This window comes from Chiloscyllium punctatum, chromosome 47 (genome assembly GCF_047496795.1).
Source record: "Chiloscyllium punctatum isolate Juve2018m chromosome 47, sChiPun1.3, whole genome shotgun sequence".
Classification (NCBI taxonomy): Eukaryota; Metazoa; Chordata; class Chondrichthyes; order Orectolobiformes; family Hemiscylliidae; genus Chiloscyllium; species Chiloscyllium punctatum.
This window is the reverse complement of record NC_092785.1, coordinates 57,278,322-57,403,110: the sequence shown is the minus strand read 5'-3', so window position 1 is coordinate 57,403,110 and position 124,789 is coordinate 57,278,322. Positions and strand designations below refer to the sequence as shown.

Genomic DNA, 124,789 nt, shown 5'->3' with positions numbered 1-124,789 from the left:
ATTTACCTTAACTATGTGAAGGCTAAGACATTACTAAATTGTCAGTAATTGAAACTGTGCTGACAAACTTGTGCAGTATCAGTGCCTCACCTTTAGAGTGTTCCCAGATATCGCGCAGCTGCAGTATTTTGTTTTGCACTCAGCAATATGTTGTCCTCACTTGTTTCTTTGTGAAAGATTACAAAATTAACTTGGATGAACGAACTTATGATTTCTTTAACCAATGTTGGGAGAAAAGAAAATGTCAGTATTTCAAGTGCTGATAAAGTAAAACAAACTGATAATCAGTAGAAAGGGTTTAAGATGGATATGGAACAAATGCTGGCAAATGGGACTAGATTAATTTTTGATATCTGTTCAGCATGGGCAAGTTGGACTGAAGGGTTTGATTTCGTGTTGTAAAACTGTGACTTCATTCTCTCAATTATTCAAGAAGTTGAACACTTCGAGGAGGAAAAGGAGGATTTATGCAGAGAATGCACTTGAAATGATGATTGAGGTATATCAAACTCACATTATTTCATGACCTTTTCCTCTAGGTTCTTCAATGAACAAACTTGTTTTATTATCTGACTAACTATGTATTATGTGATTTGTTTCGCACCAAATATTTCATTAGGATCTCGTGAACTATTAAGAAGTGTTCATGTTTAAAATTTAGACAGCATGATTGTTAAGCAAGAACAGGATTTACTCCCACTGAATCATTGCTCTATAAAAGGTAACAAGCTTTTTATCTGTTCTGGGCACTGATATATGGGAAAAAAATCCTCATTGGCAATGTTCTCACATATGTGGAGTAATTGCTTCTGGTCGCTCTTCAGGTTATAGAGGCTCGGAAAGAAATGAGTTGGCCAAAGTTAGCAACATCATTTGGATGGACTATGCTCATTGGGGAAACTTAAAGGGAGATTAAGAGGCGTGAATGACCCAGGCTGAAGCCAGCGCTATGTGACAAAATATGTGAGGGATGGGTGAAGCAGAGACAAAATGGAAAACAGGGGAGAAGGGTAGCAAAGCGGGAAGAGGAGAGGAAAAAGGAATTGAGAGAGTGGGGAGCGAGAGAAAGAGAGACAGTCAAGAAATAAGAGGTACAGAACAGTGAAAAAAAAACACAACTAAAAAAGTTAAATAAAATAATTGAAATAAAATTACCTCAAGTTGTTTGAATTCAACAACTTCAGACAATTTTACTTCTTTTTTTTTATTTATCATTTTTATCATTTCACCTGCACTACCATATAGCCATTAGATATGGACAGCACTGAAAACACAGTCTTCGGTCGCACTCGTCCATTCCGAACAGATATCCTCAACTGATCCAGCCGCGATTGCATGCACTTGAAACATTTCTCTCTAACCCTTTCCTATTCAAGTACACGCCCAGATTCCTTAACAGTATTGGAATTATTCCATCCATCACCAGCTCGTCTGGCAACTTATTCCAGAAACGCACCAGAAACGCGTGCAGCCGTTGCCCCTCACTGCCTTTCGAATTCTCACCCTCCCACACCAGATTTATACCCTCTAGTTCTGAACTGCCCCACCTGAGCGAAAGGAACTTGTCTATTTACCCGATTCATTCCCCTCATGATTGAAAAACCTCCGTAAGATCAGCTCCCAGCCTCTGACGCGCCAGGCGAAGTAGTGAGCGAGTGTTCAGCCTGTAAACGTTTGCACCTTTTCCATTTACAAATGTAGGATGATGTAGCATGCTGTCTGAAGCAATCATTTTAGCAGCTGACCTGTCGCTGACAAACTCTGCAGGAAGGACTGACAACTTGCTAAATATGCTGTCAAACGAAGATTTCATAAGCAAATGAGTCATTGAGCAAAACGTGCAATTGACTTCTGAGCTGTTGCTGACACCAAAGCAACTGCGTCGTTCGGGAGCAGAAAGAACCCCACTGATAGATTACAATTCAAATGCATTTGGCATAAGGTTCGTAGCAGTTAATCAGCAGCACGTAACCCTGACTCCAAAGGTCTGTGAGTATCCAGAAGAACAGTGAGCGATCGTTGAAGGTACGGTTCTCCAGACGAAATTTGTCAACGTGAGAAGCTGCAGCTGAGCTGGTGGCGTTGCGATTGAAATTGCATGCGTCCGGACTTTGTGCTTAATTTTAGATATCAGAGCAAATGGTCACACTCGAGTATGCGCGTTCGGAAAAGTAAATGTTTTTTTTTGTTGAAAAGCTTTGCAACGAAAGGAAATACTTCAGACTATCGTGCGATCGATGAGTAGCAGAAAATTCGGAGCAGCCGTGGTTGTGAGCACCGGCAATATAGGCATTTGCTTTCGCGTGGCCGCTTGCGTCGGTCCGTTAGCTCAGCTGGTTAGAGCTTGGTGCTAATGACGCCAAGGTCGTGGGTTCGATCCCCACACTGACCACATTCAGCGCTTGTGTGGTTGCTGTGTTTCCAACCAACGTGCTCCACAAAGCCAGAGGCTCACATCTGCACAATAAAACATTTGACAGGGTTCGACGCACGACTTGATCGCCGTACCCGTGATGTCTGGTGGACGTTGTCTGCAGCAAATCAACCAGTCTCAGTTGTTTTCACCAACAAATGCAAAACATGAAATATGTGCAGTATTAGGAGGAGAACCGGAGTTCAGGCTTCAATTCAAATCAAAGATTCGTTCATGCTATTTTCCTGGATCTCTGTTAATACTCGTCACATGACTTCCAGAGGCAATTCGTTGGTTTGCTCACCTCTCATGCATCGACACTGGAGTTATCATGTCACCAGCAATATCATAGAGCCATTATTAAAAGCAAATTACTGCGGATGCTGGAATCTGAAACCAAAAGATAAAATGCTGGAAAATTTCATCAGGTCTGACACCATCTGCAAGGAGAGAGACGAGCTGACGTTTCGAGTCTAACTGATTAAAGATAAAGATAATAACAAAGGTGGAGTATTATGGAGCTATTTATAACACGCTGAGTCTGAGTTGGGAAGAAGAGGAAAAAGAACTATTTAAGAATTTAAAAGAGATCTGATCCATGCCCCTGGGTCAGCCTTACCTTCTCTAGATAAACCTTTCCATCTCTTTGCTACCATATATGAAAAGCGCGGCTTTGGGAGTATTAACCCAGAGGTGGGGAGTAATGAAACAGCCAGTAGCATATCTTTCAAAGCTATTGGATCCAGTAACCCAGGGCAGGCCTGAGTGTGTGCAGGCCGTGGCTGCCACTGCACTGTTGGTGGAGGAAAGCAGGAAGCTTACACTTGGGTGCTTACACTAGTAAGTACTCCACACCAAGTGAGAACGATCCTAAACCAAAAAGCTGGGTGATGGTTGACAGATTCGCGGGTTCTGAAATATGAGGCAATATTAGTAGGAAAGGATGATCTCGTGTTGGTCACGCATAATTGTTTAAATCCAGCTGCCTTTCTTTGGAAAGGGGAAGGAGAATATCCTTAGAATCCAGGGCACGACTGCCTTGACATTATAGAATACCAAACTAAGGTCTTCATGGACCTGAGAAATGTTCCGCTTCATGCAGGAGCCTGACTGTTTATAGGCAGATCATCCCGGGTGACTGAAGAGAAAATACATAATGGGTATGTACTTGTAGACGGGATGGAAGGTGGTGTGGTAGAGGCAGGAAGGTTGCCAAATGGGTGGTCAGCTCAGACCTGCGAACTCTATGCATTGGAAAGTGTCCTTAGGGCGTTAGAAAATAAAGAGGGAGCAGCATACAGTGACTCTAAATATGTATTTGGTGTTGGCACTTTCGGAAAGATCCGGCAGGAAAGAAGACTGATCAATATCCGGGGGAAGGAATTTGCATACGAGGAGTTGATTAAACGGGTCTTGGAATCCCTATTCCTTCCCTGAGAAATAGCGGTAGTGCATGTAAATGGTCATCAGAAAGGAAATGAACCTGAAGTTAGGGGGAAAAGATTAGGCGATAAAGTGGCTCAGGAAGCAGGTCTGGACACACAAGTAGTGCTAATTCATTCCCTAATATCTCCTGTTCCTGATCCCCGGAAGCTCTTACATTTACTGAAAGAATTGAAAAAGAATTGACAGATTTTGGGGCTGAAAAAAAAACAGCAGATGGGCATTGGATGTTACCTGATGGAAGGGAAATGTTAAACAAAATGATGATGCGAGAAATTATGGCTGTCCTACATCAAGTCAGTCATTGGGCCGTACAAGCAACGTATCTTTTAGTTCTTAGGGAATATGGATGTAAAGGAATATATACAATTGCTAAACACATATGTGAGGGATGTATCATATGCAGAAAGGTAAAAAATAAAGTCATGAGAAAACAGACCTCGGGAGGAAGAGACCCGGGATTGAGACTCTTCCAGAGTATACAAGAAGATTATACTGAACTACCCAGAGCAGGAAGACTAAAATATATACTGGTCATAGTAGATCATCTATCTGGTTGGGTTGATGCTACTGCCACTGCGAGTGTGGTGTGTAAAACAATATTGGAGCACATAATTCCCCGATATGGGCTAGTGAACCATATAGATTTCGACCAAGGAACTCATTTTACCTCTAAAGTGTTACAGGAGATAATGAAAGGGTTGGAAATTTCCTCAGGAAACAGAGTTTATTGGCACAGACTGCACCCCTTGAATTCACCGTTCATCCCATCCGGCCGGGAGATTGGGTCTTAGTAAAATCATGGACAGAGACTAAATTGCAGCCGGACTGGGAAGGGCCATATCAGGATCCTTTGATGACCGAAACGATAATAAGGACAGCGGAGAAAGGCTGGACTCACTACACTCGAATCAAAGGGCCAGTGAAATCTCCAGTTGAGGAAGAAGTCTGGACAGCCGAATCAACGGAAGACCCGCTGAAACTCAGGCTGAAGAGACTTAGAGTAACTGATTATACAGTGGCGACGCGAGCGCAGGATTATTTCTGTAGGATTGTGTATTAAGTTTTATTGTACTTCAGCAGAATTTTTAGAATGCTGGGGATCTTAGAGTTATGATGCTAGCTCTTTTCGTATTGGGATTTTGTCAAATATAATTTCATATGTATTATTAACGGACCCTGCATCTGATAATCCGCAAGAAATAGACGCTGATGCATGCAGTTTAGTAAATTGTGGGACGTAGATAATCAGAGACAGTACCGCAGCTCAGAGATATATCTTAAGTCCTTTGGGGATGGTACTTGGTATAATGGTCTTGCAACAATACACAGGGCCACCTTCTGGTTTTCTCCCACAATCCAAAGATATGCAGGTTAGGTAAATTGACCATGCTGAGCTGCACGTTCTGTTCAGGGATGTGTAGGTTATATGCATTAGTCAGGGGTAAGTGTCCAGTTATCTGAGAGCAGAATGGTGCTGAGTGGATTATTCTTTGGAACGTCAGTGTCGACTCGTTGGGCCAAATGGCCTGTTTACACACAGTAGGGATTGTATAAACTTAGAATTGTGTTTCGCTAAACAAAACTGACAATTTTTTTTAACTGTTCCATTTAAAATTTACCTTTAACTGTCAATTGTCAATATGTAAAATATCTCAATGTTACTGAAATCAATGTTCAAACAAAACACTGCACATAAAGTCGCACAAAGATCCTCATGACCATCTAATTACTGTTCAGAGAATAATCACAGTAAAATTTTATTGTTTCTGAGATCAATCGCACTATCACAGTAAGGATCTGGTTATCATTCCCTTCAATAAATGCAATCGTTGTCCTCTGGTATTTCAGTTCAGTCGTTATACACCATACTGGTTGTTCAAAGCATGGTTATTCTTTGTCATGAACGGCCAAGTGTTCTAACGGCAAGAGATGTTGTTCGATCTGATTTGATGCATGTTCTCAAACAGGTTTTCACTATAAATATTGCAAAAAATGTGTTCATTTGGTATTGTTCAGCTGCTGATGCGAACATTTTCAGTTCATGTTGATTAAGCATATTTGGAGAAAGTGAGGAAAGCTGTGATGTTGCAAGAGTGCAGGCACATTCAAAGAGCAGGAGTATCGAAAAGATTGCTGATGAAGGGCTTATGCCCAAAACGTCGATTCTGCTTCTCCTTGAATGCTGCCTGACCTGCTGTGCTTTACCGGCACAATGCTCTTGCCATTAGAAATATTTGACTAAATATTCAGAGACAATACTAAAAGTTACCTCTATCAAGTTAATTTACTTTGCTTTCTATTCACTGAACGTTTGATGTTAATTGCTCTTTTTTTTCTTCTTAAATCTGATACAAATTTCAAAATACAGAACACATTAAAATTCACATGAATTATAAATTTACGTTCTCGACAAGAAAACCAATGGAAGGCGATATGGAATTCTTGAACAGCCTACACATTTGAATGAAAAAGCAATTCCTTCTAAAAAATGTTTCCACGTCTGTATCTTTTTCTCAATTCAATAATCCTGCAAGTTTATAATTGTCAGTTGATCTCTCTGAATGAGTACCTAATCAATGTCAATGTAACAGCTGAAACATTAACAACAGATTGGTAACTGGGTGTTAAAGACCTTATTTGAAGCCAACAAATGTTTGATATTTCCTAGAATTCCACCAGAAAACATACTTGAATCATAATACAAGAAGTGAGATGTGCAAACCTTATTTTTAAATGAACAAACTCCAATATTTCCAAAGGATTTCAATCTTACGGTCAAAATGAACAGGTGAATGGAAAAACAAAAACAAATTTCTGACAATTCATAAACTGAACAACAATTACAAATTCACTTTGATCAAAGGACAGAGTAATATATAGATGAATCACAACATTTAGTAACAAAGTAGGTATTCAGCTGACTGACAAGTAATACGTGGTAGCATTTGTTAGTTTACTGAAGAAGATATCAACTTTATTTTCAATTTATACAACGACAGAATAATGTTTAATGTGTTTCAATTTTTTGGACTTGCCCCTTTGCAGCAATAAAGGATCAATCTCATTACTTAGACATCGTAATCTTTAATTCTGCAACATTTTCACATATTCTCCAGGAATTTATAAGCGACAGAATTAGATACAGGTCTCCCCACTATCCGAAAGTAAAGCGTTATTATGAAACCTTACATAAACTGAAAAGGCGTTCGTCAAAGAAGCATTAATTTATATGGGAAACACCTTCCCTTTTCTTAGTAAAAGTGAAAATCCTCTTCAGATTTCTTCCAGTCAGAGAAAACAGGGACAGATGTAAGTCTTTTGTAAAAGCAAAGTGGCTAAAGCGAATTTTCCAACACATATTTCTTGGTAACCTGACATAAATAAGCATCAGATTTTGTGATGATTGATATAATAGATAAAAACAGATCTAATGTTGGATTGAAAAGCAGTTCAATCTGTGTTTAGGTACTCTCTAATCTCCATTCAGATAGCTCTTGATATATTTGTGGTGAAGGTGTGATTTGAAACCTTCCCTCGTGTTTAGTAATAGAGACACTGCCACAGCTCCACAGGCTCCTTTCATAATGTTCCCACTCAGGACGGCAGGACTACAATATTATGTTTAATATGGTTACTCAAATGAAAACTAATCAGCTGTTTATTGTAGTAATTTGAATGGGAATTAATTAGGTAGTTTCTGTGTGTAATGGACTGGAAATTAAACAATATTTTACACTAACAATAGAATACATGAATGATAGTCTTAAAAAAAGAGAATCTCATGACAATTCTTTGAAAGACAAATTGACAAAACTGCGTGATCATTGTACTTTAATTTTAAAAATGCATCAGTCATTCAATATGAACATTCAGCCGAAGACAAGTTCCCTTCCTGTCAACAACGTACAACTTCCACAATTTCAAAATGAACAGTCATTGATAAAGGAAGGAACAAACAGATGCTAATTCTATTTTCTTCACATAAACGTGCGATGAATTTTAAGTAAGTTTCATATATGTAAAAAGGAAACTTTTATTGTGGTTCTAAATACAATAAGTGTTAGCATGAAGTGAAACATAAGCAAATCAATTTAACTGTGTTTTCTCAGTTAAAATACCATTCAATATTCAAAGTAGTCGAGTGATTGTACACTGCAATATCTTTACATTAATTCAGTGCTGAGACATAATTCCACATTTATACCCCTTATAGTGAAGCAAAGTTGTGCCAGGAGTCTGAGCAGGTAGGGGAGGTCTTTACTGAGTACTTTGCTTCAGTATTCACAAGTGAGTGGGACCTTGTTCCTTGTGAGGACAACGTGAAACAGGCTGATATGGTCGAACAGGTCGATGTTAAGACAGAGAATGTGCTGAAAATATGTAAAAATCATGGGGATAGATAAGTGCCCTGGGCCAGAAAGGATATAACCTAGGTTGTTATGGGAAGGGAGGCAAGTGATTACTGTGTTTTGGCAATGATCTTTGCATCCTCACTGTCCACTGGAGTCATACCAGATGATTGGAGGGTGGCAAACGTTATTCCCTCATTGAAGAAAGGCAATTGAGATGATCCTGGGAATCATCGATGAGTCAGTCTTACATCAGTTGTGGGCAAATTCTTGGAGAGAATTCTGAGAGACAGGATTTATGATTATTTGGAAAAGTATAGATTGATTAGAGATGGTCAGCATGGCTTTGTGAGCGGCAGGTTATGCCTCACAAACCTTATCGAATTATTTGAGGTTGTGGCAAACACATTGGTGGGGACAGAATAGTGGGTGTGGTGTATAAGGATTTTAGCAAGGTGTTTGATAAGGTTCTCCATGGTAGGCTCATTCAGAAAGTAATGAGACATGGGATATAGGGAAACCTGCCTGGTTCGATAATAAATTGGTTGACCCATAGAGGACAGGGTGAGATTAAATGGATAGTTTTCAGCTTGGAGCACGGTGACCAATGGTGTTCTGAAGGGATCAGTTGTGGGACCTCTGCTCTTTGTGATTTTTACAAATGACTTGGATGAGGAAGTGGAAGGGTGGATTAGGAAGTTTGCCAATGACACGAGGGTTGGTGGAGTTGTGGATAGTGTGGAGGGCTTTTGTAGGTTGCAAGAGGACAGTGACAGGATGCAGAGCTGGGCTGAGAAGTGGCAGGTGGAGTTCAACCTCGGAAAATGTGAAATTATTCATTTTGGAATTTCAAATTTGAATTCATATTTTTCAGATTAAATACAGGATTCTTGACAATGAGAAGGAACAGAGGGATCGTGGGGTGCATGTCCATACATCCCTCATAGCTGACATCTAAGGTGATAGGGCTATTAAGACAGTGCATAGCGTGTTGGCTTTCATGAATGGGGAGGTTGAGTTTAAGAGCCACGAGGTTATGCTGCAGCTCTATGGATCCCTGATGAGACTACACTTGGAATATTGTGTTCTGTTCTGATCACCTCATAAGACATAGGATGTGGAAGCTTTAGAAAAAGTGCAGATGAGATTTATCAAAATGTTGTCTGGACTGGAAGGCATGTCTTATGACTAAAGGTTGACAGAGCTGGGGCTTTGGTCATTGCAATGAAAGAGGATAATAGTTTACTTGATAGCTTTGGGTAAGTTGATGAGAGACATAGATAGAGTGGATAATGAAAGACTTTTCCCTACAAAGTGGCGTAATTTTAAGATGAATGGGAGAAGTTGTACGGAGATGTCAGAGATATTTTCTTTATAGATAGTGGTGAGTGTGTGGAATGCACTGCCAGTGGTGGTAGTAGATTCAGATCCATCAGGGACATCTAAACGACTCTTGGATAGGCACATGGATGATAGCAAATGAAGGGCATGTTGGTTAGTTTGATCTTAGAGTTGGATAAAATGTCGGAACAACATCGTGGCCAAAGGGCCTGTACTGTGCTGTACTGTTCTATATTCTATGGATTGAAATTAACAATTATTTTATATTAACAACATATAGATTTTCAAAACTCTATTACCATACTTAAGAATAATGATAAATTTCATCTTGTTATTTGACTGTGCTATCTGCAGAAATGAACGGAATTATTGCAGGGAAAAGTAATTAGGATTTTCTAAATTTATAAAGCTGGAATTACACAGATCATTCAAATGAGCAAAAGTCATATTTTTGACTGTGCGCATTGCATCAGAAATAATGGATTCTTTTGTAGGTGTGATGATTGGAAATAAAGTGGATTTTTATATTACTGTATAGGTACTAGGCAAGATGGGATTAAATTCAAATATAAACTTCACTGTAGTTGTTAGCAAGACTAAACTAAAGCATACTATAATTATTGTCATGCAAATGCATTAACAGTTACTGTTAGAATCCTGAAAAAAGGATATATTGCACCATTTTTCAAAAAGTCAATAAATTAAATTGTGAACCTCCGTACACTTGTTACCCAGGCCAATTATTATGCAATTATTGTAATGGTAATGACTTGATAACTAATGCTAAAACCTAAACAGATAAATTGGTTCAATACTTTATCAGCACGTTCCTCTGACATTGATTGGATATTTATGAAGATCGGTAAACTGAGGGACAAAATATTGATTGATTGAATTGAAGGAAAAAATGAGACAGTGTCTATTGAGCAGGATTGTTTTTGTTTAAAAATGCAGTTGATGCAAGAATAGTATATTTTCCTCCATTGGTTTTCTTGTAGATACATTTGTTTTTAAATTGTCATGATTCAAGGTTGAGACACTTGTGTCAGAGTCTGCAGAGGGGAGATTGAGAGAGTAAGAAATTCTGAAAAAGCAGAAAGGAAAGGAACTGGCGAGCAGAGGAGCTCCAACTGTAGTGTCTCACCCTGCTAACATCTTATTGGGTGATTTGGAACGCAGTCGAGTCAAGCAACAAGCTGACACAGTCATACGCACAGAATCATAGCTTACAATGCCCTAGACACTATCGTCACCATCCCTGTCTGTCCTGTCCCACCGGCAGGACATGGATGTAACTGAAATGCAGGAACATGCAGGGTAATGGACTAAGATCTGCAGAATATGATCAATGTGATTTATTTGACATTTCTCCAGAATATTAAACTCCAGTACAAATTGAAAAGTTACTAGCGCCATCAGACTTGAACTACAAATGTCAGAAAAAGAAATATTAGATATTTACAGCACACTTGGCCAATCCTGGGTATGTGTTGGCTGTAATAGAACTCCCCAGGCTTTACAGATTTTTGTACTCACCATTGAGAGCAACGATTTCAGACTGAACTCTGCCCTCTATGCTTTTATAATCTGTTTTTAACATGTTACTTTGGCAGCTGGACACCTTGTTTCCTTGTTTCTTTCCCAGGTCTAACTCCATTCCCCGTGGCCTTGAGGGACGACCATTTCTGCTATTTAATCTCTCCTGCCTTCCCCCATGTGACAGACTGTCTTTATATCCTTGTCTCACCCCCACCTTGCTCACAACCTGTTACATTTCTGATGGTTCCCAGAGCTCTGTAACTTTCACTGCATCCCCTGGGTGAATGGCGCGAGTTTTGAATTCTCTTCCTCCTGAGATAATCAGATTTTTTTCCGGTTGCGGTGTCCCCCAGATTTTATTTTGAAAAGCAGAGCATTTCTGTCAGAGTCAAGTATTTGTGAGCCTTCATCCACAATTCCTAGCATTTGGATGTAATTTGTGACCCTCCCACAGATGTGTAACGTTACTGGATTGGGCATGCTAACATGGTTGCAGTGTGCAATTTAGGTGGGTTGGGCTAGCCATGGTTAATGTGTGGTTATTGCGGTAGCGTGGGTGAGCAGGTCATTGCAGACTCGATGGGCCGAATAGAGTCTTTCTGCACCCACGGGATTCTGTGATTCTAACTAATTGTGATTGTTGTCATGTTTTCCTCATGCCAGGTTCATTCAACTCAGATACATATGCTTCCTTTATGATTCTGTGGGTGCTCACTCACTCATTTCCTTCAGTTTTACATCAATTTCACACTGTATGTGAGGGTGGGAATGGATTTGTAAATATAAATACTCCAAACGAAACCCCTCACAGGTCGGGAACTGTTTCTGCTACTTTCATCACTCACAAGGAAGCGGAAAATAAAGGTTCAGTCACAAATCTTACAGGAACATTAACGGTTATAATCACCAGGAATGGCTGAACAGCTCAAAACGCTTTTCACAAGAAAAGAGGACACTGAGAGACAACCTGTTACAAGTAGAAAGCTTTGTGTCTGTGTTTTCAGAGATTTGAGGTTGAAATTATTGGGTTGGAAGCATGTTTCATTGCCCCAGATCATCAAAGGTGCTGTCTAAATGTGCATCTTTCTTTCTATCTGTCTGAGTTAACAATCAGATGGACAGGTCAATGTCTGAGTGTCTTACCAAATCGCTGATTGAAACTGTCTCCGCCCACAAACTCAGGTGCCTCACCACTCACTGGGTCATGGAGAAACTCTGCCGTTACAATGAGAGCTTTATTTGCTGTCACCTTTCTTCATGATTCCGCCTCATCCCCACTTCCCTTCATTAAATCCCAGCTGCCTCTAGTCCACCCACATGGACATGTTGAAGAGCATGACAGGAGATTGGATTGAAACCGAGAGTTCAATAGCCCGAATGAAATAGGAAGAAGGAAATAAACGGGGTTTGTGGATCCCAGGGGATACAGACTCCAGGATTAGTCCTTGTGGGCATTCCTGCAGTAATAGGAGACAGCATTCCATGATGAGAGTTAAACCCGGGTGACAGGAGAGGGAGTCACTGAACATGAGCAGGTTTAGTTCAAACACAGGAGGTTTGTTCAGTCAGTAACAGTGTGTTCGACATGGAGGGGAAGGGAGCAGTGAGGGGAAATGTTACCACAAGCTGCAGATGGATAACTTTCATTGGAACAGGAGGAGGCCATTCAGCCCCTCGACTTTGCTCTGCCATTCATGATGATCATAGCTGATGTGTGACCTAATGTACAATTTTCAAAACCCTCTAATTTCATCAATAAACTCCTCTGCAACAAACAAGATGATTATTGGAAAATTAAACATCTGCAAATGCTGGGAAAAACTGAAAAAAAAACAGAAATTGCTGGAAAAATTCAGCAGATCTGGCAGCATCTGTGGAGAGTGAACCTTTCAGGACCAGTGACCGGTCAGGTGACCAGCTGCAGCTGACCATTCTGCCTGTTCTGGAACACACTCTGGAACAGGTTTGGGTGTGAGATTGTCAATAATAACGGAGAGAAACAGGAGGACGGGCTCAATCAGAATAAGGAATTCACTTAACCCTCCCAGTGGGACACTCACGGACACAGTCACACTGCGGAGAGGCCATTCACCTGGCCCACGTATGGGAAGGGATTTACTCGATCTTACAATCTGCTGAGGCACCAGAGATGGCACAGTGGATTTAGACCCTTTTCCTGCTCCATGTGTGAGAAAGTATTCATTCAAATCTCTCACCTGCGGAGACATTAGTGCATTCCCACCGGGGAGAGGCCATTCACCTGCTCAGTGTGTGGGAAAGCATTCACTCAGTCCTCTGACCTGCTTAAACACCAGCGAGCTCACTCTGGGGAAAGATCATTCACTTGTTCCCAATGTGGGGGCAGATTCACTCAAATGCAGCACCTGCGGAGTCCCCAGTGAGCCCACACGGGGGAGAGGCAATTCAGATACTCAGTATAGGAGAAGGGATTCAGTTATTCATCCCACCCCCTGAGACCCCAGCGCGTTCACACTGGGTAGGAGCTGTTCACCCCTCTGTGTGACAAGGGATTTGCTGCGTCTTCAACACGACTGAGAGCCCAGTGAGTGCTCACAGGGAAGTGGTCATCCCCCTGCTCCATGTGGACTGCTGGACTCTGATTCTGATATTACTGTCCATCAGAGTCAGGAGTGGACCTTGTACATGATGACACTGCTGGAGGATTGATGTTGTTGTTGTTAATCACATTAACTGGGCTGGAGGTGACTGAACTTACATTGCCACTTTCTGAACCTCAGGATGTCTCCCTGGGCAGTAAGTCTCCACAAACAGCAATGTGACAATGAGCAGGGATCATCCGTTTGGATTTAAATTGTGACTGTAGCACTGCAGCTTCACAGCCTCAGGCACAAGGTTGGAGTCCAGCCTTGGTCAACGGCCTGTGTGGAGTTCCCACATTCTCCCCATGATAGTGTGCGTCCGCTCCAGGTGCTCTAGTTTCCTCCCACAGCCCAAAGATATGCAGGTTAGGTGGATCAGTCTGCTAACTTGTCCACAGTATCCAGGAATGTGCAGACTCAGTGGATCAGCCAAGGGAAATGCAGTGTTACAGAGAAGGAGTGCTCTGGGAGTGATGTGCTTCGGATGGTTGGTGGGGTTTGATGGGCCAATGCTCTCCTCCCACACTGTAGGGATTCTATTCTATAATTGAGGATAAAGGTTACACAGAAGTGTGTCCTTGGAGAAGGAGCATGTGGTGTGAATCAGTGCTTTCTCTGCCTTCAGATAAACGTGGGCACCGTAGGAGATATAGTGCTTTATCTCCACCGCTGCCCCCTCCTCCCCCCAACTCTACTTTGATTTAGTCCCTTCTCACTCTGTCACTTGTAATAGTTTGCTTGGCCCATAATGGGCTTTGTTTATAAATATTTAATTGATTACACAAATGGTTTACTGCTGGTGATTATACGTCTAGATTAGAGTGGTGCTCGAAAAGCACAGCAGGTCAGGCAGGATCTGAGGAGCTGGAAAATCAACGTTTTGGCAAAAGGCCTTTTCCAGCACCACTCTAATCTAGGCTCTGGTTTCCAGCATCTGCAGTCCTCACTTTTGCACTGCTGGTGATTATATGTTAACCAAAAACAAACTGGCGTAATGATGATTTTGATGGTGGGAAGGTGGGTGTGATCACATTTCTGTGTCGGAGAAATGGGGAAAAAGAATGCTTCACAGCTCACAGAATGAGAACTGAAAAGCAGTTAAATCAAACCAAAGGTTCAGACAGGGAGGGAATATTTCCCTGGAGTTTGAGTAGCTGGAAAGTGATGGTGTCTGGGAATAGACAGGATTTTGTTTTACAGGAGGTTGAAAGTTTAAAACGGTTACATTCAGACAGTTCAATTTATTTTCTTTAATTTTATTTGTTGTGCAAAAAGTTTTTACAACATTTTTAAAAGCAAAATGTACAAACCTTGTGTTAAAGATATAAGTTAAATAAAATACATACTGAACACTGGTGTGGAAGTGCAATCTCCTGGAGAATCCCTGCCACTCCTTCCTACCCGGGCTCCATGACTATATACATACCTGGGAGATAGCAGCAGGAGGAGCCCATTCAACTTTTCGATCTTGCTCCACCATTCAATGGGAAACAGCCGACCATCCAGCTCAGTCTCCTGTTCCTGCTGTGTTCCAATCCCTTTTCATGACTTTACCGCGAAGAACTATATCTAAGTCCTCATTTAGCTTCACTGCCTTTTGTTCCAGTGGCGTTGCTGCCGTGTGGGTGTAGGCAGGGGTAATGTGATGGTGCTGCCTCCTGGAAGATGCACTCAGCATCCCTCTTCATCCTGCAGTAACATCAATTGGGTTTCAGCAACTAGAGACAGAAACCATTTCCAGGAGATGGGCATCACTGGCTCAGCCACCATTTATACCCCATCTCTCGTTACCCTTGAGAAGATGGTAGTGAGCTGCTGTCTTGAACCATTCACAGTCCATTTGGCGCAGAGAGACCGACAATGCTGGGAGGGACAGAGACTGTGCAGGATTTTGGCCGAGTGATTCTCCATCTTTGCTTCTTCAAACGCTGCTTAATCATGATCTGCCCATGATTTTGAGATTTCAGTCTGCAAATCTTCACCATCTAGCACCCTGTATAAAGGAATGTGCACAGGTTAGAAATTCAGAGCAGACAATTCTAGTTTCTATGGAATATCTTTTTCCCCTTTCTTGCCCCGAAGCTGTAACCCTCCAGTCAACTTCCTTTCTCCCACCATTCCGACTCTGCTACCCTCTAATATACATCCTCCCCATTCTCATGGAGTTACTGATAAACAGATCCATGCCACCACTTCCTGTCCCTGGTTGGACTCTGCACCCTTTCTGGGTTCACTTCCTTTCCCTTCAGTTGCTGCAAGTCAATAATGTAACAGCAGAATGAAACAAAAGGAAACAGAAAGGGAGGTGGCAGATCCAGGACAGAAGAGGAACCTTCAGTCTGGGAGAATGGGTCAGATCCTTCTTTGTTTCACATTAGTTGATTCCCACCATTATAATGAATTGGGGACGGAGAGTGGTCCTACATGGGTGTGGTGACACTTTGACCCCCCCCCCAACTGATCAATACTATAAGCAAATACATTCCTCCTCCAGCCAATCACAGTGTGAAATACTTTCCACAAAGTATACTTACCCAAAGCACATGCTCCAAAACCCGCCCACAGTCTGTACATGTACAGTGCTGGGTTTCCCCACACACGTGTGGGCCCTGCCTCAGGAATTGTGGGAGTCCCCATGATGCCACTGGAGACCCGTCTCTGGAAACTGAATGAAAAGTATAGGCTGGAGGGTGTTGTGTATAGGATCCCCATTCAGACACACAGAACATATGGACTGTCACTGGGTTTTACTGAGACACCTGCTTCCACAACCTGATTTTCTGATGTAAGGAATATAGATTCAGCGGGCTGGGGCGTGGGGTGGTTAATAGGAGGAGCAGATTTTAAGCAGAGGTGGCTCAATGGTTAGCATTGCTGACTCACAGCGTTAGGGACCTGTATTTGTTTCTAGCCATCGGCGACTGTGTGGAGTCTACATGTTCTCACCGTGTCTGTGCGGGTTTCCTCTGGGTGCTCCAGTTTCATCCCACAGTCCAAAGATGTGCACGTAAAGTGGATTGGCTATGCTACATTGCCCACAGTGTCCATGCATGTGCAGGCTAAGCCATTAACCATGGGAAATACAAGGAATGGGAGAGTCTGAATGGGATGTTCATTATGGGTTGGTGTGGACTCCATGGACGAATACCCTATTTCTGCACTGTAGGCATTCTATTCTATTCTCATGAAGAAGAATGTACTTGACTCGATGTGTTGTGAATCTGCGGAATTCCCTATTCAAATGCAGTGGATGCCAGGACAATGAGCAAATTTACTGAAGAGATACAGATATTGAATTTGCAATGAAATGAAGGGTGAGAGAAAGCAGGTGGGAAAATCCAGCTGAGACTGAGGTGAGTTCAATCATCACCGTATTAAATGGTGGAGCTGGTTCGAAGGGCACATTGCCTCTCCTGTGCTCAGGGCTTATCTTCTGACGGTAATAACTGGAAAGCTGAATCCAAAAATCACCGCCTTCACCAAAGGAGATTTTTGGAAAAAACAGGATAGTCAGGTGGATTAGCGTTCCAAACTTAGAGAGCGAGGAAGCGTGTGGGAGATAATGATTTTGCAATTTTAAACTGAGGGGAGTTAAAAATCACACAACAACAGGTTATAGTCCAACAGGTTTAATTGGATCATGATGAAGGAGCAACGCTCCGAAATCTAGTCCGTTTCCAATTATACCTGAGGGACTATAACCTGGTGTGATGAGATTTATAACATTGTACACCCAGTCCAACATCGGATTCTCCAAATCATGTAAACTGAGGGGAGACAGTGATTTATGGTTTTCGACTGTGTATTACACTCACACCGTCCAGAATACTCTATTGTGAATATCTATCCTGTACTTTATTACAAAGCCAAGGTTTTTGAGAATGAAATGCAAAACACCCAGGTAACATCTCCTCACCTCGTAATCTGATAAAAGACTTGTGATAAGTCTGGTTGAATTTTGAATACAGATGGAAAGTGGGAAGATTGAATCCAATCCAGATCCTGTGCTTAGATAAAGCAGACGACAATATGATGAGGAAGGAGTTGGCTAATGTAGACTGGAAGCAAAGACTTTAGGGTGAGACAGTTGACAAGACAGTGGAGGAATAACAAAGGATTTTTCAAACTGCTCAGCTAAAGTATATATCAGTGAAAAGGAAGGACTGTAGGAAAAGGAGTAATCTGACACGGGTGACTAAGGAAATAAGGGAGTCTATCAAATTGAAATAGAAAACACACAAATTGGCAAAGACCAAGGAGAAACTAGGAGTTTAGAAAAAAAGTTAGATGGAATTGGGGGAGAAAAGTGATGAGTAACTATCCCCAGGCACAGAATAGCAGTTTACACTGCTAGAGGGGAACCTATTGTGTGGGGAACATATGGCCTCTGTAATTGTTGAAGCACTTAACTGTTACCATAGAGATAATCCTGATCAAGTTAAAAATCACAGCACACCCCAAAAGGTTGTACTTCCAAATAAACCTGTTGGACTATAACCTGCTGTTGCGTGGTTTTTAACTTTGTCCACCTCACCACCGGCTCCTCCACATCAGAATCCTGACAGACAGCCCCACTGAAACTGAAGTGCCTGTCAGATGCCTGACTGAGCCACAGGGGTGTGGGGGAGGTTTAACCACAAAGTGTTGAGCTGAACTAGACTTTTTAACTGCCATTGCCATGGAGATAATATTGACAGACAGCATCCATTCAAAACCACAAACCACAAAGGGATAAGATTGGGAGCGGCACATCGGACAGGTGGGGAGTTACCTCATGCTGCCTGAAGGTGTTCTGCATGTTCACTATCCAAGTAACTGCCATGTCTCATCTTTAAAGACTCAAAGAAGACCTCTCAGAGTTCTGTGCCTAGTTATTGCTATCCAGTAGAGTTCAGGAATATGAGTACACAGCAGTCAGTCTTCACAGTGGAGAATACGAAGAACATGCCAGTAATTGACAAGGAGACTGAGAAAGGTGAGGAGCAAGATTCTACCATTATCATGAGAGTTGGAGCTGAGCAAGCTAATGGAGCTAAAGGTAGACCAGTCTCTTTGCCCTGATGGATTACATCCCAGGGTGCTACCAGAGATAGCGGGAGAAATAGTAAATATACTTGGAGCCAGGGTCCTACAGCAGAGACAGGCCCTTTGGCCCACGTCGGCCAAAATGTCCATCCCAAGAACCCCATTTCCCTGCACTTGTCCCATGTGCTTCTGACCCTTTGCTATCCATGTATTTGTCCAAATGTTTTTTACATGTTGTTAATGTACCCACCTCAACCACTTCCACTGTCAGCTCAGTCCATATACATACCACCCTCTGGGTAAAACAGGTGCCCCTCAGGTTCCCTTTCATAATTTCTCCTATAACCTTAAACTGATGCCCTCCACTCCTTGATTCCCTGGGAAAAAGACTGAGTGCATTCACCTTTCCCAAGCCTCTCATGATATTATACACTTCCAAAAAAGGTTCCCCCTGGTTTCCTCTGCTCTAAACAAAAAGAAAATCCTCGCTTGTCCAACCTCTCCCTATAACTCAGACCCCGAGCCCTGGCAAAAATTCTTCTAAATTTCTTCTGCACTATTTCCAGTTTAATAACTGAAACCTACATTACATTCATCACATTTCCACTGTTTCCCAATGGCACTGGAACCGATGTGACAACGCCAATGGATTACAATCCATGATCGATAATTAACTCCTTTACAACAATCCTGTTTTCATAGTATTTTCAATGCTGCAGGTATCTTTGTCTCTTTCTGGTTGCATGATTAATTTAAAACTTGTTCTCATACAAAATAAATCTGCAGCTTAATTGTTCCTGGGAAATGTGACATGTATTTTCAGACATTAAAAAACAAATGAACTCTCTGCACTCTCACCATGCTTACATGGATTTGGCTGTGTCTCAGTACTTTTGCAGTCACACTGAGATTTGAAATATTCGCCCATGGACAGAATACACACCATTCCTTCCAGATGAAAACGCCAATGATATTCAGATCGGCACGGATCAAGTAACCATCAAAACCGAACAGGAAGTTCAATTTGAATTTCTCATCCACAAATCCGCCCTTTCAGAACCCTACAACAGAGAAAACAATTCACCACTGTTAATACAGGATGGAAATTCATAAAACAATTATAGGATTAAATTGTAGTTTCTTTGTTCCCCCAAAGTTTTAAATCTCAGTCTCACAATTTCTCTCCCTTGTTAACTGAAATCCAAACCAATCTCCTCACTCTTTTCCTCCACACCCAGTTCTCTCTCACTCTCTCTTCTCTTTAAATTCAGCTTCTAGCTCCTGCCTGCAGACTAAGAACCAAAAGAATGAGTGGCACGATGGCACTGCTGCCCCACAGCACTCGGGTCCTAGGTTTGGTTCCAGCCTTGGGTGACTGTCTGTGTGGAGTTTGTACATTCTCGCCGTGTCTGCGTGGGCTTCCTCCGGGTGCTCCGGTTTCCTCCCATAATCCAAAGGTGCACAGTTCAGGTGAATTGGTCGTGTTAAATTGCCCATAGTGTTAGGTGCGTTAGGCAGAGGGAAATGGGTCTGGGTGGGTTGGTGTGGACTGGTTGGGCCGAAGGGCCTGTATCCACACTGTAGGGAATCTAATCTAATCAAATCAATGAGTCTACCTTGGAGCCTCCGGGTGTTGTTGAATCCTCCCCCCACCTCCTAGGATTTCCTTCTGGGTCAGACCTGCAGTGACTTTTTTTTCCCCAATCTGGAACCTCTTATTTATTTCCCCCTCTGATGAGTACCAATCCTGCACACACTGGCCAAATCATATCTGGTTGAACTAAAATGAAACAAATTAGAACTTTAATTGCAGGCCCCAGCTTTGTTCCTTTCCATAACATTCCTGAATCTTCACCCGAGTTCTGAAAACTTTCTGCAAAATGCTCCCCCAAAAGATATTTGTCACGATACCAGGGCAGGGAGCATTCCCCTGGGTCCTGTTCTCAGAGGGAGGAAGGGAGGGAGCTGCCAGCTGCCAATAACAGATTAATCCCACAGCCTCCCTCCCTGGCACTGACCCACCCTGCACATACGCCAACAATTGGCCAGCACTGCGCCTGTGCACCGGTCTCCCCTCTTACAGCACATGCTCCAGATCACACAGGAGCCGAAGTGATTGACAGCAGCTGCTGCCCAATAGAGTGGTGGGAGCGGGGCTGGTGGACTGGGACAATGGGATTGTAAACAACGAATGAATGTGGAGGACACTGGGGGATGGACAGGATCAGTGCAGCAGCAGGAGGAGATCCTGAACAAAGTGAGCAATGGGAGAGTCTGACAGGAGAGAAACTACAGGATGGTTCTGTTTTGAGGCTCAGGCAGGGACAGCTGGGAGACAGTATGGCCTGGTGGCTTGGGCAGGTTTACTAATCAGTCTCTTCAAAGATGCTGTTACTCAATTCTGAACCCGATCCTCCTGGTCCAGAGGTAAGGACACAACCACCATTTCCTGTTGGACTAGTGGAAAGAAGGGAAGATTTTCTCAATCTGACTCACATGGAAACTCCATGAGTTCCTCCCACTTATTGTCTACGGTGGGGATGGAGGAGACAGAGCAGGTGGGAGGGGTTTAGGGATATAGGTACTGCCTTTCAATAGGAATTCATCTGTGTTGGTGTTATTAACAAGACTCAGTACAGTCACTAACACAAACCCATGTACTTGAACTTTATCCAGAATATTAACACTCATAACTGGGTGACACAGACCCCAATGTACAGAGTTAAATCGTGGATATTAATAACGGCTTTGTGTGAGAAATCACGTCGCATGAACTTGAGTCAATTTTTTTGAATAAGTAACAACAAAGAGGATTGATGAGGGCAAAGCGGTGGAAATGATCTACATGGTCTTCAGTGAGGCGTTCAACAAGGTTCCCCATGGGAGACTGGTTTGCAAGGTTAGATCTCATGGAATACAGGGTGAAGTAGCCATTTGGATACAAAACTGGCACAAAGGTAGAAGACAGAGGGTGATGGTGGAAGGTTGCTTTTCACATTGGAGACCAGTGGGGTGTCACAAAGGATCGGCGCTGGATACACTAATTTTCATAATTTATATCAATGATTTGGATGAGAATATAGGAAGTAATGTTAATAAGATGACACCAAAATTGGAGGTGTAGTGGACAGTGAAGAGGATTACCTCAGATTATAACGGGATCTTGATCAGATGCTTGAATGTGCTGAGGACTGGCAGATGGAGTTTAATTTGGATAAATGTGAGGTGCTGCATTTTGGAAAAGCAAATATGAGCAGGATATATACACTTAATGGTAAGGTCCTCGGGAGTGCTGCTGAACAAAGAGACCTTGGAGTGCAGGTTCATAGCTCCTTGAAAGCAGAATCGCAGGTAAATAGGATAGTGAAGAAGGTGTTTAATATGCTTTCCTTTATTGGTCCGAGCACTGAGTATAGGTGTTCGGAGGTCATGCTGCGGCTGTACAGGACAATGGTTAGGTCATGCTTGGAATATTGCGTGCAATTCTAGTCTCCTTCCTATAAAAACAATATTGCGAAACTTGAAAGGGGTCAGAAAAGTATTACAAGCATGTTGCTAGGGTTGGAGGATTTGAGCTACAGGGAGAGGATAAATACACTGTTTTCCCTGGAGGCTGATGGGTGACCTTATAGAGGTTTATAAAATCAGTAGGGGCATGGATAGGGTAAATACACAAAGTTTTTCCCCCTGCGGTGAGGAGGAGGCATGATGGGGGGTGGGAGACAGAGGGGGGAGACTGAGATGGGAGGGTGACCATTATTTTGTAGATTGTAACACAACCCTGTTCCTGTTTTCTCCCTGTCCCCTTCAATCCCTCTGGAGGGTTCAAAACAAGTGCACAGACCCTGGAAAGTAGAGCTTCAGGGTGACCAAGTGCTGAAGGTTGCATTTGGGACGCTGACCTTTATTTGGTCTGTGCACTAATCAATAAATGGACCTGGATTCAATTCCACTGTCCTGGATTCAATTCCACTGTCCTGGATTCATGTCTGTGTCCAACGACACGCCTGTCTCTGAACCTGACTACTGGATCCCCTGTCACTATTGCTCTGCCATTCTCCTTCCTCCCGTTCTGTGCAGCGGAGCTATCTGTGGTGTCATGAACCTGGCTGTTGCTGAGTTCCCCTGAGAGTCCTCCCCACCTGATTCCCCCCTTATAGAATCCCACGCGGTGCACAATATCTGTTTGAGAAGGGGAATGATCACTGGGGAGTCCTGCACTTCCTTCCCGAGCCTTTTACTTCATCTGATGGTCACCCATTCCCTTTCTGCCTGTGTAACCCTCACCTGCAGTGTGACTAACTCACTAAACATGCTCTCCATAACATTCTCAGTATTGCTCCACAGTGAGTCCAGTTCTGAAAAGCAGTTTCCCAGTAGCTGCAGGTGGTCCCACTTCCTGCATACATAGCCGTCACGGACACTGGAAGTGTCCTTTATTTCCCACATTGTGCAAGAGGAGCACACCACTGGTCTGAGGTCTTCTGTCACAATGTCTCTCTAGTTGAAGCTACTTACTCCCATTAGGAGAATTTAAATGAGCTAGCAACCTTCCTTCTCTTCAAACATTTCCATTATAATCAAAAGCCCCGATCTTTACTGAAGCAGACATTATATACTTTAAAAACTTTAAAAAAGACTCTTGGCTGTTCCCTTTGGGACCATGTGAATTTCTGAACTGCCTGAACTAAATCTGAAGCTGTAGTTCACGTTCTCCCTGTCTCCCCTCGCTCTGTTTACACCCAACTCCAAAACACTCTCATTGAGCCAAGCAGCACTCACAATGCAGCCCTGTCATTTTCATTGTCTGCTCACACCTACACTGCCCTCAACCTCTTGTACTGTCCCAATGCATCTCAATGGGAGCTCAGGAACTGCATCGTCCATAAGGAATTTTAATGAGAAGTCTGCAGGGAATGGAAAATAGGGAGTTGACAGGTTAACGTCATGAAGTGGGCGATTGGGTCTAAACCTGACAGTTCATACAAAGAGACAAGGTGTAATTTGGACAAATTAGTGCTCCCTCTCAGGCCAATACCTCCTTCCACGACTGCAGCGCCCTGAATTGAGCACAAACCACAAGGGTGATCCAACCACAAATTTGAATATCTTTCTGCTCTTTGCTCGAAAAAAAGATACTTTCTCACAGACAGAACACACCTTTCTCCTTCCTCAGTTAAATGTGAATGGTATTCTGATCCTGATGACCCTGCTGACGATAGAAAATTGCTTTTGAGATCCCTGTCTCAATTATTCTCAATTAATATCCTATAAAATGAATTCACAAAACAAAACTCAGTCATTGCAGACTGAACAGTAAAGAGAAATATTTCTCTTGGTGTGTGTTTGATGTGTAAATGCTCCTCTTCAAATCGCCCGACCCCACCCAGGAAGAGGACATGCCCATGTGCCTCGCTGTACCTTGCCCCAAATAAAGATGGCGGCCATAACCCAGGACCTATCACCCACAGCCGTTTTCCCATTTGCTGTAAATGTGGGACCAACAGTTTCTAATTCAGCCGTAACTACCTGTTCAGAGTGTAATTAAACCCTCCCAGTCTAAACCGGATCCAACTCCCCTTTCCCGTTTCCTCCTCCTATACACACCAAGGGTCATTCTAGGTCCAGTGACCCTCCCTCAGAACATATAGCAGCTGGGAAAATTAGAATCCCTACAGTGTGGTAACAGGTCATTCGGCCCAACATGTCCACACCCACCCTCTGAAGAGTTTCTCAACCAAACCCATTCCCCGACCCTATTATTCTACATTTCCCCTGACTAATGCACCTAACCTACACATCCCTGAACACTACAAGAAATTTAGCTCGGCCAATTCACCGAACCTTCATATCTTTGGACTGCAGGAGATAGGGTTCAAAGAGTAAATAATAGGCAGGGACAGAGCCCAAAAGAGACAGTAACATTTGGAAAGACAAAGGAGTGGATAACAATCTGGCTGGGAGGGTGCAAAGCTGTTCATGGAGGGGACAGGAACCTGTGTCTGGCAGCATCTCAGTGGAGGTGCTGGAAATGGCAGCTGATGATCGACGTTCTGCTGCAAAACAGACCGCAAGCTTCCAGTTGCCTGTCACTTTAACATATGAGTCTGTTCCCTGTCCAATATCTCCGTCTCATGCTTACTGCAGTGTTCCAGTGAAGCTTGATGCAAGCTGGCAGAACACCCCGTATTTCAAGGACTGCAATTTCCCCTCCCATGTGGTCAGCAATACTCTCCAGTGTATGTCCACAACTTCCCACACCTCTGCCATTGAACCACAACTCTCCATCTGCAGCAAGGATAGAACCCCCTCGTCCTCACCTTCCACCCAGATACAACGCAACAGCCTCCGCCATTTCTACCACCTACAATCAGATCCCACCACAGATATATTTCCCTCTCCTTTCCTTTCAGTATTCCACAGAGACCATTCCCTGTCAATTCCTCGTCAGATCCATGGTCCCCACTAACCCACCCTCCACTCCCAGCACCTTCACTTGTCAATGCAAGAGGTGTAAAACCTGTGACCACACCTCCTCTCTCACTTCCAAAGGACCCTTCCACATCCAGCAGAGATTTTCCTGCACATCTAAACACCTCACCTAATATGGCCTGGGCTTTCAATGTGGTCTCCACTCCACTGGGGAGTCAGGACACCAACTTGTGGAATGTTTCAGGGACCATTTCTGGGACACATGCACCAACCAACCCCACCATCCTGTGGCCGACCACTTCAACTTCCCCACCCACTCCGTCAAGGACCTGGAAGTCCTGGGCCACCTCCACCACCAAACCCCAGCCACACGACGCCTCGAGGAAGAAAGCCTCATCTTCCACATTGGGACCCTTTAACCACAGAATCAAGGTTTCCTCATCTCTCCTCCCCTGCCTTATTCCAGATCCAACCCTCCAACTCAACACCACCCTCTTGAACTGTCCCACCTGTCCATCTTCCTTTCCAATTATCCACTCCACTCCACCCTCTCTCCATTACCCTCCACCTACATCTACCTATTGCCTTCCTTGCTCCCTTCCCACCAACCCCACACATCCCTCTTATCTCTCAACCCTCTTCCACCCCTCCTCTCTCCCCCCCAATCCTGACATTCCTGATGAAAGGAATATGCCCAAAACGTTGATTCTCTTGCTCCTGAGATGCTGCCTGACCTGCTGTGCTTTTCCAGCACCACACGTTAACGTAAGCCGGAAGAACAACTCTTCATCTTCGACTTGGGGACCCTGCACGCCTCTAGCCCCAGTATCAAATTCAATAATTTTAGGTCCTGAACTCTCCAATGTCCTAGCGCCCTAGCCTCTTAACCCACATACCAGGCCTTGTTACTACAGCCTACCATTACACATTACCTATGGTTAGTCACTAACAGTCCCCATATAGAGCTATGCACCCTCCCCGAGCCAGATCGTTATCCACTCCTTTGTCCAACTGCTCCCATCTGTTTGGAATCTATCACCACCTATCATTTACTCCTTAACCCCTACCTTCTACATTGAAACCGACATTTCTTTTCAGTAACATCAGTTCTGAGGAAGGGTCAGCAGATCCAAAACGTTAACTCTGATTTCCCTGCTGAGCTTTTCCTGTATCTTTTGGTTGTGGTGAGATTTACAGCTACCGCAGTTCTTTTGGTTCTTATTTACCAGGAATTTCTAATTCAAGTCTAGCAGCCTAAAACCATGTGTTTATAAACCCTCTCAGTCCACAGTAGCTCAATTTCTTCCCCAGACTTTGCAGTCTCTCCCCTTCACCGTGACACTGCACCTGCACAGCACATAGCCACGTGTTGGCCTACTGGACGCACCCCAATTCACACCCTTTGGCTGGAGGATCACGCCAATTCTCCTATTGGTCTGAAGCTGCTGTCAATCACCCAGGCCCCATTGTGACATGAGTGGGCTCCTCCCAAGAGCATCGGATGCTGAGGGGTGACCTCATAGAGCTTTATAAAATCATGAGGAGTATGGATGGGAAAAATAGATAAGGTCTTTTCCCTGGGGTGGGGGAGTCTAGAACGAGAGGGTGTAGGTTTAAGGTGAGAGCGGAAAGATTTAAAAGGGACCCAAAAGGCAACGTTTTTCACACTGAGATGGGTGTGTGTATGGAATCTCCTGTTCAGGAAAGTGATGGAGGCTGGTACAATTACACCATTTGGCATCTGGATGGGTATGTGAATAGGAAGGATACAGAGGGATATGTGCCAAGCGTTGGCAAATGGGACTAGATTAGGTTGGGATATCTGGTCGGCATGGACCAGTTCGACCAAAGGGTCTAATTCTATGCTGTATGACTCTATGACTTGGCCCTTGGATGAGCTTCATCATTCACAGTGAATGGGCAGTAACACAGATCACAGGGTTTGGGACTATTCAGCCCATTGGGGCTGTACTCTGGAGATGGTGCCAGTCTATCCCAACTCACCTCCCATTTGTCTGTAGCTCTCCAAATACTTCCTTTAAAATGTTAAATTCCAAATTTGTTTTGACAATAACTACTGAATCTGCATCCAGCTGTCGGTCAAACTGTTCCAGATGCTCAGAACTTAGTGAATAAAATAATCCTCACATATTTAACCTGCATTATTTGCCAGTTACCTGAAGGTAGTTACTAAAAATTGTGACGTTAATAATTTCTCCCTCTGTCTCTCTGTAAATTAAATACCCTGGAAACAAATCTGCTGGTCTAAATCACTGCCTAACCTTCTCAGCTCCAAGGAGAATTATCTGACCTTCTGCTAACTCTTCATAAAAGAGAAACCCATCTTAATTTTTGTAGTGCTATAAAGATGTACAGCAGACAAACAGACCCTTCGATCCGACTTTTCCATGCCGACCAGACATCCTAAATTAATCTCATCCCATATGCCAGCTCTTGGCCTATATCCTTCTAAAAGTTTGCTAATCATGTACAACATCTCAAAGGCATAATTGGGTAATTGTACCAGCCTGCACACTTCCTCTGGCAGCTTATTCCATAAACGTACCATGCTCAGCTGGTAACTTCGCCCCTTAGATCCCATTGAAATCTTTTCCATCACACCTGAAGCCTGTTCCCCAAGCTTTGGACTCACATATCCTGGGAATAACACCCTGGGATTTCACCCTATCCATGCCGCTCACCATTGTATCCGATGCTTCAGAGAAAACAGCCCCAGCCTATTCACCCTCTACCTACATAGCTCAAACCCTCAACCCGGGCAACATCTTTGCGGATCTTTTCCGAACCCTTTCAAGTTTCACAATATCATTTCGATAGCAGGGAGACCAGGACTGACACCAGAATTCCAGAAGTGGCTGAGTCAATGTGCTGTGCAGCCGCAAAATGACGTCCCAACTCCACTACTCAATGCACTGATCAGTGCATAGGCAGCAGTGCTAACCACTGTGTCACCGTGCCGCCAAGCTTCTTCACTACCCTGCCTATGATTGCACTTTCAAGGAATTATGAACCTGCACTCCAAGGTCTCTTTGTTTAGCAACATTCCCCAGGACCTTCCCATTAAGTGGATATTTCCTGCCCTCATTTGCTTTTCCAAAATGGAGCACCTCACATTTACCTGAAATAAACTCGATCTGACAATCCTCAGCCCATTTGATTGAAGTCCCATTGTACTCTGAGGTAACCTCCTTCGCTGTCCAGTGCACCTCCACTTTTGAAGTCTACCGTAAACCTACTAACTATACCTCATATATTCACATAGAAATCATTGATATAAATGATGAAAAGCAGTGGACCCAACACTGATCCTTACACCATATTGCTCATCACAGGCCTCCAGTCCGAAAAGCACTATCCTCCGTTTCCAACCTTCCAGCCAATTTGTATACAAATAGCTGGTTCTCTCTGCATCCCATGGTGTCTAACTTGCTAACCAGTCTGTTATGTGGAACCTTTTTGAATGTCTTTCTTAAGTCCAAGTTAGTGATTTATGTACAAAGCCATGCTGACTATCCATAATCACTTCTTGCCTTTCCAATTACATATAAACCTGTCCTTTAGAATTCCTTCCAACACCTTGTCTGCCACTAACTTCAGGCTCACCAGTGTATTGTTCCCTGGCCTTTCCTCATCACCTTTCTCAAATAATGGCGCCTGTCTTGCAGCACCTCACCTGTGGCTATTGGTGATAGACATATCTCAGCGAAGGGCCCGACAATCACTTCCCTAACTTCCCACAAAGATTTGGGATACACCTGATCAGGTCCCACAGATTTACTCAGCTTTATGTATAAGACATCCAGTACAACCTCCTCTGTAATATGGACAGTTGTCAAGTTATTACTATTTATTTCTCCAATGTCTCCAGCTTCCATACCCTCTTTCTGTAAAAGCTGACATGAAATCCTCGGATAGTATCTCTCCCACCTTCTGTGGTTCCACAGACATCCTTGTTGACCTTTGAGGGTCCCTATTCTCTGCCTGGTTACTCTTTTGTCCTTAGTGTTTTGTAGAATCCCTTTGGATTGTCCTTAAACCTCTTTGCCCCCAAAGCTATCTCATGTATCCTTTTTGCCCTCCTGTTTTCCCTCAAGTGTACTCCTACTGCCCCTATACTCCGAGGGATTCACTCAAACCCAACTGTCTGTACCTGCCATATCCCTCCTTCATATTTTTGACCAGACCCACAATTTCTCTCGACACACAGCATTCTCTACACCTACCAGACTTGGCCTTAACAGGAACATACTGTCTATGTACTCTTGTTGTCTCATTTTCACAGGCCTATGGAGGCAATGGCAGATGAGGACATGGAAACAGTCATTCTCAGTAAAACGTTGTGTTGGGAAAGATAACGGCCCAAAAGTACATGGGTCTCCTGGCCGTGATGGAATGCATCCCAGGGGACTAAAAGAGATGGTGAAGAGTCTATTGTCCTTCCATGCTAGAGCGATGGTTATGCTGCAGCTGTACAGGGTGCTGGTGAGGCCACACCTGGAGTACTGTGTACAGGTTTGATCTCCTTACTTCAGCAAAGATGTACTGACACTGGAGAGGGTGCAGAGGAGGGTCACTAGTTTGAGTCGGAAGTTGAGAGGGTTGGTGTACGTGGAGAGACTGAATAGACTGGGACTATACTTGTTGGAATTTAGAAGAATGGGAGGTTGTATTGGAAAAAATAAAATGAAGAAGGGAATAGATAAAATAGATGCAGGGAGGTTATTTCCATGGGGGGGGGGAAAGGGCGGGTCAACCTAGAGAGCATAGCGTCAAAATAACGGTGTATCTGATTTAGGACAGAGTTGAGGAGGAACTTCTTCAGCTAAAGGGTTCTGAATCTGTGGAATTTCCTGCTGAGTGTAGCAGTTGACGTTATCAACTTGACTATCGTTAGGTCAAAAGGTAGATTTATGCACAGGAAAGGAATTAAGGGTTATGGTGAGAGAGCAGGAAAGTGGAGCTGAGGCCATGAAAAGATCAGCCCTGATCTTATTGAATGGCAGAGCAGGCCCGAGGGGCCAGATGGCCTACTCCTGCTCCGATTCCTTCTGTTCTTATGTTCCCACTTTCCAGCCATCCCTTTACCTGGGGGTTGTCAAGAAATATTGAAAGTTCTAGCCTTGTATCGTCATAATTCATCATTGTCCAATTTTGAACACCAACTTTTAGATCTGGTCTATTATTTTCTGTAACTATTTTAAAACTAGTAGAATTATCGTCAGTGAATCCCAAGTGTGGAATCAGACCATTCGGCCCATCACATCCATACTGACCCTTAGAGCCTCCTACCTTACCCCTGTAATGCTGCATTTCCCATGGCCAATCTCCCTAGCCTGCACATCCCTGAACACTGTAGGCAATTTCACATGGCCAATCCACCCAACCTGCACATCCCTGAACAATATGGGCAATTCAGCCTGGATTATCCACCCAACCTGCACATCTTTGGACTGCGGGAGGAAACCAGAGCACCCGGACGAAACCCACACAGACAACCTCAATAAGGTGATCATCCTGCTCTTATTTCCCAGCTCCACCCAAGTAAGTTCACCAGGCGAACTCCCATGAATATCCTCCCTAAGCACAACAATAATGTTATCCCGTATCAAAAACACCATTCCACCTTCTCTGTTATCTATCCTTCCTCTTACATCTATTCCCTGGAACATTAAGCTACCTGTCCTTTCCAACCTAAGACATGTTTCTGTAATACCCACTATATCCCAGTCCCATGTTCAAAACCATATCTTAAGCTCATCTGCTTTCCCTGTCAAACCTCTTGCATTGAAATAAATGGAGTGCAGTGCTATCAAAAGGTCAGACTGATGGGCAGAGGGGGTGGGATGGCCCTGTTGGTGAGGGATGATATTCAGGCCCTTGCGAAAGGGGAGACACAGAATCAGGATTGGAGTCAGATTGGAGAGTGGCTAATGTTGTCCCACTTTTCAAGAAAGGTGGGAGAGAGAAAACAAGGAATTATAGACCAGTTAGCCTGATGTCAGTGGTGAGGAAGATGCTGGAGTCAATTATAAAAGATGAAATTATGGCTCATTTGGATAGCAGTAATAGGATTTGTCAGAGTCAGCATGGATTTACAAAGGGGAATATACTGACTTGGATTGAAAATTGGCTGGCTGACAGGAAGCAAAGAGTAGTGATAAACGCTTCCTGTTGGAATGGCAGGCAGTGACGAGTGGGGTACCACAAGGTTCGGTGCTGGGACCGCAGCTGTTTACAATATACAGTAATAATATAGATGAACATATTAAAAGTAATATTCACAATTTTGCTGATGACACAAAGCTGGGTGGCAGGGTGAAATTTGAGGAGGATGTTATGAGAATACAGGTTAACTTGGATAGGCAAGGTGAGTGGACGGACGCATAGCAGATGCAGTTTAATGTGGATAAATGTCTGGTTATCCACTTTGGAAGCAAGAACAGGAAGGCAGATTACTATCTAAAAGGAGTCAAGTTTGGTAAAGGGGAAGTACAACAAGATCTAAGTATTCTTGTACATCAGTCAATGAAAGCCAGCATGCAGGTACAGCAGGTAGTGAAGAAAGCTCACTGCATACTGGCCCTCATACCAAGAGGAATTTAGTATAGGAGCAAAGAGGTCTTTCTGCAGCTGTACAGGGCCCTGTAAGACCGCACCTGGAGTATTGTGTGCAGTTTTGGTCTCCATATTTGAGGAAGAGCATTGTGGCTATTGAGGGAGTGTTGGGTAGGGTCAAAAGATCAATTCCCGGAATGATCATATGTTGAAAGATTGGAGGGACTCAGCTTGTATACACTTGAGTTTAGAAGAATGAGAGAGGATCTGACAGAGACCTACAAGATTATTAAAGGGTTGGACACTCTGGAGGCAGGAAGCATGTTTCCACGGATGGGTGAGTGCAGAACCAGAGGACACAGTTTAAAAATAAGGGCGAGGCCATTTAAAACAGAGTTGAGGAGAAATGTCTTCACCCAGAGAGTAGTGGACACATGCAGTGCACTGTCTCCGAAGGCAGTGGAGGCCAAGTCTCTGGATACTTTCAAGAAAGAGATGGATAGAGCTGTTAAAGATAATGGAATCAAGTGTTACGGAGATAAGGCAGGAACAGGATACTGATTGTGGACGATCAGCCATGATCATAATGAATGGTGGTGCTGACTCAAAGGGCACAATGGCCTATTCCTGCACCCTCGTCAATCCTCTTTGATACATCTTCAAATAACTCAATCAAGTTTGTGAGACATGATTTCCCACGCACATAGTCATGCTGACTATCACGAATCAGTCCTTGCTTTTAAGAATAGATGCACATCTTGTTCCTCAGGACTCCCTCCAATTACTTGCCCAGCATCAATGTCAGTCTCACCGATCGATCGTCCCCTGGCTTGTCCTTACCACCTTTCTTAAATAGTGGCACCACGTTAACCAACCTCTAGTCTTTTGGCATCTCACCTGTGATAATCGATGATACAAATATCTCAGCAAGAGGCCCAGCAATCACATTCCCAGCTTCCCACAAAGTTCTAGGGTACACCTGATCAGGTGCTGGAGATTAACCAAGCTTTACGGGTTACAAGACACCCAGCACGTCCTCCTCTGTAAGATGGACATATTCAACACGTCGACATCTATTTCCCCACATTCTATATTGCCCATGTCCTTCTCCACAGTAAACAATGATGCAAAACATTCAATTACTATCTCTCCCATCTCCTGTTGCTCCAGACATAGGCTACCTTGCTGATCTTTGAGGAGCCCTATTCTCTCTCGAGTTACCCTTTTGTTCTTAATGTATTTATAAACACCCTTGGGATTATTCATATCCCTATTTGCCAAAGCTATCTCATGTCCACTTTTTGCTCTCCTGACTTCCCTCTTAAGTATACTCCTACTGTCTTTAATGCTCAGGGTTTTTTGGGATTTTTGGATTGGAATAAATGCAAAATATTATATCTTGATAAAACAAACAAGGGCAGACTTCCACTAATTTAAAACAGGGCCTCGAGTAGTGATATGGAACAAAGAGGCCGAGGGGTTCGGGTCTTTCAAGTCTGTGTCACATGTAGACAGGGTGGTTAAGAAGGTGCTTAGCACACTTGCCTTCATTGCTCAGACCTTTGAGTCCAAGAGTTGGGACGTTATTTTGGATGTTGGGGAGGCCTTTTCTGGAATTCAGTGTCCAGTTCTGGTCATGCTGATATCGGGACATTATGTAGTTGCAGCGGATTCAGAAGAGATTTACCAGGATGTTGATGGGAATGGATAGTTTGAATTATACGCAGAGTCTGGATGGGCTGCGACTTCTTTCACTGGCGCGCAGGAGGCTGAGGAGTGACCTTATTAGACGTTTCTCAAATCATGGAGGGTTGGTATCAGTAATGTGAACGGCAGGTGTCCTTTCCAGGAAGGGACGCGATTCAAGACTGGGGACATACCTTTTAAGGTGACAGCAGAATGGCGTTAAAAAGGCGTTCAGGAATTTTTTTTTTATTTTTGTTCAGACAATGGTTTATGTGTGAAATGAACTATCAGAGGAAGTGGTAGTTGTGAATCAGATTACAATTTTAGGGTGGGACAGTGGCTCAGTGATTAGCACTGCTGCCAGGACCCCAGGTTCGATTCCAGCTTTGGACAACTGTCTCTGTGGGACTGGCACATTCTCCCAGTGTCTCCATGGGTTTCTTCCAGGGGCTCCAGTTTCCTCCCTAATGAGAGAGCATCCCTATGGTCTCGTAGGACAGTGCTGCCTTTACCTTTTACACAGTGATGACATTGTGTCTCTGGGATGGGGAGAGGGAATGCTGAAGGTAGTGGATGGGACACCACTCAGGCACAATGCTTTGTCCTGGAGGATGTTCACTTTCTTTAATAGTGTTGAGGGTTGCACTGATGCAGGCAAGTGGAGAATGTTCCAACAGAATCCTGATGTGTGCCTTATAGAGAGCAAACAGACATTGGGGAATCAGGGGTTTGGGGAAACTAAGGTGTTCTCCTGGTAGCAAAGTCAATCGAGAGGAGCTGTGACAGAGGGGTTTACAAAAGTTACACATTATAATAATAAACCTTATACCCATCAGCTCATTATACAAGGATTACAGGACACATATTAAAGGTTTGGGAAGATTCAAAGGAGAATTTTTATGCAGCAAATGGGATTCAGATGAAATACAATACTCACATACAATGCAAATATCCAGGTCCTGATGAATTGACTAATTCAATCAGAGTTAGGTGTTACAATGACTGAGATTACCATCTGAATGTCTACCTGTAGTATCCTGTAATACAAGTTTATAAAATCCATCACTGTCAGTTCAGGTTAGAAACTCGCACCATCCCCTCCTCCTGGCCCAGGATGACTGGACACATTACCCCTTGTGGAGGTCAGCAGTCAGTTCAGGGGGAAATCTATGTGGGTTTCTAGGAGTTTCCACCTTGGAATTTCATGTGACTGAACAGGGCAGATCTTTGACACATGGGACTGAATATTCCAAGAGTCAGTGAGATGTGGAGAGCAGGATTTGCTGCTTTTTTCCCTTCCGTGCTGCTGCTGTGGTTCATCAATAAGACATGGGGGGGTGAAAGGCTCATGCAGCTCGATGGGCAAGTTGCCTCCATTCTGACCAATGGGCAGCAAACTCCTCCCATAGAGTATCTCTAAAAACAGAGCAACTCTGCATGCTTCACACTGCCCAGTGCTCCCAGTAAATGTTTAGCATAATTGGGGGGTGGGGGGGGGGGGGTGACTCCTAGTAAAGGCATAACTATAAAGTTCTAAGAGGATTGTGAAGAGAGAGAGATGCACAGGAGAAGGGGGCAACAAGTTGTCAGATGGAGTATAATTTGGGAAAAAGTGAAGTCGGTCATTTTGGAGGGGATAAGAAGAGAACAGAGTGCTATTTACATTGTGGAAACTGTAGAAAGCTGCACCACAGAGGGATTGGGGGGGGGGGGGGGGTGAGGTAATTCTGCAGGAAACACAAAGCTAGCAGATTCTGGGTCAGTCACGAAATCAAGGGTTCATTTCAGATTCATCAAGTTTAAGGTAACACCGACACGGGTATGGGGTTTCAGTTGCAATGGAGCTAGGGTGAGGTGGAGACAAGCAACATTTTAGAGATTGGATCCTGGTGTTTGTGATTGTGTAGATGTCTGGTCAGAAGGTCACCTTGGGGTTACAGATATGACAGCAATGTTATGAAGAGTCTAGTTCTGCCTCAGACTGCACCCAGTGAGAGGGAGGGGCTCAGCAGTAAGGGAAAGGAATTTGTAATAGCAACTGAAGATAATGGGTTTAACCGTAACAATGTTTCCTTGTAGGAAATTGCAGTTAATCGAGTAGTGGGAATGTGATAAGCAGTTTGGTAACTGAGCAACAGTGGAGCAATGGAGAGGGATGATGGGGAGGGAGAGCTGGACATCGTCAGTGTACATGTGAAATCTCACACTGTGCGTTTGGACGATGTCACCTCCTGGCAGTGCTTAGGTGAGAAACAGGAGGGACCAAGGATAGATCCTAGAGGGACACCAAATACAAGGAATTCAGAAAGGAAAGGGAGAGTGGTGATAGAGCAGGATTTACAAATGATAGTGAGGTCAAATGTTAGTTTGTTTTGCAGAGTGGATGAGAAGGACATAACCAGAAAAGACAGACAGACAGAACAAGGAACAATACCTGTGAATTGGCGAGGGGGAGTGATGAGGAGGAAACAGAGTTGGAATGTCTGTAGTTTCGCGAGACTAGTAAAAGATCAAGGTGAGCTCTGATAAGGCTTGACAAGAGACTGGAGAAAGATGTGAGTTTGGGACAAAAACCAGGAACACCATGTGAGGCAGCTTGTCTCGGTGGGCTAGTGGGAGGGAGAGAAGCAGCAGAAGCAGCTGATCGGATTGTCTCAGTCTTAGTGACAGAGAAACTCAATGTGCTCCTTGCTCTTGTTGTTGGAGGGAAGGATGAAGGAGACAGGATGATGGACAGTGTTTTACATAGAAACAAAACCAGGGTTAGTGACATTTAAAATGAGTGAACAAACCTAATGTATTTAACTTTTATCCAGAATATTAAAATGTACAACTGAAGTCCTTGTTCGAATCCCAGCTCGGCAGATGGTAGAATCTGAATTCAAGAAAAAGTAACGAATTAGGAATCTCCTGATCTCCATGGAACCATTGTCAATGGCGAAAAAAATCCTCACAACGTGACAGTCGCCCAACAATCTACTCACTGTATTAATCACTGCAAAGTCTCAACAAAGGAATGAAACTGGATGGACCACTCGGCATCTAACAAGGCATTAGGAAATACAACCACAGAATCAGCCCTCTCGACTCTGCAACATCCTGCTCACTAACATCTGTTTTTTTGTGCCAAAACGTGGCGAGCTGTCTCACAGACTAGTCAAGGAACAGCCTGGCATAGTCATACTCACAGAGTAACCCCTTACAGATAATGGCCAGACACCACCATCACCATCCCTAGATAGAGTGTGGTGCTGGAAAAGCACAACAGGTCAGGCAGCATCCAAGGAGAAGGAGAATCGACGTTTCGAGCCTAAGCCCTTCATCAGCCTGACCTGCTGTGCTTTTCCAGCACCACACTCTGGACTCTGATCTCCAGCATCTGCAGTCTTCACTTTCTCCTGAAATCTCTGGATATGTCCTGTCCAGCAGGACAGACCGGGCGGAGGTGATGGCACAGTGGTGTACACACAGGAACCATTTGCCTTGGGAGTACTCAGCATTGACTTTGGACACCAGGAAGTCTCATGGCTCCTGCTGATTACCACGTACCGTGCTCCCACGGCTGATGAATCAGTGCTCCGCCATGTTGATCAACAATTGGAGAAAGCACTGATGCAATAAAATGGTGACAAGGCTCCTCTGGGTACAGGATTTCAATGTCCTCTACCAAGAGTAGCTCAGCAGCAGGATGACTGACTGAGCTGGTCGGGTCCTCAAGGACATAGCTGCTCAACTGGGTTTGCAGCAGGTGGTAACGGAACCAGCAAGAGGGAAAAACATACGAGATCTTATCAGTATGAATCTGCCAGCTGCAAATGCATCTGTCCATGACAGTATCGGAAAGATCGACCATCCCACAGTCTTTTTGGAGACAAAGCCTCACCTTAAAGTTGAGAAAAACCTCCATTGTGCCGAGTGGTACTATCACCGTGCTAAATGGGACAGATGTAGGAACTCAAAGTAGATCTCTCTGAGACACTGTGGGATAATAACAGCAGAACGGTACTCCAGCACAATCTGTAATCTCATGGGTTTGTACATCCCGCACTCAACCAACACAGTGGGCAGGAAAGGACGTCATGCCATGAGCAGCACCAGGCATAGCTAAAAATGAAGTGCCAACCTGGTGAAGCTACCAAGCAGGACTATCTGCATATCAAACAGCATCAGCAGCAAGCAACAGATCTAAGTAATCCTAACAATCAATGGATCAGATCAGAGCTCTGCAATTCTGCCACACCCAGTTGTGAATGGTAATGGACAATTAAACAACTCATTGCAGGAAGCACTACGGATATCCCCACCCTTACTGATGGAGGGGTTTCATACATCCATGTAAAAGATAAGATGACAGCATTTGCAGCAATTTTCAGCCAGATGCAAAGTGGCTTGATCCATCTCAGCATTCTCCAGTGGTTCCTAACGTCACAGATGTGAGCTTTAAGCCAATTCAATTTAGTTCGAATAATATCGAGAAATGGTTAAGTAGTGTAAAGGCTATGGGTCCTTCTAACATTCTGGCAATAACACTGATGGTTTGTGCTCCTGAACTTGCCACCCACCAAGCCAAGTACCGCTCCAGCACTGGCATCGACTGACAATGTGGAACATTGCCCAGGGATGTTCAACACAAAAACACAGGGCAATCCAACCCAGGCAAGTTCCCTTTATCAGTCCACACTCGATCAGCAGTAAAGTGATGGAAGTATTCATCAACAGGGCTACCAAGCAGCAGCTGCTCAGCAACAGCCAGCTGAGTGACACTCATTTTAGGCTCCACCAAGTCCACTCAGCTCCCGATTGTGTTAGCGCCCTGATTCACAACCTGACAACCAGCTTATGGGATACAGGTAAATTAATGTTACTTCTGCAATTCTGCAATTCCATTTTACAAAGTAAAATGGACTCACGCCAGTGTGTAATTGTTTTAGCCACGAGCTGAGTCAACAAGAATGGAAATGATGTGGAGGAAATACATAATTGTTTTTGTATTAGCTAAAATTGCATGTCAGAATGAGATGTGCCAGTAAAACAATGGTAGACATTACGGGCAAATAGATAAGATGTTGTGAGGGGATGAAGTTAAGCTAGATATGTCTGTACAAACAGTAGGTATAAACATCTGCTTCCCGCTTTTACAAAAACACAGGAACAAACCCCAATTAAAAGGGTCATAGGGATCAGAATGGCCTCAGGAAAGGCACAGATGAAGGGGGTAGATAACGGTGAAGAAAGAATATGCCTAACAATGACCTACAGCAGGATGAGGTCAAACAGCCTTGTGAGACCAGAAATAAGCATTTTGTCACAGACAAGGCCGGATAAGGCAAGAGATAAACAGGGGTAATGGGGGCCGGTCTTAGGGAAATGGAGGATGTAAACAGGGGAGGGAGCAGTGTAAAACAATAGACATCAACTCATATAAATGTTGTGTATGAATTGAATTTGGTGTGTGTATGTCCTCTACCTTATAGGCACTGGACATCTCACCCACTTGCAAGTGTAAAATAAAGGACACTGCTGATTCAGATTTTGTCTCGGACTGCAATTATTGAAGTGTGTGAGCTTTGTTTCTCACAAGCTGAATCCCAGAGGTGAGGTGAGAGTGACAGTCCAGTCCCACTCCAACACCACTATTCTTGCTGATTCCACCCTGATCTCAGCTCATATACTGAAACTCTCATACAGCGTGTGTTATATCCAGACTTAATTATCCAAACACACTCCTGGCCAGCCTCCCAAATTCAACCTCCCTGTAATCTCAAGAAAAAATAAAAGCTCTATTGCCCACGTGCTCACTTCTCCCCAAACATGTTCATCCATCAAAAGGCTCATATTCATAAGCAACAACAATTTAAAATTCTCATTCTTGATTTGATTCCTGGCTGTGATCATCCCTAGCTCCCTGCACCACACATCCTTTGAGACCTCAACAACCCATTTTCTATGAGACTCCCAACGATTTGTTAATTCATTACTTCAACTTTGTGGCTGATTCTACAGTTGCTAAAGCAACATGGTCTGGAATTTGCAGATAAAACCTCACAGGTCTGCTTTCCACCTTTAAGACATCCCTCAAAACCTGCTTTTTGGCAATGTTTTTGATCACCTGACCTAATATCTCCATCTCTGGCCTTATATCTAAAACTCTCAATAGTATTTTTGTGAAATTATAAGCATGATAATAAAACTACAAACTGTTCTTGATTTGGACATTATCTTCAAATAATCAATGTGCTGTAATGAATAATATGTAATGTCTCTTACCCAACCATATCGTGGGAGCACCTACACCACAAACTGCAGCTGTACAAGAAAGTCAAACATCACCCTCTCCACAAGCAACAGGACTTTGGCATTAATCACTGGTATCTGTGGAAGGAGAAACACAGTTGATGTTTCAGGGAGTGCAAAATAGAATACAGGGAATGAAAATGGTGCAGAATTTGATAGTCAGAAATGGAAGGAAAATACACTTGCCTATTGGAAAAAAGAATTCTTGACTGTCAAAAGTATTCAAGAAAAAAGTAATCTGATAATAGAGCAGTACATGGTCAGGGGCTGGGCCGCAGTGAAAAACTCATTTACAAAGGGTCTGTAAAAGTAGTAATACAGGAGTAAACAGACCAAAAATACACCCATGGTTCGAGACTGAGGAAAATATTGACAAAGTGGTTATGAGGGAGCCCAGAGGTGAATCAGAGCAGGATTGGCTGCTCTGACCCCAATGACTCTATAATAGAGAAAGGCTGCACATGCGCCTGGCTGCACCTTGCCCCCTACAAAGATGGCGGCTCCGCACGTGTCCAGTGAATCGTTGACCCGAATAAAGATGGCGGCGCTCACTCAGGTCTGCAGCCGCGCTGAGGCCAGTCCTAATTTACTGCAAACACGGGACTGAGACGTTCACATTTGTGTTTTCCGACGTGCACAATTTGTTTGTAAAACCTCTCCGCTCATCGCAACACAGTTTTCTCCCGTTTCCCTGTTTATTTCTTTCCTTACCGTATCCTTTCTCTCCATTACTTCCGAGTATTCATTACAGCGACTCTGCACCGCGCGCGAGGGTGATCACATGGTTTAGTTTAGCCCCGCCCTTCATTCACTTGATTGGTTGGAGGACCAACCTCCCACTAGGTCTTCCAGCTCCTCCCACTAGGTCTTCCAGGTCCGCCCACTATCCTTCCATTGGTCCGGTGCCGACATCAATCACCCAGAGTCCCTTTGCTGGCTTTCGCAAACGCAGTGTGTCCGACTTTAGCTGATATGTTGGGTAATGTGATGAGAGTTGACTGAGGGGAAGGATCCCTTTGTGTGAGCTCTGCAGTAGATTTCCTTTATTCATGGAGGGAATTGCCTTCCTACTCATGACTGCATAGCTGTGATTGATGAGTCAATGCCATCTGAATCAGTACATAAACACACCATTTTCACAACATCTGAGATCTTTAGCACATTGTATCGCACACTTCTGTGGAGACAAGAAAAACATGAAACGGAGCCTCAAGGAATCGGAGCAGGCGTAGGCAATTTATCTCTTTCAGCTTGTTGCCCCATTCTATCAGATCATGGCTTGGTCAACCCAGGCATCAACACCTCTTTTATACTTGATCCGCATAGCCCAAAACTGCTCAATATTTCAAAAATCTACTACCCTCTTTTAAAATAATTTGAGATAGAATCATAGATTCCCTACTGTGTGGAAACAGGCCATTCGGCGCAACAAGCCGGATCAACCCTCCGAAGAGTAACGCAACCATTCCACTCCCCCATTTAACTTTCACAAAAGTTGGGGCGAGAAAATTCTAGTCATTCACTGAGAGAAAAAAATTCTTTACTTTTTCTAAAATGAATGTTCCCTTCTGTAGTGTCCCCTGGTTCGAGACTTCACTGGTGCTCAAAGATCTAGTCAACATCCACCCTGTCAAGCTTGTCAGAATCTTGTTTCCATAAGATCACCCCGTATCTATTCTTGATAGGTCAATCCTTTCGTCCTCGAAGCAGCTAAGTGAATCTTTTTTGAATGGTCTCCTTTATTAAATATGGGAGCTAACATTGTATACAGCACTGCAAATGAGGACTCGGCAACAGCAAGTGTGGTTAACCAATCCTCAATCCATGCTAATACATTACCCCGATACCATGAGCTCCTAAATTGTGCAATTAACTTTTATGTAACACCTTATCATTTGCATTTTAAAAATCCAAATACAGAACATCACGGATTGCCCTTTGTCAGCCCTGCTTGTTATCTCCTCCATGAACTGTCGCAAATTTGTCAAATATAGTTTCTCTTTCACAAAACCCAATCTACCATGTTTAATGATAAGCTTTACTAAATGTTCTTCTATTTCTTACTTTAATATTCGACTCTGTAGATTCTTTCAGTAGATTTGCTAAGTATAATTCCCCTCTTAAATCCATGTAGACTCTGTCCAATCCTGTCACTGTTCAGTAAAAAACTTGACTGTACTCCAACATAGTAAGTAAATGTATCTGTATTTATTTTTAAAAATGATTACTTATAAATGCTGGACCCACGCAATATCAATGAATTTGTGACTCAGAAAAAAACTTTTTTTTCTGTTAATACATTTTCGTACTGTGTTATGCAGACAGCAAAAAGTGATCGCTCTGAATTGTGAGTAATTTTGAAAATAATATATTTTAAAAATGACATCCCAAAATGCTGCCTCATTATTGCGCAAGGAAGATTTTGCATTCAATAGTCTGCAGATAAAATCGAACAGCTTTTTGCTGCAATTTGGCCAGACTGCAGGTTACACCAAAGTATCAGTGCCTCACATTTAGGGTGTTCCCAGATAACGCACAGCTGCAGTATTTTGTTTTGCACTCAGCTATATGTTGTTCTCACTTGTTTCTTGGTGAAAGATTACAAAATTAACTTTGATGAATGAAATTATGATTTCTTTAACCAATGTTGGGAGAAAAAAACAGTCAGTATTTCAAGTGCTGATAAAGTAAAATAAACTGAATCAGTAGAAAGGGTTTAAGTTGGATATGGAACAAATGCTGGCAAATGGGTGTAGATTAATTTTGGATATCTGGTCAGCATGGGCAAGTTATACTGAAGGGTCTGATTTTGTGTTGTACAACTGTGATTTTATTCTATCAATTATCAAGAAGTTGAAAACTTCAAGGAGTAAAAGGAGAATTTATGCAGAGAATGCACTTGAAATGATGATTAATGTAAATCAAACTCACATTATTTCAGTACCTTTTCCTCTAGGTTCTTCAATGAACAAACTTGTTTTGTTCTCTGAATAAGTATGTATCATGTGATTTGTTTTGCTCAAAATATTTCGTTAGGATCTAGTGAACTATTAAGAAATGTTCATTTTTAAAATTTAGGCAGCTTGATTATTAAAAGGTTAGCGTTTTACTCCCACTGAATCATTGCTCTATAAAAGGTAACAAGCTTTTTATGTTTTCTGGACACTGAATATGGAAGTCAATTCTGAAGGAAAAACTCCTTGTTGGTAATGTTCCCACATATGTGGAGTAATTGCTTCTGGTCAGTCTTCAGGCTATAGAGGCTCGGAAAGAAATGAGTTGGCCAAAGTTAGGAACATCATTTGGATCGACTATGCTCATTGGGGAAACTTGCAGGATCTGTAGAAGAAACATGTGTTTCAGAGTGTATGCAATAAACCTGAACATTGTTATTTTTTTTTCACAGAGCTTGTGACCCGACTGGAGCAGCAGTGAAGCTCGTATTGTTTTTTAAATTTCCGAGCTTGCCAAATTACTGTTGGTAAATGCAGGTGACTTTATCAAAGCACATTTCACACTCCCCAGTCTGTCTGTCAGTCCATCCATTCCTATGGATATTAGGTATTTCAAATGTGAGCACTCCATTTAACTATTTGAATTGAATACTTCAGTGGTTATGTCCTCTTGGATTCTGAATTTCAAATTAATCAATTGTGATTTTTTTGTCCCCCCCTGAATTTGCCAAGCACTGGGCAGTTCTGGAATATTCCAAGTATTTACAATAGATACATTCACACAATTGAAGGCAACCTGGTATTCAGGTAGTCAACAACAATACACAAGTAAATTTATGAATTGCTTACTGTACACCAACAACACAAGCCAAGTACTATTGAAATCAAAGATTGTCTCCCAAGGATTCCCAAATCTAAACAGTGCATTCCAGATATGCTCACTATCACCATCTGGGAGCAGTCTCCCAAAGTGCTCCCAGAATTTAGAAAGCACACACACTGCCCCCCAAAGCTAAATCTGCCGTCACAGGCTTCACTCTGATTGTATACAATGGCATTTATTGTCCAGTTCTTTAACATGACAAATGATTTTACAAACAATTTATAAAATTCTTTAAATACTGAAGAAATGTGATGTCACCCCTTTGTAGAAGTGAATGGAAAATGTGATGTTTGCTTGACCTTTGGCTCTATGTATCAGACCGAACTGAACCTTTAGCAAGATGTGGGATCTTTCTCACAAACTTTGTTTAAAAAAAGCAAAGATTATGCTCTGAGATTTAAATTTTCAATCAGGTTTAATAAAAATCCTTGCAAAAAAATTGAGAGTTTGACTTCAGCTTCTTTAAAGAGACATGCTCTTGGCCTTTAATTTTGTGACATGTGATCATTCTTTGGTAAAGGTGGCTGTGTGTAACACGGCAGGATATTGTGCTGAAGTGCCTCATTGGGTGGAGGAGCTTTATTACTGGTGTAACTTGGATAATTTTGAGATGGAATGTTACTGAGTTAAATCTTGTTTTTAAACTGAGGCGTGCTTGTGTAACTCAAGTGTGGACACCACGCTCATGTTTACAATGAACCTTTCACTTTTGCAGATTAGTATTTTCCGATCTGTTTTGTAAATAAATTTCACTATAGAAAGCACAATGTTGGAGAACCGCAGGTCCAGCAGCATCTCTGAGGGAAAAAGAAACATTCTAAGTTCAAAGTCTCATGACCTTTTGTCCGTTCAGATGAAGAGTCAGTGAACTTGAAATGTAACATTTTTTTCTCTTCACCGATGCCCTCAGAACTGCTAAGTTTCTCCAGCACTTTGTTTCTGGGGTTTATGTCTCCAGTATCTGCAGTTTATTGTTTTGTTATAGATCCTATAATTTGACTTGGGGAGCGAGAGGCAGCAACTGTGATAAACTAGGGTAAAACTCCCCAACCATGGAATGGAGTTTTATACATTGCAAAATACTACTGTAAATAAGAAATGCAATTAAGCTAAGTGCAAGATGACATATCACCTGCCTTGTCTCAAACTTGCTACTCACCTTTGAGGACTAATCTGTCAGAATTATGTTTGCTCCCATCCTTTGAGATCACAGTCCACAAATGTCCCAGTTCCAATTCCTGGGCCGGGCCCAGTTGCCACATTGCAGTGGGGTGGGGAGATTTGTGTCAGCCTGAAGTTTTTGTAAAGAGAAAGATTGCAGGTTGAAGTTGATGGTTTTGACTAATATTGCGTCAACAAACTTGGAGGAAATCCTTCCGAATGTATTGATTAACTGGACTGAGCCTGTTTACATGCTGCCCTGTTAGTAGTGCTGTAATATTCTTAGTTAATAATCACACAACACCAGGTTATAGTCCAACAGGTTTATTTGGAAGCACACTAGCTTTCGGAGCACCACTCCTTCATCAGGTGATTGTGGAGGGCACAATTCTAAGGCACAGAATTTAAAGCAAAAATTTAGCGTGATGTAAATGAAATTCTCCATTGAAAAATACCTCGATTGTCTGTTGAGTCTTTCATCTGTTGGAATACCATGATAGTTTCACTTCTTTTATGTGTAAATCACAAAACCTTTTTTTACAAGTTGCATTCCTGACACTGGCCAATCAAATCACTCATTGTATTAATCACTGCACAGTCTCAACAAAGGAATGAAACTGGATGGACCACATTACATCTACCAATGCACTGGAAAATACAACACAATCAGCCCTCTTGACCCTGCAACTTCTGTCTCACTGTGGGCCAACAACAGCAGCAGAATTGTACTCCAGGCCAATCTTAAATCTCATGGCCTGGTATATCCCCATTCAATCATTAACATCAAGCCAGGGGATCAACCCTAGTTCAATGGAGAGTTCCACAGGGCATGCCAGGAGCAATACCAGGCATACCTAAAAATGTGGTGCCAACCTGGTGAAGCTACCCAACCTCCATGCCAAACAGCACAAACAATACCAAATAGAACTATGTGATCCAACAACCAATGGATCAGATCTGAGCTCTGCAGTTCTACCACACCTGGTCACGAATGGTGATGGACAATTAAACAACTCACTGCAGGAAGCATCACAGATATCCCCACCCTTACTGATGGAGGGATCTCACACATCCATGCAACAGACAAGACAACAGCATTTGCAGCAATCTTCAGCCAGCAGTGCCAAGTGGATGAGCCTTCTACATTGGTCCCTGACATCACAGACGTGAATCAACTTGGTTGAAAACTTATTTCAAATCAGATCAAGAAATGGAGAAGTAGTGTAAAGGCTGTCAACATTGTGGCAATAATACTGATGGCTGTGCTCCAGAAATTGCTGCCCACCAAGACAAGTCCAGCACTGGCACCTACTGACATTGTGGAACATTTCTCAGGGATGTTCAACACAAAAACGCAGGACAGAGCCAACCGAGCCAATTTCCCTCCATCAGTCCACACTCGCTCAGCAGTGAAGTGATGGAAGGTGTCATCAACAGTGCTGCCACGCAGCTGCTCAGCAATAACCTTCTGTGAAACCCAGTTTGGGTTCTGCCAGAGCCACTCAGCTCCTGATCTTGTTACAAACTTGATTCACAAACTTTGACAAACAGCTGAATTCCAGAGGTGAGGTGAGGGTGATAGCCCAGTCCCACTCCAAGACCACTATTTCGACTTCAGTGATATCACCTGACCTCACCACAGTCTCAGCTCATTTACTGAAACTCTCATTCATTCCTTTTGTTAACTCTAGATTTCATTATTTAAACCCACTCCTGGCCAGCATCCCACAATCACCCTCCCTATAACCTTCAGAATATTGAAAACTCTACCGCCCAAGTGCTCACTTGTACCAGAACTTGCTGATCCATCAAAAGGCTCCCATTTACAAGCAACAACAATTTACTTTCACACCCTTGACTTAATTCCGGGCTGTAATCATTCCTATCTTCCTGCACCATACACCCTTTCATATCTCAATTACTCATTTTAGTTTAGACTCCCAATGATGTGTTTATTTTTGAGTTCAGCTGTGTGACTGTTTCTATAGATTCCAAGGCAACATGGTCTGGAATTCCCACCCTCTAAGATCTGCTTTCTTCCTTTAAGGCATTCCTGAAAAATTGCCTATTTGGCAATGGTTTTGGTCACTGGACATAATATTCTCCATCTGTGGCCTTATGTCAAAAGTTCCCAATATTTTTGTGAAATTAAAAACATGTTGATTTTTACAGATATCTTCTACTTTTCACTATCGCTGAGTGAATAATCTGTAATGTCTCTTACCCAACCACATTGTAGGAGCACCTTCACCATTCAAACTGCAGCTGTACAAGGAAGTCAAACATCAGCCTCTCCACAGGCAACAGGGCTTTGCCAATGATCACTGGTATCTGTGGAAGGAGAAATACACATGATGTTTCAGGGAGTGCAATATGAATTATAGGGAATGAAAATGGTGCAGAATTTGACTGTCAGAAATGGAAGGAAAATCCACTCACTATTGGAAAAAAGAATTCTTGACTGTCAAAGATATTGTGGAAAAAATAACCTGATAATGGAGCAGCATCCGGTCAGGAGTCGGGCAGCAGTGAACAATCCATTTACAAAAAGGTCTGTGAACGTAGTAGTAAAATACTAAACATGGCAAAAATACACTCACGTGAGACTGAGGAAGCGAGATAATGAACATTTGGATATCAAGGAGCCAAGAGGTGAATCAGGGCAGTGTTCACTTTCATGATCCCACAGTCAGAGATGTCAAGCACCAAAACAGACTCTTCAGTCCAACCCATTTATGCAAACCAGATATTCTAATCTAAACTATTCCCATTTGTCAGCACTTGACCGACATCCTTCTGAACCCTTCCTATTCAAATGCCTTTTAAATGTTACAATTTTGGTTGCCCTTTTGGCTCCTTTTGAATTTTCCCATCTCACCCTAAACCTATATCCTCTAGTTCTGGGCTCCACCTCCCCAGGGTAAACACCTTGTCTATTTATGCGATCCATGCCCCTTCTGATTTTATAAACCTCTTCAACATCACACCTCAGCCTGTGACACTCCAGGGAAAATGGCCCCAGCCTATTATGCCTCTCCCTGCAACTCAAATCCTCCAACCCTGGCAACATCCTTAAAAAAAATCAATTCTCAAACTTTCCATGTTTCAGTGCCTCATTCTGATAAGAGGGAGACCAGAATTGCACACAATATTCCAAAAGTGGCCGAACCAATGTCCTGTACAGCTCCTTTACTCAATGCTCTGACCAACGAAGGGAAGAATCCCAAACAATTTCTTCACTATCCTTTCTATCTGTGACTCTACTTTCAAGGAACTACGAACATGCACTCCAAGGTCTCTTTGTTCAGCAAGACTCTCCAAGACCTTAAAATTCAGTGTGAGTCCTGCTCTGATTTGCTTTTCTAAAATGCAGCACCTCACATTTACCTAAATTAAACCCTATCTACAACTCCGCAGCCCATTGGCCCATCTGATCAATATCCCATTGTATTCTGAGACAACCTTTATCACTGTCCACAATACCTCCAATTTTGGTGTCATCTGCAAAATTACGAACTGTACCGGCTCTATTCACACCCAAATCATTTAAATGGATGAAGAAACAAATCCAGAAAAAAAACATCCATTTCTCTGGGTTTGAATGTGCTCTGGGTAAATCCTGCCCTATGACTCTCTACCAGGGAGGGCTGCACATACATAACTCTGAACTTTGCCCCCGAAAAAGCTGGCGGCCGCGCACGTGTCCAGTGAATCATTGCCCCGAATAAAGATGGCGGCGATCACACGATGAGGTTATTTTCCCGTTTACTGCAAAAACAGGACTGTAAGTTTCAAATTTGTATTTTCCGATGTGCACCAAATGTTTGTAAAACCTCTCAGCCCATACCAACACCATATCCGTCCAACTTCCTGCTGTTTATTTCTTTCCTTACCAACAGCTCTCCATCCACACGTCCCGCACATCCGCGCCCACCGTGAGGATGATCACGTGGTATAGTCTAGTCCCGTCCCTCATTTACTCTGATTGGTCGGAGGACCAAATGCCCCGCCAGGTCCTCCAGCTGAGTCCCTGCCTTTCCATTGGTCTTCTGCTGACATCAACCACCAAGGGACCATTGTTGCCTGGAGCATGCGCACTGCTTCGTGGCTTTTGTTGCTGTTTATCAGTTACTAGAGTGAGACACAAAGTTAAAAATCACACAACCACCTGATGAAGAAGCTGCAAAGCGAGTGCTTCCCAATAAACCTGTTGGACTATAACCTGGTGTTCTGTGAATTTTAATTTTGTCCATCCTAATCTAACACCAGCACCTGAAAGTCAAGAGCGTGGGAGGAATGCAAAATATAACAACAAAAGAACTAGGAACAGGAGAAGGCCGTCCTGTCCTTTGAGCTTGCTCTGCCATTCATTAAGATCATGGCTGATCATTTTGTGGACGCAGAACCATTTACCAACGTTCTCACCATATCCCTTAATTAATTAATTAATTCTTTTTTAAAAAACCTACCTTAGCTTTAAAACGTTTACTGAACTAGCATCAACTACTTCCCTGGGTAATGAATTCCACAGAGGTCAAGAAGTTCTTCTCAATTCAGTCCTAAATTTGCTGCCTCTCGTCTTATGGTGATGCCCTCTTGTCCTAGATTCACCTGCCAGTGGAAACATTCTCTCTACTTCTGTTTTATCCATTCCATTCATTATTTTATATGTTTCCCATTCTTCTGATTTCCAATAAATATAATCCCAATCTACTCAGTCTCTGTTAAGATAACCCCCTCAACTCCAGAATCAACCTAGTTAACCTCCTTTGCACCCCCTCCAGTGCCGGTACATCCTTGAGCAAGTAAGGAGACAGAAACTACATGCAGTACTCCAGGTGTGGGCTCACCAGCACCCAATACAGCTGGAACATAACCTCTGCTTTTAAACACAATCCCTTCAGCAATGAAGGCCAAAATTCCATTTGCCTTCTGAGTTGATTGTTGTACCTGGTGACCAACCTTCATGCAGAAGGTTACTCACGTGCCCCTGCATAGCAAATGATGCAACTTTTTAAAACTCAAGTAATAATCTCATTTTTAATGTTACTTCAACCAAACAGTAGGACTTTACATTTATGAACATTCTATTCCAAATGCCAGACCATTGCCCACTCACTCAATGTATCTATGTTCCTCTGCAAAGTTTCACAGTTCTCTGCACACTTTGTTCTGCTACTCATCTTAGTGTCATATGCAAACTTTGACACCCTACATGTGGTCACCAACTCCAAATCATCTGTATCATTTCTAAATAATCGCAGTCCCAACACTGATCCCTGAGCCACACTATTAGTCACTGATTGCCAGCCGGAATAGTACTCATTTATCCCCACACTTTGCTTCCTGTTAGTCAACCAATCTTCTATCCATGCTAATACTCTACTCCTAACACCATGCACCTTTATATTATGCAACTGCCTCTTGCACAGCACCTCGTTGAAGGCCTTTTGGAAATCTGGGTACACCGCATCCACTGGGTCCTTGTTGTCCACCTTGCTCAAAATGTCTTCATAGAATTCCAAAAGATTTGTGAAGCATGACCTGCCCTACATGAACCCACGCTCTGTTGTCCAATGGGACAATTGCTATTAAGATTCCCTGCTATTTCTTCCTTAATAATAGACGCAAGCATCTTTCCCACGACAGAGAATAAGCTAACTTGTGTATAATTCCCCACCTTTTGTCCACCTCCTTTTTAAAAACGTGGCGTCACTTTTGCTGCTTTCCAATCTGCTGGGACTGCCACAGAGTCCAGTCAATTTTGGAAAATTACTGCCAGTGCATTTGCTATTTCTCCTGGCATCTCCTTTAGTACCCTGGGATGCATTCCATCAGGCTCAGAAGACTTTTCTGTCATTAGCTCAATTAACTCCAACAGTCCAACACTAGCTGTTCCGTAATAATGACAGTTTCCAAATCCTCACCTATCTTTGTCTCTTTGCTAATTATTGGCAAGATATTAGTGTCCTCCACTGTGATATCCCATAATTAAATGTTCCTTCTCATTTTCCAAAGGACCAACATTTACTTTAGCCACTCTTTTCTCATTCAATATAAAATTTTGTTTTCTGTCTTTATAGTCTGTTTTCTTATGTTCTATCTTACTTTTCTTTATAGCTCTTCTGTGGCTTTCTGTTGACCTTTATAGTTTTCCCAGTTCTAGTTTCAGGCTGTTTTTGGCCACTTTGCATGCTTTCCCTTTCAATTTGATTGCTTTCCGTAGATACCCATCACAGAGTATGCCTTTTCTTACAGTCCTTCCTTTTCACTGAAATATATCATTGCTGAGCACTTTGTAAAGTGCCTCTGAAAATCTTCCACTGCTCATAAACTGTCCCACCATAAAATCTTTGTTTCCAGTCTACTTTATCCAGGTTCTCCCTCATTCTATTGTAGTTCCCTGTTTTGAAGCACAGGACCCAGGTGTTAGATTTTATCTTCACACTCTCCATATGTATTCTAAATTCAACCATACAGTGATCACTTCTTTCAAGAGGATCCCTAACTCTGAGGTCATTAATTATTCCTGTCTCATGGCACAGGGGCCAAATGCTGGATAGATTGCTCCCTTGTCAGTTCCATTTCATACTGTTCAAGAAAACTATCATGGATACACTTAATAAACTCAAGGCTACCCTGACTGAGCTGGTTCGACCAAACTACATGTAGATTAAAATCACCCATGATAATAGCTGTACCATTTTACCGGCAATAGTTATTTCTTTGTTTATTCCCCATCCCAATGTGATGTTATTATTTGGTGGCCTGCACACAACATCTGTCAGTGACTTTCTTGTTGGAATTTTGAATGCATCATTCCAGTTTCTCCGAATGTACAGCAATAACAACAACTATTTGCATTGAATGGAGTCTTTTACAATGGCAAATCTCCCAAGGTGCTTCATGGATGATCAAAATATTGATTAAAGAGAATGATTTTAAAATACATCTTAAAAGGAGGATAGAGAAGGTGAGGGAGGGTATTCCATAGACTTCTGCCCTTGACAGCACCATTCGTGGAGTGATACAGGTGGGGTGGGTTGGAAACGGAATGTGCAAAGGGGAAATGGAGGAGCACAGGCAGTGCGTAAGGTCTTAAGGACAGAGAAGGTTCCAGACTGAGTCTGTCTGTCTGAGGGTATGGCTGCCTCATGGAGTTTGAAGCACTGCAATGGGTCCATACATGTCACGTTAGTCGAGGAGTGTATAACGGTGGCTGAGAGAACTTTTGATGAGGACTGGTCTCCTGAGGTAGTGTGGGCTGAGGTTAGAAACAGAAGAGGGGAGGTCACACTGCTTGGAATTTATTTTATATATAGGCCTCTGCAGAGTTCCAGGGAGGTGGAAGAGAGGATTAGCAAAATTATTCTGGATAGGAGTGAAAGTAACAGGGTGGTCATTATGGGGGACTTTAACTTCCCCAAAATTGACTGGACATGTTATTAATCTAATACGTTGGATGGATCGGTTTTTATCTAATGTGTACAGGAGGGTTTCCTGACACAGTATGTTGAAGGGCCGACAAGAGGGGAGGCCACATTGGATCTGGTCCTTGGTAATGAACCAGACTAGGTGTTTGATTTAGTTGTAGGTGAGCACTTTGGAAAGAGTGACCATAATTCAGTTAAGTTTAGTTTAGTGATGGAAAGGAATTAGTACATGCCACAGGTCAAGAGTTATTGATCAGGCAAGGGCAATTATAATGCTATTAGGCAAGAATTAGATGCACAGAATGGGGTAGCAAAATGCAGGGAATTCAGACAATGGAAATGTGGAGCTGGTTTAAGGAACAGATATTGCGTGTCCTTGATAGGTATGTCCCTGTCAGGCAGGAGGAAGTGATAAGGTAAGGGAACCTTGGTTTACTGTGGAAACTGCATCTCTTGTTACGAAGAAGAAGGAAGCTTTTAAATGTTGATGAGGCAAGATGGTTCAGATGAGGAGATGGAGAATTACAGATCAGCTGAGAAGGATTTAAAGAGAGAGAGTTAAAAAGAGCAAAGAGAGGACACGACCAGTCTTTAACATATAGAATAAAAGAGAACCCTTAAGCTTTCTATAGGTATGTGAGGAATAAAAAGATGATTAGGGGGGTAATAGGGCCAATCACAGACAGAATGGGAAGATGAGTGTTGACCCTGTGGAGATCGGAGAGATGCTAAATGAACATTTCTCATCAGTTTTCACTCAGCAAAAGGAGAATATTGTAGAGGAGCAGAATGAGGTATGAGATATTAGACTAGAAATCATCAAGGTTAGTTATGAACAGGTGTTATCAATGCTGGAAGGAGTGAAAATGGACAAGCATAGCCTTTGGCTTGGATATTTGAGTTGTCATTGTCTGCAGATTTCGTACCAGAGCAGTGGAAGATTGCAAATGTTGTGTCCTTGTTCAAGAAGGGCAGGAGAGATGATCCAGGTAATTATAGACCAGTGAGCCTTACTTCTGTTGTAGGAAAGGTTTAGAAAAGGATTATAAGATTTAAAATCATCTGGCAAACATCAATTTGATTTCAGATAGTCAACTTGGTTTTGTCAAGGGCAGGTCATGTCTCACAAACCTCTGAGTTTTTTGAGACGGTCATCAAGCTTGTAGATAAGGGTAGGGCATTTGACGTGGTATACATGGACAAAAGTAAAGCCTTTGACAAGGTTCCACATGGTAGGCTGTTGGAGAAAATGCAGAGGCATAGAAACAAGTCTCACTACGAGAGCAGATTTGTTCAAGCAAATTCGAAGGCAGGTTTGCAGATGGGAAAGCAAGCAAGAAAGCTCCGTTCTTGTCCATGTAAAATTCTGCAGTTGAATAACAAAGCAGTTTCTGCCCAGTTTCAAACTGGGGACCTTTTGCGTATGAGGCAAACGTGATGAGTCCAGTTACTGGTCATGTGCCACCAGGATCTGTTTTGGGACCACTGCAGGTATAGGTGAATGGATTAGGAAATTTGCAGATGACACTAAAGTCAGTGTAGTAGTGGACAATGTGGAAGAATGTTACAGGTTGCAAGCGGACTTGGATAAACTGCAGAATTGGGCTGAGAGGTGGCAAATAGAGTTCAATGCAACTAAATGTGAGGTGATGCACTTTGAGAAGAATATCAGGAAGGCTGAATACTGGGTCAATGGAAAAAATCTTGGTAGTGTGGTGTGCAGAGGGATCTTTGAGTCCATGTACATAGATCCCTGAAAGTTGCCACCCAGGTTGATAGTGCTGTTAAGGCGGCAAACGGTGTGTTCGGCTTCATTCGTGGAGGGATTGAGTTCCGAAGTTGAAATACCATACTGCAAGTATACAAAATGCTGGTGCAGCTACACTTGGAATATTGTGTTCAGTTCTGGTGCCCATATTTCGGGAAGGATCTGGAAACATTAGAAAATGTGCAGAGGAGATTTACCAGAACATTGCCTGGTCTGGAGAGAAGGTCTTGTGAGGAAAGGCTGAGAGACTTGAAACTCTTCTCATTGGCAAGAACAAGGCGAGAGGGGATTTGATAGAGATATACAAGATGATCAGAGGATTAGAAAGGTAGACAATGGAGGTATTTTTCCTAGGATGATGACGTCAGCATGGGGGGAATGGGGGTGGAACCCTGCTCATGACTCCACCTCCATTTCCCCCATCCATTTACAGGCTCCGCCCCTACTCCCAGCTCCACACTCACACCAGATCCCAGCTCCCAGACCTGCCGAGTTTTCACCATCCCTCCAGACCTTCCCCTCACTGGGGACGAACGATCAGATCTTAGCAAAGGCCTCACCTTCATCCCCCTCCGTCCACTCATCAATGAATTTAATACACGCCGTGACATCGAACAATTCTTCTGTTGCCTCCGTCTCCGAGCTTACTTTCACAATCAAGACTCCGGCCCACCTTCCGAGGACCCCTTTGCCCATGTCCAACACACTGCATCCACCTGGACACCTCGCGCTGGCCTATTACCTGCCCTCGACCTCTTCATTTCCAACTGCCGCCAGGACATTAACCGCCTCAACCTGTCGTCCCCCCTCCCCCACTAAAACCTCTCACTCTCACAACGCGCAGCCCTCCAATCCTTTTGCTCTAATCCCAACCTCACCATCAAACCAGCAGATAAAGGGGGCGCAGTGGTAGTCTGGCACACTAACCTTTACACCGCTGAAGCCAAACGCCAACTCGAGGACACCTCTTCCTCCTGCCCCCTCGACCATGACCCCACACCCCTATCACCAAACCATCATCTCCCAGACCATGCAGAACCTTATCGCCTCAGGAAATCTCCCAGCCACAGCTTCCAACCTCACAGTCCGGGAACCCCGCACTGCCCGGTTCCACCTCCTTCCCAAGATCCACAAGCCTGACCACCCTGGCCGACCCATTGTCTCAACATGCTCCTGCCCCACTGAACTCATCTCTACCTACCACGACACTGTCCTATCCCCCCTAGTCTAGGAACTCCCCACATACATTCGAGACACCACCCACGCCGTCCACCTCCTCCAAGACTTCCGTTTCCCCGGCCCCTAATGCCTCATCTTCACCATGGATATTCAATCCCTCTACACCTCGATCCGCCATGACCAGGGACTCCAAGCCCTCCAGTTTTTCCTCTCCCGACTTCCCCAACAGTACCCTTACACCAACACTCTCATTCATTTGGCTGAACTGGTCCTCACCCTTAACAAGTTCTCCTTTGAATTCTCTCACTTCATCCAGAACAAGAGGGTAGCCATTGGAACACGTAAGGTCCCCAGCTATGCCTGTCTCTTTGTTGGCTGTGTAGAACAGTTGATCTTCCATAGTTACACCAGCACCACTCCCCACCTCTTCCTCCGCTACATTGATGACCGCATTGGTGCCACCTCGTGTTCCTGCGAGGAGGTTGAGCAATTCATCAACTTCACCAACACATTCCACCCTGACCTTAAATTTACCTGGACCATCTCTGACACCACCCTCCCCTTCCTACACCTCTCCATCTCCATTAATAATGATCGAATTGACACTGATATTTTTTACAAACCCACCGACTCCCACAGCTACCTGGATTACACCTGTTCCCACCCTACCTCTTGCAAAAATGCCATCCGGTATTCCCAATTCCTCCGCCTCTGCTGTATCTGCTCCCAGGAGGATCAGTTTCACCACACAACACACCAGGTGGCCTCCTTCTTTAGAGACCACAATTTCCCTTCCCACATGGTTAAAGATGCCCTCCAATGCATCTCGTCCACAACCCACACCTCTGCACTCAGACCCCACCCCTTCAAACATAACAAGGACAAAACGCCCCTGGTGCTCACCTTCCACCCTACCAACCTTCGCATAAACGAAATCATCCGCCGACATTTCTGCCACCTCAAAACAGACTCCACCACCAGGGATATATTTCCCTCCCCACCCCTTTCTGACTTCCGCAAAGACCGTTCCCTCCATGACTACCTGGTCAGGTCCACGCCCCCCCACTACCCACACTCCCAATCTGGCACCTTCCCCTGCCACTGCAGGAATTGCAAAACCTGCGCCCACACTACCTCCCTCACCTCTATCCAAGGCCCTAAAGGAGCCTTCCAATTACCTCAAAGTTTTGCCTGCACATCCAGTAATATCATTTATTGTATCCGTTGCTCCCGATGCGGTCTCCTCTACATTGGGGAGACTGGACACCTCCGAGCAGAGCACTTTAGGGAATATCTTCGGGACACCTGCACCTCTCAGGCCTCTCGATCCAAGATTCGGGATAGTTTCAAGATATCACAAGGCATCGACTCTAACTTCCCTTGTCCCTGAGCCTGCTGAGTCACGCCTGAATCAACTCTGCAATTGGGAGGAAGGGGCTGGACTGGAGGACCGAGCAGCGGCCGGTCCGCCAACCAGAGTGAGTGAGGAGCGGGACCAAAGCATTCTCGGGGTTGAACGCTTCAGGATTGGTCAGAAAGCAAACTATTTTGCAGAATTGATCATCCTCACGACACAGTGGAGCATGACACCTCTCCCATGAATCAATGTGAGATTTTTAAGAAATAGTTGAGATGTGAATCTGATAACGTACATTAGGGAGATTTAAACAATCCTGAGAGAAACACATGGGTGATTTTGAAATAGTGTAGGGGGACGAGCTGAGAATAATTCACAGGTCGGTTTACACAAGTCGAGTAAGAAACTTATTTTGAAACTCCCAGAACAATTGGTAATTTACATACCTGGCTAGCATGGTTAAATTGGATCGATCAATCTATTTGCATATAAACCACTCAATGATTGCAACTCGACAGAGCATTTGTTAATGACTATTATTTCACCCATGATCCTGTGCAGTTATGAATATTGTCGATAAACTCACTGGCAATCTCAGACGCACGCGCAGTTTGGTTTCCATACAGAGCATGCGCACTGTCACATTGATCAGGACACTGAGAAAGATAGACATGGAGCTGCTTTCTCCGGCAGCGGCTGCGATCAGCTTCAGAGAGCGGCGCTCAGAGTTGTTGTCTGGGAGCCAAGCTGGGAGAAAGGAGCGGAGAGATTTCACAAGTCCTGGAATCAGGTTAAAAATAACTCGAAAAAGACCCTCCAGGCCTGGGTCAGGAGGCGGCGGTCTCTGATCAGGGAAGGGGCCCAGGGTCACGGCCGCCATTTGTTTGAGGGAAGAGGGAGCGCGGGCCTGAGGGCCGCCATCTTGAGAAGGTCAAGGTGCAGGAGGGCGGGGCTCTGGGGGTCTGTAGAACAATCAGAGGAAAGGGAAGCCCCATTGTTATTGATTAATTCCACGAACACAGCGTCACTGGGCGATCCTGCAGGAATATCCTCTCTCAGTCCTGCTGGGATGTTTCACCCCATCAGAACCAGCAGCTCTCCTCCTCTCTCAGCTCCCCTTCTGTCCTTCCTGCAGCATCTGTCCCCTGGAACATTGAGCTGCCTGTCCTGTCCCTCCCTCAGCTGGATGTTTCTGTAATACCTGTGATATCCCAGTCCCATCTTAGATTACTTCATTAAAGACAGGAATTCACCCGATGGATTTTTCTTAACATAAGCAATTGTTTAATACTCACTTACAGGTTTTTAATTACATCATTTTTGAAGCATTTCCTTCTCATTCAATCATTTGCAATGGTGGGATTTGAATTTGTGTCCAGAGAACACTTGCTGAGTTTCTGGATAAATTGTCACACATTAATGCCACTAGGCCATCACTTCACCTGCTCACAGTTTGTATATCCCAGTGCAACATGAATCAAAACCCTTTCTTCCTGCACAATTGTTTGACCCAGCACTCTGGTGATGTGACTCGGTACCTCTCCATGTGGTATCCCTCACTGTGTGGGTCTAATTGCTGCCTCTGTCAGCGTCTCTCACTTTTGAAGCTACTCCAGATCATGAGCCAACAGAGTTCTCCACTCCAGAGAGATGAGGCAGCACAGGTCAGGAATGGAGACTGGGATTTTCCAGATCTCTGTGGGGCTCAGTGCCATTCTATGTGTAGCCCTCAAAGCATTAGTCTATTCTGACTATTTCTGTGTCTTCTACAGGTACTCATGGTGTTCCTGACTCAATAGACTTGCCAACTGCAGGTTGGGACGATGGTTGGTCAGCCAGAAAGACAAAGTCAGGGAGTTCGGGTGTCTTCAATAAATCCTGCTGCCAGGTAAGATCATTCCAGTGCACAGAGCAGAAAGTAATAAGGGGGATCCAAACATCAGCTAACAAGACATGACATAGAGAAAGTGCTGGAGGGGGAGCACAGTACAGACACACCCCAGGCTCAATCACCAAGCCTGCTGCAAGTTTTGTTGTAATGAGACAGCATCGGGAGTTCCCAGTTATCAGTCCAGGCCTGTGCTTTCTTAGGGAGCATCAGAACAACTGAGGGGAAAGCAGGCCTCCCACGAGAGGGTGGTAATGCTGCCTGGGATCTTTCTGTTCCCTATTCCTTCTCCAACACTGTATCTATGGCTTATATTGAGGACCAGTGTCTTCAATCATTCTAACTCCTATAACAGTTCCTATCTCTGTCATCCCCTCCCCTCTCAAAAATTATTTCACATATTTGAAACCTCCAGTCCAGATGACCATCCCTATCACTGTAACTTGCTTCAGTCTCTACAACATGCCTTGTCTCGATAGTCCCCTCCTCCAATAACTGGAGACATGGGGTCTGTTTTTGTGCGGCATGACCCTTCGGCCGAGGTTCCCTAAATGGAATGATTTGCATTTGCCTGTGTTTGGCCCATACCCCTTCAAACCTTCTCCTCTCCATGTACCTGCTCGAGTGTCTTTTCCATGTTGTAATTGTACTTGTTTTCACCATTTCCTCTGGCAGTCCATTCCGTCTATGCACCATCTTCTGTGGATAATGTTGCCCCTCAGCTCCCTCTTTAAATCCTTGCTCTCACACCTCATGTTTATGCCTCCTGCTATGGACACACCTACCCTTGGCTATTCACCTTACTTAGGTCCTACATGGTTTCATAAACCTTTATAAGGTCACCCCGTGGCCTCCTCTGCCCAGCAGAAATATTGACAACAATGTTACAAATATCTCCAACTCATGTACTCAATGCTCTGACCAATGAAGACAAGTGTGCCAATTGCCGCGTTCAACACCCTGTCACCCTGTGATGCCAGTCCAAGGAACAATGTAGCTGCACCCCTTGGTCTCTCCCTTTTCTACAACACTGCCCAGGGCCTGACCATTACCTGTGTTAGTCCTCCTTGGTTTGTCTGAACTAAATCCAACACCTGAATTAAACTCCATCTTTCATTCCTTGGCCCACTGGCCCAGTTGATTACCATCCCCTTCGATAACTATATTTCCTGCCCACTCTTCCACTCATCTTGGTATCCATAAACGTACTAACAGGGACTCCTATATTTTCACTCAGATTGTTTATGTAAATGGTGCACAACAGTGGTCCCAGCACCAATCCTTACAGCACACTGCTGGTCAGAGGCCTCCAGTCTGAACAACAACCCTCTTCCACCACCCGCTGTCTCCCACTGTCATCCCATTTTGTATCCAGTTGGCTAGCTCTCCCTGATCCCTTGTGATCTACCCTTACTAACCAATGTATCATGCTACACCCTGACCAAGGGTTTGTGGAAGCCCGAAACAACGTCTGTTGCTCTGCCTTCATCGATCTTTTTGGTCACATCTTGAGCAAACTCCAGTCAAGTTTATGGGACATGTTTTCCCACGCACAAAGCCATGCTGGCTGTCCGTATTCAGGCCTTATCTTTCCAAATGCATGGACGGCCTACCTCTCAGAATGACCTCGAACAACTGACCCACCCTGATGTCTCGCTCATCAGTCAGTAGTTCCCTAGCTTTCTCTTGCAGCCTTTCTTAATTAATGACACAACATTATAATCATAGTCAGAGAGTCAGACCGCACTGTTTGGTTAAACCTAACCATACATTAAAACTGATCTCATCCCACCTTCCTATTCCTGGATCATATCCCTTCAAACCTTTCCTATTCCTGTACTAATCCAAATGTCTTTTGAACATTGTAATTGTCCCCATGTTCACCCCTTCCTTGGGAAGTTCATTTCACACACAACCCACTCTCTGTGTAACAATGTGCTTCTCATGTCTTTCTTTTTATATGTCTCTCCTCTAAACTTAAAAATGTAGTGCCTTGTCTTGAAACTCCCCTGTCCATGGGAAAAGACAACTCCCATTAACTCTATCTATCCCCCTCATGATTTTATAAACTTCTATGAGGTCATCTGTCAACATTCAGATTTCAGTGAAAAATACCAACCTATTCAGCCTTTCTTTATACTGAAGCCTTTCGTACCCAGCCACATCCCAGTAAATCTCCTCCCAACCCTTTCCAGCTTAATAATATCCTTCCTATAACTGGGCAACCAGAACTGGACACAGTCTTCCAGAAGAGGACTCACCAATGGCCTGGATAATCTCAATGCGACTTCCCAACTCCTACATCCAAAGGACTGAGCAATGAAAGCAAGTGAGGCAAGCACCTTTTTTAAAACTATCCTGTCTCTCCATGTTGCAAACTTTAAAGAATTATGTAGCTGAACCCTGAGGTCCCTCTGTTCTACAACACTACCGAAGGTCTTGCCATTAATTGTATAAGTCCTGCCTGTGTTTGTTGTTCCAAATACATTACCTCGCATTTATTCAGATTGAACTCCATCTACAGTTTTTCAGCCATTCACACATTTCATCAGGATCCCTTTGTAATCTCAGAAAACCTTCTTCACTGTCCACAATGCCACCCTCCACTCTATCAGCCAATCACACATAGCTCTCTATGGTACAAATATCTCTGCTAGGGACCCTACAATTTCTTCACCAGCTTCCCACAATGTCCTGAGATACATTTGATCAGTTCCTGGGGATTTATCTACCTTTGTGTTTTAAAACCTCCAGCACCTCCTTTTCTATAATGTGTACTCATTTCAAGACGTTGAGTCATAGAGATGTACAGCACGGAAACAGGCCCTTCGGACCAACTCCTGCATGATGTTTCTAGTCACATTTGCCACAATTTTGCCAATATCCCTCTGAACCCTTTTTCTATTCATACACCCATCCACATGCCTTTTCAATGTATTTCTATCAGCCTCCACTATTTTCTCTGGCAGCTTATCCCATCCACTCTGCGGGAGACCGTTGTCCTTTAGACCCCTTTGAAAAGTTTCCCTCGCCTGGGGAAATGACCTTGTCTATTGACCCTGTTGATGACCATCATGATTTTAAACACCTTTTATCGGTTAACTCCTCATCCTCCCATGTTCAAATGAAAACAGCCCCAGCCTATTCAGGCTTTTCCCTGAAGCACAAACCCTCCAACCCTGGCAACATCTTTGGTCATTTCTTCTGAACCCTTTCATGTTCCACGACATCCTTCCGATGGCATTGAGACCAGAATTGTATACAGTATTCCAATAGTAGTCAGGCCAAACACTGTTTAGTTCCCTGAGTGCCCCAGTCTTTATCCACAGTAAGTTCCAAAGTGAAATATTTGTTTTGGATCTTGTAGTTTCCCACATCGTTGCCTTCATTGATCATTAAGGAGACTGGGTTTGTCCCGAGCTCTTCTTTTGCTCTTAATACACTTGTAGAGTCTCTTTGGATTCTCCTTAACTTTCTCTGCCAAAGCGATCTCATGTCCCCTTTTTACATTCCTGATTTCCATCCTAAGTGTATTTCTACAGCCCCGATGCTCCTGAAGGGATTCCCTTGAGTCAGCCAGTTATATCTGACATGTGAACCCTTTTTCCTTGACCACAGCCTCGAAACTCAGTCAGTGTTTCCTAATTCAGTCAGCATTGAGCTGCACACTAACAGCAACACGCTGGTGCTGAACGCTCCTTTTATCTCGGTTTTAAAATATTCCTACTTGCCAGACTTCCCTTTATCTGCAAATAGCCTCCCCAGATCTACTTTAAAAATTCATGTCTAATACTATCTTGTTCCATTGAATAACTTTAACTTGTGGACCAGGCCTGTCCTTTTCCATCACTATTTTCAAATGAATATAATTGTGGTAACTTTCCAAAGTGCTCCCCCACTAACACCTCAGTCCCAAGGGGAGGTCAGGTTTAGCCCCATTCTCCAGTTGGGACACTTACAGAACACACTTAACAAATTCCTTCCATCCAAATGCTTAACTTAGTAGCAATCACAGTCCAGGTTTGGAACAGTACAGATCCCCTATCATTACAACACTATTATTCTAAGAGATATCTGAAATCTCCTGACATATTTGCTCCTCCATTTCCCATTGCCTATCACTGTAGTACGAACGGAGAAAACTAATGGCCAATTTTTATTTCTCAGTTCCACTAATATCGCTTAACTGGGCGATCCTACATGAATCCTCCCTCTAGGTACTGCTGGGATGTTTCCCCCCAATCAAACCCACCAGCTCTCCTCCTGTTTTCCCTCCTGTTCTATCCTTCCTGTAGTATCTGTCTCCGGAACATTGAGCTGCTGCTCCTGTTGCTCCCTCAGCTGTGTTTCTGTAATACCTATGGGATCCCAATCCCATGTTCCCATCCATGCTCTGGGTTCATCTGTCTTCTCTGTCTGGCCCTTTGCATTGAAATAACTGCAGTTTAAACCACCAGTTTTCCCTAGTTGTCTGCTATGTTCTTGCCTGCCTTGTCTACTTATATTCCTCTCTTAAACATTTTTACCAGCTTCAACTTTCTTACTGGCCTTACTTTGGTGTCACACAGCCCTGCCAGATGAGGTTAAATCCTCTCGAGCAGCTCCAGCAACGTTCCCCCCAGGATGTGAGTCCCCTTCCTGCTCCCAGTTCAGGTGTATTCCTCACCCTGTCTACCTGTGCTGACATCTTCAGACATCCAGGGACTTGCCCACCAAGGTCCCTGTATTCCTCAGTACTCCAGGAGGCGCTACCATTCATGATGTATATTATTCGTTTATTAGACTTCCCACAGTGCATTACCTCACAGTGATCAGAAGTAAACTCCATCTGCCATTACTCTGCTGAGTTTATCATATGATCGATATCAGACTGCAGCCTGAGTCCATCCCCCTCACTGTGGACAATACCCTCACCTTTCATGTTATCTGCAAACTTACTAATGTTACTTTCTGCTTTCACATCCGAGTGATTAATGTCCATAATGAACAGCAATGGCTCCTGCACAGATCCCTGTGGTACACCCGCTGGGCAAAGGCTTTCAATCACAAAACCAATCCTCCACCATTTGTGGAGCCAATTTACCAACTTACCTTGGATCCCATAGGATCTTCCCTTTTGGAGCAGCCTTCCGTGTGGGACCTTGTCAAAGACCTTAATGAACTCCATATAAACCACATCATCTGCACTGCCCTCATCAATATCAGAGGACAGTCGTCTAGCAAATCCATACAGACAATCCCAAATGAAATTGTGCGGGTATCCGTTTTTGGCGAATACATTGTATAGGTGTTCTTCTTCCTCTTTTTGCAGTTCTGGTGTACTGCAGTGTGTTGTGGCCCATTTGAACAATGTCTTGATGCAACTTCTTTTGTGTGTGCTGGGATGGTTGTTTTCGTAGTTTAGGACATAGCCTGTGTGTGTGGCTTTCCTGTATACCTTTGTGGTCAATTCTCCGTTCGGTGTTCTCTGTACCAAAACGTCTAGGAATGGGAGTTGGTTGTCCTTTTCTTTCTCTCTAGTGAATCGGATTCCTGTGAGTGTGGCATTGATGATCTGGTGTGTGTTCTCTATTTCTGTGTTTTTAATGATTACAAATGTGTCATCCACCTATCTGACCCAGAGTTTGGGTTGAATTTGTGGTAAGACTTTTTATTCTAATCTTTGCATTACCGCTTCTGCGGTTGTTGACAAGAGATGGGTGAGCCCATGGGTATGCTGTTAATTTGTTCGTATATCTGGTTGTTGAATGTGAAGTGTGTTGTGAGGCACATGTCCAGTAGTTTGAGTATGCCGTCTTTGTTGAGAGGATACTATGGGTCTGAGTGGGATGTCTGGATTGTGCACTTTAGGTAGTCCATGGAATCTGGGGGTGTTGTTGCTTTCAGTTTTCATTCTCTGTAGGTCAAACCTGGTTATCTGTCCGTTTTTTTGTAGGCTTCTCAGTGTGTTGATTATCCTATTGGTGAGCTGCGGAGTGGGGTCAAACTCCACGCAATTTCATCCACAGATGCCTCAGGGAAAGACAACGGAACAAAGACATGCCGCAACCCAAAGGATTAGCCACACTACCATACATCAAGAACAGTTCGGAACTGGCAGCCAGACTGCTGCGACCACTAGGACTCATAACAGCACACAAACCAACAGCCACTCTCAGACAACAACTCACCAGGACGATGGACCTGATACCCAGCATGAGCAAAACCAGTGTAATGTACAAAATCCCATGCAAGGACTGCACAAAACACTACACAGGACAAACAGGAAGACAGCTAACGATCCGTATACATGAACACCAACTAGCCACGAAACGACACGACCAGCTATCCTTAGTAGCCACACATGCAGATGACAAGCAACGTGAGTTCGACTGGGACAACACTACTATTATAGCACAAGTCAAACAAAGAACAGCCAGGGAATTCCTAGAGGTAAAAACAATGACTGCAGATGCTGAAAATCAAATACTGGATTAGTGGTGCTGGAAGAGCACAGCAGTTCAGGCAGCATCCAACGAGTAGCGAAATCAACGTTTCGGGCAAAAGCCCTTCATCAGGAATAATTTATTCCTGATGAAGAGCTTTTGCCCGAAACGTTGATTTCGCTGCTCGTTGGATGCTGCCTGAACTGCTGTGCTCTTCCAGCACCACTAATCCAGTATAGGGAATTCCTAGAGGCATGGCACTTATCCACAGTTTCAATCAATAAGCTCATCAACCTGGACCCAATATACCGGCCACTGCAGCGGACAGCTGGAACTGACAACCGGAAGTGGCAGATACAAATCACTATAAATGCCGGAGGAAAGATCACAGAAGCGCTTCACAGGAGGCTCCCAAGCACTGAGGATGTCACCTAGACAGGGGACAAAATATCTGCAACATAAATTCCCAACTCGGTGAACAGAACCACAACGAGCACCCATGCTACAAATCTTCTCACAAACTTTGAAGCCCTGTTGACTCTACAAAGCTCCGTCATGAACAAGCCACCATCTCGCTATTTCCTTTGCCTTTTTCAGTGTCTGCAACTCTCGCTGTATCTTCCAGGAACATTCTTTAGTTAATGCAGGTCTGCCGAGCTCCCCAGATAACCTGTTTCATCCCCTACAGCTCCCTCAATCACTGTAACACTCTCTGCTCTGTCTAATCCTCCTCTTTCCCACTGTCTTCCAGGCACAACGACGATCCTGTAAGAGAGCAGTGCGGAATGGGATGTTATAAATCTCAGCTGAGGCTTGATACCTACCATTACCTGTGAGCCACAAGGGGAGAGAACCTGAGCGAGTGCAGCACAAATCGGGAGAATATACATCAGTAGCGAGGGTCAAGGCCGACTGGGACTTGGAGTTGGATAAAAAGCAGAGCAGGAGGCTCGAAATCAGCACCGAGTCACAGAGGGAGTGACCGTGTGAGGGAGCAACTTGGAGCAGGAGCATGAGGCTGACTCTCACCTGGGAGAATATAAATCAGCACTGAGGATCGAGGCCTAGTTGTACCTGGGAGTCACAGAGATGGTGACACTGTGAGGGAGCAGACTGGAGTGAGAGCTGGACGATTACACGTCCGAGGAGACACATCACTGTGTGCACGTGTCCCTCCATTGTTCTGTGTTTGTATGTGTGTGTGTCCCTCCCTCACTGTGTGTGTTTGTACCTCCCTCGCTGTGTATGTGAACATGCCCCCCCTCACTGTGTGGGGGTGTGAGCCTGTCCCGCCCTCACTGTGTGGGGGTGTGCGCGTGTGTCCCGCCCTCGCTTTCTGTGCGCGCGCGTGTCCCGCCCTCGCTTTCTGTGCGCGCGCGGGGGTCCTCCCCTCGCTCTGAATGTCTGTGCATGCGTATCATTCACTCACTTTTTTCCTGATGTCCCTCAGCCTCCGACGCCACAGCCCCAGCCTGTTCAGCCCCTCCCTGTAGCTCAAATCCTTCAACCCTGGCAACATCCTTGTAAATCTTTTCTGAACGCTTTCAAGTTTCACAACATTTTTCCTGATAGGAAGGAGACCAGAATTGCACAAAATATTGCAACAGTGGCCTAACCAATATCCTGTATAGCCGCAACATGACCTCCCAATTCCTAGAAATAATACTCTGACCAATAAAGGAAAACATACCAAACGCCGCCTTCACTATCCTATCTATCTGCGACTCCATTTTCAAAGAGCAAGGAACCTGCACTCCAAGGTCTCTTTGTTCAACAACACTCCCTAGGACCTTACCATTACGTATATAAGTCCTGCTAAGATTTGCTTTTCCAAAATGCAGCACCTCGCATTTATCTGAAGTAAACTCCATCTACCACTTAGCCCATTGTCCCCAGATGGTCCAGATCCTGTTGTAACCCTCTTCGCTGTCCACTACACCTCCAGTTTTGTTGTCATCTGCAAACTTACTAACTGTATCTCTTATGCTCTCATCCAAATCATTTATGTAAATGACAAAAAGTAGAGGGCCCAGCACTGATCTTTGTGACACTCCACTGGTCACAGGCCTCCAGTCTGAAAAACAAACCTCCACTGCCATTTTCTGTCTTTTACCTTTGAGCCAGTTCTGTATCCAAATGGCTACTTCTCCCTGTATTCCATGAGATCTAACCTTGCTAATCAGTCTCCCACGGGGAATCTTGTCGAATGCCTGAGTGAAGTCCACATAGATCACATCTATGACTCTGCCCTCATGAATCTTCTTTGCTACTTCTAAAAAAACTCAATCAAGTGCGTGGACATGATTTCCCACAGACAAAGCCATGTTGACTATCCCTAATCAGTCCTTGCCTTTCCAAATGCATGTACATCCTGTCCCTCAGGATTCCCTCCAACAACTTGCCCACCACTGAGGTCAGGCTCACCTGGCTTATAGTCTATAGTTCCCTGGCTTGTCTTTACCACCCTTCTTAAACAGTGCCACCACGTTTGCCAACCTCCAATCTTCCGGCACATCACCTGTGATTATTCATGATATAAATATCTCAGTGAGAGGCCCAGCAATCACTTCTCTAGCTTCCCACAGAATTTTCGGGTACACCTGAATCAGGTCCTGGGGAGTTATCCACCTTTAACAGTTTCAAGACATCCAGCACTTCCTCCTCTGTTTCTCTGGACATTTTGCAAGATGTCACCATCGATTTCCCGACAGTCTATATCTTCCATGTCCTTTTCCACAGTAAATACTGATGCAAAATATTCATTTAGTATCTCTCCCATTTTCTGTGGCTCCACATAAAGGCCGCCTTGTTGACCTTTCAGGGGCCCTATTCTCTCTCTAGTTACCCTTTTGTCCTTAATATATTTGTAAAAGTTCTTTGCATTCTCCTTAATTCTATTAGCCAGACCTATCTCATGTCCGCATTTTGCCCTCCTGATTTCCCTCTTTAGTATACTCCAACTTCCTTTATACTCTTCTAAGGATTCACTCGATCTATCCTGTCTATACCTGATATATGCTTCCTTCTTTTTCTGAACTAAACCCTCAATTTCATTAGTCATCCAGAATTCCCTATACCTACCAGCCTTCCCTTTGACCCTGACAGGAATATACTTTCTCTGGATTCTTGTTATCTCATTTCTGAAGGCTTCCCATTTTCCAGTGGTCCCTTTACCTGCGAACATCTGCCTCCAATCAGCTTTCGAAAGGTCTTGCTTAATAACATCAAAATGGGCCTTTCTCCAATTTAGAACTTCAACTTTTAGATCGGGCCTATACTTTTCCATCACTATTTTATAACAAATAGAATTACGGTCACTGGTCCCAAAGTGCTCCCCCACTGACACCCTGCCTTACTTCCCAAGAGTAGGTCAAGTTGTGCACCTTCTTAAGTAGGCACGCACACATACTGAATGAGAAAATTGTCTTGTACACACTTAAGAAATACCTCCCCATTTGAACCTTCACACTATGGCAGTCCCAGTCAATGTTTGGAAAGTTAAAATCCCCTACCATACCTACCCTATTCTTCTTACAGATAGGTGAGATCTCCTCACAAGTTTGTTTATCAATTTCCCTTTGACTATTGGGGGGTCTGTAATACAATCCTAATAAGGTGATCATTCCTTTCTCATTTCTCAGTTTCACCCAAATAACTTCCCTGGATGTATTTCTGGGAATATCCTCCCTCAGCACAGCTGTAATGCTATCCCTTATCAAAAATGCCACTCCCCCTCCTCTCTTGCCTCCCTTTCTATCCTTTCTGTAGCATTTGTATCCTGGAACATTTAGCTGCCAGTCCTGCCCATCCCTGAGCCACGTTTCTGTAATTGCTATGAGATCCCAGTCCCATGTTCCTAACCATTCCCTGAGTTAGTCTGCCTTCCCTGTTCGGCCCTTTGCATCTAAATAAATGCAGTTTAATTTATTAGTCCTATCTTATCCCTGCCTGCCCTGACTGTTTGACTCACTTCTGTTCTCAGCTGGACCTGTCTCAGGTCGAGCTCCCAAAATCCTCCCTGTGATTGTTACCATGTCCTATCCTTGCATTCCTCCAAATCCCTGTAAAGTCATCCCATTCCTAAAACCCTCCCTGGATATGTAATCTGTTCCAGCTTCCACAACCGTCCCTATCTCTGTAAGGCACTCCCCCGTCCCAGTTACAGCGGGCTGTAGTATCACTAAATGCCAGTAGTCACTATAATATCAGAGTAAGGTGTGAAAGCAGGAATACTGTACTGGGTTCGATGATCAGTCGTGATCACATTGAATGGTGGGACTGACTCTGTGGTCAAATGGCCGATACCTGCTCTTCTTTCCTGTGCTTCTCGATAAACTTACTATCCATATAACCTCCTTCAGTCCCCACAGCCCTCCCTATCTCCATAAACTCCATCAGTCCCCACGACTCTTCCTATCCATGTAACCTGAATCATTCCCCACAAACCTCCCGAACTCCATAACCGCCAAACGTCCCCACGACCCTCCCTATCTCCATAATCTCATCATGACCCAACGACCCTCCCATTCAGAGTAATCTCCTTCAATCCCCATGATCCTCCTGATCTGTGCAACCTCCTTCGGCCCAATAGCCCTGGAGATCTCTTTGGCCCCTTTCAGGCCCCGCATCATTCCCTATCTCCATAATGTCCTTCAGTCCCCACGACCCTCCCTATTTCTAAAACATCTATTACCTGTTGATCCTGTAAGCTACCTTTTTCCGATTGATAAACACGAACTCCCAAAGCCCTTTCTGCTGCCAGTCTGAAACCAAACAATGTTAGCCTGATCGTAGGTCGGGAGCTGAAATATGTTTGAAAGGATATGTCAATGAACAATAACTGGACCCTTAGAAACGCTTTTAAGAAAAAGAGAATGTGTTTTTGCACCTGTTGGCTTTTATTTTTATTGGTGAGAATATCAATGGCAGAATAGATACGGGTGTAGGAGCAGTTGTACTGAGGATACGGTTTACTTGAATTTTCAGAAACCTTTACACAAGTTTCAATAACGTCTAAAGAGTAACTTGTTAGAGAATAGGGCACCTTAACTGTCAGGAGGTGGGTGAGATATTAGACAAAAATAGTGTTGTCAGAATTTACTGTGGAGAAAGTCATGGAAGTTCAGGAACTTGGGGAAATAAATAGTGATGTCTTGGAAAGAATCTTCAACAGAGAAGAAAAAATGCTGGAATCTGAAAACAAATAAAGGTAGATCAATCCTCAGTCGCTTATTAGGTTGATCCTAGTATATTGTGGGAATCTGGGGAAGAGACTGCAGTGTCCCTAACAGAGATATTTATATTATCAACAGACACAATGAGTTACCGGAAGACTGGAGGGTGTTCCATCACTTAAGGGCTTCAGGGAGCAGCCAGGAAATCACAGCCCAGTGAGCCCAGTGCTGGGTAAGTTGTTGGAGGAGATTCTGAGAGAAAGGAGCTACATATATTTGGAAAGGCAAGGGTTGATTCGAGATAGTCAGATGGCTTTGTGAGTGGGAAACCATGTTTCACAAACCGGATTGACTCTTCGAGGAGTTGACCAAGAGATCGATGAAGGCAGAGCAGTCAGCGTTGTCTACATGAACTTCAGCAAAGCATTTGACAAGGTTCCAAGGGATGTAAAACATCTAGTCAAGAGGAAGAAGGAAGATAACTTTGGTTTGAGGAACCAAGGAGTAGAAGCAGGGCTCCAGAGAGTTACATGGGCCAGCTCGGTGGCTCAGTGGTTAGCACTGCTGCCTCACAGCACTAGGGACGTGATTTCAATTCCAGCCCCAGGCGACTGTCTGCGTGGAGTTTGCACATTCTCTCCATGTCTGCGTGAGTTTCCGACAGGTACTCCGGTTTCCCCCCGCAGCCCAAAGATGTGCAGGTTAGGTGAGTCAGCTGTATATATCTGTGTTTGTGTGCTTCTTCATGCGCATGTCGCTCCCCCACTGTATGTGCGTGTCCCTCTCTCGCTGTGTGTGTCTGTGTGTGTGTGTCTCCCTCGCTGTGTGTGTGTGCGTATGTGTCACTCCCTCGCTCTGCATATGCGTGTGTCCCTACCTCCCTCCCTGGCTCTGAGTGTATGTTTGTGTTTGTGTGTGTGTGTCCCGATTCCTGTGCGTGGCATTCCCTCGCTTTGTGTACATGTGTCGCCCCCTCGGGGTGTGTGTGTGTCCCTCCCTCGCTGTGTGTGTCTGTGTTTGTGTGCTTCCTCATGCACATGTCGTTCCCTCGCTGTCTGTGTGTGTGTGTCACTCCCTCGCTCTGCGTGTGTGTGTGTGTGTCCCTCCTTCGCTCTACGTATGCGTCTGTCCCTCCCTCCCTCGCTCTGTGTGTGTGTGTGTGTGTGTGTCCCGATTGCTGTGCGTGTGTGTGCGTGGCCCTCCCTCGCTGTGTGTGCATGTGTCGCACCCTCGCTGTGTTTGCGAGTGTCCTTCCCTCGCCGTGTCTGTGCATGTTCCCTCTCGCTGTGTGTGCGTGTCCCTTCTCAATTTCTGTGCACATGCACTCCCCCTCACCGTGTGTGTGTGTGTCCCCCTCCATCTCTGTTTGTGTGTCTGCCCCTCCATCGCTGTGTGTGCTTATGTATGACCCTCCCTCACTGTGTGTGTGCATGTCTTTCCCTCCCTCGCTGTGAATGTGTGTGTGTGTGTCCCTCGCTGTGAATGTGTGTGTGTGTGTCCCTCGCTGTGTGCGCGTGTCCCTCCCTCGCTGTGTGTGCGCGTGTCCCTCCCTCGCTGTGTGTGCGCGTGTCCCTCCCTCGCTGTGTGTGCGCGTGTCCCTCCCTCGCTGTGTGTGCGCGTGTCCCTCCCTCGCTGTGTGTGCGCGTGTCCCTCCCTCGCTGTGTGTGCGCGTGTCCCTCCCTCGCTGTGTGTGCGCGTGTCCCTCCCTCGCTGTGTGTGCGCGTGTCCCTCCCTCGCTGTGTGTGCGCGCGTGTCCCTCCCTCGCTGTGTGTGCGCGCGTGTCCCTCCCTCGCTGTGTGTGCGCGCGTGTCCCTCCCTCGCTGTGTGTGCGCGCGTGTCCCTCCCTCGCTGTGTGTGCGCGCGTGTCCCTCCCTCGCTGTGTGCGCGCGTGTCCCTCCCTCGCTGTGTGTGCGCGTGTCCCTCCCTCGCTGTGTGTGCGCGTGTCCCTCCCTCGCTGTGTGTGCGCGTGTCCCTCCCTCGCTGTGTGTGCGCGCGTGTCCCTCCCTCGCTGTGTGTGCGCGCGTGTCCCTCCCTCGCTGTGTGTGCGCGCGTGTCCCTCCCTCGCTGTGTGTGCGCGCGTGTCCCTCCCTCGCTGTGTGTGCGCGCGTGTCCCTCCCTCGCTGTGTGTGCGCACGTGTCCCTCCCTCGCTGTGTGTGCGCGCGTGTCCCTCCCTCGCTGTGTGTGCGCGCGTGTCCCTCCCTCGCTGTGTGTGCGCGCGTGTCCCTCCCTCGCTGTGTTTGCGCGCGTGTCCCTCTCTCGCTGTGTGTGCGCGCGTGTCCCTCCCTCGCTGTGTGTGCGCGCGTGTCCCTCCCTCGCTGTGTGTGCGCGCGTGTCCCTCCCTCGCTGTGTGTGCGCGTGTGTCCCTCCCTTGCTCTTTGTGTATATCCTCCTCACTGAGCGCATCTCCCCTCGGTGTGTGAATGCATGACCCCCTTGCTGTGTGTGCATGTGTCCCTCCCTCGCTGTGCCTGTGCATGTCCTCTCTCTCTCTCTGTGCGTGTGTCCCTCCCTCGCTGTGCCTGTGCATGTCCTCTCTCTCTCTCTGTGCGTGTGTCCCTCCCTCGCTGTGCCTGTGCATGTCCTCTCTCTCTCTCTCTGTGCGTGTGTCCCTCCCTCGCTGTGCCTGTGCATGTCCTCTCTCTCTCTCTGTGCGTGTGTCCCTCTCAGTTTCTGTGCACATGCCCTCCCCCTTGCTGTGTGTCTGCCTGTCCCTCCTTCCCTGTGTGTGCGCGCGTCTCTCCCTCACTGCGTGTCTCAGCAAGTCCCTCCCTCGCTGTGCCTGTGCATGTCCCCTCTCGCTGTGTGTGTGTCCCTTCCCCCCTGTTTGTGTGTACGTGTCACATCCTCACTTTATTGTGTTTGTGTGTCCCCCCTTCACTGCATGTCCCTCACTCGCTGTTTGAGTGAGTGTCATTCCGTCGTGTTGTGTGTATGTTTCTCTCTCTCGCTGTGTGTGTGCGTATCCCTCCCTCGTTCTGTGTGTGTGTGTTTACGTGTGTGTGTGTGTGTGTGTGTGTCCCCCTTTGCTGTATCTGTTTGTGTGTGTCTGTCCCTCCCTCGCTGTGTGTGTGTGGCCCTCCCTTACTGTGTGTGTGCACGCGTGTACCCCCTCACTGTATCTGTCTGTGTGTGTCCGTCCCTCCCTCACTATGCGTGCGTGTGTGTGTCCCTCCTCTGCTTTGCTGTGTGTGTGTGTGTGTACCCTCCCTCGCTCTGTGTGTGTGTGGTCCTACCCTCACTGTGTATGTGTGAGTTTCCCCTACTTGCTGTGTGTGTGTCCCTCTTGCTGTGCGTGCGTGTACGCGTGGCCCTCCCTCGTTGCGTTTGCATGTGTCTCCACCTCTTTGTGTGTGCATGTATCCCTCTCTTGCTGTGTGTGTGTGTGTGTTTGTGTGTGACCCTCTCTCGCTGTGTGTGCATGTCCCTCACTGGCTGTGTGTGCGCGTGTCCCTCTCTTGCTGTGTGTGTGTCTGTGTGTCCGTCCCTCTTGCTGTGCGCGTGCGTGCATGGCCCTCCCTCGCTGTGTGTGCATGTGTCTCCCCCTCGCTGTGTTTGTGAGTGTCCCTCTCTTGTTGTGTGTGGTGTGTGTGTGTGTCTCTCTCTCTCTCGCTGTGTGTGTTTCTGTTTGTGTCCTTGCGCATGCGCGTGTCCCTCCCTTGCTCTGTGTGTGTGTGTGTCCCTCTTGCTGTAAGTATGTGTATCCCTCTTGCAGTGTATGTGCATGTCCCACACTCGCTTTGTGTGTGTGTGTGTCCCTCTGGCTGTGTGTGCGCGTGTCACTCCCTCGCTGTTTGTGTGTGTGTGTGCGTCCCTCCCTTGCTCTGTGTTTCTGTCTGTATGTGTGTGTGCATGCCCCTCCCTTGCTTTGCTTGTGTGTGTGTGTGTGTGTGTGTGTGTGTGTGTGTGTGTGTGTGCGCGTGTGTGCATGTCCCTCCATTACTCTGTGTTTCTGTGTGTATGTATGTGTGCGTGCCCCTCCCTCGCTTTGCATGTGTGTGTCTGTCCCTTGTGTGTGTGAGTGCGTGTCCCACCCTTGCCGTGTCTGTGTGTGTCCCCTCTCACTGTGTGTGTGTGCCCCCTCTCAATTTCTGTGCACATGCCCTCCCCCTTGCCATGTGTGTGTCCCTCCCTCGCTGTGTGTCTGTAGGTAACCCCCTCACTGTGTATGTTTGTATGTCGCTCCCTCGCTGTGAGAGCAAGGGACGGACACGTGCACAGTGTTTGTGTGTGTGTGTATCTGTGCGTATCCCTCCCTCGCTTTGCATGTGTGTGTCCGTCCCTTGTGTGCATGTCCCTCACTTGCTGTGTGTGTGTGTGTGTCCCTCCCTCGCTTTGCGTGTGTCCGTCCCTTGTGCGCGTGTGCATGTACCTCCCTTGCTCTGTGTTTGTGTGTGTGTATGTATGTGTGTGTGACCCTCCCTCACTTTGTGTGTCCGTTCCCTTGTGTGTGTGAGTGTGTGACCACCTTGCTGTGTGCTTGTGCCCCACCCTTGCCGTGTCTGTGTGTGTCCCCTCTCGCTGTGTGTGCGTGCCCCCTCTCAATTTCTGTGCACATGCCCTCCCCCTCGACATGTGTGTGCTTGTCCCTCCTTTGCGGTGTGTGAGTGTCCCTCCCTTGCAGTGTATGTGCGTGTCCCTCCCTCACTGTGTGTCTGCGTGTATTCCCCTCACCGTAAGAGTGTGTGTTTGTCCATTCCTCACTGTGTGTGCGTGTCTCTCCCTTGCTCTGTGTTTGTGTGTGTGTGTGTGTGTGCACGCGTGTGTCCCTCCTTTGCTTTGCGTGTGTGTGTCCACATCCCTCGCAGTGTGTGTGTGAGTCCCTCCCTCGCTGTGTGTCAGCGTGTATCCCCCTCACTGTGTGTGTGTTTGCGTGTCCCTCTTTTGCTTTGCGTGTGTGTGTCCCTGTCCCTCGCTCTGTGTGTCCCTCCCTCGCCGTGTGTCTGCATGTATGTGCATGTCCCTCCATCGCTGTGTGTGTCTGCGTGTCCATCTTGCTGTGCGCGTGCGTGCGTGGCCCTCCCTTGCTATGTGTGCTTGTGTCACCCCCTCGCTGTGTTTGCGAGTGTCCCTCTCTTGCTCTGTCTGTGTCTGTTTATGTTTGTGTCCCTCCCTGGCTGTGTGTGCGCATGTCCCTCTCTCACCATGTGTGTGCGTGTCTTTCTCTCGCTGTGTGTGTTTCTGTGTGTGTGCTTGCGCATGCACGTGTCCCTCCCTTGCTCTGTGTGTGTGTCCCTCTTGCTGTGAGTATGTTTGTCCCTCTTGCAGTGTGTACGCGTGTCACTCCCTCGCTCTTTGTGTATGTGTGCGTGTCCCTACATTGCACTTTGTGTATATGCCCCTCACTGTGTGTGCGCTTCTCCCCTCGCTGTGTGAGTACATGTCCCCCCTTGCTGTGTGTCCCTCCTTCGCCATGTCTGTGCGTGTCCCCTCTCAATTTCTGTGCACATTTCCTCCCCCTCGCCGTGTGTGTGCACTTGTCCCTCCTTCCCTCTGTGTGTGTGTGTGTGTGTGTGTGTGTCCCTCCCTTGCTGTGTATGAGCATGTGCCTCCCTCACTGTGTGTGCATGTCCTTCCCTTGCTGTGTTTGCGTGTCCCTCCCATGCTCTGAGTGTTTATGTGTGTGTGCATGTCCCTCCCTTGTTGTGTGTGTCTCTCACTCGCTGCGTGTGTTTGTGTCCCTCCCTCACTGTGTGTTCACGTGTCCCTCCCTCGCTGTGCGTGCACTTGTCCCTCCCTCGCTGTGTGTGCACATATCCCTCCCTCGCTGTGCGTGTGCATGTCCGTCCCTCGCAGTGTGTGCACATGTCCCTCCCTTGCTCCGTATTTGTGTGTGTGTCCCTCCTTCGCTGTGTGTCTGCGGGTAACCCCCTCACTGTGTGTGTTTGTGTGTCGCTTCCTCGCTGTGTGTATCACACGCTCGCTGTGTGTGCACGTATCCCTCCATTGCTCTGTGTGTGTGTGTGTGTGTGTTTGTGTGTATGTATTTGTTCGTGTCCCTGTCTTGCTTTGTGTTTGTGTGCCCCCTCTCAATTTGTGTGCACATGCCCTCCCCCTCGCGCGGTGTGGGCTTGTCCCTCCTTCGCTGTGTGTCCCTCCCTCGCTGTGTCTGTGCATGTCACTCCCTTGCAGTGTGTGTGCGTGTTCCTCCCACGCTGTGTGTGTCCATGCTCCCTCCCTTGCTGCATGTCTCAGCGTGTCCCTCCCTCACTGTGTGTGTGTGTGTGTGTGTGTGTGTGTGTGTGTCCCTCGCTCTCTGTGTATGTGTATGTGCGTGTGCATGTCATTCCATCACTGTGTCTGTGTGTGTATCCCTTCGCTGCGTGTCCCTCCCTCGCTGGGTGTGTGCGTGTCCCTCCCTTGCTCTGTGTGTGTGTGTCCCTCCTCACTGTGTGTGTATGTGTGGGTGTGTCCCTCTCTTGGTGTGTTTGTGTATGTGCGTGTCCATCCCTCGCTGTATATGTGTGAGTTTCCCCCCTTGTTCTCTGTGTGTGTGTCCCTCTTGGTGTGCGTGTGTGTGCTTGGCCCTCCCTCGTTGTGTGAGCATGTGTCTTCCCCTCTCGCTGTGTGTGCGTGTGTCCCTCTCTTGCTCTCTGTGTGTATTTGTGTGTGTCCCTCCCTCGCTGTGTATGCATGACCCTCCCTGGCTGTGTGCGTGCGTGCGTGTTCTTCCCTCACTGTGTATGTGTGAGTTACCCCCTTGCCCTATGTGTGTGTATGTGTGTGTCTCTTAACTCTGTGCGTGTGTGTGTGTGTGTGTGTGTGTGGCCCTCCTTCGCTGCGTGTGCATGTGTCTCCTCGCTGTGTGTGCACATGTCCCTCTCTTGCTCTGTGTGTATGTGTGTGTGTTTGTGTGTCCATGTCCCTCACTGGCTGTGTGCGTGTGTGCCCCTCTCTCACTGTGTGTCTGCAATTTTGTACTTGCTCATGTGCGTGTTCTTCCCTCGCTGTATGTACGTGTTCCCTTCTTGCTGTATGTGTGTCCCACTTGCAGTGTATGTGAGTGTCCTTCCCTCGCGCTGTGTGTTTGTGTGTGTGCATGTGTGTCCCTCCCTCACTGTTTATGTGTCAGTTTCCTTCCCTGTATATGTGTGTTACTCTTTCTGTGCGTGTGTGTGGCCCTCCCTCGCTGTGTGTGCATGTGTCTTGCCCTAGCTGCTTGTGCGCGTGTCCTCTCTTGCTGTGTGTGTGTGTGTGTGTGTGTGTGTGTGTGTGTGTGTTTGCGTGTGTCCATGACCATCCCTGGCTATGTGTGTGCGTGTCCCTCTCTCGCTGTGTGTCTGTGTTTGTGTGCTTGAGCATGCGCGTGTCTATCCCTCGCTGTGTGTACGTGTCCTCTCTTGCTGTGTGTATGTGTGACCCTTTACAGTGTATGTGAGTGTCCGTCCCTCGCTGCGTGTGTGTGTGTGTGTATGCATGTCACTCCCAAACTGTGTGTGTGTGTGTGTCCCTCCTTGGCTGTGTGTCTGTGTGTATGTCCCTCCCTCGCTTCATGTCCCTCCCTCGCTGCGTGTGTGCGCGTTCCCCTCGCTGTGTGTGTGTGTGTGTCCCTTCCTCTCTGTGTGAGTCCCTCCCTCAATTTGATGTGTGCCTTCCTCGCTGTGTGTCTGCGTGTATCCCGCACACTGTGTGTGTGCATGTCCTTCCCTCGCTGTGTGTTTACGGGTATCTCCCTCACTGTGTATGTCCTTCCTTCGCTGTGTGTTTGCGTGTCGCTGCCTTGCTGTGTGTGTCCAACATTTGCACCATCAGTGGATTGGCCATCATAAATTGACTGTCGTATTCAGGAATGTGTGGGTTAAGTAAGTTCACCACGAAAAATGCAGGGTTTAATGTACAGGTAGAGAGGTGGGTCTGGGGAGAATGCTCTTCAGAGGTTTGGAATGGACTGGTTGGGCCGAATGGCCTGGTTCCACACGATGGCGATTCTATTCAGGTTATTGCCCAGCCCTGTCAACCATCCCCATCTCTTAAACCTTGCCTAATCCCCAATATTCTCTTAACACAGCAATCTCTTCCAGACTCTAAATTACTCCTTGTCTATGTAACCTTCTTCAGTCCTTACAAAGATCGATATGTCTGTCACCTCTTCCTGCTTTTAGAACCCTCCCTATAACTATTACCATTTAGTACAGCACTCCCAATCATTGTTCCCTCTTGAAACTCCCATAAACATTTGTATCTCTGAAAACTCATCTGGACTGTCTCAACTTCTCTTTGACAGTTACGTGCTGAGACCTGCTCTATTTCAGTGAAGTAATTAAGTCTTGGTAACACTCACTGTTATAATCTCCCTCCAGCCTTACAGCACTGAGGATCTATAGAAGGTCTTTTCAACCCGACAACCATCTCTGTCTCTGTAATCTCCTCCACTCACCATAATACATTCTGTCTGAGCTCCTCTGTAGTCCACTAAACACTGCCTAACACTGTCTGTATCAGTGTAACCTTCTCCAAAAACACAACCTTCCCTATCTGTGTAAATCCCTACACCAGTCCCTATCCCTCTCAGCTCCGTCTAACAATACAACCCTCCATGTCTGTGTATTCACCTTCAGTCCCTACTCACCTCCCTATCTGTGTAACCTTCTCCATGCATTTTTGCTTCAGTCTCTTCAACTGTCCCTGTCAGTGTAACCTCTTCCAGACCCGAAAACTCCCCTCTCTTTAACTTCCTCAGGCCACATACCCCTCACTATCTATAACCTACTCCTGTCTGAGAAACCTACTTCTGCAAACTGCTCCAACTCTTCAACTCTCCACAAGCTCCTGCAGCACTTACATCCCTCCTTATCTACCAAATCTCTTCCAGTCCTTAAACACCAACAGTCTGTGGAGACCTGACCACCATCCCTATCAGTGTAATCCTCTCAGGTCTCTGCAGTAATCCTGATCTGTCGAACTCACTCCATGCCTGTGCCTCTCCCAATCCAGTCCCTACAAAACCCACTATCTATTTAACACTCTCCTGTCACTATCACCCCCATGTCAATGTAAGCTCCTCCTGTGTCTCCACCATCTACCCATCTCCATAACCTTGTCCAGCTCTTACACCACTATCTGTTTAAACGTCACCCTCCCCTACAACTTCCTCCTTGTTTGTGCTATGCTCCCTTATCTGTGAAATTGTCTCTGACCAAAATTGTTATCGTAGTCTCTGAAAAGAAATCCAGATTCCACAATCTCCATAACCCCCAGAACCTAAGCCTTCCTATGTCTATAAACATCTTCAGTCACGACTACCCTGCATATCTCTTTGTTCTTCCAGTCGATACAAACCTCTTTATCTCTGTAATCTGCTCAGCTCCCTAAAACACTCCCTGTCGGTGATCCAGTCCTGTCCTACAAACATCCTTATCCCTGTAAGCTTCTCCATCCCTCCCAACATTCCCAACTCCATGAACTCCTGCAGGCCCTATAGTTCTCCACATTTCTGTAACCTCCTGTGGCTCTCTGGTCCTTCTTCTCTGTGTAACCTCGTTCAGACCCCATACTCTCCCGCTTCCTGAATCCTCTTCCTGCATTGCAACCAAAACCACATGTTTATGTAATATCCACCAGTGCTTACACCCTCCCCAACTCAGTAACCTTTTGCAGTCCTAACAAAACACCTAAACTGTAAACCTCTCATTTCCCTACAATCCTCCCTCCCTCCCTCCTCAAATACCTTCATCACCATGAAACCTCACAATTACTGAAGCCTCCTTTTGGCACTGCAACCCTCCTAATGTCTACAAAATCCTCCTGTCCTGATATCCCTCCCTATCTCTGTAACCCCCACCATCCTCCAGTGCCCTTCTGGGGAACATGGCAGAGGAGGGAAGATTTGGAGAGTCCGGACCATATTATGGAGGTAGAATTCTGGGGATTACAGATTTGGTCGAATGTCTGTGAAGTGCAGATTATTGGCAAGGATTCTAAAGACAGGAATTATGACTACTTGGGAAACCATAGTTAGATTAGAGACAGTCAGCATGGGTTTGAGAGGGGTAGGTCATGCCACACAAAACTTATTGAATTCTTTGAGGATATGACAGAATACGTTGATGGCTCATTCAAAAAAGAAGGATGCTTTTGGATACAGGATTGGATGGCCCAGAGTAGACAGAGTATGGCAGCAGATGGACAGTATTGATCTTGGAGCTCATTGGCCTGTGGTTTTCTGTAACAGTCGGCTCTGGGACTCTGCTCTTTGGGAGTTTTTATAAATGACTTGGATGTGGATGTTGGAGAGTGAGTTAGTAAGTTTGCCAATAACATGAAGGTCGGTGGAGTGGTGGGGAATGTGGAGGGCTGTTGGAGGTTGCAATGGGATATTGACAGGACGCAGAGCTGGGCTGGAAGTGGCAGATGGAGTTCAATCTGGAAAAGTGTGAAGTGATTCATTCTGGAAGGTTGAATTTGAATACAGAATACAGGGTGAAAGGCAGAATACTTGGCAGTGCGGAGGAACAGAGAGATCATGGGGTCCATGTCAAAATCACCACGCACGTTGGTAGGTTTGTTAAAAAGGCATATGTTGTGTTGGCTTTCCTTAGCAAAGGGGATCAATTTTAAGAGCTGCGAGGTTTTACTGCATCTTTATAGCTTCCTGGTGAGACCACACTTGGAATATTGTGTTCAGTTCTGGCCCCGTCTTTACAGGAAGGATGTGCAAGTTTTAGAGAGCGTACACAGGAGATTTACCAAGATGCTGCCTGGAATGGAGGGCAGTTCTTAGGGAGAAAGGTTGAGGGGGCTAAGGCTTTTCTCATTAGAGTGAAGAAGGGGGCGGGGCGACTTGGTAGAGGTGAACAAGGTGATGCGAGGCACAGAGTGAGTGAATAGTCAGAGACTTTTCCTCCTACGGCATAAATGGCTATTACAAGGGGGTGTAATTTTAAGGTGATTGGAGGATGGATAAGAGGATAGAGAATGGTGGGTGGTTGGAATGCACTGATAATGGTGGTAGTAAAATTAGATACATCCAGGACATTTAATAGACTCTTGGACAGATACATGGATAATAGTAAAATGAAGGGTATGTCGGTTAGTTTGATCTTACATTTGGATAAAAGGTTTGCATGAAATCATGGCTGAAGGGTCTTGGGCTGAACCATTCTGTGTTCTGTGTTATGTCTGGTAAACTGGGTAATAAGCTCAGATCAGTGCAAAAAGAATATGGCATTCAGGAGGAGCTAGTCAACTGCATACAAAAGTTGCTTGACGGTAGGAGACAGAGGGTGATGGGGGACATGTTGTTTTTCTGACTGGAGACATGTGACCAGCGGTGTAGTGGGTCCACTGTTGTTTGTCATTTGGATAAATGGTTTGGATGGGAATATTGGTTTTGTGGTAAGTAAGGTTCTTGGGTGACACTGACATTGGTGGTAAAGTGGTTACTGGTGAAGCTTATATATGACACAACAAGATTAACAGGACTGCTGGGATAGTGGGCTGAAGAATAGCAGATGGGGTTTAATTAGATAAATGTGAAGTGTTCCATTTTGGTGAAACAAACCAGGGTGGGACTTGGACAGTTAATGTTCGGGCCCTGGGTAGTGTTGTCAGTCAGAGACCCAGGGATGCAGGTACACAGTTCTTTGAGTGTGGTGTCCCAGGTAGACAGGCTGGTGAAGCAGGCGTTTGGGATGGTTACCTTCATTGGGGAGAGCATTGAGAGTAAGAGTTGGGATGTCATGTTGTATCTGTAAAATACCATGTTGGGCCCCCATAAAAACATTGTTGATCAGGAGGAAGAACTCATCTAATTCACTAACCTCCTTTAGGGAAGGACATCAAATATTCTAACCTGGTCTGGCCGACATGTGACTCCAGACCGACAGCAATATGGCTGACTCTGAGCTACCCTCTGCGTAATTAGCATTGGGTTCAAAGAATGTTGTTCCAGGCAATGACACCTACATCCCATGAATGAATATATAAAAATACCTATGTCCCTCCGTATCTCTGCAAACCCCTCCAGCTGCAGCAATCCGTACTGGCTTTGTAACACCCTGACCACTCTCTGTAACACTCTCACCACCTCCAGCATCTTCACCTCTCCCTGTTCCTATCATGTCAATGAACCCTGACCGTGGCTCCCCTTCCCACAGCCCCCCCTCCTGCGAGCAGACCCATTGCAATCCATTAACATTTACACCTAAAGCACACTCTCACTTCAGGATTTTAAGTACTTTTTGGTGATCTTCTCACCATCATAATCTAGTATGATCCCTTTTGTCCTGAGTGTGGGATCAGTGGGAATTTCTTGCTGAGGTTTTTACTGTTTCAATGGAGTGTCCTTCTGTTGGGTGTTTTACACTGTTCCTTCAAATGTCTTCCACTGTTCGTTTACAGACACATATTTCAGCCTGTTTACCTTGGTCAGTTCTCCTCTCACACACATGTAATTGGCTATTTTTGTTTTTAGTTGTAGTTTGTCCTTTCTGTGATTCACTTTAAAACTTTATATTTCTTTAAACTGCACTTTATCACAATTTCCCAGAGGATCTCTCCAGGTGACATTACTCATTCACTAAGTTTCATTACACGGTCGCTCTGCGATAGTTATGTCCCTTAACAGTTGCATAATGTGTTTTTCAAAGAAACACTTAAAAAAAATTAACCGAACTCCTTCCAATATCAATGTTGACGGTGTGATTGTCCCAGATTATACAAATATTGAAGATTTCCAAAATTATCACAATGCCTTTGTTAAAAAATTCCAATGAGTTCCTGTTTAATGCAATGGTGAGCAATGAAATGCTGTTTGGTGGCTAAAACTGTTCTGCTGCTTGTGTCCTTGGCAAAGAGTAGCCAGAATGTACATTCAGACTGACTCTACTTCATGATCTGAGGACAAATACTTTCTCTGTAATGCCTTTGTCATCGATTATTGTTAGCGTTGCCCATTTTGCCTGAGTTTTCACAAGATTACGAACCACTGAATATTTTTGTTCACCCTGTATCCATGTCTCCCTGGTGTCTAAATCTCTTTTATCTCTGTGTCACAAATCCATCGACCTTATTGCAGCAACGTTGTCCATTAAAAAAAAACGTAATCTACTCTCTTCCACAATTTTCTGTCACAAACCGATTCCCTGATGTACAGTTTTAGTTAAACTCTGTCCCATCCTGTTCCTTTCTGCTTGTCTTCAGCCACATTCCCATGCTGTTCCATTGCTTCACCTTTTCTCTGTGGATTTGGAAAGCTCCTTTCACCTGCATCCTCTGTGTCAGTTTAATGCCCTGTCCATAAACCTACCGACATGATTGGCCAGGACACTGGTCCCAGCACAGTTCCAGGGGGACCATCCTAATAGATTATTTTTAAAATCAGGTATGGGATGTGTGAGTCTCTGGCTGACCAGCCTTTATTGCCCAACGCCAGAAGCCCTTGAGCTGAGTGACTTGCTCGGCCATTTCAGAGGGTAATTGAGAGGCAAACCCTTTGCTGTGGGGATGTCGTGCAGACCACGTGAGGATGGGCAGATGTCCTTCTCTAAAGGACAAGTGTTTGGATTTGTTGTACATCAGTAATGGTTTCATACTTATTTGTGGATTGTTAATTATTATTTTTAAAATTATTGATTTCAAATGTCTCCTTTTCTGATGGCGGGATTCAATCCTGTCTCCCCTGAACATTAGCTGAGGTTTTGGATACATTCTCTCGCAATAATATCACTAGGCCATGACTTCACCTGCTCACTGGGTGCTCATCCCTGAGCACTGATACCAGGGCATCATGAAGCTAAAGCCATTCTTCCAACATGACTGTGTGATCCTGACATCTTCCAGCAATCTGGGACTATTACTTAATATCGCTCCATTTTCCAGATCTCTGTGGGACTCAGTGCCATTCTCCATGTGTAACCCTCACTGCATCTGTTTAATTTCCCATTCTGTCTATTTCTCTGTCTCCTGTAGGTACTCAGGAAAGTCCTGACTTAATAGCCTTCCCAGCTGCTGGGTGGGTCGTCCATCACCTCATTGAACGCAGTTGGTCTGCCAGAGAGAGACAAAGGGAAAGGAGATCTGGAGCCTTCAATAAATCCTGTAGTGAGGTAAGGTTACCCACAGTGCACAGAGCAAAGAACAATGAGAGGGCTCCAAACATCTGTTAACACAACATGACATAGATACAGTGCTGGAGGGGAGTACAGTACACACACACACCCCAGGCTCAATCACCACACCAATGTAAGTTCTGTTATATTAAAACTCACTACTCTGCAACAGTGTATCTATGGCATGTCTTGTGGTCCAGTGTCTTCTATAATTTTTAATTCCTATAACAGATCCTATCGCTTTCACCTCCTCCCTTCCCGATAGTCCCTCCACATATTTGAAATGTACTGCATTCCAGACTACCATCCCTATCCCTGTAACTTGCTTCAGTGTCTACAACATGCCTTATCTCGGTAGTCTCCTCCTCCAATAAGGTAAAAACAAGGACTGCAGATGGTGGAAACCAGAGTCTAGATTAGAGTGGTGCTGGAAAAGCACAGCAGGTCAGGCAGCATGAGGAGCATGAAATCGACGTTTCGGGCAAAAGCCGTTCATCAGGAACAGAGGCCGGGAGCCTGCAGCGTGGGGAGATAAATGAGAGAGGTGTGGGGATGGGAGAAGGTAGCAAAGAGTACAATGGGTGAATGGGGGTGGGGATGGGGGTGATAGGTCAGAGAGGAGGGTGGAGTGGATAGGTGGGAAGGGAGATAGGCCATTAGGACAGGTCATGAGGGCGGGGCTGAGCTGGAAGGCTGGAGGTGGGGTGAGATGGGGGAAGGGGAAATGAGGAAACTGGTGAAGTCCACATTGATGCCCTGGGGTTGAAGTGTTCCGAGGCGGAAGATGAGGCGTTCTTCCTCCAGGCGTCTGGTGGTGAGGAAGTGGTGGTGGAGGAAGCCCAGGACCTGCATGTCCTCGGCAGACTGGGAGGGGAGTTGAAATGTTGGGTCACAGGGCGGTGGGGTTGATTGGTGTGAGTGTACTAGAGATGTTCCCTAAAGTGCTCTGCTCGGAGGTGTCCAGTCTTCCCAATGTAGACGACACCGCATCAGGAGCAACGGATACAATAAATGATATTGGTGGATGTGCAGGTAAAACTTTGGATGTGGAAGGCTCCTTTGGGGCCTTGGATGGTGGTGAGGGAGGAGGTGTGGGCGCAGGTTTTGCAATTTCTGCAGTGGCAGGAGAAGGTGCCAGGAAGGGAGGGTGGGTTTTGGGGGGGCATGGAACTGACTAGGTAGTCACAGAGGGAATGATCTTTGCGGAAAGTGGAGAGGAGTGGGGAGGGAAATATATCCCTGGTGTTGGGGTCCGTTTGGAGGTGGCGGAAATGCCGGCGGATAATTTGGTTTATGCGAAGGTTGGTAGGGTGGAAGGTGAGCACCAGGGGGTTCTGTCCTTGTTACGGTTGGAGGGGTGGGGTTTGAAGGCGGAGGTGCAGGATGTGGACGAGATGCATTGGAGGGCATCTTTTACCACGTGGGAAGGGAAATTCCGATCTTTAAAGAAGGAGGCCATCTGGTGTGTTCTGTGGTGGAACTGGCCCATCTGGGAGCAGGTACGGCAGAGGCGGAGGAATTGGGAATAGGGGTTGGGAATTTTGCAGGCGGTAGGGTTGGAACATGTGTAATCTAGGTAGCTGTGGGAGACGGTAGGTTTGTAAAAAAAATGTCGGTGTCAAGTCAGTTGTCATTAATGGGGATGGAGAGGTCCAGGAAGGGGAGGGAGGTATCAGAGATGGTCCAGGTAAATATAAGGTCAGGGTGGAATGTGTTGGTGAAGTTGATGAATTGCTCAAACTCCTCGAGGGAGCACGAGGTGGTGCCAATGCAGTCATCAGTGTTGCGGAGGAAGACTTGGGGAGTGGTGCCATTGTAACTACGGAAAATGGACTGTTCTACGTAACCAACAAAGAGACAGGCATAGCTGGGGCCCATACGTGTGCCCATGGCTACCCCTTTGGTCTGGAGGAAGTGGGAGGATTTGAAGGAAAAATTCTTAAGGGTGAGGACAAGTTCAGCCAAACGAATGAGAGTATCGGTGAAAGGGTACTGTTGTGGACGTCGGGAGATGAAGAAATGGAGGACATGAAGGTCCTGGTCATGGTGGATGGAGGTGTAGAAGGATTGGATATCCATTGTGAAGATGAGGCGTTGAAGGCCAGGGAAACGGAAGTCTTGGAGGAGTGGAGGGTGTGAGTGGTGTCTCGAATGAACGTGGGTAGTTCCTGGACTGGGGGATAAGACAATGTCGAGGTAGGCAGAGATGAGTTCGGTGGGGTAGGAGCATGCTGAGACAATGGGTCGGCCAGGGTGGTCAAGCTTGTGGATCTTGGGAAGGAGGTAGAACCGGACAGTGCGGGATCCTGGACAATGAGATTGGAAGCTGTGGGTGGGAGATCTCCTCCTGAGGTGATGAGGTTCTGTATGGTCTGGGAGATGACGGTTTGGTGATGGGAGGTGGGTCATGGTAGAGGGGGTGGTAGGAGGAGGTGTCTTTGAGTTGGCATCATGGCTTCAGCGGTGTAGAGGTCAGTGCACCAGACTACCACTGCACCCCCTTTATCTGCTGGTTTGATGGTGAGGTTGGTATTGGAGCAGAGGAAGTGGAGGGCTGCACGTTGTGATGGTGAGATGCTGGAGTGGGGGAGGGGGTAGATAGGGTGAGGCGGTTAATGTCTCGGTGGAAGTTGGAAATGAAGAAATCGAAGACAGGTAATAGGCCAGCGCGGGGTGTCCAGGTGGATGGAGTATGTTGGAGGTGGGCAAAGGGGTCCTTCATTGTAAAAGTAAACTCTGAGGCGGAGGTGGTGGAAGAAGTGTTCGATGTCACGGCGTATATTAAATTCATTGATGTGTGGACGGAGGGGGATAAAGGTGAGGCCTTTGCTGATGACTGATCATTCGCCCTCAGTGAGGGGGAGGTCAGGGGATTGGTGAAAACTCGGCAGGGCTGGGAGCTGGGACCAGGCGTAGGTGTGGAGATGGGGGAGACGACGGAGCCTGTAACTGGAGTGGGTGTGGTGTTAGGGGGAATGGGCATGGAGTCATGAGCAGGGGTGCTGTTCCCCTCAGGGTTCTGGGGGCAGGGATGGTGACGGTGGGACCTGGGGGTGGTGTCAGCAGAATGCAGATGAGTGGCGTTGGTGAGGGCGGAAGTGGTGGCAAGCACAGCAGTGGGGGGGGTGTGGAAGTCACTGAGTGTGTGACATCAGCTATGATGTGAGGGGCGGAAGTGATGTCACTTGTGGTGTATGAGGAATTGTGAGGGGCGGAAATGGCATTTTCTTTATTTTAACCAATAATTTCCTGTCACAAATCTGTTTGACAATGTCATATTTGAATTAAACTCAGTCCCTTACTCTTTCTTTCTTTTGGTCTTCATTCACATCTCCAGCGTGTTCGAATATTTCAACCTTTCTCTTTGGACTTGGGAATTTCCATTCACCTGAGATCTGTTCCCCTCCTCATCTGTGTCCGTGAAAAGCACAGTGCTTAATCCTGGTACCTGAGGAGCCTATCCCAATAAAATAGCTCAGTCCTCCCTGAGTACTGGTAACAGTGCTCACTGGTCTGAACCACTTCTGATGATACCATTGTGTGATCCTGATCCATTCCTGCACTCTGCTAATATCACTGTCTCTCTCCATGTGCTATCCCTCACTGTGTGGGTCTAATTGCTGCCTCTGTCAGTGTCTCTCGCTCTTGCAGCTACTCCAGATCCTGCGCCAACAGCATTCTCCACTCCAGAGGGAAGCAACTGGTCAGGCCATGGATGGAGACTGGGGATTTCCAGATCTCTGTGGGACTCAGTGCCATTCTCCATGTGTAACCTTCATTGCATTTGTCTAATTTCCCATTCTGTCCACTTCTCTGTCTCCTTTAGGTATTCCTGATGTCCCTGACTCAGCAGAATTCCCAACTCTTAACTCGTCCATCACCACATTGAAGACAGTTTGTCAGCCAGAGAGAGATGGAGAGTGAGATCTGGAGCCTTGTGTAAATCCTGCAGCCGGTAAGATCACTCACAGTAAACAGCACAGGGTGGAGTTAGTGGACTTTAATTCAGACCCTGAGGGCATGATGTAGGAATAATGCTGGGCAAGGAACATAAAAAATTCTCAGGCTTCATTATCACAATCTTGTCTGTAAATTCATCTGTTCCACAGAACCCTCCCTATGTCTGTCAGTTTCTCCATTGTCTGTTTCATTGATACTACTTCCCCTATCTCTATCAGCCCCTACAATCCTGCTTATTCCTGTAAGCTCCTCCTACCACGACAACTCTCCAAGTTTCTGCCTTTGCCTTTAATCCCGGGTTCTGTCACATCTCTCCTTAACTGAAGAAAAACAACTCTTCAGTTCCTTAAGCCATCCTGGTCAGTGTAGTCCTTTCCAGACCTGAAAAACCTCCCTGTCTTTGTGACTTCTTTGAACTCCTACTACCTTCATGATCTCTGTAAGCTTCTCGTCACGACAACTAAAAAGCGCTGCACCTCAGTAACCTCCTCCAGCTGTTAGACTCCGCCTTGTCTCTGGGCACAAAGCAGAGTGACCCTGCTTCTCTCATAAATTAGTTTCTGCATTTCTAATGATGACAATGAACTCTTCCTGTCTCTAAAACGCACTCAGTCTCTGTAAACTCTGCTGGTCCCGATTGATGTAATTTTCTTCGGTAGCTATAAACCTTTATACCTTTAATCTCCTCCAGACGCGACCACACACAGTTTATTTCTATAACCTCTATGAGTGATAGAGTCATAGAGATGTACAGCACGGAAACAGACCCTTCGGTCCAACCCGTCCATGCCAACTAGATATCCCAACCCAATCTAGACCCACCTGCCAGCACCCAGCCCATATTCCTCCAAACCCTTCCCATTCATATACCCATCCAAATGCCTCTTAAATGTTGCAATTGTACCATCCTCCACCACATCCTCTGGCAGCTCATTCCATACACGTACCACCCTCTGCATGAAAAAGTTGCCTCTTAGGTCTCTTTTATATCTTTCCCCTCTCATCCTAAACCTATGCCTTCTAGTTCTGGACTCCCTGACCCCAGAGAAAAAACTTTGTGTATTTATCCTATCCTATCCATGCCCCTCATAATTTTGTAAACCTCTGTAAGGTCACCCCTCAGCCTCCGAAGCTCCAGGGAAAACCGCCCCAGCCTGTTCAGCCTCTCCCTGTAGCTCAAATCCTCCAACCCTGGAAACATCCTTGTAAATCTTTTCTGAGCCCTTTCAGGTTTCACAATTCTTCCGATAGGAAGGAGGCCGGAATTGCACAAAATATTCCATCAGTGGCCAAACCAATGTCCTGTACAGCCACAACATGACCTCCCATCTCCTGTACTGAATACTCTGACCAATAAAGGAAAGCATACCAAATGCCGCCTTCACTATCCTATCTACCTGCGACTCTACTTTCAAGGAGCAATGAACCTGAACTCCAAGGTCTCTTTGGTCAACAACACTCCCTAGGACTTTACCATTACGTTTATAAGTCCTGCTAAGACTTGCTTTCCCAAAATGCAGCACATCGCATTTTTCTGAATTAAACTGCATCTACCAGTTAGCCCATTGTCCCATCTGGTCCAGATCCTGTTGTAACCCTCTTCGTTGTCCACTATACCTCCAATTTTGGTGTCATCTTTAAACTTACTAACTGTACCTCTTATGCTCGCATCCAAATAATTTATGTAAATGACAAAAAGTAGAGGGCCCAGCACTGATCCTTGTGTCACTGCACTGGTCATAGGCCTCCAGTCTGAAAAACAGCCCTCCACCACCACCCTCTGTCTTCTACCTTTGAGCCAGTTCTGTATCCAAATGGCTAGTTCTCCCTGTATTCCATGAGTTCTAACCTTGTTAATCAGCCTCCCATGGGGAACCTTGTCGAATGCCTCCATATAGATCACATCTATCACTCTGCCCTCCTCAATATTCTTTGTTACTTCTTCAAAAAACTCAACTCAATCAAGTTTATGAGACATGATTTCCCACGCACAAAGCCATGTTGACTATTCCTAATCAGTTCTTGCCTTTCCAAATACATGTGCATCTTGTCCCTCAGGATTCCCTCCAACAAATTGCCCACCACCGAGGTCAGGCTCACCGGTCTATAATTCCCTGACTTGTCTTTACCACCCTTTTTAAACAGTGGCACAACGTTTGCCAACCTCCAGTCTTCTGGCACCTCACCTGTGACTATCAATGATAGAAATATCTCAGCAAGAGGCCCAGCAATCACTTCTCTAGCTTCCCACAGAGTTCTCGGGTACACCTGATCAGTTCCTGGGGATTTATTCACCTTTAACTGTTTCAAGACATCCAGCACTTCCTCCTCTGTAATCTGGATATTTTGCAAGATGTCACCATCTATTTCTCTACAGTCTATAAATTCCATATCCTTTTCCACAGTAAATACTGATGCAAAATATTCATTTAATATCTCCCCCATTTTCTCCGGCTCCACACAAAGGCCGCCTTGCTGATCTTTGTGGGGCCCTATTCTCTCCCTAGTTACCCTATTTCCCTTAATATATTTGTAAAAACCCTTTGCATTCTCCTTAATTCTATTTGTCAGACCTATCTCATGTCCGCGTTTTGCCCTCCTGATTTCTGTCTTAAGTACACTCCTACTTCCTTTATACTCTTCTAAGGATTCACTCGATTTATTCTGTCTATACCTGACATATGCTTCCTTCTTTTTCTGAACCAAACACTCAATTTCTTTAGTCATCCAAAATTCCCAATACTTACCAGCCTTCCCTTTCACCCTGACAGGAATGTACTTTCTCTGGACTCTTGTTATCTCATTTCTGAAGGATTCCCATTTTCCAGCCGTCCCTTTACCTGCGAACATCTGCCTCCAATCAGCTTTCAAAAGTTCTTGCCTAATACCGTCAAAATTGGTCTTTCTCCAATTTAGAACATCAACTTTTAGATCTGGTCTATCCTTTTCCATCACTATTTTAAAACAAATAGAATTATGGTCGCTGTCCCCAAAGTGCTCCCCCACTGACAACTCACTCTCCTGCCCTGCCTTATTTCCGAACAGTAGGTGAAGTTTTGCACCTTCTCTCGTAGGTACATCCACATACTGAATCAGAAAATTGTCTTGTACACACTTAAGAAATTCCTCTCCAACTAAACCTTTAACACTATGGCAGTCCCAGTCAATGTTTGGAAAGTTAAAATCCCCTACATAACTACCCTAGTATTCTTACAGATAGCTGAGATCTCCTTACAAGTTTGTTTGGCAATTTCCCTTTGATTATTGGGGCGTCTGTAATACAATCCTAATAAGGTGATCATCCCTTTCTTATTTCTCAGATCCACCCAAATAACTTCCCTGGATGTATTTCTGGGAATATTATCCCTCAGCACAGCTGTAATGCTATCCCTGGTTCACTTACGTCCTTTAGAGAAGACCATCTGACATTCCAACCTGGTCTGGCCTGCACGTGACACCAGACCCACAGCAATGTGGCTGACTCTGTGCTCTACTCTGGTTAATGGGCAGTGGGGCAAAGAATGTTGGTCCAATCAGTGACATCCTCATCCCATGAATGAATAAATAAAACTACATATATCCCTCCCTTCCTCTGCAAACCCCTCCAGCTGCAGCAATCTGTACTGGCTTTGTAACACCGTTCAGTCCCTGACCACTCTCTGTAACACTCTCACCACCTCCAGCACCTTCAGCTCTCCCAGTTCCTTTTGGGACATAAAACCTTGACGGTTATTCCCTCTTCCATCTGACCACCTCCTGCGAGCAGACCCTTTGCAATCCCTTTAAAACTCACTCCTAAGACATTCTCTCACTTCAGGATTTTAAGTCCTTTTTGGTGATCCTCTAAGCCCGATAATCTAATATGATCCTTTTTACTTGAGTGAGGGACCGATGGGGATTTCTTGCTGAGGATTTTTCTGATTCAATGGAATGTCCTTTTGTTGATGTTTTACACTGCTCCTTCAAATGTTTTCCACTGTTCATTGACAGGCACATATTTCAGTCTGTTTCGCCTGTTTACCTTGGTCAGTTCTCATCTCAAACTCATGTAATTGGTTATTTTTGTTTCTAGTTGTAGCTTGTCCTTTCTGTGATTCACTTTAAAACTTTTTATATTTATTTAAACTGCACTTTATCACAATTTCCCAGAGGATCTCTCCAGGTGACATTACTTATTCACGAAGTTTCATCACACAATGGTAACTCTGAGATAGTTATGTCCCTAGCCAGTTGTACAATTTGTGATTCAAAGAAACACTGAAAACTAATTCTCTGAACTCCTCTTCCAATATAACTCTTGCCAGTGTGACTGTCCCACATTTTGTGAATATTTATTTTTCCCAAAATTATCACAATGTGTTTGTTAAAAAAATTCCAATGAGCTCCTGTTTAATGCAGTGATGAGCAATGGAATGCTGTTCGGTGGCTAAAACTGTTCTGCTGCTTGTGTCCTTGGCAAGTGATAGCCAGGATTTACATCCAGACTGACTCTACTTCATGATCTGAGACCAAATGCTTTCTCTGTAATGCCTTTCTTCGTGTAACCCATTTTGCCTGAGTTTCTGCAAGATTGTGAACCATTGAATATTTATGCCCACCTTTTGTTCACCCTGTAACCATGTCTCTCTGGTGTCTAAACCTCTTTTATCTCAGTGTCACAAATCCATCTGCCTTATTGATAAGACTTCGTCCATTCAAAAAAAAACATAATTGACTCTTTCCCACAATTTCCTGTCACAAACCTATTCACTGATGTACACTTTTAGTTAATCGCTGTCCCATCCTGTTCCTTTCTGATTGTCTTCAGCCACATCCCCATACTGTTCTGATGCTTCACCTTTTCTCTTTGGATTTGGAAAGCTCCTTTCACCTGGACCCTGTCCCTGTCTCTGTCAGTTTAAAGACCTGTCAATAAACCTACTGACATGAATGGCCAGGACACTGGTCCCAGCACGGTTCCAGTGGGACCATCCTATAGGATTTTTTTTATAAATCAGGTAGGGGATGTGGGTGTCTCTGGCTGACTAGCCTTTATTGCCCAGCCGAGCTGCCCTTGAACTGAGCAGCTTGCTTGGCCATTTCAGAGGGCAATTGAGAGGCAAACACTTTGCTGTGGGTATGTCGTGCAGACCACGTGAGGATGATCAGGTCTCGTTTTCGAAAGGACAAGTGGGCGGCACGCTGGCTCAGTGATTAGCACTCCTGCCTCACAACACCAGGGTCCCAGGTTCTATTCCAGCCACGGGCGACTGTGTGGAGTTTGCACATTCTCCCCATGTCTGCGTGAATTGCCTCCCGATGCTCTGGTCAGGCGAATTGGCCATCCGAAATTGCCCATAATGTTAGGTGTATTAGGTCGAGGGAGAAGGGTCTGAGTGGGTTACTCTTTGGAGGGATGGCATGGACTGGTTGGGTCGAAAGGCCTGTTTCCACACTGTAGGGAATCTAATCTAAGGGATTGTGACTTTTGTACATCAGCAATGGTTTCATATTTGTTTATGGATTGTGAATTGCTATTTTTAAAATTATTGATTTTAAATTCCACCATATCTTATGATGGGATTCAAACCTGCCTCCCCTGAACATTAGCTGAGGTTTTGGATAAATGCCCTAACAATAATGTTACTAGGCCATCATTTCACCTGCTCACTGGTTGCTCATCCCTGAGCACTGATACATGAAGCTAAACCCATTCTTCCAACATGATTGTATGATCCTGAAGTCTTTCAGCACGCTGGTGATATCACTGTCTCTCTCCATGTGGTATCCCTCACTGTGTGTGTCTAATTGCTGCCTCTGTCAGTGTCTCTCGCTATTGCAGCTACTCCAGATCCTGGGCCAACAGAATTCTCCACTCCACAGAGACGCAACACCACAGGCCAGAGATGGAGTTTGGGATTTTCTGTGGGGCTCATTTCCATTCTCCTTGTGTAACCCTCACTGCATCAGTCTAATTTCCCATTCTGTCCATCTCTTCCTGTAGGTACTCAGTAAGTTGCTAACTCAACTGCTGTGTGTCTCATCCATCACCTCATTGAAGATGGTTGGTCAGCCAGAGAGACAAAGGGCAGGGAGACTTCAATAAATCCTGCAGTGAGGTAAGATCACTCACAGTGCACAGAGCAGAGGGCAGTGAGAGGGCTCCAAACATCGCTAACAAGACATGACATCGATACAGTGCTGGATGGGGAGCACAGTATAGACACACCCCATGCTCAATGACCACATCTACTTTAACTTATGTTGCATTGAGACAGAATGGGGAGTTCATAGTTATCAATCCAGTCCTGTGCTGTCTTAGTGAGCATCAGGACAACAGAGGGGAAAGCAGGCCTCTGACGAGAGGTTGTGAATGCTGCCTGGGATCTTTCTGTTCTGTGTTCTCCCTCCAACACTGTACTAAGACTCACTACTCTGCAACACCGTATCTGTGGCATGGCTTGTGCACCAGTGTCTTCAGTAATTTTTAACTCCTACAATAGTCCCTGTCCCTGTAACTTCCTCCCTTCCCGATAGTCCCTCCACATATTTGAAATGTACTGCATTCCAGACGACCATCCCCATCACTGTAACTTGCTTCAGTGTCTCCAACATGCCTTATTTTGGTACACTTATCCTCTTTAACTGGATACAGAGCGATACAGCACGGAAACAGAACCTGTGGTCCAACTCCTCAATGCTGCCCATGTTACCTAAACTGAATGAGTCTCATTTGCCTGCATTTGGCCCTTATCTCTTCAAACCTTTTCCTCTCCATGTACCTACCCAAATGTCTTTTCCATGCTGTAATTGTTCTTGTTTCTCCCATATGCCTGAGGCAGTCTGTTCCATCTATGCACCATCCTCTGTGAATAATATTCCCCCTCAGCTCCCTCTTTAAATCCTTGCTCTCTCACCTCCCGTTTATACCCTCTAGTTTTGGACTCACCTACCCTTGGTTATTCACCATTCTTAGAGTCACCCCTTGGCCTCCTCTGCCCAAGGGAAATATTTAGGACAATGTTACAAATATCTCCAATGTATGTAACAAAGTGCTGGCCAATGTCAGCAAATGTGCCAAATGTCGCTTTCCCCACCTTGTCCACCTGTGATGCCACTTCCGAGGAACAATGTAACTTGCACCCCCTGCTCTCTCTCACTCTCTCTCACTCTCTCTCACTCTCTCTCTCTCTCTCTCTCTCTCTCACTCTCTCTCTCACTCTCTCTCTCACTCTCTCTCTCACTCTCTCTCTCACTCTCTCTCTCACTCTCTCTCTCACTCTCTCTCTCACTCTCTCTCTGTGTTCAACAACTCTGGCCAGAGCCCTTCCATTAACTGTATTAGTCCTCCCTGGTTTGTCTTAACAAAATCCAACACCTGAATTAAACTCCATCTTTCATTCCTTGGTCCACTGGCCCAGTTGGTCAAGATCTCCTTTGATAACCGTATTTACTGCCCACGACACCATTCATTTGATCATCAACAAACTTTCACACAATCACTCCTATATTTTCAACCAAATTGTTTATGTCGATGATGCCCATCAGTGGGCCCAGCCCTGATCCTTTCTTCAATAATGGAATCAAACCATATTCTTGTCATAGACCCATACAGCATGGAAACTGACCCTTCAGGTGATACCCACCATAATCTAAAACTAAACTCTTCCCAGCTGCCTGTTGCTGGCCCATATCACTCCAACCCTTCCCTATTCACCTGTTTATCCAAATATCTTTTAAATGTTGTAATTGTACCCACATCAACCCCTTTCTCAGGAAGTTCATTCCACACTCAAACCACCTTCTGTGTAGCAAATTGCCCCATATCTTTTTTTGAACATCTCTCTCCTCTAACCTTAAAAATGTGGCCCCTCCTCTTGAGACTCTCCCATCCTGAGGAAAAGGCAACTACCATTAAATTGATCTATATACCTCATTTTTTTTTCATAAACCTTTATAGCATCATGTCTCAACCTCCAGGCTCTAGTGAAAAAAAGACTCAGCCTATCCAGCCATTTTTCAGAACTCAAGCCTTCCATACCCAGCAATATCCTGGTAAATCTCTTCTGAATATCCTGCAGCTTTATGATATCCTCCCTGTTAACTGGGTGACCAGAACTGGACAGAGTATTGCAGAACAGGCCTCTCAAATGTCTTTGCAATCTCAACATGACGTCCCAAATCCTACACTCAATGGACTGAGCCATAGTCAGGCATGCCAAGCAGTGTCTTATCCATCCTGTGATGCAAACTTCAAGAATTATGTACCTGAACCCGGAGTGCCCTCTGATCTAAAACACGAACCGAGGCCTTAACATTAATTGTATAAGCTCTACCCTTGTTTGTTTTACAAAATGCATTACCTCGTATTTATTCAGATTGAATTCCATCTCTAGTTTTTCAGCCCATTCACTCCCTTCATCAAGATCCCTTTGTAATCTCAGAAAACCTCCTTCACTGTCCATGATGCCACCCTCCAGCCTGCCAGCCCATCACACATGGCTGTCAGTAGTACACATACCTTTGCTAGGGGCTCCACAATTTCTTCCCTAGCATCCCACATTGTCCTGTGATACACTTAATCAGGTTCTGGGACTTGCCATAGCTTTGTGTTTTAAAACCTCCAGCACCACCTCTTCTATAACATGCACTCTTTTCAAGTCATAGAGATATACAGCACAGAAATAGAACCTTCGGTCCAAACTCGTCCAGGCTTACCAGAAGATCTAAATAAATCATTCCCTTTTCCAGCATTTGGCCCATATACGTCTACACCCTTACTATTCAGATGCCCATCCAGATACCTTTTAAATGTTGTCATTGTATCAGTCTCCACTACTTTCTTTCTCAGCTCATTCCATACACACATCACCATGTGTGTGAAGAAGCTGTCCCTTCAGTCCCTCTGTAAACCATTCACCTCTAACCTTAAACCTATGCCCTCTAGTTTTGGACTCCCCACCTTCTGGGAAAAGGCCTTGTATGCTTACCCTATCCATACCGCTCATGTTCATATAAACCTCTGTAAGGTCATCCCTCAGTCTCCGATTCTCCAGTGACAGTAACGCCAGCTTATTCAGCAACAACCCGGGCAATATCTTGTTAATCTATTCTGAGCCCTTTCAAGTTTCACAACATCCTTCCTGTAGCAGAGAGACTGGAATTGCAGAGTACTCCAATTGTGGTCTAATCTATTACTTATTTATTATTTATTGAGTACCAGCCTCAATCTTCTTACTGGCCTTACGTTTACTTAAGGTCCAACACCCTGCCAGACTAGGTTATATCCACTCAAGTAGCTCGAGCAATTCACCCCACCAGGATATGGGTCCCTCTCCCGCTCCCAGTTGAGGTGCCTTTCCCATCCTGTCTCCCTGTGCTGACACCTTCAGGGATCTATGGACTTATCCACCAAGGTCCCTGTATTCCTCAGTACTCCGCAAGGACCTACCGTTTATTATGTCTGTACTTCTCTTATCGTACCTCCCACAGAGTATTACCTCACTTCAATCAGAACTAAACTCTGCTTCGATTATCATCTGATCGACGTTGGACTACAGACTGAGACCATCCTCCTCACTGTGAACAACACCCTCATCTTTCATGTCATCTGCAAATGAACTAATGATACCTTCTGCTTTCACATCTGAGTTATTAATGTTCAATGGTTCCTGCACAGATCTCTGTGGTACATCCACTGGTGAAAGTATTCTATCCACCAATTTTGCATCCAATTGCCAACTTGCCTTGGAACCCAGTCCTTTTGGACCAGCCTTCCAGTTATTCAAGTCCATGTAAACCACATCATCTGCACAGCCCTCATCAATATAATTAAGCACCATTTCAAAAAGACTGGACTGAATTCCTCAGACAGTATCTTCCTCTGCCAAATCCGTGATGACTAAGCCGAGTTGATCCTTACCTTTCCAAGTGTTGATTCATCCCCACAGTAGTTTCCAATAATTTCCCTCCCCCTGCTGTCAGACTATCTGCTCTGTAATTACCTGGCCTATCCCTGCTGCCCTTCTTGAACAAAGGAACCACATTACCGATCCTCCAGTCATTCAGCACTTCACCTGTGGCCAGCAAAGTATGATATTTATCCACCAGGGCCCCAACAACCTCTGGGTAATTCGCATGGGGCCAAAGAATGCTGGTCCAGGCAGTGACACCCACATCCCATGAATGAATAAGTAAAAATCCATATGTCCCTCCCTACCTCTGCAAACCCCTCCAGCTGCAGCAATCCGTCCTGGCTTTGTAACACCGTTCAGGCCCTGACCACTCTCTGAAACACTCTCACCACCTCCAGCACCTTCACCTCTCCCTGTTCCTATCGTGTCATTAAACCCTGACAATGATTCCCCTTCCCACTGCCCTCGTCCTGCTAGCAGACCCTTTACAATCCCTTTAAAACTTACTCCTAAAACTCTCTCTTACTTCAGGATTTTATGTACTTTGTGGTGATCTTCTCAGCCTCATAACCTAATATGATCCATTTTGTTCTGAGTGAGGGACCGGTGGGGATTTCTTGCTGAGTTTTTATCTGTTTCAGTGGAATGTCCTTTTGTTGAGTGTTTTGCACTGTTCCTTCAAATGTTTTCCACTGTTCATTTACAGACACACATTTCAGTCTGTTTAGCCTGTTTACCTTGGTCAGTTCTCATCTCAAACCCACGTAATTTGCTATTTTTGTTTCTAGTTGTCCTTTCTGTGATTCGCTTTAAAACTTTATATTTCTTTAAACTGCACTTTATCACAATTTCCCTGTGGATCTCTCCAGGTGACATTACTCATTCACTATGTTTTATCACATAACAGTCTCTCTGAGACAGTTACGTCCCTCGCCAGTTGCACAATGTGTTATTCTCAGAAACACTGAAAAAAATTCTCTGAACTCCCCTTCCAATATCACTGTTGTCAGTGTGATTGTCCCAGACTTTGTGAATATTGACGTTTAACTAAATGTTCACCATGCCTGTATTAAACATTCCAATGAATTCCTATTTATTGCAGTGATGAGCCATGAAATGCTGTTCGGTGGGTGGTCTAAAACTGTTCTGCTGTTTGTGTCCTTGGCAAGTAGTAGCCAGAATTAACATTCAGACTGACTCTACTTTATGATCTGTTGCCAAATGCTTTCTCTGTAATGCCTTTCTTACCCATTATTGTGAGCGTCGTCCATTTTGCCTGAATTTGCACAAGGTTGTGATCCATTGAATATTTACGTTCCACCTTTTGTTCGCCCTGTAACCACATCTCTCTGGTGTCTCAATCTCTTTTATCTCTGTGTCACAAATCCATCTACCTGGTTACAGAGACTTTGTCCATTCATAAAAACACATAATTTACTCGTTCCCACAATTTCCTGTCACAAATGGATTTGCTGATCTCCAGTTTTAGTTAAACTTTGTCTCATCCTGTTCCTTTCTGTTGTCTTCGGTCACATTCCCACGCTGCTCTGATGCTTCACCTTTTCCCTTTGGATTTGGAAAGCTCCTTTTACCTGAAGCCTGTCCCTGCATACTCTCTGTCAGTTTAAAGCCCTGTCCATAAATCTACCAATGTGATTGGCCAGGACATTGTTCCACTGGAACTGTGCTGGGACCAATCTGAATGGATTTTTAAAAAAATCAGGTATGGGATGTGGGTGTCTCTGTCTGACTAGCCTTTATTGCCCATCCCTTGCTGCCCTTGAGCTGAGCAGCTGGCTCACCCATTTCACAGGGTCATTGAGAGGCAAACACTTTGCTATGGGGATGTCGTGCTGACCACATGAGAGTGAACTGGTGTCTTTCTCTGAAGGTCAAGTGTTTGGATTTTTTATCAATATTTATTTATGGATTGTTAATTCCAATTTTTAAAACATATATTCATTTAAAATTCCACGTGGTTAGAAGTTCGAAAGAAGGGGGTGGTCACTTTGTTGGGACTGTATTGTAGACTGTTGTAGACCCAACAGATACCAGAGGAGCAGCTGTGTAGAGAGATTGTAGATAACTATAGGAATAATAGAGGAGTGCAGGCTGGAGATTTTAATATTCCCTGTATTGACTGGGCCACCTCGAGTATAAAAAGAACTGGACGGAGGGCAATTTTTCAAATGTGTCCAAGGAAGGTTCCTAAATCAATATGCAGAGGGTCCTACTCTACTCAGGCAGGTGTAACACTGGACCTCCCCTCAGAAAACGAGGTCGAGCAAGTGACTGAAGTGTCATTCAGAGAGCACTTTGGGTCCAGTGCCCACAACAGTCTTCGTTTTAACATAATTATGGAAAAAGATCAGCAGGTCCACAGATTGAAGAGGAATACTGGAAAAGGGCCAGGTTTGGGGCCATTCTGCAGGATCTGGCCAGCGTCAATGCCGTGAATTTAAAATTGCACAATGCCCAGCTAAAATCCAACTCGCTTTGGAAGGGCTGGTGATCACTGTAACAGGTGGAAGGCTTAAACTAAATTTGTTTGATATTATATTCCATGACACTGCCATCCTGTTGCTATAAATTCTGTACTGTTAGGATTGTGCTCCCCAACCACCTGATGAAGAAGCAGTGTTCTGAAAGCTAGTGCTTTCAAATAAACCGGTTGGACTGGAACCGAGTGTCGGTGATTTTTAACTTAGTACACCCCCAGTCCGACACCGGCACCTCCACATTATGATTCTAATCGATTGGGTGAGTCTGGTTGAAGGAAAAGGAACAACTGGCAAATGGGAGGCTTTTCAAAGTGTGATCTCAAGAATCCAGGACCAGTATGCCCCATTGGGGTAAAGGGAAAAGCTGGCAGGGTTAGGGATCCTTGGCTGATGAGGGATAATAAGGTTCTGGTCTTGAAATGAAGACTGCATGCATTGGGTTTAAGATTTCCATATCTACATATTCTTAAAGACACGATCAATCTGTGGAGACCGTACAATCCTCTCAGTCCCTGTAATACTCCCAATCTGCAGAAGTCATTCCAATGCCTGTGACTCTTTCAATACAGTTCCTACAAGACCCTCTATCTATGTGATATCTTTTCATTGCCAGCACCCACCCTGTCAATGTAAGCTCCTCCAGTGTCTCCATCCATCTAATCATTTTCATAATCTCCTCCAACTCTTACATGTGTAAACATCACCCTCCCCTACAACCCTTCCCACTCTGACCAAACTGGAGGAGGTTACTAATGCTCCCTAATCTGTGAAAGTGTCTCCAACCAAAATTGCTGTCTTTATCACTTGGAGAATCTGTCTAATTCCACACCCTCTTTATCTAAATAACCTGCAGACCCTAAGCCTTCCTGTGTCTATAAACATCTTCAGTCCCGACTACCCTCCATACGTCTATTTGTTTTTCCAATCTGTACAACCCACTTTATCTCTGTACTCGGCTCCATTCACCTGAAACATTCCTGTCTGTGTAAAACACCCCATCCTACCAACATCCTTATTCCTGTAAACTGCTCCATTCCTCCCAACCTCCCCATCTCCATGAACTCCTGTCGGCCCGACAGCTCTCCACATTTCTGTAACCTCCTGTGGCTCTATGCTCTTCCCTCCCTGTGAAAGCACCTCCAGTCCCCACAATTCTTGCAGTCTGGTCATCTGCTGCAGATCAGACCATTGCTGTCTCTGTTACCTCATACAACTTTAGCAACGCCTCCTATTTGTGTCACTTCATTCAGATCGCATCCTCTCCCGCTTCCCGAAACCTCTTGCTGCCATCTTAACCCTTGCTATTTAGAACATGGAATAGCACATTCCAGTACAAGCTCTTCCACCCACAATATTGTGCTGACCTTTTATCCTACTCTGAAGATGAAACGAACCTACATACCTTACATATTACTATCATTGTTGTGCCTATCCAAGAGTTGCTTAGATGTCTGCAATGTGTCTGAATCTACTACCACGGCTGGCAGTCCATTCCACACACTCACCACACTCTGTGCAAATAACGTACCAGTCCCGTCCATGCCGACAGGATATCCCAACCCAATCTAGTCCTACCTGCCAGCACCTGGCCCATATCCCTCTGATATCTAAGCTAAACCTTCCGCCAGTTACCTTAAACTTATGTCCCCTTGTGATAGCCATTTCTCCATGTGAAGTAGTCTCTGGTTATCCACTCTATCTATCCCTCTCATTCCCTTGTCCACCTCTATCAAGTCACCATTCTTCCTCCTTCGCTGTGATCAGAAAAGCCCTAGCTTCCACTACCTACCTTCTATGGGCATGCCCTCCAGTCCAGGCAGCATCCTGCTAAATCTCCTCTGCACTGTCTTTAAAGCTTCCACGTCCTCCCTATAATGAAGCGAACAGAACTGTTCACAATATTCGAAGTGTGGTCTAACTGGGGTTCTGTAGAGCTGCAGCAAAATCTCACATCTCTTAAATTCAATCCCCCTGCTAATGAAAGCCAACACACCATCCACCTTCTTAACAGCCTGTCAACTTGGGTGGGATCCTGAGGGACACAGGATCCCTTTGTTCCTGATCGCTGCTAAAAATCCTGCCTTTAACCACATACAGGTTTTCTGCAGAATCCTCCAATCTAAAACTATTCCTATCTTTGTAAGTTCGTCCAGTCCCTATAACACTCATTAACTGTGAAACCTCCTCAAGTCCATATATTCCTAATGTCTGCAAAATCCTCCCGTCCTGATGTCCCTCCGTATCTCTGTAACCCCCACCATCCTCCAGTGCCCTTCTGGGGAACATTGCAGAGGAAGGAGGAGTTGGAGAGTCTGGACCATGTTACAAGGTATGAAGGGCTGCAGAACTTGGAGGATGGTACAAATGTTGAAAGGGACGTGGGTCTTGAAGAAGGTTAGGTGTTCCGGGATTCATTGAACCTGTAGGATAGGACAAGGGATGGCTTGTGGAACCTGGAGGATATTATGATTTGAACCACAGGTAATTTTTGATTGGACCGTTCAGCCAATCTTCCAGTCATAGAGATGTACAGCATGGAAACAGACCCTTCATTCCAACCCAGCCATGCCGACAGGGTATTCCAACCCAATCTAGTCCCACCTGCCAGTACCTGGCCTATCTCCCTCCAAACCCTTTCTATTCATATATCCATCCAAATGCTTCTTAAATGTTGCAATTTTACCATCTGTAAGACTGGCTGAAAGATCCAATCAAACATTACCTGTGGTTCAAATCATAACATCCTCCAGGTTCCCAACCCATTCATGGTCCCATCCTGCAGATCAGATATCCCAACCCAATGTAGTCCCACCTGCTAGCACCCGGCCCATCTCCCTCTAAACCCTTCCTATTCAACTACCCATCCAGATGCCTTTTAACTGTTGCAGTTGTACTAGCCTCCACCACTTCCTCTGGCAGCTCATTCCATATATGTACTATCATCTGCGTGAAAAAGTTGCCCCTTTTTATCTTTTATATCTTTCTACTCTCACTCTAAACCTCGCCCTATAATTCTGGACTCGCACACCACAGGAGAAAGACTTTGTCTCTTTACCCTATCCATGTCCCTCTTGATTTTATAAACCTCGATGAGGTCACCCTCAGCCTCCAACTCTCCAGGAAAAACAACCATCACCTGTTCAAACTCTCCCTATAGCTCATCCCTGGCAACGTTGTTGTAAATCTTTTCTGGACCCTTTCAAGTTTCACAACATCCTTCCGATCGGAAGTAGAACAGAGTTGCATGCAGCATTCCAAAATTGGCCTAACCACTGTCTTGTACAGCCGCAACATGACCTCCCAACTCCTGTACCCAATACTCTGACCAATAAAGGAATGCATACCAAGCGCCTTCTTCGCGATCCTAACTACCTGTGACTCTACTGTCAAGGAACTCTGTATTTCATTTGAAAGATTTCATAGACAGGGAGAGTGGTCCGAGGTTTTCTGGGTGATGCTAGTTCAGTCTAAGCTGGTAGGCAGATCCAGTGAAGTATTTGCAGCGCTGTCTGATGAATGGTCGAGAGATAATGCACATGTCAACCAGGCTATTTTAAGTGCTTATGGATTGCTTATGAAAGGGAAGCCACTACAATTCCCTTTACCGTTCCATCGCTATCTGTCAAAGCTCTTTCAGGTCTATATCCTCCGAATTGTTGAAACCTGCTCTAACAATTGCAACTCCCGTTATTTCCTAACATTGTTGAGTCTCTAAAACCATCCCTTTCAGTTTAATCTCCTCCACTGCATACAACACTCCTAGCCTGTTTAATCTGTTCAATTCCTTCAGTTCCTATATACCTATGTATAGGTGTGACTGCTTTGTGGCCATTGTATCCTCATTTATATCTGCAAAAGGCTCTGCTCACTATAGCATATCCTATGCTCATAAATGAATCTGGTCTCTCACAAGACTCTCTATCACTCTCTCCTCCAGTCTCTACAAGCTTCCCTATCCCTGTCGTACCTTGCAGCATGCACCCCACTCACTCTCTCTGACATACCTTCCAGTGCATAAATTCATCTCTCCTTCTAACTGTATCCAGTCTATAACTTCATCCCTGTCCGTGCAACATCCTCCAGTCCATATACTCCTCTCTATTGCTGCAGCATTCTCCAGCTTATATCATCTTCCATGTGCTTGCAACATTCTCCAGTCCATACTACCCACCCTTTCCCTGTAACATTCTCCAGTCCATACCATCCTCCTTATCACTGTGATATTCTCCAGATCCCACAAATGTTGTTAAATGTACGAAATCCTGGAATTCTGTGAATGGTCTACGTCCTGATCAACATTGTCCATGTAACGATCCACAACCCTACACACATCCCTATCTCTGGAATCTAATCAAAGACGCTTTATCTCTCTATCTTCCTCCAAACAATAAAATGTTTTCTCCTGCGAACAATCTGTAGCAACTGTAACTATGTTTAACCCTGCAACATTGTCACACCCCCAAACATCTCTCCCACTCTGTGACCTCTAACCATCCCTCAAAGGCCCTCTCTCGGTGACACGCACCATGCATTTGCAACAAGGCAGATGGAATGACAGCATTAACTGAAGGGAACAGATATGATCGAACTGTTATTGTGGAGGTGTGGCTGCAGCATGACCATCGCTGGGATGTGATTATTGAGGGGTTGTAGGGATTTAGGCAGGATCAGCAAAAAACCAAACAGGTCCCGTTTTGTTGTGAAGAAAGGCCGCAGTCAGTGCATTAGTGAGACAGCCAATTTAATCTGGGAATCAAAATATAGAGTCATTTTGAATGGACAGCTTCTAAATAGCAAGGGAGATCTGGGAGATCAAATCACAATCCATGCATGTTGTTAAGTCGGATGCAATATTTTCTTGGTGATAGTAGACAGAGGCATGTGCAGTGGTCAATTTCTGATTGGACGTCTGTTTCACAAGGATCAGTGCTGTGATGTCTGTGTGTAATTTATATCTGTGATTCAGATGAAAAGGTCAGCAGTTTGAGTGGTAATTTTGCAGTCGACATTTGGAAAGGCATGTAATGATTAGGGATAGTTAGGGGAATTGTGGATAGTGAGGAAGAGTGTTCAAGGTTGCAGCAGTATGTAGATCAGCTGTAACATTGGGCAGAGATGGGGCAAATTGAATTTCATCGGGACAGGTGTGAAGTGATGCATAGAACATAGAACATAGAACAATACAGCACAGAACAGGCCCTTCGGCCCACGATGTTGTGCCGAACTTCTAACCTAGATTTAAAAACCCATCCATGTACCTATCCAAATGCTGCTTAAAGGTCGCCAATGAATCTGACTCTACCACTCCCACGGGCAGCGCATTCCATGCCCCCACCACTCTCTGGGTAAAGAACCCACCCCTGACATCTCCCCTCTACCTTCCACCCTTCACCTTAAATTTATGCCCCCTTGTAACACTCTGTTGTACCCAGGGAAAAAGTTTCTGACTGTCTACTCTATCTATTCCTCTGATCATCTTATCAAGTCACCCCTCATCCTTCGCCGTTCCAACGAGAAAAGGCCGAGAACTCTCAACCTATCCTCATACGACCTACTCTCCATTCCAGGCAACATCCTGGTAAATCTTCTCTGCACCCTCTCCAAAGCTTCCACATCTTTCCTAAAGTGAGGCGACCAGAACTGCACACAGTACTCCAACTGTGGCCTAACCAAAGTCCTGTACAGCTGCAACATCACTTCACGACTCTTGAATTCAATCCCTCTGCTAATGAACGATAATACTCCATAGGCCTTCTTACAAACTCTATCCACCTGAGTGGCAACCTTCAAAGATCTATGTACATAGACCCCAAGATCCCTCTGTTCCTCCACCTGACTAAGAACCCTACCATTAACCCTGTATTCCGCATTCTTATTTGTTCTTCCAAAATGGACAACCTCACACTTGGCAGGGTTGAACTCCATCTGCCACTCCTCAGCCCAGCTCTGCATCATATCTAAGTCCCTCTGCAGCCGACAACAGCCCTCCTCACTGTCCACAACTCCACCTATCTTCGTATCATCTGCAAATTTACTGACCCACCCTTCGACTCCCTCATCTAAGTCATTAATAAAAATTACAAACAGTCATTAATAAAAATTACAAGCATTTATGAAGTCAAATGGAAGAGAGAAGTACACTAATTGACTAGTTGGAAACATTGATAAACAGAGAGACACTGGAAGCAAATCCATAGCTCCCTAAAAATAACAACACAACAGGATGTGGTGGTCAAGGGGGAGTATGGTATGCTTACCTTTATTGGGCACAGTATTGAGTACAGACGTTTGCATGTCATGTTGTGACTGAATGAAACTTCATTCGACCATGTTTGGAAAGTTGCGTGTCATTCTCATCGACACACCACAGGAAGGATGTGGAGGTTTTGGGGAGGTTCCAACAGAGGGTTGGCAGAATATTGCCTGGATGAGACTGTGCTTAAGGAGGTTGGACGCAGTTGGATTGTTTTGCGAGAATATTCGAGACTGAGGGGTGAACTTGTACAGGTATAGAGCATGAGGAGAGGCGTGAATAGTGTGGATAGTTGGAATCCTCCTTCCAATGTCGAAATATCAAATACTAGGGCGCATCGGTTTAAGGTGAGAGTGAGAAGTTTTAAGTGAGATGAATGAGGCCAATTGTCTTTACCGAGCAATGTGATTATTGAGGGGTTGTAGGGATTTAGGCAGGATCAGCAAAAAAACAAACAGGAGGTGGGAGAGGTGGCAACAAGAGCAAACATTTGAAGGGCATTTAGACAGAAACATGAACAAACAGAGAATAGAGGGATATCGCCCATGTGCAGACAGATGGGATTAGTTGAGAATAGCATCATGGTCAGCACAGCCATGGTGGGCCGAAGGGCCTATTACTCTGCTGTACTGTTCCATTTTCTAACTTAACGACATCTAACCTGTCAAAGCCCCTCCGAATCCTGGATATTTCATTCAATTTCTCTCACATTCTTCAAAACCCCAATAGGTTCAAGGGCAATCTACTCCAACTCTTCACATTGGATAATCCCGCCATCTCCAGGATCAGCCAAGCGAACCTTCCCTGGACTGCCTCCAACACAAGAATGTCTTTCCTGAGGGCACACATACTATTCATTATAATCTAGGTGTGGTCTGACTTGTACCTTGCATTGTTTTAGCAAGACCTCCCTATATTTAGACTCCATTCCCTTTGCCTTCTCAATTACTTGCTGGTCCTGTAAGCTACCTGTTTCAGATTGAATCACAAGGATTCCCAAAATCCTTTGTGCAGTCAGTCTGAAACCAAACGGTGTTAGCCTGACAGTAAGTCGGGAACGTGCTGGAAAGTGCTATAAAGAATATGACAATAAATGAGAACTAGATACTTAGAAACAATGTGAGATGTATGATTTTATAAAAGGGGAATATTTTTAAATCTGTTGCATTCTATATTTTGGTGTGACCATAAATGGCAGAATAGATAAGGGTGGGGGAGGATAGTTGCAGTAGAGGGATATTTGAAATTTCAGAAGCATTTTGAAAAGTTTCAACAAGGGCTAAAAATTAGCTCGTGAGAGAATAGGGCCGCTGAAAGGTCAATGAGGCTGTCTGTGTGGAATCACTGCTGATGATGGAGATATTGAACAAATATTTTGTGTTAGGCTTTACTGTGGTGAAAGACATGGAAGCTCGGGAACTTGGGAAAATACATAGGGATGTCTTGAAAAGAGTTCACATTGGAGAACAGGAGGTGCTGGATGTCTTAAAATGGAAAAGTTAGATAAAACCTTTGGACATGATCAGATATACCCCAGCGCCTTGTGAGAAGCGAGGGAGGAAATTGCAGGGCCCCTCCCAGAGATATTTGTATTATCGACAGCTACTACGGACCAGTGAGACTGATGCAGAGGTGGTAAGTTGTTGGAGGAGATTCTGAGAGAAACGATCATCGTGCATTTGGAAAGGTAAGGACAGATTAACGATCGTCAGCATGGCTTTGTGCATGGGAAATCATGCCTCAAATGTGAGTGTGGAGGTAGACAAGTGAGAGGTCAAAGCAGAGCAGTACACGATGTCCACATGAACTTTAGCAAGGCCTTTGACAAGGTTCTACATGGCAGACTGGTTAGTAAGTTTAGATCAGACATAACCAGGGAGCGCTCACCAACTGGATACACGACAGGATTGACTGTAGGAGACAGAGCGTGTTCATAGAGGGTTTCTGCTCAAACTGCAGGCCTGTGACCAACGGTGTGCCATGGGGTTCGGTGCTGGGTCACTGTTGTGCATCATTTATATAAACAGATTAGATGATAATACAGGAGCCATGGTTAGCAAGTTTGTGAGTGAGACTGAAATTGGTAATAAAGTGGACAGTGAAGAGGGTTATCGAAGAGTACAATGGAATCAACAGTACTGCTGGACCACTGAGGTAAGGAATAACAGGTGGAGAAATGCAAGATGTTGTATTGTGGTAAAGCAGACCAGGCTGGACTTGTACAATTAATGCTTGGGCCTTGGATATTGTTGTGAATCATTTCATTGACCCAGGGATGCAGGTACACAGTTTTTTGGAAGTAGCGTCACGGGTAGACAGTCTGGTGAAGCAGGCGTTTGGGATGGTAACCCTTCATTGGGCAGAGCATTGAGAGTAGGAGTTGGGATGTCATGGTGTATCTGTACAGGACATTAGTGAGGCCTCTGTATAAGCATTGTTGATTATCTGGAAAAAATCAACTTGTTCACGTATGTCCTTTAGGGAGGGATATATGACATTCTTACCTGGTCTGGCTCACATGTGACTCCAGTCCCACAGCAATATGGCTGGCTCTGAGTTGCCTCTGGGCAATTAGCAGGAGGGCAATGGATGCTGGTCCATCCGGTGACATCCTTCGGCCTTGAATGAATCAATGAAATATACATATGTCTATCCCTACCTTTGCAAACAGCTCTAGCTGCAGCAATCCGTACTGGCTTTGTAATGTTGTTCAGGCCTTTACCCCTCTCTGTAACACTCTCACCACCTCCAACACCTTCAATCCTCCCTGTTCCACTACTCTGATTAAACACTGACAATATTTCCTCTTCCTACTGCACTCCTCCACATTTCTAAATGTTGGTTACTTCAGAATTGATCGGTTTTTTTTTCATCTCTTAATCAAATCGGCCAAGACCATCTGAAGTGGGAAGGAGCATTGGGAAGGTGTCGAACACCTCGAGACTTACTGTGGGGAAAACGGGAATCGAGGAGAAAACAGCACAAGGAGCGCGCTGTCATATCAACACCCCACCCACCCCCTTTCCACGTTCACCTTCTGCCTCAAGTGTAACAGAGTCTGTGGAAGGCCACATCGGTCTGTACAGCCAACTCCAGACTCCCCCACCCCCACTGAGAGTGGGAGACAGTCAGCCTCATCTGTGAGCCACTGCCAAAGAGATGATGAGATAGAAAGGTTGAATCCCCTCACAATTATCCCAGTGTCTTTGTTACAAATTCAAACAATTCCCTGTTGATGCAGTGTTTAATAATGTCATATCACTTAGTATCTCTCCATGTGGTATCCCTCGCTGTGTGGGTCTATTTACTGCCTCTGTCAGCATTTCTCCCTCTTACAGATGGTCTGAGATCATGAGTCAACAGAATTTTCCATTCCAGAGAGATGCAGCAGCACAGGCAAGGGATGGAGACTGGAATTATCGAGATCTCTGCTGGACTCAGTGCCACTCTGCATGTGTTATCCTCATTGCATCAGTCTAATTTCCCATTCTGTCTATTTCTGTCTCATGCAGCTCATCAGGATGTTCCTAACTCCTTTCTCATCCATCACCTCATGGAAACTGGTTGGTCAGCCAGAGAGGGATGGAGAGGGAGATCTGGAGCCTTCAGTAATTCCTGCAGCTGGTAAGATCACTCACAATAAACAGCACAGGGTGGAGGTAGACCAGGAAGACAGGACAGAGATATAGAGCTGGGCAAGGAACAGCAACATTCTAGACTTCATTCTCACCATCTTGTGAGGGTCCTGCTTTCACCTCTGCTGTACTGGTCCTCAATGCGACAGCACAGGGGATCGCAGGCATCAATCCTGGCCCATGCTGTGTTCGTGATCTCTGTAATATCCTCCAGCCCCAATAATCCTTCCTCTGTCTGGAGTCTCCTCTAGTCCACATCATTTTCTGTTTCTCTGTCTCTGTCTCTGTCTCTGTCAGGTTCTCCAGTCCCTAACACCCTAATCCCTAACCTTCTCCAGTAGATACTAAATTCCTTCATCCCTGTAAACCCTGACAGCCCTGTCTATCCCTGTAAGCTTCTCCCATCACTATCACCCTCCATGTCAATGTATTTGTCTTTAACCTCTCCATCGGTCCCTACCTATGTAATCTTCTCCAGCTCCTACAACCCTTCCTTAGCTGTGAAAAATTTGTAATCTCCTTATCCTTCTCCAATTCTTTGATCTTTACCTTGTTAAATTTCACCCTCATTCCCGACCCCCATACCCCTCCCGACTTCAGGAACCTCTTTCACTTTGCGCAACCCTCCCCATTTGTGTAATTGTCTCCAACCCAGTAACCTGGACTTCTCCATTGCGTTCCTATCTATGTCGACTCCAGAGCCTAGAAGCCTTCTTATATCTGTAAATGTCTTCAATCACAACAACCTTCCATATCTCTGTTAGTATACACAATAATCTCCTAGATGAAACAGCCCCCTGTCTGTGCCTCTCAGTCTGCCTGCCTCTTCCTAACTCCATCCCTATCCCTATCTCCAGAATCTAATCCAGCTCCCTCTCTCTCTGTAAATTCCTCCAATCCCCACACACCTTTGTCCCTCTGACATTCTTGACCAGATGTCACTGTGTTTACTTCTTAGCCTCCCTATCTCTGTAACCTCTACCCATCTGTTCAACCCCCCACTACTGAGGAATGACTCCCTTTATTCGCTATAAGGCAGATGGAATGACAGTGAACAGATATGATGGAACTGTCATTACGGAGGTGTAGCTGCAGAATGACCATTGCTGGGAAGTGAATACGAAGGGTTGTTGGGATCGAGTTATAGAGTCAGAGAGATGTGCAGCATGGAAACCGACCCTTCGGTCCAACCCATCCATGCTGAGCAGATATTCCAACCAAATCTAATCCCAATATGCAGACTAGGCAAAAAGCCAAAAAGTTGTGAAGGAAGTATGAGGTTAATGCATTAATGAGACAGTCATGTAGATCTGAATATCAAAAGTGGAGCTGAGAATAACCAAGCAGCAGCAACCATTAGCAGGAATTCTTTTGTAGGCACCAAACAGTGATGGGAATGTCAATATGGTTACAGTCAGGACGCTGAATGTACTTATGGCAAGGGCAGTACAGTAACTGTGTGACAGTGGTCTCTATGCCAACGAGCGTGTTGGATTTAATTTGTTGGTGTGAATATAAATGGCAGAATTGTAAGGGTGTAGGAGGGGTGTAGTGGTATAGGGGATATGGTGTATTTGAATTATCAGAAGCCTTTATGCAAGTTTAAACAGGGAAAAGAACGGATAAAGGAAGCACATGGTGAGGGGAAGAAACTGACAGGACAGCGTACCTGCAGAGTTACTGCCTTTGCTGTTTGAATTCATGTATCGCTGGATATCGGAGTGCATTTATCGGATTTAAAGGTTACTGTAGATTATATCTGCAATAAATGCTTCTGCTTGTGAATCCTATCAGATCGAATGGATTGGTTGGAGAGACAGTTTAAGACAATACAGAATTGGTAACAGCAACAGTATGTGATGGATGGCAGTGAAAGGAAGGGGGACAGTCTCAGATAGAGTTACATAGATGGGTTAACTCCAAAAAAGGCAAGAGAGTTAAGCAGCTAGTGCAGGAGTCTTCTGGGGCTGTCCCCATTTTAAGCAAATATGCTGTTTTGGAAAATGTAGTGGGTGATGGATTCACACGGAACGTAGCACAAACAGGCAGGTTTGTGGTATGGAGACTGGCACTAATGCAACAAGGGATACGTCGGATTCCATGAGGTCAGTTGTGTTAGGGGACTCGCTAGTCTGAGGTACAGACAGACGGTTCTGTGGACAGCAGAGAAATAAGCAGATTAGTGTGTTGCTTCCCTGGTGCCAGGATCAAGGATATCTCAGAAAGTGTGCAGAATGTTCTCATGGGGAGAGGGGCCAGCAAGAGGTCATTGTCCAAATTGTAACCAACGACATAAGAAGGGAAAACATTTGAGATTATGGACGGAGATTGCAGGGTGATAGGCAGAAATTTTAAAAAAGAGGATCTTGAGAGTAATAATATCTGTATTACTCCCGGCGCTATGAGCTAGTGAGGACAGGAATAGAGGGATAGAGCAGATGAATACATGGCTTAGGAGCTGGTGTATGGGAGAAGTATTCACATTTTTGGATCACTGGAATCTCTTTTGAGGTAGAAGGAACCTGTACCAGAAGGACGGATTGCACCTAAATTGGAAGGGGGCGAATATACTGGCAGGAAGATTTGCCACAGCTGCTCGGGAGGTTTTAAACTAGTTTGGGCGGGGGGGGGGGGAGGGGGTGGGGAGCTGGGGGCCGGGAGATAGTGAGGAAATAGATCAATCTGAGATTGGTAAACTGAGAACAGAAACGAGTCAAAGAGTCAGGACGGGCAGGGACAAGGTAGGACTAATAAAGTAAACTCCATTTATTTCAATGCAAAGGGGCCGAATAGGGAAGGCAGATGAACTCAGGGCATGGTTAGGAATATGGGACTGGGATATCATAGCAGTTACAGAAACATGGCTCAGGGATCGGCAGGACCGGCAGATAATGTTCCAGGTTACAAATTCTACAGGAAAGATAGAAAGGAAGGCAGGACAGGAGGGGGAATGGAGTTTTTGATTAGGGATAGCATTACAGGGGTACTAAGGGAGGATATTCCTGGAAATACATCGAGGGAAGTTATTTGGGTAGACCTGAGAAATAAGAACGGGATGATCGCCTTATTGGGATTGTATTATAGACTCCCTAATAGTCAGAGGGAAATTGAGAAACAAACTTGTGAGAAGATCTCAACTATCTGTAAGAAAGTAGGGTGATTATGGGAGGAGATTTTAACTTTCCAAACATAGACTGGGACTGCCGTAGCATTAAGAGTCTAGATGGAGAGGAAGTTATTCAGTGTGTAGAAGAAAATTTTCTGATTCAGTATGTGGATTAACCTACTAGAGAAGGTACAAAACTTGACCCACTCTGGGGAAATAAGGCAGGGCAGGTGACTGAGGTGTCAGTGGAGGTGCACTTTGGGGCCAGCTACCATAACACCATGAGATCTTAAATAATTATGGAAATGGATAGACCAGATCTTAAAGTTGAAGTTATAAATTGGAGAAAGACCAATTTTGACAGTATTTGGCAAGAACTTTCAAAACCTGATTGGGGGCAGATGTTCACAGGTAAATGGACGGCTGGAAAATGGGAAGCCTTCAAAAATGAGATAACAAGAATCCAAAGCAAGTATATTCCTGTTGGGGTGAAAAGAAAGGCTTTACGGGACACTGGTTAGCCCACTGTTGGAATATTGCTGGAATTCTGGTCTCCTTCCTATCGGAAATATGTTGTGAAAATTGAAAGGGTTCAGGAAAGATTTACAAGGATATTGACAGAGTTGGAGAATTTGAGGTATAAGGAGAGGCTGTGCAGGCTGGGGCTGTTTACCCTTGAGCGTTGGAGGCTGAGGGGTGACCTTCTAGAGATGTACAAAATTGTGAAGGGCATGGAGAGGATAAATAGAGAAAGTCTTTTCCCTGGCGTCAGGGAGTCCAGAACTAAAGGGCATAGGTTTAGGCTGAGAAGTGAAGGATGTTGGGTGGTACAGTGGTTAGCAATGCTACCTCCCAATGCCATGAGACTCAGGTTCAATTCCTGCCTCAGGCTGTGTGGACTTTGCACATTCTCCCTATGTCTGCGTGGGTTTCCTCCCACAATCCAAACTTGTGCAGGCTAGGTGAATTGGCTATGCTAAATTGCCTGTGCTGTTGGGTGTAGGGGGAAGGATCTGGGTGGTTTGCGCTTTGGTGGGTCGTTGTGGACTTGTTTCCACACTTTAAAAAATCAAAACGTGAAAGAGACCTAAGGGGCAACTTTTTCACACATACGGTGGTACGTGTATGGAATGAGCTGCCAGAGGATGTGGTGGAGGCTGGTACAATTGCAGCATTTAAAAGACATTTGGATGGTTATATGAATAGGAAGGGTTTGGAGGGATATGGGTCGGATGTGGGCAGGTGGGAATAGATTGGGTTGGGATATCTGCTCGACATGGACGGGTTGGACTGAAAGGTCTGTTTCCATGCTGTACATCTCTATGCCTCGATAACTCACAGAGTGAGTTTGTAAATGCAATTAGTGTGAATGGTATTTGGAGCAATACATGTAATTGGAAAGTTAAAGTTAGGTTGGAGTTTGTTTAAAGGGATTGGAATATAGAGGTAAAGACATCATGAATCAGTTGCATAGAGTGTTGGTGAGAGTGTACCTGAGGTATTGAGTGCAGTGTCGGTGACCTAATCTAAGAAAGATTACACTGATCACAGAGGACGTGCAATGGACATTCTCCAGATCAATTCCTGAGATGACAAGATTTTCTGATGGGGAGATTTGTCCTGCGACCTCTCCAGTTTCAAAGCATGAGAGGTGATCACAGTGAAATTTCAAAAATCTATGATTCATGTGATGAGGTGGAAATAAACAGGATGTTTTTCTAGCTGTCTACTCTATATTTAAGGCAAATAATGACAGGATAAGGGATATGCCATTTAAGACCATAATAAGGCGGAAATTCTTCCCTCGGAGGGGACTGACTAACACAGGGGCATGGAAGCCTACTGGCAGGGCAAGATTAAAGAGAATCCCCAGATATTCTTCACGTATATCAAGTGGAACAGAACAACCAGGGAACATGTAGGCCCTATTAGTGACTTGGCAAGTTGTATCCAAACTCAACTTCATGGTAGAAGGCTGTTTGTGTGACTGGAGCCCAATTTCCCTGGTGTACCCGGTAGACATCAGTGCTGTGTTCCGTATTATTTGTGGCATTCATAAGTGATGTGAATGTGAAGTGGGTAGGGGGAGTGTGATAAGTAAGTTTGTGTTGGACACAAAGATTGGCTGTGTGGTTGGCAGTGAGGAGGGAGGTCTTATATTACAGGAAGATACAGAGAGAATGGTCAGATGGACAGAACAATGGCAAATGGAATGTAACCCTGATAAATATAAGGTGATGCACTTTGGAAGAAGGAACCAGACAGGGGAGGACTCAAAGAACAGCATCACACTAGGAAGCTCAGAGCGTGCTTCTCCACACATCCCTGAATGTGACTGGATATGATAATTGATGAGTTCAGCATGACTGTAGATAAAGCCTATATTCATTGACCCAAAGATTATCCGAGTTCTACATAGCACTTTGGTAAGGCCAAATGAAATATTGTGTGCAGTTCTAGGAGCCGCGTTACAGGAAGGATGTGATTGTACTGGATGAGGTGCAGAAGAGATTCACCAGGATGCTCCCTGTGATGGACCATATGAGCTGTGGAGAGAGGCTGGGTAAGCGCGAGTTACTTATTTTGGAGCAGAGGAAGTTGACTTGGAATGTAATTCAGATATAAGATTACAAGGGGCATGGACAGGGTGAATAGACAACAGCTGTTCTTTTTAGTCAAAGTTTTAGCTTCTTTACAGAGTGAAACCAGGGAATGGAGAATGGAGAACAGAGAAACATGACACAGCTACTTCACTTCTGCCTTCACAGAAAAATACATAAACAAAGCCTTCCCAGCAATAGGAGAAAACCTGAGTCTGATGAGAAAATAATGTGGAATGAAACTAGTAAATAAACTAATTCGGAGAAATTATTGGAACTGAAAATAATGGGCATAGAAAAAAAAAACAACACAGATTGATGAAATGGGAAGCATTTGAGAAACTCACTGGTAGATTAATTACAGAATTACAGAAAATACAATAGAGGCACTGAACTTGGATTTTCAGCAAGGATTTTAATAGAGTCCCAAGCCTAGTGTGCAAAGTAAAAGCACATGGGATAGGGGGTAATATATGAACATGGTGTTAAAATGGGAGTGTTGACAGGAAAGAATGAGTAGGAATAAATGGATGGTTTTCAGTTTGGAAGGCTCATGAGGCATCGCAATGATTGGTGATGGGGCACCAGATATTCACAATACATCTCAAACATCTCATTGAGGGAATCAAATGCAAAGTTTCCAAGTCTGCTGACGGAACTAGGATTTTGAAAGTGAGGAGGATGTCAATAAAACTTAAAGGAGATTGAAACAAACGGAGTGAGTGAGTAAACATGTGGCAGATGAAGAGCAGTGTGGATAGGTGTGATGTTGTCTACTTTGTTGTGAAACACTAAAGTTCCAGCCAACCATTGGAAAAGGGAGTGGTTGAGAAATGTCGATCTATGAAGGGAACTGTACTTTACTTTTCTTCTGTTATTGTTTAGACAGACATCTGAGTTCCATGCAGGGCAGTGAGTTCTGAAGAAAGAAGCCAATACAGGAAATACATTGGCACACAGACCAGTGTACACAGACCCACCAAGTTAGGAGCTGTAACATTGAAAAGGATCTGGGATCTCACTGTACACCAGTCACTGAAAGCAATATTGCAGGAGCAGAAAGCAGTCAGGAAGATAAATTGTTGTTGACCATCATTTCAGAAGGACTGGAGTCCAGGGGTAAGGGTGTCTCAGTGCAGCTGTACAGGCCCTTGGTGAGACCTCAACTCGAACATTGTGCAGTGTTGTGTGCAGTTTTGGTCTCCGTACCTAATAAAGGACAAACCTGACATTGAGGGAGTGCAGCGAAGGATGACCAGACTGATCTCTGGGATGACAGACTTTTTGTGGAGCAGAGTTTGGGGCAACTGAGCCTGTATCCCATGGGGTTTAGGAAAATGAGTGGAGATCTCAGTGAGATATATAAAACACTGACAGGGTGAGTTAGATTGGAAGCAGTGATGATAATTCCCCTGGCTGGGAAGTCTAAAACAAGAGGCCACAGTATTAAATACAGATGGGTCACATTGCATTTAGATACGAATAAATGTCTGCACTCAGAGACTGGTGAACCCGGGAATTCTCTCTCACATAAGGCTGTGGAAGACAAGGCACTAAAGACTAATAAGGATGTCTAGACACCAAAGGATGGGGTAGAGAGCAGGAGTGTGGTGTAGAAATAAAGGGTCAACCATCATTATATTGAATTGGATAGCAAATTCGACAGACCAAGGGGACGACTGTAGTTCCTATTTTATAGCTTCACAAGGTTAATCACATTAATGGGTGTGTAAAGTGTGTGGGGAAAGTGCATTGAGGAGATGTTCAGACATTAACTAGAATGGGGCAGGCTCAATGGCCTATTACATTCCCGATGTTTCTGTGCAGTTTGTGGGAAAGCTCTGTAAATGTTGTCACAAGTTCACAGATGTTAGGAAGGACGTCTCTGCTGGCTTAACAGGACTGTGTTTCCCGTTCCCTTTTCCATACCGTGGTTGGGGGCTGGGTGTTCTGTCAGGTTTTATCCTTTTAGACTTCAGAGCAGTTTGATACGACAGAGTGTCTTACTTGGCCTTTTCAGAGACCATTGAAGAGTGCATCTTCACATGTCTATGTGTTTGGAGTCGCTTTTCGGCCAGACCAGGAAAGCACGGGAGATTCACTTCCTTAAAGTACATTGGGGAAGGAAATTGGTGTTTGTAATCGACATTGACTTCAAGGCCATTGTTACTGACACCAGATTTGAGATCTCGATATTTTATTAATTGTTTTTAATTTCCACCAGCTGCCAGAGCATTAGCCTGGTCTGGATTATTCATCTAGTGACTTTTCCAAAACAGCACCATCTCCACATGGGGACCGATCGGAAACCACACTGAGCAAGTTTATGTCTGTGCTGCTTGACAGCTCTATCAAAACGAACTCCCAATTTGACTATCATGATGAGACTGAGAGGGTTGTAATTGGTCCGATTGTAATTATTCCCCGACACTGAGTAATTTTCCACATTGCTCGGGAGATGTCAGAGTTGTAGCTGGAAGGAAACCGCTTCCCCAGGGGCACGGCTTGTTGTACAGCACAAGTCTTCAGTCCTATTGCAGGAATGGGGTCAGGACTCATTGCATTTGCCTTTCTACTGTGTTCAGCTTTTTCTTCATGGCACGTGCAGCGAATTGAATTGGTTGAAGACTGATCTGTGATCCTGTGGGCATCATGATGACGGTGAATTGAATCATTGACTCAACACCCCTGGCTGAGGACGGTACAGATACTATTTCCTTGTTTTTTACACTGATGTGCAGAGCTGATCCATTGATAGAATGGGGATAATTGTGGAGCCCTCTCTAACAGTTAGTTGTTTAATCGACTATCACGATTTTTGGCCGGATGTGGCAGGCTGCAGAGGTTTCATCGGGGTGTATTGACCTTGTGACAATTTCTCTATCTCGATCATACGATTTGGTTTTATTTGATTTGATAGGATCCATTGTCGCATGTATCTAAGTAGAGTGAAACACTTTGTTTATACACAGTTCTGGCAGATCATAGTGAGAGTTGGAGCTGCCTTTTTTTAGAGACATGGAGTGGCCGAAAATTAAAAGTCTACTTCAGCTGTCTGTTTCGGAAGAGCCACAAAATAGACAGAAATTAAATTAGATTGCTTCAGCATCAGTGAAAAAAGGGCCTTTGAACAGGGAATTATTCCAAAGCAAAAGAAAGGATAATCTGATTCGCAAGATTCTGAAACATGCCAATATAGTGGTAAAGAAGGTTTTTTTTAAAAAAAGTGATGATTTGTAACAGAACACAGATGAAAAAATGAAATTGTAGCACAAAAACTTTGAAGAATCACCACAAAAAGTAACTTATTCTGATCTCAGTAAGGATTATTTTCATCCACAAAAATAGCATCTCAAGTTATCTTTCAGAAGCCTGTTGTGCCTTTGAAACTGTTTACAATAGTAATAAGTTCTAGTTAAATATTTGGTAAATAATCATGGACACAGATTTCAACATAATAATAAAACCTTAAAGAGATGCCTGGCTTGTCTTGTCGAATTCGTGAAGAAAAAGGTTAACCGTGGAAATAATAATATTACGTATTTTGTATCAGAATCAGCTTTTTACTGTAAAATGTGATACGGAATTTGATAAGAGATAGCCTGCCCATTGGAGAATAGAATTCATGCAATCCTACAAGATAAACAATGAGGGATATGACTGAAAAGAGCAGAGCCCCGAACTTTGGAATGCATGAAAGATCCCAAGGCCTAGAGATAACAAAAATCGTTAAACATCTGAAACAAATAAGAAGCTCGGGCTGTCCATAGGCGTGTCCATCAATGATCAGTTGTTTTACAAGATTGGTTCTGCAGAAGGGGAGTGGATGGTACACTGACAAGGTTGTGTATGATCATTGCAACACAGAACGTATAGAAATACTGTCTTATTACTGCAAAATCGAATTGTGTCATTGATTTGCCGTCTGATCTGAGCTAAAGATTAAGGAAACAATTGTCTTCTCATGTCAAAGCCAGATTCGAGGAAGATCCTTTTGGGATTCTCCCAGCATTAGCCAGGTTTAGCTTGAATTAAAGTCCATTCCGTGCCTGTGTCCTCTCTGCCTCCAGAGTCTTTGTCCCTAGCTGGGGAATCTCCCTCCTACAATAAGCAAGGACATACAGGTCATAGGGTAAAGGAAAAACTTAGACTGAGGCATACAGGCTACACCAGAAAGGGTATGCTATAGGCAACATCAATGTGATCAAGATCAGCATTATTTGAAGTTAGAGAGTCCATTCCTCAGTTTAATAATGGGCTGGGAAGATGCTGTTCATGAGCTGCTGGTTTGTGTGTTCAAGATTCTGAATTGTCTCCATGATGGAAGAGATTGTAGGAGATCCAGGGTTCGATGGGTCTTTGATCATGTTGTCAGCCTTTCCGCGGCAGTGAGCTGTGTAAATGGAGACATTGGATAGGACGTTGGTTTCCGTGATGGCATGGGCTGTGCACACAACCTACTGTCATTTCTCTTACTGTCCTGGCAGGGCTGTGGCCACACCAGGTCATTAAGCACACAGATAGTTTGCTGTCAGTGGTGCATTTGTAGACATTGGTGAGGGTCCTTGTGAACATGTCAAATGTCCTGAGCAGCCAGAGAAAGAAGAGGAGTTCTTGTGCCATCTCGGCTGTCATATCTACATGAGAGGTCGGTTATCGTCACTCCGAGCAACTTAATGCTTTCCACCCTTTCAACTTCAGTTCCATTGATGCAGATGGGGGCATGTTCTCCTCATTTCTTTCTGAAGTCATTGATCAGTTTGTTAGTTCTGCCGACTTTGAAAGAGAGGATGGTCTCAGTGCAGCATATCACTAAGTCCACTATTTCCGTTCTGTATTTTGACTTGTTATCATTACATACCTGTCCTACTATGATGGTGTCATCAGTGAACATGTAGATGGCATTCGTTCAAAATTTGGCAACACAGTCGTGGGTGTACAGGGAGTATAGTAGGGGGCTGAGGACACATCCTTTGGGATTTCAGTGTTGAATGTTATCATGGAAGAGACACACTTACCTATTTTCACTGATTGTGTACTGTGGGTCAGAAAGCTGAGGATCCAATTTCAGAGGGCAGAGCCAAGACTAAGGTCAGGGAGTTTTGTGATTATTCTGAAGGGAAGAATGGTGTTGAAGGTGAACCTATAGTCAATGAGCAGGCATCTGACGTGGGTGTCCTTGTCGTCCAGGTGTTCCAGGGATATGGCACCCACTATGTACCCATTCCACTGGTAGGAAAATTGTAGGGGATCGAGGCAGGCTGGGAGACTGGAACTGATGTGGGCCATGACTAGACTCTCGACGCATTTCACTCCCCTCAGTCTCCAGCGCTCTAAAGAGGAATGTCCCAGCTTATCCAACCTCTCCCTATGACTCAGACCCTTGAGTCCTGGCAACATCCTTGTAAAGTTCCAGTTTAATACCATCCTTCCTACAGCAAGGTGACCAAAACTGAACACAATGCTGAACTGGGAAATATTTGGAACTGTAAGTTTTACTCTGCTGCCAATTATTATGCTGCTGTGATATTGCTTTTTTTTTGTTATTCTGAAATCTTATTATTCATTGAATCCTCTGACGGCAATCCCCTCCGGTGAACGTTCTCCTGACTGCTTGAATTTGAATCAATCTATTTTGTTTGGACTGGTATTTTGATGCCGCTGTATATCAGAGAACAGGAAGAGATGATGGATGGCACTGTGTGTCCTTTACTGGACCAGCTTGACTCTCCAGGTACCTAAAGCTTTTATTGTGGAAAAGAGTGCCTCAGAATCGTAAAATCACAGAAGGAAGCTATTTAGCCCATTGTAGGTCCATGCTCATAGAACATTACAGCTCAGTACCTACAACATCCTTCAGCACTGCCGACAGATCCACCGACCTTACTGACAACCGTAAATTTACTAACTCATCCTTCTTTACCCTAATTAAGGTCATTTTCAAAAGGACAAACAACAGTCACTCCAAAGCAGATCCTTGCAGTGTACCACTAGCGACTGAAATCCAGGATGAACATTCCCCATCAACTGTGCCTTCTGTCTGCTTTGAGCTAGCCGATTTGTGATCCAAACGCTAAATCGCCCAGAATTCCACGTCTCCATATTTTCTGGGAGAAAGTAAGGACTGCAGATGTTTGAGATCAGAGTCGAGATTGTGGAGCTGGAAACGCACAGCAGGTCGGGCAACATCCGAGGAGCGAGGAAAAAATGAAGACTGCAGATGCTGCAGACCAGAAAACTGATTCCTGATGAAAGGCTTACAAGAGAAACATCAACTTGCATGCAGCTTGGACGCTGCCTCATCTGTTCGGCTTTTCCAACACCACGCTCTCCATATTTTCTTCAATAGCCTACCATGGGGGACCTTATCAAACGCTTCACTGAAATCCACATACCTCACTTTATTCTTATCCACCTGTTTGGTCACCTTCTCAATGAACTCGATAAGATTTGTGAGGCATGACATACCCTTCACAAAACCTTGTTGACTATTCCTAATCAAATGATTCCTTTCTAGATGATGGTAAATCCTATCTCTTATAATCCTTTCCAACACTTTACCCACAACCAAAGTAAGACAGGTATATAATTACCAGGGTTGTCCCTTCTCCATTTCTTGAACATTTGCTGTCCTCCAATCTTCTGGCACTATTCCTGTAGACAATGGCGATGTAAAAATCCGAACAGTTGGTTGCATAAACTCCTCCCTAGCTTCTCAGAGAATTCTAGGATAAATCCCATCTGGCTCAGGGGACATATCTATTTTCACACTCTCCAGAACTGCTAACCTCTCCACATTACGAACTTCAATCCCATCTAGACTAATAGCCTGTATCTCAGTATTGGCCTTGACAGCATTTTCTTTTTCCATTGTGAATCCTGATTCAAATATTAATTTACAGCCTGTCCTATCTCCTCAGACTCCACACACAACTTAACACTACTGTGTTTGATTGCCATTAATCTTCATTTGGTGATTCTTTTATTCGTGACATGCTGATAGAAAGCTTGAGGGTTTTCCGCGATCCTACTTGCCAAAGACTTGTCATGCTCTATCCTGGCTATTCTTAACTTTTTTTTTAAAAGTCCTTCCAGGCTAACTTGTAACTCTCAAGCATCCGAACTGAGCCTTCATGTGTCATCTTTACATAAGCCTCCTTCTTCCTCTTGACAAGAGATTCAACTGCTTCAGTAAACCACAGCAGCCTCACTCAACCATTTCCTCCTTTCCTGGCAGGTATAAAATTATCAAGGACACACAGTAGCTGTTGTTTGAAAAAGCTCCACACTTAAATTGTACCCATCCTCTGCAGTTTCCTTCCCCATCCTATTCATCCTAAAACCTTTCCTAATTGCATCATAATTGCCTTTCCCCCAGCTATAACACTTGTCCTGCAGTATACACCTGTCCCTTTCCATCGCTAAGGTAAACATAACTGAATTGTAGTCACTATCAGCAAAGTGCTCACCTACCTCCAAATCTAACACCTGGTCTGGTTCATTACTCAGTACCAAATCCAATTTGCCCTCGGCCCTTGTTGGCCTATCTACATACTGTGTCAGGAAACCATTCTGCACACATTGGACAAAAACTGACCCAAATAAAGTATTTCTACTGTACCATTTCGAATCAATATTTGGAAAGTTAAATTCTTACATAACAACTACTCTGTTATTTTCGCTCCTGTCCAGTATCATCATTGTCATCCTTTCCTCTACATCTCTGGAACATTTCAGATGGCAATAGAGAACTTTCAACAGGGTGACCTCTCCGTTTTTGTTTCTAACCTCTTCCCATACGACCTCATTAGACGAGTCCTTATCAAGCATCCTTTATACCAACGTAATGCTGTCTTTGATTTTCAATGCCACGCTAACCTCCCCCACCCCAACCACCACCCCAGCCCCACTGTTAGTACCTTCTTTTTTTTCAATGAAGCATCTAAACCCCGGACCCTACAATCATCAGTCCTGTCCCTGCTCTATCCATTTCTCCAAAATGGCCAAAACATCAAGCTGTACAACTGCACAATTTGGAAACAGGGATGTTAAACGAGGGTGAGTTGGATAGATCAGAAGACAGCATGAGGGGAGATAGAAAGGAACGGACAGAAAATGGAAGTTTTATTTAGAAATTCTCACGGACGGCAAGGCCTTTATCTATTGTCATGCCGTTTGAGCACTGTGCGGATACTGGCTGTGGTCCCAGAGCATTTATCGTCAATAATATCACAGAGCTGAGTTGCTGACAGTTAAACAGAGTCCAAAAGGCCAAGTGATTTTTTTATTTCTCTACAGTGAGAAGGTGATTTAATTTAAATAGACTGGGTGAACAGCAGCAGGAACTGAGAACCCCCTCAATACTGAGATAATGCGCCAGAGAATCTCAATGAGGTGGATCACTGACAGAGGGGAAATCAGCATCTCAGCTGTGGATCAAATAATGATTGAGAAAGATTGCACACCACTTCCGTGGTTTTCTAATGCACATTTCAATTTATGTAGCTCAATATCACGAGTGTATCTTATTTCTTCGTACTTCCCATAGTTTAGTACGGACGGAAAATCATTTTGTCCCCGTATTTTGTGTTCAATAAACAGAACTAATACGGTGATAAAGTCCATGTTTTTTTTAACTTGGTTTACATGATTGACCCATCAGTGGGCCAGCAGGTTGGAGGAATTGTTGAAGGCCTTCCAGCACTCAGGTAGCTGAACGGCCTCTTCCCAGTGTGGACCCGCCAGTGCTTCAGCAGGGAGGAATTGCTGAAGGCCTTCCCACACTTGGGGGGGAGGCCTTTCAGCTGTCCCAAGTGCTGGAAGGCCTTCAGCATTTCCTCCACCCTGAAGC

At 44.9% G+C, this 124,789-nt stretch overlaps 3 long non-coding RNA genes and 1 other non-coding gene across 7 annotated transcripts; 2 read left to right on the top strand and 2 right to left on the bottom strand.

Annotated features, from left to right (window-relative positions):
• Positions 1–2,318: 2,318 nt before the first annotated feature.
• On the top strand, positions 2,319–2,392 carry trnai-aau (transfer RNA isoleucine (anticodon AAU)). Its single transcript has one exon. It is a non-coding gene; the product is annotated as a tRNA-Ile (tRNA).
• Positions 2,393–15,060: 12,668 nt separating this feature from the next.
• Positions 15,061–40,515, bottom strand: LOC140468634 (uncharacterized). Of its 4 annotated transcripts, XR_011955761.1 has the most exons (7): positions 40,434–40,515; positions 39,696–39,800; positions 36,221–36,303; positions 34,366–34,465; positions 19,678–19,795; positions 16,244–16,374; positions 15,061–15,702 (listed from the first exon to the last, which is right to left on the bottom strand). It is a non-coding gene; the product is annotated as an uncharacterized lncRNA (long non-coding RNA). The 4 variants fall into 4 exon arrangements; XR_011955763.1 differs by lacking the exon at positions 16,244–16,374 and having other exon boundaries at positions 19,602–19,795; XR_011955762.1 differs by lacking the exon at positions 16,244–16,374.
• Positions 40,516–41,871: 1,356 nt separating this feature from the next.
• On the bottom strand, positions 41,872–48,716 carry LOC140468635 (uncharacterized). The gene is made up of 4 exons (XR_011955765.1): positions 48,614–48,716; positions 46,945–47,051; positions 44,719–44,850; positions 41,872–43,061 (listed from the first exon to the last, which is right to left on the bottom strand). It is a non-coding gene; the product is annotated as an uncharacterized lncRNA (long non-coding RNA).
• Positions 48,717–57,125: 8,409 nt separating this feature from the next.
• On the top strand, positions 57,126–119,411 carry LOC140468633 (uncharacterized). The gene is made up of 9 exons (XR_011955760.1): positions 57,126–57,247; positions 58,230–58,345; positions 65,522–65,961; positions 83,851–83,987; positions 87,817–87,945; positions 93,934–94,048; positions 110,110–110,221; positions 115,793–115,901; positions 118,163–119,411. It is a non-coding gene; the product is annotated as an uncharacterized lncRNA (long non-coding RNA).
• The last annotated feature ends 5,378 nt before the right edge of the window (positions 119,412–124,789 follow it).